This window comes from Oncorhynchus gorbuscha, linkage group LG13, assembly GCF_021184085.1.
Source record: "Oncorhynchus gorbuscha isolate QuinsamMale2020 ecotype Even-year linkage group LG13, OgorEven_v1.0, whole genome shotgun sequence".
In the NCBI taxonomy this organism is placed as follows: Eukaryota; Metazoa; Chordata; class Actinopteri; order Salmoniformes; family Salmonidae; genus Oncorhynchus; species Oncorhynchus gorbuscha.
In genome coordinates this window covers 39,710,755-39,854,933 of record NC_060185.1, presented here as the reverse complement: position 1 = coordinate 39,854,933, position 144,179 = coordinate 39,710,755, and the positions used below count along the sequence as shown (strand labels likewise).

The following is a 144,179-nucleotide window of genomic DNA, read 5'->3' as shown; positions in this document are numbered from 1 at the left end:
ACTGATTTGTCATGGGTCCCCATATCCTCAAACGGTTCTACAGCTGCACCACTGGTTGCATCATCGCCTGGTATGGCAACTGCTTGGCATCTGACCGTAAGGTGCTACAGAGGGTAGTGCGTACGGCCTAGTTCATGACTTGGGCCAAGCTTCCTGTCATCCAGGACCAATATACTAGGCGGTGTCAGAGGAAGGCCCAAAAAATGGTCAAATACTCTAGTCACCCAAGTCATAGACACTTCTCTCTGCTAACGCATGACAAGCGACACCGGAGGACCAAGATTAGGTCCAAAAGGCTCCCTCTGGGATAGGCGGGACGGTAGCGTCCCGCTTGCCCAATAGCCAGGGAAAATGCAGAGTGGCACATTCAAATAACATACTGTAAAAATCAAACTTTCATTAAATCACACATATAAGATACCAAATTAAAGCTACACTCGTTGTGAATCCAGCCAACCTGTCAGATTTCAAAAAAGGCTTTTCGGCGAAAGCATAAGATTCTATTATCTGATGAAAGCACAACAGTAAACAAAGAGAGAGTAGCATATTTCAACCCTGCAGGCGCGACACAAATCGCAGAAATAAATTCTAAATCATGCCTTACCTTTGACGAGCTTCTTTTCTCCAATATGTCCCATAAACATCACAAATGGTCCTTTTGTTCGATTCATTCCGTCAATATATATCCAAAATGTCAATTTATTTGGCACGTTTGATCCAGAAAAACACACCTTCCAACTTGTGCAACGTCACTACATAATATCTCAAAAGTTACCTGTAAACTTTGCCAAAACATTTCAAACTACTTCTGTAATACAACTTTAGGTATTTTAAAACGTTAATAATCGATCAAATTGAAGATGGGATAATCTGTGTTCAATACAAAAAGAAATCAAACTGATGCTACTTTTCGAGTCATGCGCCTCTCTCAAAAAGTCCACTTCAAGTGACACTCATTCAAGATGGCTGTACGTCTTCATGGCCGTACGTCTTCATTACACAAAGGAATAACCTCAATCAATTTCTAAAGACTGGTGACATCCAGTGGAAGCAGTAGGAACTGTAAACAAGTCCCTTAGAAATCTGGTTTCCCAATGAAACTCACTGAATAGACAGTGACCTAAAAATTAAAAATTCTGAATGGTTTGTCCTCGGGGTTTTGCCTGCTACATAAGTTCTGTTATACTCACAGACATGATTCAAACAGTTTTAGAAACTTCAGGGTGTTTCCTATCCAGATCTACTAATAATATCCACATCTTATATTCTGGGGATGAGTAGTAGGAAGTCGGATTTGGGCACCTTATTTATCCAAAAGTGAAAATGCTGCCCCCTATCCCGAAGAAGTTGTTTAACAGCTTCCACCCCCAAGACATAAGACTTCTGAACAATTAATCAAATGGCCACTCGGACTATTTACATTTATATCCCCCCTTTATTTAACCACTTGATTTGTTATCTATGCATAGTCACTTTACCCCTACCTACATGTACAAATGACCTTGACTAACCTGTATCCGTGCACATTGACTCAGTACTTTGTGTTGCAATGTGCTTCTGTAAACATGGTTCTGGTTTTGATGTTGGGCTTGGATGAATTCAGGACTTCAAACCTAGAGACTAAAGCCTTGTAGCGTTATAGAACCATAGCGGGACAATAGAGACTAACACAACTCTTGTCTTGGTTAATCAGTGAGGTTGTGTATTCCCTAGCCGTCCTTTAACAAACTGCTTTAAACTAAAGCCTTTTTTCTCTTTCCTCCTCTCAGCCTCAGTGGGGTTTTTAGCGCTCAGTGTTGACTGAACACCAAAGGTATGCTGAGGCTTGCAATTGGGATCAATCTCACACAATCTCTCATTGTCTGTTCTGTTTAAGAATTTGCCTCAAGCTATGATTTATTTTACCTTCCTTTAGCCTCCCACTTCGGCAGTAGAAGTAGTGTCTCAGTGTTACCATAGGGAGATTTGTTGGAAGAGGGTCTCTTCGACATGGAATCCCTGGTCGCTTTAATAATGGAACACTAATCACTATAATCATGTTTACATATTGCTTTACTCATTTCACATGTATATACTGTATTCTATTCTACTGTATTTTAGTTAATCCCACTCCGACATCGCTCATCCTAATATTTATATATTTCTTAATTCCATTATTTTAGATTGGTGTGTATTGTTGTGAATTATTAGATATTGCTGCACTGTTATAGCTACGAACACAACCATTTCGCTACACCCACAATAACATTTGCTAAATATGTGCATGTGACCAATATATTATATTACCCCAAAACTGACAATGTGCTTGGTATTGTAATTGGGTAACACTTCAGTACTGTAACAGTTTTGAATTAACATGTTTTGAGATAGTTGCCTGGCTACCCAGACTCCTTTCTCTCGCAAAACGCTATGTGTATCTCCTCTGCAATGAATTGCGAACACATTCAGCGATGTCTGATAGGTAAAGAAAACTATGGATTGGGCCAGAGCCAAAACACACGTGGGTAAAGTGGCAGTTTGAAAATTCATCATTGGCTTTGATGCTCTGATTGGTTAGACTATCCAATCGCTGATGACTTTGTTTTGTACAACGCCCCTCGTGGCCCTCGTCACCACAAACAACTTCAATGATGGCAGTCGCAAACTAAAGTACGTAGAGAGCAACAGAGCAGTGGAAGAATTTAGTGTGAGTCGTCAGGCTAGTTACATAGTACTGTACTTTAGTTGAGGACAGTCCCCATTTGTATATTGACAGTCCCTATTCCATTGATATACAGTATTTAATAACAAAAACCACTCAACTTAATTACTATGTCATTATATTGCAATTGCCAAAGTACATAAATGTACTATCATGTATAATATAATGTTTACCAGTTGATTAGAGTAGGTCAATTTGTTATATTCCATTTTTACTGAGAAAAAAAAATAACCTACTGTACTTTACAATAATTCTACTCACAAATGAGGAGCTGAACTATCAGAGTCGTAACATAGTTGCCACAACAGGGCTCACATTTCACAGGTTAGTTGTGTTGTGCTTTAGTGCACCTCTGGCACATAAGGGGCAGGTGTTAGCAATAACACCTGATCGCTTAGCTCTCCCCTGCTGTTTATAAACTGAACTGGTTATGCCAGGCATTAGTGCCTACCCAATTATAAATCTATGTTTGGGTTTAAGGCTTGTAATGGGTACCAGGTGGGGTCACGCATGCATGGTTGGATAATGTCCAGACACAAAGGCCACATTCTCGTCTGCACAAGTTCGAGGAAGTCATACTCACATGAAACGTGAATTGTGGAAGATTTCCAAGACATTGACCTGAGAAGCGATATAAAAAATAAAATCAAACTTTATTTGCCACATGCGCCGAATAGTGTAGACTTTACCGTGAAATGCTTACTTACAAGCCCTTAACCAATAGTGTAGACTTTACCGTGAAATGCTTACTTACAAGCCCTTAACCAACAGTGTAGACTTTACCGTGAAATGCTGACTTACAAGCCCTTAACCAACAGTGTAGACTTTACCGTGAAATGCTGACTTACGAGCCCTTAACCAACAGTGTAGACTTTACCGTGAAATGCTGACTTACAAGCCCTTAAGCATCAGTGTAGACTTTACCGTGAAATGCTGACTTACAAGCCCTTAACCAACAGTGTAGACTTTACCGTGAAATGCTGACTTACAAGCCCTTAACCAACAGTGTAGACTTTACCGTGAAATGCTGACTTACAAGCCCTTAACCAACAGTGTAGACTTTACCGTGAAATGCTGACTTACAAGCCCTTAACCAACAGTGTAGACTTTACCGTGAAATGCTGACTTACAAGCCCTTAACCAACAGTGTAGACTTTACTGTGAAATGCTTACTTACAAGCCCTTAACCAACAGTGTAGACTTTACCGTGAAATGCTGACTTACAAGCCCTTAACCAACAGTGTAGACTTTACCGTGAAATGCTGACTTACAAGCCCTTAACCAACAGTGTAGACTTTACCGTGAAATGCTGACTTACAAGCCCTTAACCAACAGTGTAGACTTTACCGTGAAATGCTGACTTACAAGCCCTTAACCAACAGTGTAGACTTTACCGTGAAATACTGACTTACAAGCCCTTAACCAACAGTGTAGAATTTATCGTGAAATGCTGACTTACAAGCCCTTAACCAACAGTGTAGACTTTACTGTGAAATGCTTACTTACAAGCCCTTAACCAACAGTGTAGACTTTACCATGAAATGCTGACTTACAAGCCCTTAACCAACAGTGTAGACTTTACCGTGAAATGCTTACTTACAAGCCCTTAACCAACAGTGCAGTTTGAGAAGAGTTAAGAAAATATTTACCAAATAATCTACAGTAAAAAAAAAAAAAAGTAACACAATAACATAACAGCAACGAGGCTATATACTGGGGGTACCAGTACAGAGTCAGTGTGTGGGGGTAAAGGTTAGAGGTTATTTGTACATGTAGGTATGGTTGAAGTGACTAAACGGTGAACTAACATAATTTAACACAGGAAATATATTTCTATACTGTATTTCTTATTCCATCTGATGAAGTGACTGACACTCCTTTGCTCTTGGGCAGAACCTTGTTGGAACCTTATGGTATGCAACATAAGACCACACAGGCATACTGGTGTGATGTCATTGGTGTCTAGCTTATTTGGAGCACATGGGCGGGAAAAATAGTGCTCCTACAGTCTAATAACTATTAATATTTTTGACCCCTAGAAGTTTACATGCAAAATGTATAAAATACTGCATGTGACAATATTACAGTGTATTCGTAATGACTTGATCATTAAAGTCTTTATTGTCAAGGCTACTCCCACTCCTCCCCTCCGGTGTTCGAAGTCGCTGGTTTACTTACCACCAGTCCTGGGAATCATCATTACGCACACTTGGCTTTCATCATTACGTACACCTGTGCGTCATCATCAAGCACACCTGTTCTCCATTACCTCACTCATTACCTCCCCTTTATCTGGCACTCCTTTAGGTTCCTTCCCTAGGCAGTATTGTTTCTATTTGTTCATGTCTAGACGCTACGCCGACATTGTATCATTCCATGTTTGTTGTTATATTAAACTTACCACCTGCTTCTCGACTACCAGCGTATGTTACAGAATACTGTCTCACCAAATGGAAGAAGCTGGAAATCAGGACATCTCCCAGACAGTTGACAAACGGGGATACCTACTTCGTAAACACCACGACCAGCTGGCTCAAGTGGGGACGGCCATGGAAGAGGTTCTTCGCATTGTTCAACGTCTCCAACATGCCTTCCACTAGCGGAGGAGACCCTTCCACCAGTCGACTGAGCGAGCCAGCTCATCATTCAGCAGTCTGCCCAGGTCAGAGTTGCAAAGAAAAAGCCATGCCTCAGACTGGCCAATAAAAATAAAAGATTAAGATGGACAAAAGAACAGACACTGGACAGAGGAACTCTGCCTAGAAGGCCAGCATCCCGGAGGTGACGTTGAGACTAGTGTTTTGAGGGTACCATTTAATGAAGCTGCCAGTTGAGGACTTGTGAGGTGTCTGTTTCTCAAACTAGACACTAATGTACTTTTCATCTTGCTCAGTTGTGCACCGGGGCCTCCCACTCCTCTTTCTATTCTGGTTAGAGCCAGTTTGCGCTATTCTATGAAGGGAGTAGTACACAGCATTGTACGAGATCTTCAGTTCCTTGGCAATTTCTCACATGGATAGCCTTCATTTGTCAGAACAAGAATAGACTGAGTTTCAGAAGAAAGTAATTTGTTTCTGGCCATTTTGAGCCTGTAATCGGACCCACAAATGCTGATGCTTCAGATAATCAACTAGTCTAAAGAAGGCCAGTTTTATTGCTTCTTTAATTAGCACAACAGTTTTCAGCTGTGCTAACATAATTGAAAAATGGTTTTCTAATGATCAATTATCCTTTTAAAATGATAAACTTGGATTAGCTAACATAATGTGCCGTTTCAACACAGGAGTGATGGTTGCTGATAATGGGCCTCTGTACGCCTATGTAGATATTCCATAGAAAATCTGCAGTTTCCAGCTACAAAAGTCATTACTTCGCCACCATGGCCTATTTATTGCCTTACCTCCCTTATCCTACCTCATTTGCACACACTGTATATAGACTTTTTCTACTGTATTATTGACTGTATGTTTGTTTATTCCATGTGTAACTCTGTTGTCACGAGTCCGACCGAGGGTGGCTTCCCTTCCCGGTCGGGTGGCGCTCGGCGGTCGTAGTCACCGGCCTATTAGCTGCCACTGAGTGTCTTTCCTCCCCCTTCTTGTATGTTTATTGGTAGCACCTGTTTGTGATGATTAGTTGAGCTTCTTTAGACAGCCGGCCCGCCTGTTTGTTGTGCGGGATTAATTATTGTAACCTTCGGCTCTGTAGTAGAGGAACGTGTTTGTTCCTGGTCGTGCATTTTACATTCCCCGTGTTTGGGGCCGTTATTATTGTAAGCACCCTGTGGTGCGTTGGTGCAATTAAAGAGCACAGCATTGCACTCTCTGTCTCCTGCGTTTGACTCCACACCCACGACACCCAGAGCATTACAGTTGTTGTATGTGTCGAACTGCTTTGCTTTATCTTGGCCAGGTTGCAGTTGTAAATGAGAACTTGTTCCCAGCTAGTCTACCTGGTTAAATAAAAATGTACACCAATAACAATGTCTACACTGTATTTATGATCAATTTGATGTTATTTTAATGGACAAATGTGCTTTTCTTTAAAAAAAAGGACATTTCTAAGTGACCCCAAACCTTTGAATGGTAGTGTATATTTCTGTCCTAAAATGTTTGTTTTTACGGGGCACATGCCCCCAGCCCCTCTCCCCCTTCCCCGTCAGTTTCAATGGGCATGACGCCTCTGCTAATGAGGAGCTGCTACAGCTCATTTCCTTGTTGTGTAATCACATTCAAACTGATTCATGGTTTTTTAACCTCCTTCCATGACTTGTCATGAGTGGTGTTATGCCCCCCACTTACACTGCATTCTGAAAATATTCAGATTGTTACATTACAGCCTTATTTTAAAATTGATTACATTGTTTCCCCCCCTCAGTCTACACACAATACCCCATAATGACAAAGCAAAAACAGGATTTTAGAAATTGCAGCAAAATGATAAAAAGTAAAAACCTGAAATATCACATTTACATAAGATCCCGTTACTCTGTACTTTGTTGAAGCACCTTTGGTTGCAATTACAGTCTTGGGTATGACACTACAAGCTTGGCATACCTGTATTTGGGGTGTTTCTCCCATTTAATCTTTATAGATCCCCTCAAGCTCTGACAGGTTGGATGGGGAGCGTCGCTGCGCAGATATTTTCAGTTCTCTCCAGAGATGTTCGATTGGGTTCAAGTCCGGGAGTTGGCTGGGCCACTCAAGGACATTGAGCCTGTTCAGAAGCCACTCCTGCGTTGTCTTTGCTATCTCCACAGCATCATGCTGCCACAACCACGCTTCATCGTAGGGATGGTGCCAGGTTTCCTCCAGAAGTGACGTTTGGCATTCATGATCTTATAGTCTTTACGTGCCTTTTGGAAAAAGTAAAGGTTTCTGAATGCACTGTAAATATAAAATATCTGACATTGTATTCCCAGTTCCACTTTGTTGTGCTTTTAAATGGTTGAAAGTGCAGTGATAATACATTTAGGATACATTTTACATTTACATTTAAGTCATTTAGCAGACAACTAAACCCCAAAACTTTTTTTCCACCATTGGAATCTGGTTGTGCTTTTAGATGGTTGAAAGCATAGTGATCACACTTCTGGAATTCAACAAACATCTGGCTGGCTTTTTGGGGGGGTGAATAAAGGTTGAGTCTCAACCAAGTATTACCCAGATTTCCATGTTGAAATGACGTGGTCTGCCCAGTGGGTGATTGAGAGTTGCAATTGTTACTTGCAGGTATGTTAACACACACCCTTGTGATTTTCACAGCACATGATCTTGAGTGCCCATTGTAATGACAGCTCTTGACTGTTATTATAGAGAACTTAAGTGGTGCTTGCAGGCATGTAAAAAGCTTGTTGGATAACACAAGCACACGTCTGTCAAACTCCTGCATAAACAGCACTTTGTTGGTCAAGATTTGTTTGATTGAACATGTTGACTAAAAGACATTGTGATTGTAGGGATCTTTGTATGCGGTAGCCTATGATGAGGCACAATGATGGGTTAGATGCTTAGTAGAATACAGAATGACACCATAATAGATTCCCAGAACTGTATTTTCTAATGCCACATCTACATTCCTACTGAAACAGTGTATTCAGGGTGTGTCCAGAGAGTTTTTCACATTTTGAGTGAAGCACAAATGCCGGTGAGCAGTCCTGGGTTCAAATACTATTTGTAATAGTTGAGTTTGCAGTGCAATACAACCCCAAAAAATGGTTGTATTTGAAAGATTTGAAATAGTCTTTGAACCCGGGTCTGCTGGGGTTCACAGCATTGTCTCAGGTTGGACCAGATCTGAAGTATGTAGGTAATCCATCAAGATCTGTCCGGACATGGCTGCATTTTCACGACTAACGTGTTGTGCATGTGGAATCTCAGGATGATGAATGAAGCCCACTGGAAACAGTGAGACAGCAGGAGACTCTACTCCTCTCACGCCCTCTCTCCCCCTAATCTCTACTTCTCACAGGATTGTAGTAACTCCCCTCTCTCGTCTGGTTTTTGTCTTGTATCTGTGCAGGTTATTGTAAACATTTGCTCAAGAGAATCTTTTGAGAAACTCTTGTGCTTTTGACGTATTGATTTTCTTGTTTTTAGCATCGATGTATATATTTACAAACGTCAAGCAAATAGGCCTATAGAATATATCAGTTTGCTCATACCAAGATATGACTACCCTACAGTAGTACTAGGAATGTCTCCGCAAACAACTAGGTAACTCCTCATGTCCCATATAAACAGAGCAGAGGTTGGACATGCTTACAGAACCAAAGGGCTGAAACACTAAGCATTTGCAACTGTAATGATGATGTTAACGGCACCACTGGGACTCCCTTTCAGGTCATGAGTCATTTGCCCTGTCACTCCTGGATTAGGCAGCCTGAGAAATGCCTCCCCTATGGGTCTAATGGAACTATATACCCATTTTGACCAATTAATCTAATGCATTGTTGGACAGAGACTGCCAATGAGGGCAGATTGATAAATTATTACTAGTGGGTTGATGGAGGGGGCCCCAAGTTCTTTAACTCAAATTGAATTGCCTGGCTCGACATCACATATTTGGAAAATTTGAGCTATTGTTAGGGATGTAAAAGTGAATAGTATGAATTATGTTTCGTAATGTGTTTTTGTGGTCTTATTGGCTTGCTAGTATCTGGCATGGTCTTTCTGTTATTTTGCTCTTATAGTATTGACAGTTGTATATGATAGAGGATTGCTATCTTACTTGAGAGCCTATGTTTTTCTCCTGTGGGCCGATGGAGAGAAGGAAGTTAGGGTTTCACGGTCTAGAGAGAACAAGCTTGTCCAAACTGTGAAGCAGCTGAGGGAATAGGGAGTAACCAGAGCCCTTTGCACTTCCGCTGTAGCGTCCATCACACCCACAGCTCAGGAGACACGGCTTGGAAGCCAACCATCCCCTGCCACTCTTAGCTCTGTCTGTGCAGCAGCTCTCAAACTGTGGAGTAAAGACCCCACTGAGGCAACCAGAGAGAATGCGCACACACACACACACACACACACATATCAAATTGTATTTGTAACATGCGCCGAATACAACTGATGTAGACTTTACCGTGAAATGCTTGCTCACGAGCCCTTCCCAACGATTCAGAGTTAAACATTTATAATATTAAAATAAAATAGAAACACAAGGTGTAAAATAAAATACCCAGAGTGTACCAGTACCAGATCCAGGGGCTCAACTTTGGTTTTAGATGTGGCGGGGACATAACTTGGTGGCTGGTATGAGGGTCCTCCCAGTTTTGGGGGGCCTCTAATGCTAATTTCCTGTATTACTACACAATCTAATATGACCCATGGCCCTTCTAGCCGTCTCTATTTAGAGCAACATAAAGTAAGCAAAAATGCCCACAGTCAAGCTAGGTAAGAGATCATTATTAAATATGTTTAAGTGATTGAGAACACTGAACGAGATCAATGATAATTCAATAATGAACATTGTTTTGCACCTTTAACCAATAGCCTAACAAACGAACAACTCTTACAAATAAAGTAAAGACTAAACTTTTGTCTTTAATTAATAATTAAAGACAATCCAATTTCAACCAGACCGCCCAGCAAGCCCTAGCTGCCTACACGCCCAACCCCACCAGTCTAGTCAATAACTCAACTCCCTCCCCAACACAACTTACTTCCAATCTTTCTTTTTATGTCTCAAGGAAAGGTTTGGAAAACATTTATTTTTTATTTTTTAAACACACATAACCCTACACATTAACACACAGAAACAGTACACCCTCCATATAATTAATATCATCGGCCTAATAGTACTGTTGAGCTCTTGTTACTTGCACACAATATAGCTAGGTCACCCCGTCCGGTCCACGGCCCTGCAGAGCCCCAACCCAACACACCCCACTCAGCTTTAGGATCTTAGTGAAACATTCATTCATGGTTTCAGGTGTGTTAGGCCACGGACAGAGTGTCATCCAACAGTATGGCAGACCCCCAGGGTCAGGACTGAGCAGCCCAGCAGCTAGGGATTGCCTAAAAAGGTATGTCCCCTGACATGGTTATGTTTTCAATACAGACTCATTTTGTTGTACTGTATTCCATATATTCCATATAAGCCATCCAGACCTTGTGAAAGTTGCACAGTATACCTTAATCTTGTAAAACATCTAATCTAGTGATACAGTGTACATAACTTGACATTTCTTCCATCCATTTTGGGAGTATATGTCACGACTTCCCCCAAAGTGGGCTCCTCTCCTTGTTCGGCGGGGTTCAGCGGTCGACGTCACCGGCTTTCTAGCCATCGCCGCTCCATTTTTCATGTATCCATTTGTCTTGTCTTGTTTCCATACACACCTGGTTTGCATTTCCCCAATCAATCGACTTGTATTTAACACTCTGTTTCCCATCATGTTTTGTGTGTAATTATTTTCATGTTGTGGTTGTTAAGCGCTTTACTTTATTGTTCCGTTTTTTTTTGAGCACGTTTGTTTTTGTTGTGCTCCCGGTTTGGAACTATAATAAAGTGCGCTTTATTTAATCATACTCTCTGTAACGGGGTTCTTCCGTCGAAGGAGAGGCGGACCAAAATGCAGCGCGGTAGTTGTCCATGGTTTTTTAATTAGAAAAACTGAACATGAACACACAACTACAAAACAATAAATGTGAAAACCTGAAACCAGTCCCGTGTGGTACAAACACTGACACAGGAGACAATCACCCACAAAACCCAACACCAAACAGGCTACCTAAATATGGTTCCCAATCAGAGACAATGACTAACACCTGCCTCTGATTGAGAACCATATCAGGCCAAACACAGAAACGGACAAACTAGACACACAACATAGAATGCCCACTCAGATCACACCCTGACCAAACAAAACATAGAAACATACAAAGCAAACTATGGTCAGGGTGTGACACTCTCCTCTCCTGCACCTGACTTCGCCTTTATACACAGCCTGACAGTATAAACAACTTTCCAATTATTGCCAATGCATTTCTTACCCGTTAGGTTCGTTTTTTCTGATAACAGTCTCCAGTCCACATTTCCAAGCAAACAAAAACAGGGAGAAGGGAGAATCTGTAGAATTCAGCCAGCCTTCACAAGACCATAACATATGCAAATATGTCCCCTTTTGTGTTTAACACCTCCAGCAGAATAATTACATTTATGTGTGCATGATTCCATTTCACTGGTATGTAGTGAATCTGTCATGCAGGTGAAAGAGGACCCAAAAGCGACTTGGCGAAAACAGAGTCTTTAATCCAGTAAAGTAAATACAATCAAAAAACACAACTTTCACTCGAAATGACGAGGACAAACTGGAGACTCGATCTTGAACAGCAGGTGAACAGCAGGTTGCCTCGGGAAGGCACTTGAACCAAACAGACTCAGACACCTGCTCACCACGCAGCATCTGAGGAAAACACGACACGACAGGGCGATACACAAACACAGCACGGTGAATTCTAGACAAGGAACCGACAGGGCAGAAACGAATAACAAGGAGAGAAATAGGGACTCTAATCAGGGAAAAGGATCGGGAACAGGTGTGGGAAGACTAAATGATGATTAGGGGAATAGGAACAGCTGGGAGCAGGAACGGAACGATAGAGAGAAGAGAGAGCGAGAGAGTGAGAGAGGGAGGGGGAGAGAGAGGGATAGAAAGAGGGAAAGAACCTAATAAGACCAGCAGAGGGAAACGAATAGAATGGGAAGCACAGGGACAAGACATGATAATAAATGACAAAACATGACAGTACCCCCACTCACCGAGCGCCTCCTGGCGCACTCGAGGAGGAATCCTGGCGGCAACGGAGGAAATCATCAATGAGTGAACGGTCCAGCACGTCCCGAGACGGAACCCAACTCCTCTCCTCAGGACCGTAACCCTCCCAATCCACTAAGTATTGGTGACCCCGTCCCCGAGAACGCATGTCCATGATCTTATGTACCTTGTAAATAGGTGCGCTCTCGACAAGGACGGGAGGGGGAGGGAAGACGAACGGGGGTGCGAAGAAAGGGCTTGACACAGGAGACATGGAAGACAGGATGGACGCGACGAAGATGTCGCGGAAGAAGCAGTCGCACAGCGACAGGATTGACGACCTGGGAGACACGGAACGGACCAATGAACCGCGGAGTCAACTTACGAGAAGCTGTCGTAAGAGGAAGGTTGCGAGTGGAAAGCCACACTCTCTGGCCGCAACAATACCTTGGACTCTTAATCCTGCGTTTATTGGCGGCTCTCACAGTCTGTGCCCTGTAACGGCAAAGTGCAGACCTCACCCTCCTCCAGGTGCGCTCACAACGTTGGACAAACGCTTGAGCGGAGGGAACGCTGGACTCGGCAAGCTGGGATGAGAACAGAGGAGGCTGGTAACCCAGACTACTCTGAAACGGAGATAACCCGGTAGCAGACGAAGGAAGCGAATTGTGAGCGTATTCTGCCCAGGGGAGCTGTTCTGCCCAAGACGCAGGGTTTCTGAAAGAAAGGCTGCGTAGTATGCGACCAATCGTCTGATTGGCCCTCTCTGCTTGACCGTTAGACTGGGGATGAAACCCGGAAGAGAGACTGACGGACGCACCAATCAAACGACAGAACTCCCTCCAAAACTGTGACGTGAATTGCGGGCCTCTGTCTGAAACGGCGTCTAACGGGAGGCCATGAATTCTGAACACATTCTCGATAATGATTTGTGCCGTCTCCTTAGCGGAAGGAAGTTTAGCGAGGGGAATGAAATGTGCCGCCTTAGAGAACCTATCGACAACCGTAAGAATCACAGTCTTCCCCGCAGACAAAGGCAGACCGGTAATGAAGTCTAGGGCGATGTGAGACCATGGTCGAGAAGGAATGGGGAGCGGTCTGAGACGACCGGCAGGAGGAGAGTTACCCGACTTAGTCTGCGCGCAGTCCGAACAAGCAGCCACGAAACGGCGCGTGTCACGCTCCTGAGTCGGCCACCAAAAGCGCTGGCGAATAGACGCAAGAGTGCCTCGAACACCGGGATGACCAGCTAACTTGGCAGAGTGAGCCCACTGAAGAACAGCCAGACGAGTGGAAACAGGAACGAAAAGGAGGTTACTAGGACAAGCGCGCGGCGACGCAGTGTGCGTGAGTGCTTGCTTAACCTGTCTTTCAATTCCCCAGACTGTTAACCCGACAACACGCCCATAAGGAAGAATCCCCTCGGGATCAGTAGAAGCCACAGAAGAACTAAACAGACGGGATAAGGCATCAGGCTTGGTGTTCTTGCTACCCGGACGGTAAGAAATCACAAACTCGAAACGAGCGAAAAACAACGCCCAACGAGCTTGACGGGCATTAAGTCGTTTGGCAGAACGGATGTACTCAAGGTTCTTATGGTCTGTCCAAACGACAAAAGGAACGGTCGCCCCTCCAACCACTGTCGCCATTCGCCTAGGGCTAAGCGGATGGCGAGCAGTTCACGGTTACCCACATCATAGTTGCGCTCAGATGGCGACAGGCGATGAGAAAAATAAGCGCAAGGATGAACCTTATCGTCAGACTGGAAGCGCTGGGATAGAATGGCTCCCACGCCTACCTCTGAAGCGTCAACCTCGACAATGAATTGTCTAGTGACGTCAGGAGTAACGAGGATAGGAGCGGACGTAAAACGTTCTTTTAGAAGATCAAAAGCTCCCTGGGCGGAACCGGACCACTTAAAACACGTCTTGACAGAAGTAAGAGCTGTGAGAGGGGCAGCAACTTGACCGAAATTACGAATGAAACGCCGATAGAAATTAGCAAAACCTAAAAAGCGCTGCAACTCGACACGTGACCTTGGAACGGGCCAATCACTGACAGCTTGGACCTTAGCGGAATCCATCTGAATGCCTTCAGCGGAAATAACGGAACCGAGAAAAGTAACGGAGGAGACATGAAAAGAGCACTTCTCAGCCTTTACGTAGAGACAATTCTCTAAAAGGCGCTGTAGAACACGTCGAACGTGCTGAACATGAATCTCGAGTGACGGTGAAAAAATCAGGATATCGTCAAGATAGACAAAAACAAAGATGTTCAGCATGTCTCTCAGAACATCATTAACTAATGCCTGAAAAACAGCTGGCGCATTGGCGAGACCAAACGGCAGAACCCGGTACTCAAAATGCCCTAACGGAGTGTTAAACGCCGTTTTCCACTCGTCCCCCTCTCTGATGCGCACGAGATGGTAAGCGTTACGAAGGTCCAACTTAGTAAAGCACCTGGCTCCCTGCAGAATCTCGAAGGCTGATGACATAAGGGGAAGCGGATAACGATTCTTAACCGTTATGTCATTCAGCCCTCGATAATCCACGCAGGGGCGCAGAGTACCGTCCTTCTTCTTAACAAAAAGAACCCCGCCCCGGCCGGAGAGGAAGAAGGCACTATGGTACCGGCGTCAAGAGACACAGATAAATAATCCTTGAGAGCCTTACGTTCGGGAGCCGACAGAGAGTATAGTCTACCCCGAGGAGGAGTGGTCCCCGGAAGGAGATCAATACTACAATCATACGACCGGTGAGGAGGAAGGGAGTTGGCTCGGGACCGACTGAAGACCGTGCGCAGATCATGATATTCCTCCGGCACTCCTGTCAAATCGCCAGGTTCCTCCTGAGAAGTGGGGACAGAAGAAATGGGAGGGATGGCAGACATTAAGCACTTCACATGACAAGATACGTTCCAGGATAGGATAGAATTACAAGACCAATTAATAGAAGGATTATGACATACTAGCCAGGGATGACCCAAAACAACAGGTGTGAAAGGTGAACGAAAAATCAAAAAAGAAATAGTCTCACTGTGGTTACCAGATACTGTGAGAGTTAAAGGTAGTGTCTCAAATCTGATACTTGGAAGATGACTACCATCTAAGGCAAACATGGGCGTAGGCTTGTCTAACTGTCTGAAAGGAATGTTATGTTTCCGAACCCATGCTTCGTCCATGAAACAACCCTCAGCCCCAGAGTCAATCAAGGCACTGCATGTAGCACCCGAACCGGTCCAGCGTAGATGGACCGACATAGTAGTACAAGATCTAGATGAAGAGACCTGAGTAGTAGCGCTCACCAGTAGCCCTCCGCTTACTGATGGGCTCTGGCCTCTTACTGGACATGAATTAACAAAATGTCCATCAAATCCGCAATAGAGGCACAGGCGGTTGGTGATCCTCCGTTCCCTCTCCTTAGTCGAGATGCGAATCCCTCCCAGCTGCATGGGCTCAGTCTCAGAGCCAGAGGAGGGAGATGGTTGCGATGCGGAGCAGGGAAACACTGTTGATGCGAGCTCTCTTCCACGAGCCCGGTGACGAAGATCTACCCGTCGTTCTATGCGGATGGCGAGAGCAATCAAAGAGTCCACATCTGAAGGAACCTCCCGGGAGAGAATCTCATCCTTAACCACTGCGTGGAGTCCCTCCAGAAAACGAGCGAGCAGCGCCGGCTCGTTCCACTCACTAGAGGCAGCAAGAGTGCGAAACTCAATAGAATAATCCGTTATGGACCGTTCACCTTGGCATAGGGAAGCCAGGGCCCTAGAAGCCTCCCTACCAAAAACTGAACGGTCAAAAACCCGAATCATCTCCTCTTTAAAGTTCTGGTACTTGTTAGAGCAATCAGCCCTTGCCTCCCAGATAGCTGTGCCCCATTCTCGAGCCCGGCCAGTAAGGAGTGAAAAGACGTAAGCAACCCGAGCTCTCTCTCTAGAGTATGTGTTGGGTTGGAGAGAGAACACAATCTCACACTGCGTGAGAAAGGTAGGCACTCAGTGGGCTGCCCGGAGTAGCAAGGTGGGTTATTAACCCTAGGTTCTGGAGGCTCGGCAGGCCAGGAAGTAACAGGTGGCACGAGACGAAGACTCTGGAACTGTCCAGAGAGGTCGGAAACCTGAGCGGCCAGGTTCTCCACGGCATGGCGAGCAGCAGACAATTCCTGCTCGTGTCTGCCGAGCATGGCTCCTTGGATCTCGACGGCAGTGTAACGAGCGTCTGAAGTCGCTGGGTCCATTCCTTGGTCGGTTCCTTCTGTCATGCAGGTGAAAGAGGACCCAAAAGCGACTTGGCGAAAACAGAGTCTTTAATCCAGTAAAGTAAATACAATCAAAAAACACAACTTTCACTCGAAATGACGAGGACAAACTGGAGACTCGATCTTGAACAGCAGGTGAACAGCAGGTTGCCTCGGGAAGGCACTTGAACCAAACAGACTCAGACACCTGCTCACCACGCAGCATCTGAGGAAAACACGACACGACAGGGCGATACACAAACACAGCACGGTGAATTCTAGACAAGGAACCGACAGGGCAGAAACGAATAACAAGGAGAGAAATAGGGACTCTAATCAGGGAAAAGGATCGGGAACAGGTGTGGGAAGACTAAATGATGATTAGGGGAATAGGAACAGCTGGGAGCAGGAACGGAACGATAGAGAGAAGAGAGAAGAGAGAGCGAGAGAGTGAGAGAGGGAGGGGGAGAGAGAGGGATAGAAAGAGGGAAAGAACCTAATAAGACCAGCAGAGGGAAACGAATAGAATGGGAAGCACAGGGACAAGACATGATAATAAATGACAAAACATGACAGAATCATGCACACATAAATGTATGGATGATCTTAAACTTCAGTAATTTATGTTTGAGATGATATGAACATGACGGGATATTCAAACATCTGTACCATTCATCATCAATAGCTTCTCATAGGTCTTCCTCACATTTTGTTTTACATGTGTGTCATTGGGAAAAGCCTCTATCAACCCTTGATACAGTTTGGAAATCAACGTTAGAGGTTTGTCAGACTGCCTTGAAATAGTTTAAATCTTTGAGGCTTCTTGCTTGTCCAGTGTTTGCTGCACGAGAAAATAAAGTGTTGTATCTGTAAAAATTCACCTCAGCTCTGTCACAGACTGGTCTTCCCTGGCTGCCTGACCTCAGCTCTGTCACAGACTGGTCTTCCTTGGCTGCCTGACCTCAGCTCTGTCACAGACTGGTCTTCCATGGCTGCCTGACCTCAGCTCTGTCACAGACTGGTCTTCCATGGCTGCCTGACCTCAGCTCTGTCACAGACTGGTCTTCCATGGCTGCCTGACCTCAGCTCTGTCACAGACTGGTCTTCCATGGCTGCCTGACCTCAGCTCTGTCACAGACTGGTCTTCCTTGGCTGCCTGACCTCAGCTCTGTCACAGACTGGTCTTCCCTGGCTGCCTGACCTCAGCACTCTCACAGACTGGTCTTCCTTAGCTGCCTGACCCTGATGAGACCCATGTCACCATCTGATCCTGCTCAGATGACGCATGACAAAGATTTACATTGTACATGTATACATTATATTATCCATGAATGATTCAACAATTGATATGGCCATTATTCCCAGATCCCAGACTGTATTCTACCCATCAACTCAAGATGGAATTTTGCATCCATTCACTGATTGTTATAATATACTGCAAATTTCAACTGAGCTCTGTAGATTGGTCTTTACTGGCTGTCTGACCCTGCTGTCACCATCAGATCCTGATAAAACATGATGGGCATAGTGTTGTGTACTGACGGTGCACCATGACAGTGAAGCCTGTAGAGCTGTTTATACCGTGTCTGAGTGAAAAGTAGGGAATTAGCTAGGGAAACCCGACAGATCAATAACGTTACATTGCTGCACTGACTAATAAAAACTCACATTGTTGTAACAATGTGCGCTGAGAATCGGGAAGCAAGTTCAGGGAGTGAGTGTTTAGATGAATAAACACACCATAATAAAAAAAGAAACACGAACAACAGCCATGAAACTGAAAAATAAACAATTACACCTTCGGAAGGAACTAAAGGAAGTGACATATATAGGGAAGGTAATCGGGGAAGTGATGGCGTCCAGGTGAGTCTGAGGACGCACAGGTGTGCGTAACAATGGTGACAGGTGTGCGCCATAATGAGCAGCCTGGTGACCTAGAGGCCAGAGAGGGTGCACACGTGACAATTGTGCTGATAAAATGTCAGAATATCAATCTTCAGATGTTCGTGAACTAGCTAGCTAGCGTTAGCAAACATTTGTCTAGCTCTGCTAGCTAATGATACAATGATACATCATCATATTGACTTCTGTTGAAACAGGACAAAACGAAGGCTACAAAACATTTCCATACACACAACAGCTGTTAGATACTGCTACCTGACAGATAGCTAGAGCTGAAGTGGCTGTGGTAGCTACTTGTTAGCTAACTAGCTGCTAGTAGGTAATTCACTTCAGTCGAGAGGGGATGAAACATTAGCTAACGCAACATGTCAATTACACTACTAGCTCAGCAATGGGAGTAAATATTTGTTTTTCTATCAAACAGCAGTTACCTTGCCAGCTAGATCAGTCAGCTAAAGAGTAGCCGATTTTCACTCTGCTTACTTTTACAACTCAGGGAATAAGTGTAACACAGACAGCAGCTGCCTCTGTTCATCTGTCCCGTGCTGGTACTATATGCCAGCCTTTCAGAAGCTTTGCCTTCACACAGTCTGTCTGCACGCTCTGTGATGTCTGTGCTGTCCTAAATCCAGCCAGCTGAAACCGGAAAGCAGCCTACCCAACCACTCTGAGGTGTCTGCATGGTCCTAAAGCACCCCCGAGCTGTGTTTTGTATCACAGTGCAATGATAAAACTAGGGGGGACAAAATTTAATTTCTGAATGTGTGTGTGTGTGGAGGGGGAAGGGGGGCATTGAAAGTTGCACCCCTGACCAGATCAATGTGCAGAGGTATGAGGTCTTTGTGGGTAGACGAGTACATGGAGGCAGGGTAAAAGTGATTAGGCATCAGGATAGATAATCAGTGCTTGACTTGGGATAAAATAAGTGCATTTGTCCAAGATGGTCCATTAGATTTTGTTCAAAGAAATTCACAAATTACATTATGCTTTAGAGACCTCTGATTGTTCACTGTTGAGGGTTCATACACATTTTTGATGACTTCTCGTTGGCTTTTAACATTTTCATGACTTTTATCAGCGGATATTCCCAAACTGTACCCCAGGGGTACGCCAATGAAAAATGTGATTCAAAAATTGAATATATATATTTTTCTCATTTTTAAAAATAAATATTTAAAACATCTTCACATTTTCAAACAGTACATATTTTCCAACGGGGCTTTACGTTTGGGTGTTTTTTTCTCTCGCCTGAGTAGCCTCGTTTCACTGTCAAAAATACAATTAAACCTTCTAGTGTTCGGAGAAATAACAACACAATGCCAAATACAGGTAGCCTTGTCAAATAATTAACATCCAATCACATTAACCGTTACTCTAGCGGGAAACCTTCACTCTTACGCAGACATTTAGAAAATAAACATGACAATTTGAAAAATAAGCCACAGGATTTTTTTTTGCGAGAATAAAGACGACTTTTGAGTAGTAAGACATTGTTACGGTTTTCTTCCGTCGAAGTAGAGGAGGACCAAAATGCAGCGTGGTAATTTTGATACATGTTTAATAAACTCACAAACACCCTATCTTGTGCAAACAAACACAGAGACAGGAACAATCACCCACAAAACACTCAAATAATATGGCTGCCTAAATATGGTTCCCAATCAGAGACAACGATAAACACCTGCCTCTGATTGAGAACCACTTCAGGCAACCATAGACTTTTCTAGATAACCCCACTATACCACAATCCCAATACCTACAAAAAATCCAAGACAAAGCACACCACATAATTAACCCATGTCACACCCTGGCCTGACCAAAATAATAAAGAAAACACAAAATACTAAGACCAGGGCGTGACAGACATGTATAAAAGCAACAGATACCATTAATAAGAAGGGGCTAGAAGCGTCTTATATGATAAGCTACGGATATACCTGGGACAATGCTGGGGGAAAAGGACAAAAACAACTATACAGACAATGTCTTCATCAAACAACACTGTTTCACGACACATCCGTGACATGGCAGGAGATGTTTTGAAACAATTAGTGCTTTGCATACAAGCCAGTGAATTCTATGTGTTACAGCTGGATGAGTCAACAGACGTGGCGGGCCTGGCACAGCTCCTGGTAAATGTCTGTTACGTTTATGGGGGGTCAATAAAGGAAGACATCCTCTTCTGCAAACCACTAGAAACCAGGACAACATGAGAATATATTTTTAAAGTACCAGACAGCTTTGTGACATCAAATGGACTTTGGTGGTCAAGATGTGTTGGCATCTGTACTTATGGCGCAAAAGCCATGACAAGGAGACATAGTGGAGTGGTAACGAGTGTGCAAGCAGTAGCTCCCGGCGCCACTTGGGTACACGGCAGCATCCACCGAGAGTTTCTTGCTGCCAAGGGAATGGTCCTGTTGAGCAGCTGATGTTTAGGCTACAAGGTGGTTTGACCAGGGCTTGAACAAAAGCCTGCACACCCAAAAGCTGTCCTGGAGCATGGTTGCTACCCTTGATATAAAATATTTCAACATTACTACCAAGTATTTTTGTCTTTATAAAATGATTCCCTCATTCAATGAATCAGGGATCAAATGGACAAGGTAAGCTTCTTCAAAGCATAGTATCTAACTAGGCATGATTATATATAAGGCTCAAATATTCATGTTTCAGGGGAGCTCTGCCTGATATAGAGGTCCTGGATGGCAGGGAGCTCGGCCCCAGTGATGTACTGGGCTGTCCGCACCACCCTCTGTACGCGTTGTGGTCAAGGGCGGTGCTTTTGCCATACCAAGCGGTGATGCAACCAGTCAAGATGCTCTCGATGGTGCAGCTGTAGAACCTTTTGAGGATCCGAGGGCCCATGCCAGATCTTTTCAGCCTCCTGAGGGGGAAGAGGCACTGTCTTGCCCTCTTCATGACTGTGTTGGTGTGTCTGGACCATGTTAAGTCCTTAGTGATGTGGACACCAAGGAACTTAAAGCTCTCAAGCTGCCTCACAACAGCTCCGTTGATGTGGATTGTGGAGTGCTCTCCTATAGCCCACGATGAGCTCCTTGGTCTTACTGACGTTGAGGGAGAGGTTGTTGTCCTGGCACCACTCTGCTAAGTCTCTGAGGTGGTATGTGAATGGAGAGGGTTTAGGTGTTTTGGGATGATGTGTGTTGACCAGCCTTTTAAAGCATTTCATAATTGCAGATGTGAGAGTTACAGGGCGGTAGACATTTTGGCAGGTTACCTTGGAGCGCATGGGAACCGGGACACACACACAATCACGCTAAACCTAAGATTTCCTTTTATTGGATTGCCTCCAATAAAGCTGTTGGCTGTTTGTAGAGATGTCTTTGGCTTGCTTTATCTGGTTCGATGAGTTTTAATATAAACTGAGACATTGTGACTCATGTCAGCCCAGGGGTAGCCCATATGTAATAAGCTATCCTCTTACACTATATTACTGTATGCTTTGGCAAGCTCATGTTTGCATCAAACCTTTCAACATATTGTTCAACTCAACTGTGGACGGATGTTCAACTTGTCTGCCTCATTTATTATTATCTGATTATTTGACTTAGCATGACTTCATTCTTATCAGGCAGATTCCAAGTGAGAATGGGTTGGCTTTCTCCTCTGTTCACCTCATCCTGAACACTCAATATCTATTGTCATTGGTCCACCCCTCTGTTTGACAAAACCCATTCTACACCCTTACAGCTACACTATACATTGGACGTTTGGCGCAGCCTGATGTTGGCAATGGCAGTACAAAACATCTCCGCTAACTGTCCTAGACACAACATCTCTTCCCATCTCCATAAGGAGAGAGTTTTCATGTCTGAGCCTCTCTCTGGTCTAACTGCAGTCTCCTAGTTGACCCTGAGTGCTAGGGGAAGGCCTGAGCCTCTCCCTGGTCTAACTGCAGTCCCCTGGCTAGCCCTGAGTGCTAGGGGAAGGCCTGAGCATCTCTCTGGTCTAACTGCAGTCCCCTGGCTAGCCCTGAGTGCTAGGGGAAGGCCTGAGCATCTCTCTGGTCTAACTGCATTCCCCTGGCTAGCCCTGAGTGCTAGGGGAAGGCCTGAGCATCTCTCTGGTCTAACTGCAGTCCCCTGGCTGGCCCTGAGTGCTAGGGAAAGGCCTGAGCATCTCTCTGGTCTAACTGCAGTCCCCTGGCAGGCCCTGAGTGCTAGGGGAAGGCCTGAGCCTCTCCCTGGACTAACTGCAGTCCCCTGACTGGCCCTGAGTGCTAGGAGAAGGCCTGAGCCTCTCCCTGGTCTAACTGCAGTCCCCTGGCAGGCCCTGAGTGCTAGGGGAAGGCCTGAGCCTCTCCCTGGACTAACTGCAGTCCCCTGACTGGCCCTGAGTGCTAGGAGAAGGCCTGAGCCTCTCCCAGGTCTAACTGCAGTCCCCTGGCTGGCCTTGAGTGCCAGGTGGAAGGTCTGACCTGTGTTCACACGCAGCAGAACTCTGTGGTTTGTGGCGCTCCTCACTGATGAGGACTGACAGCCTGTCTCTCTAGCTGCTTTAATCTGCTGACATCCAGGAAGCATCTGGCCTTGTTGAAGCAATACAAGGTGAAGGACTTAAGGCAGAGCTTGGGGCCTGTTGCTTTTGCATTGACTGGTAACTGGATTAGGATATTTGGATTGTTTCCAGTTTCCAACTCAATAGATAACACCATGTAGTTTGGTATCATAATGATCTATATCATCATTCCAGATGATCTATATTTGTTTACCTTGTCTTTACAGATAAATACATTAAGAACAGACTCGTATTTGCATGATGAGGATGAGACTGAAAATGAGGATTATTATTATGGCGATGATGTGTTATCCTCTAGGTTTGTGTTTTTTTAATTGTAGAATTCTACCCTCCCCCCAAGAAGTGATGATGGTGATGATGAAGTCGACTGCAGCATGTGCCTATAAAGAAGAATGGATAAGGCGAGCCACACGTATCCTTGTCAGACTAACCCCTGCTGTCATGCATGGTTTTCAGATATGTTCTGTACAGTGTAGTGTGGAAACTCTGTAGGCCTACCATAGCATGTTATGCACTACAAATGTGTTTGCATTCACATTGTAGTATTCCCCAAATAATATGATATGTCAGAGGTTAACAGTTTGCTGCAGTTCTTGTTTTTGTAAAGCTAGTTGACTAGTGGGGCCTCAAGGTCAGGTCTATGAAATCACTGTGTGGTCAAATTACATGGGGTGGCAGGTAGCCTAGTGGTTAAGAACATTGGGCCAGTGACCGAAAGGTTGCTGGATTGACTCCCCAAGTTGACAGGGTATAAATCTGTCGTTCTGCCCCTGATCAAGGCAGTTAAACCACTGTTCCCTGGCAGGCTGTCATTGTAAATGAGGATTTGTTCTTAACTGACTTGCCTAGTTAAATAAAAATACATACATATGAGCAAACATAATCAATTTAATGGCATGTTTTTTACATCGTTTATTCATTTCACTTTTTCCCAATGTGAAGAACAAAGTGTATTATTTGTTTTTTTCCTATTCATTATTTATCCTTATTAACTCTACTAGGTGAGTGATTTAATTGGAAGCGATTCTCTGGATGATATTCGTCTATCATCATCATCATGGAATAATGGTCCCTGACAGCTGAAAATGTAATGTGTTTGGAACGAGGTGTTGGTTTCCGGGAGTCCCTTTCCACCGTCCACATGAGAGACTGTCAAATTCTTGCAGGCAGTGAAAATAATGGAAGATGGGAATCCATCATGTTAGCATTTAGAAGTCTTGAGCAGAATCAAGACAACCTGACTCTGGACGGTATTGCTGACAACACACTAAAGCAACTGAATCCTGAGTAGCTCAACTTATGTCCTCCCTGTGTACATCCTCGTAGTGACAGTGAAAAGGAACCGACTGCCAGATCTGAGTACAAACAGTATTTCAAATCATAGAGGTATGTTTGCCGTGCTTGACTGAGCTTGTCTGGCGCAATGGAACCAATGGAATAGTCCCAAAAGTGCAGACCCCACCCCCATCTGCACCCCAGGCAGCCTCAAGCCAAATACTATCTTGTATGAAGTGGTTTGCCTCTGATTAAAATACAATGGATTAAAGTGACAGTGATATATTACAGAATCCATTTGGAGTGATGAGGGAATGGGTAATCCGAACCACCGCCATGACACCACATACACATCTAATTCAAACTGTCTGCCTCCATGTTTATGTAGCGTTTAAACCTCTCTGCTGTTTTAGTACCTCAGGGATTGAATAAGCTAGAATTACCATCCTCACCAGGCCCACTGTGGTCCAGCCTGCCACATAAACATTTGTAGAGCATATTGACAACCATGTCAGCCGCAGCATTATGTTAGCACCAGGAAGCAAGAGAATAACTCCTTTAAGACATGCAAAGGAAGCTTGAGCTCATTTACTATTGACCGACTGATGAGAGGTTCCCTACACCTGAGAAGGGACCGTATATCTTCTGGAGAGGAACTTGGCACCGCTTGTGGTATTTTGTATTAAGTACCTGTTGAAAGACAGGGATATACTGCACACAACTCACTCCCAGATATGTAGCCACGGGCCATAGTTTTAGCTTATCTATCACTTGCTGTCTCTACCTTCTAATAAAACAGGTGACAACAAACCTTCATTTCACATTATTTGTAGAAAACACTAAATGAAAAATGGCCATTCTGTTTAAACCTACAGGCTTGAGGGGAATAAGGATATGCTCAGACGTAACACACCCATTGCTGTTTTGGGTCTTTGATCAGCAATTTGTAGCAAAGTGTGTAGGAGAGACCAGATGTTCTCTCTCTATCTGGTTATACTGTCCAGAGAGAGAGAACATGCAACTAATCTAAATCTGCAGGTTACCAAGAGTTAAGAACCCTCAAACAAAGGAAAGGCTATATGAAAGGAACTCCTTTGATTGTTTCCATTGAACCAGGTATTTCAGAAGGCTTTTACATGTTTGATGCATATACATAATCATCCCCTAAGCATCTATGACTTGGGAAATAATATATCCCAATAGTCATCATTTTGTTATGATCTTTCTTTGGAGCTGTTCTTTTCGAACCCTCAGTAAATCAAAGAATAGCACAGTGTGTGGCACGTGGATACTTTAAAGACTGGCAATGATGGATGGGGTGTTTTGGCTGTATTCGAAGTCCGCTGGTGAATTGCATCATCGTTCTCTCATCATGTGAAATCCAATACCTTGTCAAACATAAGATCAGGTCGCCAGTATGACTGTATAGTGTTTCATATATTTTGAACTCAAAGTATTTTATCCAATGTCGTCACTTTGAAAACAAACATGTGAATAGCATGAGAACACCCATTACAAAACTGTTTTACTGCCCCTTGGGAAAATGGTTGACCACATATTTTCTCCACTTAAAACCACAATGTTGACATATTTAAGAGGACATTCACAGCGTAGTGCAGTACTATTATATGCATAGTGCATGACCATGCCCTTATACCGTAAAAAAAAAAAGATTCAGTGATGTAAAAATCACTCTTATTCGTTTACACAGAAATAAGAAGTGATACTTAGTTTTTGCATACAGTGATCAAATGCAGCATTAGAATTTCACCATTATACCACAGAACTCGGTTTCAAATAGTATATTCCTTCAGATACTTTGAGTGTTTGACTGAGCCTACCTGGAGCACCAATCAAGTACAACCAAAGTATATGAAATATTTAAAATACTATTTGGACCCAGGTCTGCAGAACACCACATGTGTTCAGTGTGATTCAGTGGACAGAGAGACAGAGAGAACAGGGTGAACCAGTGGGCAGAGACAGTTCACTGCACACCCCTCAGCCTACTTCATTAAGCCCCCACAGGCCCATACATTGTTGAAATCACTCCGAGAGTGAAAACAGCATCGAAGATCTCATTACTTTCATCCTAGCAAATTGCTTCTATTCTGCCTGGCTGACTGTCTGTAAAACTATCCTCCCCCAAACAGAGATTCCCTCTGAGTGGCCCAGTGAATGCGGAGGAGGGGAGAGAAACCACTCTACTGTAAACTCGTTAAGCAAACACAGCAAATTAAGATTAAACCCATACTGTCTACCTCTGCTATGATTCACCGATAATAACCGAGCACATCAACAGGCCTTTATAGGGCTGAAATATCTCTGTCTCTCTCTCTCTTTCCCTCCCCCTCTCTCTCGCTCTGTACGTTTTACAAAGCCATCAACCAGAGTCAGTTTGAGATACCTTGTGTGTACTCATTATTGAAAATAGGATGTATGTTTGTTAGTGTGTGTGTCTGTTTTTAGTGTGTTAGTGTGTGTGTCTGTTTTTAGTGTGTTAGTGTGTGTGTCTGTTTTTAGTGTGTTAGTGCGTGTGTCTGTTTTTAGTGTGTTAGTGTGTGTGTCTGTTTTTAGTGTGTTAGTGTGTGTGTCTGTTTTTATTGTGTTAGTGTGTGTCTGTTTTTAGTGTGTTAGTGTGTGTGTCTGTTTTTAGTGTGTTAGTGTGCGTGTCTGTTTTTAGTGTGTTAGTGTGTGTGTCTGTTTTCAGTGTGTTTGTGTGTGTGTCTGTTTTTTTTAAAACGAGGACATGCTTACAGCGAAGCATCACAGAGGGCAGTTGAAAAAAATCAAAGTCCTTTGGCATGGCTGGTAGATTCCTGCCATTCATTGGTTCCATCCCCTTAAGATAACAAAAGGCGGTCTTTGTTATGTGAAGGCAAGCAACCGTTGAAATTGGGCAAAGTTTTGCAGGCAAGTGAAACTCTCATTGTTCACGCCTTCAGCATGGCCACATCAAATAGTAAAAAAGTACTCACATGATTGTAGTTATCCTCAACTTTTGTAGCCAAAGGCAAAGCCAATGGACACACTCTCTGTAGCAACTCCTATAACTTCCAGTTCATTTTATCAGAATACACTCATCTATATCAAGACCATCCTCAAAATTACCTGCATCCTAAATGTCACCCTATTCCATACGTAGTGCACTACTTTTTTTAAAATGCGATAGGGCTCTGGTCAAAAGCAGTGCACTTTACTGTGTAGGGAACAGGGTGCCATTCGGAATTCAACCAACGTCTTTCTAGGGTCCATGTGCAACTAATGTTTCTTTCAGAGCTAAATGAAAGGCATAGGAAGTGTCAGAGACATGTGACATGACTACTGACAAGTCAACTTATTATACGTTACTGGTGTGTCTTCTTTACATGTCATCATCTCTGAACTAAGGAGTGGAAAGGTCCATAGCAGTGATGACCAGTTCAAACTTGTATAAGAATACAGTAAAGTCTGTTGAGTGAAAAGTCTTCCTGTTTGTATAGGCCTTTGCATGCTCAGTGATGTAATTGTGCACATAGGCTGCCTGATCCCTCTTTATAAAACCGTAATGTTCCATCTGGTTTAAATCATATCAGTTGCAACAGTTTTGGCATAACAATTTTTTTCTTCTGCTTCGCTTCTTTGATGTTGTGGATTTGAATGGATACTGTAGATACATGTCATGGGAATCATCAGCAAGTACACCTTTTACTGACAGATTGGTTGGAACAATAAAGGGGTGATATTGCACAACATAACCACAGACCTTGGCACTCCCAGGGGGAAAGATCAATGTCTTGTTTCTTCTTCTTCTTCGTTCAAATTGGTTTGGAGGCGGACAGTGGAAACTGGGGAAATAAGCTACTTTCACACACAATGGCTCTCTTACAATTGTTCTTGACCAATCAGAAATGATCCATGTTCTTTATTGTTACCCGTTTGGAAAGAATGCCTACCAAAAAAGAGATATTCATCATGTCACTTATAGGCCATGTGAGTGATCTCTGTGTCATGTTGAAACCCTTTCCAAAGCAACATCTGGTCCTTGGTAGGTATTCAGCCCTTATGCAATCTCAGACATGTCTTTTCCAACAGCATGTACAGTATTTTGTCAAGTTATCGTTACTCATTGTGTATTTATTCCACCTGATTTATTTTATTTTATTTTCTCTCTGCATTGTTGGGGAGGGCCTGTAAATAAGCATGTTGCTGTTAGTCTACACCTGTTGTCTACCAAGCATGTGACGAATAACATTTGATTTGATTTGATTTACTCCTCAATTACTATTGGTTTAGACTTCTAAGGTATCATACACATTCTGGTAGACTTTGTGAAAGTAACCGTCACCTTTCAACCAACCTGAAAAGGAGAATAAGAGCTCCTTCAGATAGATAGTCACCAGGCAAAAATACAGTAAACCAATGTTTCAACTCAATTAAATATCAAACAAATATGGACATTGGTTTTTCGTTTTTATGTTACCTCAGGGTATAGTCCGATTATTCAGATGAGAAGGTCGCCATGGAGATGTGAGCGAGCCAGTGACCTCACCACTTGTAGCCCACTGCTTTTCATTACGCCCTGGTGTTGCTTTGCCTTCTAGAGTTCCCACCACTGCAGTTAGCCCTGCCCTTATTTTGATGTGCACCATACGTTTTCACCATAGCAACCTAAATCTACTTTAACCCTGGAAAATCCCTATTTATGTCCTCATTAAAAAAAATTATCCAGAGAAATAATGTGAGACTGTTCTTTCTCCCTAATGCTGAGCTGTAGGTCTTCTCTGTGGTGTTGAAACTACTCCAGGGGAACTTACAGAGGCAAAGGAGTATTGTAATTGTGAATGTACGTGTCTACGTAAATAGTGGAGTTGAACAGGTGTTTTTTAGAGTGGGGAGTGAATGTGTGTGTGGAGGGGGTGAGTGTGAAAGAGCTAGACTGGTTCCTCATTCCTGCGATTCAAAAAACAACAAACTGGCTGCCCCACCACTTGTTTTGGTAAACAGCTGATGAATGGCTATACAGTATATCATTCATTTAAAAGTCCAAACATGTATGTGGCAAGTGAACAATGCTGTTTTAAGCAGAAAAGTTGTGGAATTTATTAGAGACACAGTACATTTTCAGAATAACAGCCAACCTCTTAACTTTGAAGAGGTCTTTTGGATGTATGCCCACTGATGCTGGCTCAACGTACAATGCAGAAATGTTCAGCTCAGTTCAACTCAGGACAGGCTTTCGGTTCCGTGACGTATTTAGCCAGAGACAATGTTGAATGATGGCTGTCATTTTGACTGTAGTGCCGTAATTACGAGAGCAAAGCTGCTATAGCTTTGCTGCACAATTTATATATTTTTTGGGAAAGTCCCAAGATTTCTGGGGACCTAATTTAGCCCAGCTGGGTGTTGTTTACGGGCCCTGTCAGGACATTTGATGAACACAGCAATATGCCTGCCAGTTGTATTTCCGCTCCTGTCATGAGCTTTTCAAATCAAATGTCAGGCTTTGGTTTGCATGGGTACATTATTACAGTAGCATTAAGTACAAGCACAATAAAGGAGAAGTTACCTTTATTTGTACCAAACATCTATTTTGATGTAAGTGGCATGGTTATAGCAGTGTCCAGACACTTTTTTTTTCAATCTCACTTGTTTTTGAGAAACCCCACCAATTATATACTTCCTCACGCTCATTCATCAGTTCTAGTTCTAGTTATAGTTATTGTTTTGAGTTACTATTAATATTTGAGATAAAACGTGAACAAAGGCTGCAAAAACACCCAAATAGATCCTTTTTGGAAATGAGAATTCTCTGAGTATAGCGACGCAGGTCTTTAGATGTTGTACACATAGAATTGTGTCATTCCGACCTTTCCATTTTGTGTGACTCTAGCGATAGTCTCTATGCAGCTCAAGATACTTTTCCGTGTGCGCATGAGCGGGCTACATGGAGAAGCAGCGCAGCAGGGGAAAACGCTTGAATCACACAAAATGGAATATAACGTTGTGGTAATTGTTTGGAATTACACAATGTCATTGTTTCTCATGGTACACCATCAATTAGCTAATGAACTTGAAAACAAGATCACTGCAGGGGTAAGGCAGCACAAATAAACTGCTGAGAGACGGCTCAAGTACGCACACTCAGTTCTGCATACTCAAGTGTGTCATCCAAAGAGTTATTGACTCTCTGAATGTTTTAACCACACAGTCTTTGATTCATACAAAGCGGTCCTCCATTTTGACTCCACGTTGACCCAAGTCAAGATGTGGAGCTGATGACACAGGCGCCAGTGAGATGAGCTGCAGTTGTTTATGTTTCTTTTCAACTCAGCACATTCTGTATCTCTTCCAGGGGCTTATGGTATTAAAGTAAACAAATAAATAAATCACTGAACACATTGACCTCACCACCACCGACTCTGGCAACTATTGATCGCCACATAATCTCCAGAAATGGGATCTTCGCACCACAAGTGATCCCATTTTAGATGCGTGGAGCATAGCACACTTGGCTTATCTGCATGTCAGTGAAGATGTAAACACGTGTTCTCTCTCTCTCTTTCTCTCTCTGTCTCACTCTTTCACTGTCTCTCTCTCTCTTTCTCTCTCTGTCTCACTCTTTCACTGTCTCTCTCTCTCTCTCTCTCTTTTTTCCAATGGAGTCCATGGAGTATTTTCTCATGACTGTGGCCTGTGGTCCATCCCAACCTCCATTTGTCACGAGTAACAACTTGTCTGGAGCCCCTGACAAACGGGGGCCGACAGTACAGAAAACATCTCACACCGTTAAGGGGTAATCCTTCCTTTATGTGTTTCTTTTAGCCTGGGATTTCTACCATTTCTACCACTGTGTTTTAGCTTATTGCCTTCGCTAGTCTCCTTACCCAAACAGAATGAATCCGTTTGAATCCCACGTGCCCGTGATCTAGGCATGGCGTCCATACAAAGGAGCACCAACAGAAGCTGCATGTGTACACAGAATGCACACAGTCATTCTTCACACAGATGCCATTTCTAAGACCTCTGGGGCTGTTTTTCATGCTCTGCTTTCGAACGACACAGTGGTCGTTGGAATTCCATTGGTTTTCGGTGGACTGCCGGGTTTCCTTGAAGGTTTAGGTCGGAGGCTATACTTGACTTGTGAGGCCTAGTGCAAGGACAAATTTAGAAAATGGGGTAACACATTACATTAAAGTTGCCCCTATTACTATGCAACTACACATTCATAACTGTAGTAGCAACAGAGTAGTTAAATAGGTATTACCATGTAATTACGTGGTAATAAGGTTGTAGCGCTCTCAGTTCATGTGAATCTTTGTCAAATCCATTAAAGAAAAGTCAAACTGAAAAATGTTCTCCTGTCTCCTTGTTTTTCCTGGTTAGCCTGTTGTCTGCAAATGTTGTTACATTGGAACTGCAAAGTAATAAAAATGGCACTTCACTTTACAGTAAGTTGCTTGCTCCTGGGAAAGTACATTATGAATCCATGTATATCACTTGTAACATTGTAATTACAGAGCTGATTGTTCAAGATTGTTAAATTGTGAGTAAAATGTAACTAAAAGGGTTATACCATTGCTCTCCTGTCTCCTAATTCACCCTGGTTAGCCTATTGTCTGCAATGGTTGTTACAAAGTGATTATAAGGGTTATACCATTGCTCTCCTGTCTCCTAATTCACCCTGGTTAGCCTATTGTCTGCAATGGTTGTTACAAAGTGATTATAAGGGTTATACCATTGCTCTCCTGTCTCCTAATTCACCCTGGTTAGCCTATTGTCTGCAATGGTTGTTACAAAGTGATTATAAGGGTTATACCATTGCTCTCCTGTCTCCTAATTCACCCTGGTTAGCCTATTGTCTGCAATGGTTGTTACAAAGTGATTATAAGGGTTATACCATTGCTCTCCTGTCTCCTAATTCATCTTGGTTAGCCTATTGTCTGCAATGGTTGTTACAAAGTGATTATAAGGGTTATACCATTGCTCTCCTGTCTCCTAATTCACCCTGGTTAGCCTATTGTCTGCAATGGTTGTTACAAAGTGATTATAAGGGTTATACCATTGCTCTCCTGTCTCCTAATTCATCTTGGTTAGCCTATTGTCTGCAATGGTTGTTACAAAGTGATTATAAGGGTTATACCATTGCTCTCCTGTCTCCTAATTCACCCTGGTTAACCTATTGTCTGCAATGGTTGTTACAAAGTGATTATAAGGGTTATACCATTGCTCTCCTGTCTCCTAATTCACCCTGGTTAACCTATTGTCTGCAATGGTTGTTACAAAGTGATTATAAGGGTTATACCATTGCTCTCCTGTCTCCTAATTCACCCTGGTTAGCCTATTGTCTGCAATGGTTGTTACAAAGTGATTATAAGGGTTATACCATTGCTCTCCTGTCTCCTAATTCACCCTGGTTAGCCTATTGTCTGCAATGGTTGTTACAAAGTGATTATAAGGGTTATAACATTGCTCTCCTGTCTCCTAATTCACCCTGGTTAGCCTATGAGACAGTGTCCATGTTCTAAAATTCTGCTGTAGAATGCCCTGCTTGTATCTGTAATTGCCTCGCCATTACCTTGTAAATAATGACTGTGTTGTGAGTTTATGTTCCTATAATAATGAAAAAAAATTAGCTAAAGTGAAGATGTTGTCAGCTATATGATACGGTCATTATTTGAACTGGCTAGCCAGCTAACTTAACATTAGCTAGCTAGCTAGCTAGATAACAAGAATGTTCCCCCTTCTGATGACCAGGTGGCGAATCGCATCTCTGCATGTCTGGCAGACATATCAGTGTGGATGACGGATCACCACCTCAAGCTGAACCTCGGCAAGACGGAGCTGCTCTTCCTCCCGGGGAAGGACTGCCCGTTCCATGATCTCGCCATCACGGTTGACAACTCCATTGTGTCCTCCTCCCAGAGCGCCAAGAACCTTGGCGTGATCCTGGACAACACCCTGTCGTTCTCAACTAACATCAAGGCGGTGGCCCGTTCCTGTAGGTTCATGCTCTACAACATCCGCAGAGTACGACCCTGCCTCACACAGGAAGCGGCGCAGGTCCTAATCCAGGCACTTGTCATCTCCCGTCTGGATTACTGCAACTCGCTGTTGGCTGGGCTCCCTGCCTGTGCCATTAAACCCCTTCAACTCATCCAGAACGCCGCAGCCCGTCTGGTGTTCAACCTTCCCAAGTTCTCTCACGTCACCCCGCTCCTCCGTTCTCTCCACTGGCTTCCAGTTGAAGCTCGCATCCGCTACAAGACCATGGTGCTTGCCTACGGAGCTGTGAGGGGAACGGCACCTCAGTACCTCCAGGCTCTGATCAGGCCCTACACCCAAACAAGGGCACTGCGTTCATCCACCTCTGGCCTGCTCGCCTCCCTACCACTGAGGAAGTACAGCTCCCGCTCAGCCCAGTCAAAACTGTTCGCTGCCCTGGCCCCCCAATGGTGGAACAAACTCCCTCACGACGCCAGGACAGCGGAGTCAATCACCACCTTCCGGAGACACCTGAAACCCCACCTCTTTAAGGAATACCTAGGATAGGTTAAGTAATCCCTCTCACCCCACCCCCCCTAAGTTTTAGATGCACTATTGTTAAGTGACTGTCCCACTGGATGTCATAAGGTGAATGCACCAATTTGTAAGTCGCTCTGGATAAGAGCGTCTGCTAAATGACTTAAATGTAAATGTAAATGTTTAGAAAGTTGCTTTTAGTTGCCTGGTTTGCTAGATTTGACATACACTAAATTCATTTTTAAACGGGTGGGCTTGTTGGTGTTAAAATACACTAGTTATGCTATTTTGGACCACCAGGCTGCTGATGTCATGCAGCCTGTAGTTTTTGTGTTTATACTTTTTCATAACGACAATGACAAGTTTGATGTCGGACGACAATAGAATGTTCATGATGTCACTGCAACAACTGTCGATAGACGTAGTATAAACCAGCCTTTAGTCTTGAAACATTTAGTTGTTTAGTACATAGCCTCAAATGTGAATCCTTAAAGAGATGGGTGGGGCTAAGGCTTATGAGGGTGTGAACAATGCTGAATGGGTGAAAACAAAGAAGAGCTCTCCAGTAGATTTATCAGAACATTCAAGGGTATTTTTCTCAAAAGTGAGGTTACAAGTTGATCAACTTTCAAAGCAAAACCACTTTCCCATTGTTCATCAACTGTAGTGTATGATATTCCATTTTCTAGCTCTGAGTCTTTACTTTTATCCAATGTAAAAAAAACACTACACCTATGAGCTGAAATGACCTCTCTTGAAACTAAAATACATTCTTAGATTTGTTAATCTGTCTGTTGTGCATGGCCTTCTAAATGCATTTAATTCTGCAACGCTGGTCATATTGATTTCCAAAGGTTATCTAAGTGGCTCAGCCATTGTAAAGGCCAACTTAATAGGGCTCAATGGTTCCAAAGGACTGGAAAATATTAACCCTTTAGGAGATTGTTTGCCCCATCAGAAGAGAGTGAAAGGGCACACAGCCATCCACGTAGAGAAAAGGGGGAAATGAGTGGGGGAAGTCTTTTCTGCTACTTGTTGTGTCCGTGTGTCATCCGTTGCACCGTTATGTCAAGGGCATAATGGGACTTCCAGACAGAAATGATCCTCACACATTATGCGCTAGTACTGGGGCTCCTTTCAGCTGAACTCAAAAGACAGATTTGTGTGAACTGAATGAAATAATAAATAAAAAAACTAAACTGGTGGCATGTTTAGATAAGTCTTTCCTTTTTCTCAATCTGTGCAACAAGCACCAACAACATCCCAATACATCAAACTTACTTCAACAGGTTTCTGTGGAGGACGGAAAAGGTCATTTCTTTGAGCGCCACTTGTCTTGTTTTGAGTTACTATTAATATTTGAAAGCAAAGAAACAGTTTACGCATAGCTCGGTGACTGTGGCCTGCTACCCACCATGTCATTCTGGGTAGGGGAGATTTTATTAGTTCAACTTTTATTGAAATGGAAACAATTAGTCGACCACCGTGGCTAAACCTTGACATTTAAACACACATGAGGGAGGAAAATGGACAGGAGCCAGGAGAGATCTGAGACCAGTATATTTTGTATGTGGCGTGATATAAAGTGTGTATATTTTTCTTACAGGCTCATTTTCCTCTATAGAACCTGCTTAAGTATTCCACAAATTCCTACTTTGATAAGGTCATAAAAGATCACAGAGCTGGCCAGTTTGGGTGATGGAAACGAGAGGGCAATACTTCATAGGAATTACCCTCTTACCAAATGAGATGGAAATACATGCAAACTATACCATATTTGGTGTCTTTTTCACATGTACGGGCGAGAAGACCTTTTGTAATTCTACAACCAGCCTTTCTATCCGTTTTTCAGTAACAAACTGTGATGTGGTAGTCATAATTAAACAAATAGTTTAGTGATTTTCCATATTCAAATATGGATTGCTGTCACTCCTTGTCAATAGACTGCATTCAATGTAAAGAAACAAATATCTAAATATGCAAAATTGCTTACCTATGACTTTAATAGTAAGGTAGAGTAAGTATAACATCATTTAAAAAAAGAAATGTAATAACATTTGAACGTCGGAGAAGCAGGTGCGGTGCACTGAAGAAGCGCTCCAAGCCTGTTTGTCAGACTCTTTGTTTCTCCCCAGCCATCAACATACCATCAATGCCCTGTCCACTCAAGCTACACTGCCTTTCCATCCCACGGCCTCAGCTCCCTTTCCATCATCTGGAACCAACTACTAGAGACTTTTCAATCTCCATCTCCACCCAAAACGTTTTGTTTTTGCATAATACCTGCCTTTTATTTTGTGATATCCCTGTCACGTTTTTAAAAGATATGTATGTGTATGTGTTTTGTAAAATGGCAAATAAAGTCTATTTAAAAAAAGTGACATAATCAAGTGAAGCCGTGGATAGGGTTTCTGTATTGTCAAGGCTAGGGGGAGTTGTAAGTGTTGATGTGTTAGCCAAGACCAGAACTATCCATTGTATAATGACAACCAAATGCATATGATAACATGTCATTGTGAAAGTTACTAGGTCAGTGTTTTGGGGTAAGGAGAGTGGTCAGGACCCGTCGTCGGAAGTGCTCTCAAAATACCCAATGAATGTGGGAGACTGCCTAGCTCTCCCCAACAATAGACGTGGATTACCCGGCATGATGTAGTGGGTCTGTGACTGTTGTTCCAGGGAAGCCAGAACACTTGAATCAGCAAATTCCAGTGACTGAATGAGGTGGATGTGTTGGAGATAGGCTCTGGTGATGTGCCTCTTTGGCTGCATCATCACTTGGGGATCTAGACTGAAAAGCAAACAGTTTGCGCCTCATCATGTTTATCTTTGGCATTCTAAACAGTTTAGTTAAATTTTATGTATTTAGATACGTGTTTCCTTAGTGGCGCAGTGGTGTAAGGCACTGCAATGCAGTGCTAGCTGTGGCACTAGAGATTCTGGGTTCGAGTTCAGGCTCTGTAGCAGTTGGCCGCGACTGGGAGACCCATGGGGCGGTGCACAATTGGCTCAGTGTCGTTTGGGTTAGGGGAGGGTTTGGCCGGAAGGGCTGTCCTTGTCCCATCGTGCACTAGCGACTCCAGTGGTGGGCTGGGTGCAGTGCATGCTGACACGGTCACCAGGTGCAAGGTGTTTCCTCCAACACATTGGTGCGACTGTCTTCCGGGTTAAGTGGGCATTGTGTCAAGAAGCAGTGCGGCTTGGTTGGGTTGTGTTTTGGAGGGCGCACGACTCTTGACAGTCGCCTCTCCTGAGTCTGTACGGGAGTTGCAGCAAAGAGACAAGACTGTAACTACCAATTGGATACCACAAAATTGGGGGAAAGAAACATAATGAATAATAAATAATAGAAAACAAAAAAATATTTGTTTTTCCTTGTCCACAGACTGCTTTCAAGGTAGGGAAACATATCTAAATCTGTAATATTACTGAACTATCACTTACAGATTGTGGTCTTATGAGTATGAGTTACAGAGCCTAGCCAACGACTTCCACACATCTGTCAACTTTTTGGCAAATCTAAGATAGGTTGCAGGCCTACATACAGTAGCTAGCCAGCAAACACACAACATTGTTTCAATGCTGATTCAAGGGCCTCAACATTCCATTACTACTTTATAACGACCAAATTGGACAACTTTTGAGTTGGTCATTGGTTGCTACTGCTCCCTACTGTATGGGGGAATCATCTGACTACTTGCCTCCCCATCACTGACATTAAACACATGTGACCAAAACACAAAGAACACAATATTCACGTGTTATTTATTTGTGCGCAGATGAATGTATACATGGTATACAAATGCAGCTGATGAAAGAACAAGTATTTTGCTGTACATGATGCAAAAGAAAATGAAATAGCTACAATTCCAAAGAATACAGGAACCATCTAAAAGATGGAGACAAGACTGAACCAAGACTGTCAAAATAGACAACAGAATTGTATCATGGGAGTGGATTCTCTCTTCTAGGTAGGTGCCCTTATTTACAGTGGGTCTGAATGGAATGTAGAGCAAAACAAAATGCCTTTTGTCACTTTCCTATGCATTGCAATAAAACAATTATTATTACATATTAATGTCAATAACACAGGCTTTATTAGAAAAGTCAGTAGAGAGGACAAAGTATCATAAATTGCATCACTAATGATGTGACATGGTCTTGTAAAGTTCCTATTATAATTTACCAGCATTATACTGAAATAGCTGAACTGAACACACTGTAACTAATAGTATTTAATGGAAACTCAAATACTCAAATGACCATGCAAAAGGGGAAAAGGAAGAATAGTAGTATCCACTCCACTGCTGGAGGTAAGGAAGCAATGCTATGTCAAGTTCATGTAGTGAATCTGAGATTTGTCTCTTGCAGTACTAAGGGTTTCCTCTAATTCAGTATCCTCATCTCTCTTTGGCAAAAACATGAATCAAATCTGAGCTTTGGGAAATTTGCACTGTTCAAGACACAACGTTAAGAGGAAAATGATGCATTGCACAATACAAGTACATTGTTTTTTTTAAATGAATCATTAGTTATACAGTACATACAGTACCTTTGATGTTTATATATAAGCTTTGTTTCTCTCAAAATATTTAATTGTTTGGTCAAATTAAAGCTTTATTGTATCACTGAATTGATTAAAATCGATTCCTAATTGGTTTGTTAATTGCCTATTGCTGGTAATCTTTTCAAGTGTATAGGATATTTCATTAACAAGTTTTCATTATCATCACATTAGAAATATTACTTACTGTTTAATCATGAAAACTGATAAAGTTATATTGTAGGGTTTTTAACAAGACTTTTTCAAATTGTTTTAGATCAGAGTAGTAATTTTTGACAATGTTTTAAATGTATTTTTATATCGAACTTATGTCAATGTACCTAATACATTAACAATTAACAATACTAATAGTACAATTCCATTGTAAATACAAAAATATAATTTGAAACTAGTGCATGGACGAAACAGGTCTTATATTTTGCAGACACAGTACTGCACTTCACATTTCATTAAGATTATTTCTGAAAAAATGGGGATGGTGAACTTCAGATGTAGGTAAATCAAGATAACAAACATCCTTCTCCAATGATAATCCAGTGACTGATTTGAAGTTGATTGAGTCTCTTGTGTCATATACAGTAAATAGTCTATAGACCCATATAGACTGTACCTAGACCAGCACTGTGTGTGTGTGTGCATGTGTGTTTTACTCTTTGTCTCACTAGAGGTAGACTGGCTGTGGCTATGTCAAAAATCGTTGTTGCATACTCCCAACTAAAATAATACTATGTACTAACCGTACTGCATACTATTTAGAACATACTGTTTAGTAAAAATGTATGCAGTAATGAACAAATATCAACATACTAGGCTCATCCATACCGAGAGGGTGTCATCTAATGCATAGCTGGGTTGTCCCCTGCCTTTCGTTTATTTTGGTACAGCAGTTCCCCTTTTCTGATTATCAGCTGTTGTCAAACTCACATGGATCTAATAAACACGAGAATCTTCTTCAATAGTGTGCAGCGAATTCATATTATATCAAAAGCCGAAAGAAGTATGGGATCCTGGCATTAAAAACACTCAATATTTGAAATTTCACATACAATAAAACGTTATATTTTTGCATACGCAAAGACCCTACTACTTAGGACACAAGTACGAGTAGTTGGACACAGCCAGTAACTCCAATTCAACTGAAATGGTCCCACAGTTTGTACCTCTACCACTTTCTTTCCCTTAGCTGTTTAAAATACCCTTTTGTCATCACAGTCCTCCACAACAATGCCATGCACTATGGGAGTCCGTCAGAACCTTATAGGACAGCGAATGGGTTTTCTTTTCAAGAGCATCACTGGAACAACACAAAGAGTCAGCAGACATAGAACTTCTCTAACACGGCTGCACTGTGCAGAAATCTAGTTCCTGTGGCTTCTTCATACCAGCACAGTGCTCTCTGGGTAGGTGCAAGCCAGTCTGAGTAGAGCAACGCAGCAGCCGCCGTTTGAAGCCCCTCCCGCATGTCTTGGAGCACGACGACCACTGGCCTATGTCCCACAGGGGACAGGGGTCCCCACATACCTTGGTGGCAGCCGGCCTCTGTAAGCTGTCACAGTCCGTGGCTGTTTTGCCCTCTGGGTCCATACACTGAACCCGTCTACTCTGGAGCCCATTCCCACAGGTCACGGTGCACTCTTCCCATGCCCCCGTCGACCACATGTTCGGGGGAATGGACTTGTGCGACGGCCCCTTCAGCTCCACCTTGTTGCTGTCCATCAGGACGCTGTTCTGCGAGTGGCTCCTCCCCACTTTCTTCAAGATCTTCTCCTCCTTGTGTTGCTCCCGAGCCAGGTAGAAGGAGTATCGGACCCGGGGCGGGGTCATCTTCCCCACCGAGAGGACCTCCACGGTCAGGGCTTCCTGGAGAGGCCTGGTGGCCTGGAGGATCTCCACAGCACTAGTGGTGCCGCTGTAGCGCAGCAGGCTGCCCTTCACAATGATGTCCCGCTCCACCGCTGACACCACGTAGTTCCCATTCAGAAGGTATTTGCCGTGTCGGTTCTTCACTGCTAGGTAGTTGTCGTCGTTAACCAGGGCCCTGTAGCCACGCTGTCGGATGTCGATGTTGGACGCTCCCACAGGCAACATCACCACAAAGTTGTAGCCATGCCTGAAAAAATTATGGTGACATAAAGTATGGTGACATAATGTCTGGTGACACAAATTATGATGACAAAAGTATGATGACAAAAGTATGCTGACATAAAGTATGCTGACATAAGGTATGCTACAAAAGTATGATGACAAAAGTATGATGACAAAGTATGGTGACATAAAGTATGATGACATAAAGTATGATGACATAAAGTATGGTGACAAAGTATGGTGACAAAGTATGGTGACAAAGTATGGTGACATAAAGTATGATGACAAAAGTATGATGACATAAAGTATGGTGACAAAGTATGATGACAAAAGTATGGTGACAAAGTATGGTGACAAAGTATGGTGACAAAGTATGGTGGCATAAAGTATGGTGGCATAAAGTATGCTGGCATAAAGTATGGTGACATAAAGTATGATGACAAAGTATGATGACAAAGAATGGTGACAAAGTATGGTGGAATAAAGTATGATGACATAAAGTATGATGACAAAGAATGGTGACAAAGTATGGTGGAATAAAGTATGGTGGCATAAAGTATGATGACATAAAGTAGAAGATTATTGTATACATTGACAACAGCATACTGTGTGCTGGTCACTTACATGGGTTTGGTGAATAATCCAGACACTTTCTTGCATCTTTGGTTGTCCCCTCCACACACACCACACTTGTCATACTTCTTATTGGAGCTGAGCTTGCCGTCACAGCCCGCCTTGATACATTTCCCTTGGACACACACTGCAGAGGTGTCAGGAGAACAGGGTGTTCCATCAACAACCTGTAGGTGTGAGTAGATTGAGAAATATATTAGTGAGGGTGAGAGGAAGCGGGCTGTGTGTGTGTGTGTGTGTGTGTGTGTGCTTGCGTGCGAGTGTGAGGTTGTGCGTGTGTGAGGGTGTGATGTGTGAGGTGGTGCGTGTGTGTGTGTGCGTGTGTGAGGGTGTGATGTGTGAGGGTGTGCGTGCGTGCGTGTGTGAGGGTGTGATGAGTGAGGTTGTGCGTGTGTGTGTGAGGAAGTGATGTGTGAGTGTGTGCGTGCGTGTGTGAGGTTGTGATGTGTGAGGGTGTGCGTGCGTGTGTGAGGGTGTGATGTGTGAGGGTGTGCGTGCGTGTGTGATGTGTGAGGGTGTGTGTGCGTACGTGTGTGAGGGTGTGATGTGTGAGGGTGTGCGTGCAGGGCTTGACATGAACTTGTCCTTCGGAAAATATTTTTTACTTGTCCGAAAGCTCATGTCAAAAAATGGTCTGTAACACAATGCTCCAAAAAGGTAACTGGAAATAGTGTTGTATGGTGCATGGAACCATTTTACAAAATAAAATGTAGCATTATCATTATTATGCCTATTAGCACAGAGAAAATCAGACAAAAATGTACGCTAACCTCTGCCTACTGGCTTCTTTGCAGATTCAAGACTGTCTCAAAATACGACATTGCCCCTTTAAAGGCCCAATGCAGCCCTTTTATAGCAATATCAAATCATTTCTGCGTAACAATTAAGGACCTTACTGTAACTTTACAAAAGTCTCTTTTTAGGAATTTGCTAGGACTGTTTGGGAGCGGTCTGCGTCGTAATGGGGAAACTGAATACCAGCTGTAATTGGCAGGGAGGTTTGGAACTCTCTTTGTTATTGGTCTATTAACCAATTTATTGCATGGTGATGTCACCATGGAAAGCCGAAACTCCCGCCAATGCAAACCTGCTGATTAGATTGTATTTTCAACCAGCAACTATCAGGAAATAACACTGAGCAATTATTTTCACACTTTTACAGTGTTTTATCAGCTGATATAAAACAATGTAAAAAAATAATGTTGACTGCACTGGGCCTTTAAGTCTCTTCTCAAGGACATTAGGGTTACAATTACAACAAACTACTTTTCATGTCTTTATAAAATAATTTTCTAATTCAAAGGATCAGGTGGCAAATTGCTAAAGTAGGCTACTTCAAAACAGGGTAACTAACTAAGACATGTTTACATTCAGGATATCTATTGACAGCATGGGAGATTGTCAATTCTAAGAATATATTTTAAAGCCAATGTGGAATAGAGGGGAATCCCAGCTTTCCAACAGTGTCAGATTTCTCTTTTCAGCTCCCAATACTCAGCACTGGAGAGACAGTTTTACAACCGGAGTACGTAGCATTGGTTTATTAAGGCACCCATTCATCAACTGTCGGCCATTTGCAGTGTGCCAGTAGAAGGTTTTAAGGGACATCGGACTTGCCAATGACATTAACACATACTAATAGCTAAATAGTTAACTATTGATATAACTAGCCAGGCTACACGATATGTGTTGAATTAGCTATCTAATTAGCCTATAGTCTATCATTTTTTTATAGGGTAGGGCCTCTCACTGGCACACATGCACAAGCATACACCATAACTTTTCCAGGACTTCCATGACGGTACAAACTCTGTTGCTGACCAGAAATGTGTCATAACTGTGCAAATAACTCACTAATTAGTAAGGAATATCAATATGTGCAAACGCAGCTACACTCGGCTCTGCGACTTGATCTCAAAAGCTTGCAACCGGGAATGTTTGAAAGACCGCTCCTGTCAATGCAATAGAGAACAGCAATATTTCGCATCCAGAGGACAATGAACCAATTCTTATCCAATTCTGATTGGAGTAATTGTTAGATGTTGTGATTTTTGAACGGACTCAAATCTATATTATTATTGCCCAACTTTTGGGCAATAGAAAAGCGTTAATGTTGGTGTGTGTGTGTGCATGTGTATATGCGTGCGCACGTGTGAGAGAGATAGAGTAGAGAGAGAGAGAGGAAACAGAGAGAGATTCCATTCTAAAAGACCACAAATGGATCCACACTTTCTATCCAGCAACTATCTGGACCATCTAAGGACAGAACAGCAAACAAGCAATACAAATATCAGAGTGCTCAAAGAGAAAGGGAGGTCTGGTATGTATTGATATAAAAGATTGTTTGATATAAAAGCTTGTTTCACCGGTTGGCTGTGTAAATACTTGCCGACATACAACAGCTGTAAACCAGCTGTAAACCAGCTCTCTCTCTCTCTCTCTCTCTCTCTCTCTCTCTCTCTCTCTCTCTCTCTCTCTCTCTCTCTCTCTCTCTCTCTCTCTCTCTCTCTCTCTCTCTCTCTCTCTCTCTCTCTCTCTCTCTCTCTCTCTCTCAATCAAGCTTCTGACTGGCATTCTTCTTCACACTCTTCAGAGAAAACATGACTTATGCCTTAGTTTGGTTACGATGGTTGTAGCCTACAAGTGTCATAACCAGCCATGAAATAACTAAATATATGTCACAATAGGTGTAAATATATCTGTCATGACAGTGTTATGACCATATTATGACAGGTTAATGACAAGCTATGTCAGCTGTTATGACATAGTATGACATGGTTATGACCGCGTCATAACGTATTATGACACTGGGTGTCAAGTAAAGTGTTATCGTTTTGTTGTTTGTTGTTTGTTGTTGCAATCTGTTACCGCAGGCCAGGAGAAGTTCATTTCTCAGCAGCCTTTCTCAGCATTCTTCAGCAGGTTGCTACTGCAGTCTGCGGGTACTCACCTTTGGAGCAAGGACATAGAAGTAGCCTGTTCCATTGGCCCTGCAGATGAGCTTGCACTTGTCCTTGGGTGACACTCCAGAATATTTGGGGACCCACACCACAGACGCAGACAGCCTGTTGGTGTTGAGGCTGAATCCGTTGAACGCCTCACACTGCTCCTCGCGGAAGCTTTTGCCTATGGATTGTATGCTTATTAGTAACGGGGATCCATACGAGTACACATCTCTAAAAAAAATGTGGGTCATCCTTTAATGAAGCAACGTATAAAGACATTAAAGGAAATGAATAAAGTCTTCATGAGCATTACATACACGCTTGACATGAAAAGTAAAAGAATAAGATGTTTTATTGTCGGACAGGTGCACTGAAACATGTTGATTACATCTGGTACTTTGCCAAATGTGACATTACCTTTTGTGACTGTTCATATAACATAACATTTGCTTATGAATGATGTCTGAAGCTTTTCTATAAGCTTTATCAAGGACTTGTGTCTTTCTTTAACATGTCAAATTGTAATTTTAAAGTGGGACATTCAGGTTTCACACTCAGGTTTAATTTAGCATATTTTTTACAAATTAGCATGTCAGCAAATCTTATTTATTGTGGTAAAGAAGCTAAACGTTTCCGGTTTTCAAAATCATGTAATTAAGGATTATTTAACACTTCACAATGAGTTCTACCTGATTCTGGGCAGACGTCCAAATTGCAGGAGCGATACTTCACACGGAGTCCTTTGCAGTATTTCCCCCCATATTCTGGAACAGGGTTGTTACAGTCTCTTTTGGCAAGCTGAACTCCTCCTCCACAGGTTCTGGAACATGACCCATACACACCCCACGTCCCCCATCCACCGTCCACCTGTAGGAGAACCACACACATTTAGAACCTGCAGTCTAAATTACATGTACAGCCTATAGTTACATTATAATATACATTTAGAAATAGAGGTTACAGTACATATTATTATTAAGATATAGATGTTTCATTGTTGTTAGATTGTGAAATCATTGTATTCATTGTGAGATCAGTCTCTACCAACATCTACATCAATAGCAGTAACTAAGCAGATCAGAACACAGACAGTGAGTGTGCTCACCTTGGTCTTAGTGGTGTTGTTCTTGTCGGTGCACACCCCTCGGAAACAGAGCTTACTGTTGCCACAGCTGGTGCCATCGGCCCAGGGGAAATGACGTGTCTGGCAGACCAGTTGGCCTCTGGCCTTGCCCGTGCACCACAGCTTGGAGCAGTGCTGCATGTAGGGACAGGGCTTGGAGCCCGTACCGAAGGCCAGCTCACATTGGCGGTGGAGGCTGTAGTTGGTGCCTGGGAGGCTCTCGGGCAGAGCCAGCAGCTTTTGGGGCTGATCCAGAAGACAGTCCCCTTTTTAAGAAAAACAACCACAGTGTCAAGATATCAGCCGTGCAAAGCCAGCCAGGTTGAAGACAATTGTTATGGTTTATATCTGAGAGTGACAGGTGTTGTCGTAGGAAGCAATATCTCTGCACTGTTATTCAAAATTCCCTTGCAGTTGAACAAAGCAGTCTTCACTCCTCTTAATCAGAGTTTTTCAAGATTTGTAAACCATTACATAATCATATTTTCCAGCCCAAATAAGTACAAATACCTGTGCAAAAAAACCTGTGCAACATTAAACAAGCATTGGAACTCTTTATACGTCAGTCAGCTAATGCAGACGTTGAACAGGGACAGTATTGGGAATGAGCGGCCCATGAACTCCAGTGCTATTACTGCTAATTGCATGACCTCGTTTAAGAACTCCAATAGTTCAAACTGTTTAGATTTGTTGCAAGGGTGAGAACAAAGTCTAATCCTTTTCAAAGTGTGGGGGGAGGGGGGGGGGCATAGAGTTTATACATTCGTATGACAGCTACAATTTACACAGGCAGAACTCACACACACACGCACATGCACAACAGCTGCAATTGACAGAGACCGAGCTGAGTGGCTGACTGACCATGGCCTCTGTCCAGGAAGTCTGTAATGATGGCTGCGCTGCACACAGACCAGGGGTTGGCACGGTCGATCTGGATCAGCGTGGGGGACATCATGTGGTTGTCCTTGAGCTTCCCAAACACCTCCTTGCAGGCATTCACATTGTCATGGGGCATGTTGAAAACATGGCCTGGAGGACAGAAAAAAATAGCACAAGGAGGAAATATGACCAGGACGACTATAAAATCTTTAAAAAAAATTGAATCTTGGTTATTGGGGTACTAGGTTCATTTCATCATCATAATTTGAATCAGTGTCAATCATCATCAACAAAATCCAATAATGTTCTAATTCACGTGTCAATTGCTCCTCCATTGTACTTGATCAATTAAATATGGACACTAATTAGAAAGGAACTCCCCTCACCTGGTTGTTTATGTCTTCATTGAAAGGAAAAACCAAAAACCCGCAGACACTAGGCCCTCCATGGAATGACATGACACCCATGTATTAATAATTAGAGGATGATTTAAATAAGAGGAAAAATTACATCTCTGCTCAACAAGCCATTGAGACCTTGCTACTGTTGAGCAGTGGTTTGTTTGCAGATATTTCCCCCTTTTATTAAGTTTGCAATGTCCATTTGTTTTGCTCAGCCTGCTGTAGCTCATGGTGCTAGCCTGGCTTAGTACCATTTGCTTATGTTTGTAATGAAGACCGCTGACAGTGGAACATAATCACAGATTCATTGGGACGAGAACAAGGACACTCAAGGAGGTTCACTAGTCTTCTAGTGTTATCATTGAGGCGGTGTGCCCTAGTAGGAGGTCCACTGTGTGCAGCTCACCCTGCACTAACATAAATAACATGACAATATCTACTTCTGCTAAGCTTCCCAGGAAAGCAATGAAAACAAGCAAGCATCCCTACAAAAGTGCTCAAAATAGCCCACGTTAACATTTGTAGCTTAAGAAACAACGTTCATGAAATGAATAACTTGCTAGAAACAGATTACATTCATATTCTGACTATCTCTGAAACTCACTTAGATGATACATTCGATGATACAGTGGAAGCAATACAAGGTTATAACATTTAAGAAAAGACAGAAATGCCAATGGTGGGAGTGTTGCTGTTTATATTCAGAACCACATTCCGGTAAAGCTTAGAGAGGACCTCATGTTAAATACTTATGAAGTAATATGGCTACAGGTTCATCTGCCTCATCTAAAGTCCATTCTTGTGGGAAGTTGCTATAGACCACCAAGTGCTAACAGTCAGTATAGTGTTAACATGTGTGAAATTATTGATAATGTATGTGATATCAACAGAGAGGTATATTTTCTGTGTGATTTAAATATTTACTTGCTTTCATCAAGCTGCCCACTCAAGAAAAAGCTTCAAACTGTAAGGTTGACTGATAAACTGAACCAGGTTGCAGGCACTGGTTACAGTTTGAAGCTTTTTCTTGAGTGGGCAGCTTGATGAAAGCCAGTCAACATTTAAACCAACATGTATTGATCACATCATTACTAATGCTGGAGAAATGTGCTTGAAAGCAGCATCCAGATCCATCGGATGTAGTGATCACAATATAGTAGCCATATCTAGGAAAACCAAAGTTCCAAAGGCTGGGACTAATATAGAGTGTATAAGAGGTCATAAAATGAGTTTTGTAGCGATTAATAAAATGACTGTAAAAAGTAAAAACTGTTCAATCCATGTAGATTGATGAGGAATTGAACAATTGTATGGTTGAGAGGGATGAGGAAACATGAATGACAAATAGGTCTGGCTGCACAACCGATTGGCAAATGTACTGCACATTGAGCAATCACGGGACTAAATTGAATAAAAAGAAGATCAAACTACACTATGAAACAAAGATACATGACGTAAAGAATGTCACTAAAGAACTTGAGCACATTCAATGACATTTAAAAAGAAAAGTCAACTAGGCTCCATCATTCATCGAATCAGATGGCTCATTCATATCCCAAAACCAATTGATATTGCCTACTACTTTAATGAATTTTTCATTGGCAAGTTTAGCAAATTTATGCATGACAAGCCAGCAACAAACGCTGACACTACACATCCAAGTTATTTTGACCAAATAATGAAAGACACGCATTGTCATTTTTTATTCTGTAAAGTGAATGTGGAAGAAGTAAAAAAACATTGTTGTGTATCAACAATGACAAGCAACAAGCAAGGGTCTGACAACGTGGATGGAAATTTACTTAGGAGAACAGCGGACGACATTGCCACTCCTTTTTGCCATATTTTAAATGTTAGCCTACTAGAAAGTGTGTTCCCTCAGACCTGGAGGGAAGCAAAAGTCATTCCGCTACCTAAGAATAGTAAAGCCCCCTTTACTGGCTCAAATAGCCAACCAATCAGCCAGTTAACAGTCCTTAGAAATGTTTTGGGTAAAGCCAGTGTGTCTATGTATGCGGATGACTCAACACTATACACGTCAGCTACTACAGCAATTGAAAGTACTGCAACACTTAACAAACAGCTGCAGTCAGCTTCAGAATGGGTGGAACGGAACAAATTATTCCTAAATATTTCAAAAACTAAAAACATTGTATTTGGGACAAATCATTCACTAAACACTAAACCTCGACTACATCTTGTAATAAATCATGTGAAAATTGAGCAAGTTGAAGTGACTAAACTGCTTGGAGTAACTGTAATGGTCAAAATATATTGATACAACAGAAGTCTGGGGAGAAGTCTGTCCATACTAAAGTGCTGCTCTACCTTCTTAACAGCACTATCAACAAGGCAGGTCCTACAGGTTCTAGTTTTGTCGCACCTGGACTGCTGTTCAGTTGTGTGGTCAGGTGCCACAAAGAGGAACTTAGGAAAATTGCAATTGGCTCAGAACAGGGCAGCACGGATGGCTAATATTGCCTGCTAACCTGGATTTCTTTAAGCTAAATATGCAGGTTTTAAAATATATACTTCTGTGTATTGATTTTAAGAAAGGCATTGATGTTTATGGTTAGGTACACATTGGAGCAAGGACAGTCCTTTTTCGCAAATACGCATCGCATCGATTATATGCAACGCAGGACAAGCTAGATAAACTAGTAATATCATCAACCATGTGTAGTTAACTAGTGATTATGATTGATTGATTGTTTTTATAAGATAAGTTTAATGCTAGCTAGCAACTTACCTTGGCTTACTGCATTCACGTAACAGGCAGTCTCTTCGTGGAGTGCAATGAGAGGCAGGTCGTTAGAGCGTTGGACTAGTGAACTGTAAGGTTGCAAGATTGAATCCCAGAGCTGACAAGGTAAAAATCTGTCGTAATGCCCCCGAAGAAGGCAGTTAATACATTGAAAATAAGAATCTGTTCTTAACTGACTTGCCTAGTTAAATAAAGATGAAATAAAGGTGTCAAAAAATTAATAATAATAATAATAATAATAATAATTCGGCCAAATCGGTGTCCATTGTTACGAAAACTTGAAATCGGCCCTAATTAAATTGGCCATTCCGATTAATCGATCGACCTCTAATGCATACCCCATAAGAAATGCCACCAGAGGTCTCTTCATGGTCCCTAAGGTCCATAGCACTCTGGGAGGCGCATGGGAGTACTACATAGAGCCATGACTACATGGAACTCTAGTCCACACCAGGAAATAGATGTAAGCAGTAGAATCAAATTTAAAAAACAGATAGAAACACACCTTATGGAACAGTGGGGACTGGGAAGCAACACAAACATAGGCACAGACACATGTACACACACACACATGATAACATACACACTATATATACACTTACACCTGGATTTTGGGTTGTAGATATGTGGTAGTGGAGGCCTGAGGGGCACACACTTAGTGTGTTGTGAAATCTGTTCAGAATGTTTTTGAAATTGTATAACTGCCTTCATTTTGCCAGACCCCAGGAAGAGCAGCTGCTGCCTTCAGCAGATAACAGGGATCCATAATAAATACGAATTCTTCACTGCAACTGTTCATGGCAGGACACTTGTGACTAATGTTTGATCCCCATACTTTTCTATTCAAACTCATATAGCCTACATGTTGTAGGGCTAGTATGTATATTATACACTACGTTGTGAAATGTCATGTGTTCACTTGAACTCCATCCAATCCACTCCAAATATCAAACCAACCACTTTTCCCAATGCTGTCATAGATTATGAAGTATAATTACTCACAGGCAGTAGAAGTAAAATAACAATTTTCTTTGATGGGGAATAAAAAAGTAAACAGTTCGATGTTATTGGAAACAAAGTCCTCGGTACCAAGTCATCACATTCCACACGGAAATGACGACTTCACAAATGGATGTAAAATATGACAGGGTCCGTTTTGAAAGGAAATTGTATAATTAGTTAATATACGTGTGCACCTTAAACCAGTGCCTCTCAATGGGGCCTCACATCTGCTAGTACTTCCCCATCTGTTTTCAGGCTTTACTTCCTTCACAGCCCCACATGGATGACTGAAAACACTTGATCTCAACTATCACTTGTCTCATTAATAATACCAGCCTTGACAAAAATGGCTTCAGTGGTAACGAGACCGTTGGACAGAATGACACCCATTTCATTGGATCAAAGGAAGAAGGCGGGAAAAGTTCAAGAGTGTTCAATGGGCCTTAGTCCTTTTTCCCCCATTCCCATGTCTGACAAATTAGAAATGGTAATCAAATGATGCATGTGGGGAGTCAAGGACGCCCAGGGCAGTTCACACATGGAGAGATTGTGTGCTCTTTGGTCCGACTTACAACATCTAATTTGTACGGATGAACTGTACAGTACATCCACAGCATACTAGAACTGAATTAGTTAACACCAAATGACATCATCAACACCCATCATCTTTTGTTCAAGACATGCATAATGCCTACAAGTTCACTCTGGCATTAACAATATTCAACATACAAGTCTATTTGGGCATTGCCATGTTATTTATTAGCTGTGAACATCGAAGACGATGAGGTGCCTGATGAAGAGCTCCTTGGCCTGTTTGTCAGATGTCTCTACCTCCCTGCCTGGCTGTTCCATCTATGCTCCCTCCTCTCAAGCTACTACATTATTAACCTCCTATCATCTAAAGCTGTGGAAGACCAACACCCAAGAATGGCCAGATCCCTACATTTGTTTTGTAAATGTTTTTGTTTGTTTTGTTTTTTTAAGCAACTTTGATTCTACTTGTATTGAAAAGCGCTATATAAAATAAATATTTTATTATTATTATTATTTGTATTATTTAGTCTTCACACGCTATCTAGAAGCAATAAAGTTTCTTTGGCTGTCCCCAAAGATCAAATCACCATGATGTGTAAGAGGTGCGTAACTGGCTGCAGTGAAGTCAGGCGCAGGAGAGCAGGACTGGGTCATAACCGGAGCAGTATTGTATAATGTAATTGACAGTATGGTAGGGGGCCAGTAAAATTGTCGCTATTTTCACAAATGGAACATGTTCAAATGATCAGATCTTAATACTCTTTGGTATTAAATTGCCTGGACCAAAATATAAAAAGAGGGGCAGGTAGCCTAGCGCTTAGTGTTGGGTCAATAACCAAAAAGTTACTAGTTCGAATCCCCAAGCCAACAAGGTGAAAGATCTGTCGATCTGCCCTTCAGCAAGGCAATGAAACGTGGTCAAAAATGGCTGATCCCTGGCCGTGACCTCACTCTCCGAAGGTGTCTCAGGGGGAGTTGGAATGTACAAAAAACACATGCGTACAAGCTACCCTCTTGTACATGCAGTAAAACAGGACAAATGTAAGCACCCATATTTGAGTATATGCAGTATTATAAGCAGAGCCACTGTAGAGTGAGTCATTTTACAGTGTTTTTTCATTCTCAGATTTTAAACATGTTCTAATCTTAATAATTTTTGGTATATAGATGGTCTGGACCTTTTATAAAACAATATAAAATAAATCCAAACACTGTCTCTCACACACACTCCTAGTGTATAGTATACAGTATAAGCATTTCCATTGTAAGTCAATAGAGAATGAGGCCTACCTCTTTCTCTCCCTCTTTCAAAAGCACACGTGTACACACATACCACAGACCTACACACACACACGGGTATGCATGGAGGTCTCATGGGAGGGTGGGGTATGCCAAATGGATCATCTTTGTGCACGTTCTGACCACTTATGCAATGCGCAGACATATATGGAAGGTGTCATTCAAATAAAAAAGGGTGCAGTCAAAAAGTGATTACATTTATAACATGAACGACCCACACTTATTCGACAGCAAAAGGGTAAGAATATCAATTCTACAGTTTCCACAAATGAATGAAACCAGTTAGGACATCAGACTAAATAAGATTAGCTTCAAAGAGCTGTATTTGTACATACATTCAGAATGGTTTGGCTTTCCCACCCAGTGTTGTTTGTTGGTGTGTGTGTGTGTCTTTGTGCACACATGGGTGTACAAGCGTGTTTGTATGTCACGTGTGTTTGTGAGAGAGGGAGAGAAAGAGGGAGAATAATGTATCAGGTCTCACTCTCCATTGACTTACATTGGATTTGCTTATACTGTATAATGTACTCTAGAAGTGTGTGTGAGTGTGTGAGGATTGCTTTAGATATTGTTTATACAGTAGATACAGTGCCTTCGGAAAGTATTCAGACCCCTTGACCTTTTCCACATTGAGCTCAGGTGCATCCTGTTTCCATTGATCATCCGTGAGAAGTTTCTACAACTTGATTGGAGTCCACCTGTGGTAAATTCCATTAATTGGACATGATTTGGAAAGGCACACACCTGTCTATATAAGGTCCCACAGTTGACTGTGCATGTCAGAGAAATAGCCATGAGGCGGAAGGAATTGTCTTGAGGCACAGATCTGAGTAGGGGCACCAAAAATGTCTGCAGCATTGAAGTCCCCAAGATCACAGTGGCCTCCATCAATCTAAAATGGAAGAAGTTTGGAACCATCAAGACTCTTCCTAAAGCTGGTCGCCCGACCAAACTGAGCAATCGGGGAAGAAGTGCCTTGGTCAGGGAGGTGACCAAGAACCCAAATGGTCACTCTGAGAGAGCTCCAGATTTCCTCTGTGGAGATGGGAGAACCTTCCAGAAGGACAACCATCTCTGCAGCTCTCCACCAATCAGGCTTTTATGGTAGACTGGTCAGACGGAAGCCATTCCTCAGTAAAAGGCACATGACAGCCCTCTTGAAGTTTGCCAAAAGGCACCTAAAGACTCTCAGACCATGAGAAACATGGTCTGATGAAACCAAGATTGAACTTTATGGCCTGAATGCCAGGTGTCACGTCTGGAGAAACTGTGCAAAATCCCTACGCATGGCGGTGGTAGCATCTTGCTGTGGGGATGTTTTCAGCAGCAGGGACTGGGAGTCTAGTCAGGATTCGGCGAAAGATGAACAGAGCAAAGTACATAGAGATCCTTGATGAAAACCTGCTCCACAGCACTCAGGACCTCAGACTGGTGCGAAGGTTCACCTTCCAACAGAACAACAACCATAAGCACACAGCCAAGACAATGCAGGAGTGGCTTCGGGACAAGTTTCGAAATGTGCTTGAGTGGCCCAGCCAGAGCCCAGACTTGAACTCGATCGAACATCTCTGGAGAGACCTGAAAATAGCTGTGCAGCAACACTCCCCATCCAACCTGACAGAGCTTGAGAGGATCTGCAGAGAAAAATGGGAGAATGTCCCCAAATACAGGTGGGCCAAGCTTGAACCGTCATACCCAAGAAGACTCGAGGCTGTAATTGTGCTTCAACGAAGTAGGGTTTGAATACTTTTGTAAATGTGATATTTCCATTTTGACATATTTATACATTTGCAAACATTTCCAAAAACCTGTTTTTATTTGGTCATTATGGGGTATTGTGTTTAGATTGATGAGGAAAAACATTAATTTAATACATTTTAGAAAAAGGCTGTAACGTAACAAATTGTGTAAAAAGTCAAGGTGTCTGAATACTTTCTGAATGCACTGTATATATACACAACTTCCTAATATTAAGTTGCACCCCCTTTTGCCCTCAGAACATCCTCATTTCGTCGAGGCATGGACTTTACAAGGTGTCAAAAACGTTCAAGGCTGCCCATAGTTGTGTCAAGTTGGCTGGATGTCCTTTGGGTGGTGGACCATTCTTAATACACACGGTAAACTGTTGAGCATGTGAAACACAGCAGCGTTGCAGTTCTTAACTCAAACCAGTGTGCCTTGCACCTACTACCATACTCCGTTCAATGGTACTTCAATATTTTGTCTTCCCCATTCACCCTCTGAATGGCACACATACACAATCCATATCTAAATTGTCTCAAGGCTTTAAAATGATTCTTTAACTGATTTCCTCCCCTTCATCTACACTGATTGAAGTGGATTCAACAAGTGACATCAATAAGGGATCTTAGCTTTCACCTGAATTCACCTGGTCAGTCTATGTCATAGTACAATAAAACCTGACATTGTAGACAAAAGCTTTGGCGGAAATTAGATTTTGTTGATCAGTAAGCTCAGATAGCAAGTGTACCAAATTAAATGTTACATTTCTGGTATTTCTGTTATGGACATGAATGGGTTAATAACAAGAGAGTAGTGTTGATGATTTTAGAAACATTTTAGAAAATTGAGTATTTCCATTATTCATTAGATAATCTAGCTAGTCTCCAATGGTCTGCATATTGTTTCCTATGCGTTATTCAGTCTAGCTTTACGACGCGCACAACCTGTAACTAACAGAAAAGCTTTGTTTATACACATTCTGATTTGGTCTATAGGAGAACCCTTTAAAGAACCACTTGGTTCTTGGTAAAAAAAAACTTTTTGTGCCAGGTAGATCACTTTTGGGATCCATGTAGAACCCTTTCCACAGAGGGTTCTACCTGGAACCCAAAATGGCTCTCCTATGGGGATAGCCGAAGAACCCTTTTGGAACCCTGGTAGATACCGATAATACACAAGGTAGAGTGATCTTCACTCACCCAATTCATGAGCAGTGGTGAAGGCCGAGGGGAGACCATCATCCTCGATGACAGAGCAGCTTCTCTTGGGATCACACATAGTGCCCACGTCTGCCATGCCTAAGGTGTCACAGGTAGTGGCTCCACACAAGTCCTGTTGCAGGAAACAAATGACATGTGATCATCTGGACAATGTGTGTAGGTGTGTAATGTCATTTGTCTTGCATGTATGTGTTGTTATTTCATTGCATATCCACCATCTTTTGGTAGATATTTAAACAGAAAACACTAACAATCCGGTCCATGGTTCTGGTTAGACCCATTTTTTTTTAAATATATCTCTCCCTCTCTCAATCTGGCCCAGTGAACTAACCCTTTAATCCACAAGATGCTTATGGAATGTTACAGCTGTCAGAGAAGAACAATTACACTGCCACTTGCCAAGAGGTCTGTCTGACAATGGAACTGTTAAAAATGTATTGTACTTCACCATTGTACAATGCTTTTAAACACAAGCTTATTTGATTTGAGTCTGCGAATTATTATCTGATATAACTGCATTGTTCATACAAGCACATTAACACCATACCTCTAGCCTACAATATTAAAGTCAATAACCCCCTCTCCCAATAAAGTAAATAAACACACTTTAAGGTAATTGTATAGGTCAAGGCATCTTCACCATATAAGTGGGATCATTTTACACCACTTTGATCATAGTTGGACAGATTCAGCCTCAGAATGAAGTGTTATGCACTCAAAGAGAACCAATGCATTAGATTGGTCCCAGCCAAGCTAGGCTTAATGGAAAACAGACAGACTGGCTGAATCCAGGCTGAGAGGCAGGACTAAAGGCTCACAGCTGGAAGTGAGTGGATCATCACAGAGAAATGGATACTTCCCATTCCACCATCGGAGTGTGTCAAATCCTAGCTCTGGTCCAGGCGTTAGTGCTAATGCTGAGCCTGCCATTAGCAAGCTGTGCTGAATTCCTGGACCAGAGCTAGTGAAACCCCTGCCTGGCCTGTTCTACCTGTGCCATTTCAAAACTCAGTGGCATGGTGATAACATGGGTTGGGATCATCGTTGAGTGATAATGCCCGAGAATCCGATGTTTGGAGAATATATTGTGTTGTTAGGCCGAGTCGAAAGTCGAACGCCGGGAAACCATGCCAATATATCCTCCAAACACTGGCTTTGAGGGCACTATCACTTTTATACGTATTACCAACATATTAAAATCATTTACATAATTTGATTAAAAACGTTGTTTGGATTCATTTATTCATACCATTTCATCCTTCCACAAGATATAGTCCCGACACAAATTTTCGCCTGACATAGAAAATGTGCTCTCTCATCAGGACACTGTTGTTCAGAGGAGCTAGCCAACAACACTGCTACAGTAACACAATCACTTCAAACTGAAGCTGGAAAGACTGCAAATTAGCTGCATTTCGTTTGCCTTTTTTTCTATAGATTTTTTGTTTGTATATATCCATAAAAATGATCCCAGTTGATTCATGATTTCGACTAGCTAAGAAACACTGCATGCCTGTCTGTGCCATCCCGACACTTTCATTACTATGGGACAGCAGGAGATCAAACTTTAATATTGAAACAATGTTGCAAATGTTGGAGACAAACAGCAAGGTTTATACAAATCTCTGCTGTTGAAAACGAAACGTTAGTCGAAAATAAATGTGAGATAATGTCTATATGCTTTTATACACAGCTGAATGCTGTTTTAACCAATCAGCATTCCGGATTAGACCCACCCGTTGTATAACGTATGATAGAGGCCTCTAGTGGCCAAAAGGCAGTTTTAGCATGAGCAGCGCAATTGAGGGCTTCCAACGTGCTTCTGCCCAGTGGCGACCGTAATTTGTTTCGAGCCCCACCTGTTTTGCATGTTATTTTGGCATTAGTACCTGTCACATATCAGTTTGACATCAAATAATGTTTTATCTACAGTAGCTTTGATTGGACTGATCATGTCAACATCATACTTTCAAAATCCTAGCTAGCAGTCATCATCATGAATCAAGTCGACAATCTACAGCCAAATCCTTTTCAATCCTTGTCATATGTAGAGAAATAATGAAGAGAAATTATAGATAAAATGTATAGGTGCTCATCGGCCATTAGACATAAACATTACACAACAGGTTGGGAAATAGCAAATTCAACAATGAGTGGTTTGGAAGGAATCAGTGGATAACTGCAAGCATTGCAAAGCAATCACTAGCCTGCTATTCAGTGAAATGGGTGTGTGGTCTCAAGTCTGGGTTTAAGAGTCTCTTTTCCAAGTTTAAAAGGATAAACATTCAACATTGGCCATGCTGTTAATCCAGCATGACTTCTGCCGCGCTCAAAACAACAGGAAACTCAGAACTGGTAAATCTTACTTTAGTGCGTTGGAGACAACTAGGAACTTGAAATAAAACAAGCTCCAACTGGGAAAATACGTTTTGAACGGTCATCCAACTCGGAATTGCAAGTCGGGAACTCTGGCCTCATTTTAGAGCTCCGACCTGAAGATCACCGACGTCATCAAGATTCAATCTTGTTTTTTCACGACTTCTCATTGTCTTGAAAGCACCATCAATCCAGAGAATGCCAGACTTTTATGACAAAGTTTGATGACAAAATTTGCCCAAATACAACTGCTGCGCCACCTTCCTGTTCAAGTGAGCACAGCACAACAAGGTTTGTCCGAAAATGTATTGTATGCTGCTGAATAAAATACATAATATACCAGAGAGATATGTCTACTGTAGCTACGAAAGTAATACTAAATGTATGTTGTGTAGTAAGCTGTTAGCTGTTGGTGGTGCACATCTAGCCTATAGCCTGTTTCAGAGAAATTTCATCATTGAATATTGTAAAAGCTTTCATTGTCTGCTTATATGCCCCCTTTATTTATCATATGGTTCTGACTTGGTGTACAGGGAGAATAATGTAAGAATGGCCCATGTTCTGAATTAACAGGGGTACCTTGTTAAAAGTCCATTTGTGGAATTTCTTTCCTTTTTAATGCGTTTGAGCCAATCAGTTGTGTTGTGACAAGGTAGGGGTGGCATACAGAAGATAGCCTATTTGGTAAAAGACCAAGTCCATATTATGGCAAGAACAGCTCAAATAAGCAAAGAGAAATGACAATCGATCATTACTTTAAGACATGAAGGTCAGTCAATCTGGAAAATGTCAAGAACTTTTAAAGTTTCTTCAAAAGCAGTCGCAAAAACCATCAAGCGCTATGATGAAACTGGCTCACATCTCAACATCAGCTGTTCAGAGGAGACTACGTGAATCAGGCCTTCATTGTTGAATTGCTGCAAAGAAACCACTACTAAAGGACATCATTAATAAGAAGACACTTGCTTGGGCCAAGAAACATGAGCATCGGACATTAGACCGGTGGAAATCTGTCCTTTGGTTTGATAATTCCAAATTTGAGACTTTTGGTTCCAACTGCTGTGTCTTTGTGAGATGCAGAGTAGGTGAACGGATGATCTCTGCATCTGTGGTTCTCACCGTGAAGCATGAAGGAGGAGTTATGATGGTGTGGAGCTGCTTTGCTGGTGACACTGTCTTGAGAGAATGCCAAGAGTGTGCAAAGTTGTCATCAAGGCAAAGCGTGGCTACTTACTACATGATTCCATATGTGTTATTTCATAGTTGTGATGGCTTCACTATTGTTCTACAATGTAGAAAATAGTTAAAATAAAGAAAAACTTTTTTTTCCAAACTTTTGACTGGTACTGTATATATTTTTAAAGGCATTAAATGAGGCTGAATAAACTGTTTCGCTGCCAGAAAAGGCTCCACTGATAGCCAGGTGTAGCAGTGGTAAGGTGTTGGGACTCTGCTGTTGAGACAGCTTTATGTAGGCCCTAACAGTTTGTGGACACCGTTTGTCACTGTTATAGTGCAATTAATGTATGTTTACTGTTCTACCTGACATGATGGCTCCTTGCTGTCCCCAGTCCACCTGACTGTGCTGCTGCTCCAGTTTCAACTGTTCTGCCTTATTATTATTTGACCATGCTGGTCATTTATGAACATTTGAACATCTTGGTCATGTTCTGTTATAATCTCTACCCGGCACAGCCAGAAGAGGACTGGCCACCCCACATAGCCCGGTTCCTCTCTAGGTTTCTTCCTAGGTTTTGGCCTTTCTAGGGAGTTTTTCCTAGCCACCGTGCTTTTACACCTGCATTGTTTGCTGTTTGGGGTTTTAGGCTGGGTTTCTGTACAGCACTTTGAGATATCAGCTGATGTACGAAGGGCTATATAAATAAATTTGATTTGATTTGATTTGATTTTGTGTAGTGGCTTTGCTGGCATGCATACATTTTTTTCACTTTGCCCCACCAAAATGTACGTGCTAAAATCGCCACTGCTTCCACCAATTTAAAGTAGTCAAAGTAGTCAAATGGGTGGGGATTCCTATGGGTTATAGCCTCAATGTCGCTGCCCATGCTGTCACAGACGCTATAATGGCACAGATATAAAGCTGAGTCCGCTGTCTATCTCTATGGTTGGGATGGAAAAATAGGTGAATGGCTCGACACATTCTGAAAGATGTACAACAGTCGTTGTTCACATGGTTCATCTTGTTGCATGGGCATGTTTTTGGCTCAGTGATCACGATTGTGGGGGCCTTTATTCTAAATGTTTTGCAATGTGATTCATGATAGGAAAAAGGAGGTGCACTTTTAAGATGTGCAGACAGGTGAGTTGCTTTTCGGCTGTGCAGTTAGTTGTCAGCAATGTTTTCCTTTTTTTCCTCGTAGAGATGCATAGAGTAAAAATTGGAATTGGAAGTGTCATTTTAATTTACTTCCTTAATTAACTGAAAAGGAATTGACACCCAAACCCACCTTGTCTCAGCATTATCAGGCTGCATGTAACACACAGGGATGTGTCTATAAAAGAGCACTTAGTATTGTATTTGGAGATAATGTATTGGGTGACAATGAGATAATAATTCAAAATGTAAATAATTGATGATTGCATGGAAGCTAATCTGCAAGTAAACATTGACACCTGGCTGCAACTCACCACTCCTTACCTGTTTGGTGAATAGGACTGCAGTGTCCCAGTATTCAGGGTGCTTGTCATCGTATTTGTTTAAATGTTTCTGCCAAGAACAGAAACTGCGCAGAGTGAGGGCAGCATTGGTGGAAACCTTGGGTCCTTTCTCTGTTTCGTTGATCACCATGAAGCCCACTACCACTATGTTTATGGAATTCATGATGCTGGGGTGCTTGTAAAGCCTTGAAGCAACAGACATCAGGGTCAACAGGTAATGTTTCAAGTCGTCCCCGTGGAATTTGGCCATAGACTCATCAGCCACGACAAGAACCTCCACAAACCTAGGGATGGAGGCAAACCTTTTGGATCTACCCAGGCTCTTCAATACAGTTTCAGTCAGGCTGTCCATCTCCAGTCCTTTCATGTGTTTATATTTATCAAAAGACCTTGGAAGGTTTTGGGTCAAACCAGGTTCTACTCCACACCTGTTCGTGGTGGTATTGCCGCTGGAGTCCCTGTCGCGTCCCCGGCGACGTATGACATGGGTTCTTCTCTCAGTATTCATTGTATATCCTCCTCCGGTCCTTTCGTTCCCAAGTGGATTGATGAAATATTCCATGCCCTGGTATGAAAAGGCGCCTTGTAAGCCTTTGCACAGGCTCAGCGCAGCATACGATTCCTGGTCTGCATTGACATCACCGGAGTAGAAGCAGTGGTTCAGGTCTGTGGTTGCAGAGGAGTTTGATGCTAAGGAGCCGCTGTGAGGAGTGATGTTGGGCGCAATAAATGTAGAATCCGGTGAAAGGTTTAGATAACATTCTTGCCTGAAAGCAGTAATTTTAAAAACAACTAGCTGGTCATTCATTCTCCCCTCCGTCTGTCGAATAGTATGTCTTTCTAAATGTTGATGATCTAATCGAACAGGTACGCAAAAATCTATTTCCATGCAATAATTAAATTTAGCATATAATAGGACATCCATAAAAATAAACAGAAAGCCAATAAACATAGACATCTTTGTAATACAAAAACTATTATTTATCGATAAATCCGCCACTGTCCTTGGTGGTACCACGTCTGCATGTGAGGTTGACAATCCAGTGCGCTGTGTCACAGAGCCGCAGTTGGGCGTCCTCAAAGGATGAAAGACCAAAAGATGTGATCGATTCCCATCTTGAACCAGACTATTGAGCCCAGACTGCTCTTTGGACTTTGTGAGTTTGACTCTCTGGAGTCATGTTCATAAACATTGAGAACTGTCAACGGAAATTCGGGGAGGTGCTGAGAAAAGCTAGTTGGACATAGTCTACCCCCTTGGTTTATGATTTAAACCGCAGCCACTTGTAGCGCTCTAAATATTATTATCACATGTGGCAAGAACTGAACTGTCTCGTCCCTCTATCGGAACCAAAAGTGCGTCTCTGACGCGATAGGTTGAACACTCATCACCTACCACAAAAGTACAGTTTTGGTACAAAAAACATTGTTCAGACCAATTGTACAGTGTGAGTTATAGATTCAGGTGAAACTAATATGACATAATCTGGCATAACTAATCGATTAATTAAACTATAATATTTTACAATCTAATTATCGTACAGGGTAACTAGGCTTAATGACCTAACAGTTCAAACTCCATGCGTAATGCAAGTACACCCACGATTGATTGAGAAATAGTCTAATAATATTTCCAACAAAAATCACTTATGTTTCTCTAACTTGTTCCAATGTGCAGTACATAGGCTATAGCTTAAAAAAGAGCGACACCTGTTGCGCCTGCAGTAGAGTGCGCATCTCTGGTCATTCCCTCGCGTAAAAGGCATGTCATTATTTAGTAATCAAATACTACCACCTTGTGGTTGAAATGCTTCCTCATAACCTTACCTAAAATAACATACTTTTTATGTAGCGCTAACGTCTCTTTGCCAATGCCACCTCGAAGCTTATGAGCCCAACGTAATATCAGCGTTAATTTGTTACGTTATATTACAGTTTTGACTATCTCTTAAAGATAATTCTCTAATGTATTCCATGATATCCCTTTATCACTGGTTTATTCGACTGATGAGGACCATGGTCGTGATGGATATGCTATGGCCTACATATGGGAGTCACTTGGGGGTCACTGCACTGGCAGTCACTCAAAGTTCAGAAATAACTGACCGAGCCCTTAAATTATAGTATGGGTGTCCAGGTTGAAGCGTCATGTGCTGCAGGCCTATGCCGAGTTAATATTAGTTGCAGGGTTGTCGAACTGCAGCTATTTCAGACGGGGGGGTTGGTCTATTCTCATTGGATCCGTTGATTCCAAGAGTTTCTCATGAGGTACGAGTGGGAGGAGAATTTGAGGCAACGAGTGATATAAAAAACAATCCTCTTCTGTCCAGGGAAGACAAGAAAGTATAAATACCGCTGCTACTCCTAGTATTCAGTGGTGCTGCCGAGTGGTAGAACAGTATTTTAGCTCCGCTATAATAGCAATGAAGATCACACAATTAAACTAAAAATAACAGACATTCTCGACACAGACTGACTATACAACATTGGATTTTTGTTACATTATATTGATGAAAAAATATTTTAGTTAAGAGGTCGCCAAGACTAAAAATAGCAGTGACTAAAGATTTTCTACCGACTACAGACACTATCAATTGACGAGTCCAGCTGCGTATGGGGTTGGTCCGGAATTTCGGTTGAACGCTTGTCTTTGTTTTAATAGCTTTTTGAGTGCAATTTACGTTGCAGAAGATGTGTTCAAAACGGTGTTTCGTTTTACTAGTTTTGTGCGTAATAGACAAATCACTTTCGAAATTGTTTGAATCCGAGGAAATTGTACCTGTCCGGATAAATGGAAGAAGCAGCGGTCGTTTTTGGAAACGAAGTGAAGAACAGCCGAGGTTTAGACTCAGTGCCTTTGGCCGCGATTTCACTTTGAATTTAAGCCCGGATAACAGTTTCTTATCTCCTACACTGACAATTCAACGCATCAAAGCTAAAGATATCCACGCTTTACGCAGCGCCTCAGGTGCCCAGGGGAGACACTCTGAAACTGAAACTGACTTTCACAACTTGATAAACAAGACTGAGCAGATAGAAAGAGATTTGAGAAGCTGTTTTTACTCGGGGACTGTGGACTCCAACCAAGATTCTGTTGTTGCGGTCAGTATCTGTTATGGCATCCTTGGATCGTTTGTTACAGACGGGGATGAGTATTTAATTGAGCCCAAAGTGCTCGGCTCAGGGAAAAGGGAGAGGTCCACTGAACAGTTACATTTTATCAAAAGAAGGACGCCCACAGAAGCACCAAATCACACTAAAACTGTCTTTGATCAACTGAGGGAGGAGAGTAATGTGAAAGCAGACAACGAACGTTTTCTGCATGAGAAAAAAGATCCTGAGAGACAATTACGAGGGAAACGCTTTGTATCAGCACCACGATTTATTGAGACGCTGGTGGTTGCAGACACGTCGATGACACATTTCTATGGAGATGAGATAAAGGTAGGATATATTCGAGTAATATAGCCCATGCTGATTCACTCATTTGATTGCATTTAACAAAAATGAAAGTGCCATACTGTCACAATTCTATATTGATAATTTACTACATTATAATTGCAATGACACTTTCTTGCACACACAAACTGGTTGAATCAAAGTTGTATCCACATAATTTAACCCCCCCCCCCAAAAAAAAAAATCAATGTGATGACTGAATTAACGTGGAAAACTGAGTGAATTAACACAAAGTCAATGCAAGGGCATTTCCTATTTTTTCCATCCAACTTTTAACCTAAATCCAATGACATGGTGACATTTGCTGTTGATTTCACGTTTAATTCACTTGTCAGTTGGCAACTCAACCAAATGTAAATCAAAACTAGACGTTGAAACGACATCTGTACCCAGTGGGAAGTTTTCTTAACAGGCTAGTTGAAGGTTTAAAATCATCCCAACTCCCAATGCGGAAACACCCACAATCAAATGCTTTAAAAAAGAAAAACTCATTTCTGTTTCAATTGAAATAATGCTAGGCTATATTTTGGATCCAGAAACAATGTTTCTGCTCTGTTATGCAAGACTAGGCTCTCCACACTTGCTATTTATCTGATATGCATGGTATAAACTAAGTTGGAGTAATGAGATCATTAAAAAATATGAGTTCATATAGATTAATGATGGGATTGGGAAACATCTGATTAAGTCAGGCAGGAGAATTATGCTTTGGCAGTCATTTCGTTCCGCATTCTTTATGACTTAGCTGTGAGCATCATCATTTAAACAATGTTGGGGTCACGTAAATGATAAAGAGCATTTGACATTTTTAAGGATACTTCCTTTTTTTGTATACAGTACCAATCAAAAGTTTGGACACCTACTCATTCAAGGGTTTTTCTTAATTTTTTACTATTTTCTACATTGTAAAATAATAGTAAAAATAAAGAACCTGGAATGAGTAGGTGTCCAAACTTTTGACTGGTACTGTATGTGTTTAATTCCAGTCTCGCTGTTATGTCACTCACTTATTTTTAGGATTTTTAGCTTAAATCATCACCAACAGTGTTGCCTTGTAATCCTCTCTAATATCTAACTGCCTGTTGTCCTCCCTTGATCCAGCACTATATCCTGACCTTGGTCTCTGTGGCAGCCCAGCTTTACAAACATCCCAGTATCAAGAACCCTGTCCACATGGTGGTGGTGAAAATGGTGGTGGTGGAAGACGAGGAGGTTGGACCGTCACTCTCCAAAAACGGGGGAGTCGCTCTGCGTAATTTCTGTGCCTGGCAACAACAGTTCAACCCAGCCAGCCAGAGGCATCCCGAGCACTACGACACTGCTCTGCTTTTTACCCGAGAGGTGAGCACTGCCTGCACTGCCTGCATCAATGTCACAGGTTATCCCCAACCACTTATTCCATAACCATCTTACCATATGGTTTGGAGAGTTAATGAAATAATGTCATACTTTATTATGTGATCTCTAATGAAACACAATTGCCTGTGTCAATGAATCAGATCGGATGAGCTTTGAAACAAATGGGGCTGAAGGCTCTCCTATGAGCTATTTTTAGAATGGTTACAAATCAGCCTTGAGTGACGATGATATCCTTATGGGTGTGATGTTGCTGCCCTGAATTTGACCTGCCAAAGAATGTGTGCCACATGTCTTGTCATAAGATAAACCAAAAACTCTAGACCTAAATTGGAAGTAGTTTGTACATGCGGTCTCCAGTGAGTGATGCTTCTGCAAAGCAAGGTGTACACATGCTGAGTTGAATTCAGCATGTCATTCTGAGTCCAGATGTCCTTTGAATCATGTATGGTTGTGTCTTGTGGTTTGGGTCATATTCCCCAGGAAACATGTATCTCAGTTACAGAGAGCCATCCTGACATGTGAAGGGAAAGGCATGTTGTTGAAATACACTGCTCAAAAAAATAAAGGGAACACTTAAACAACGCAATGTAACTCCAAGTCAATCACACTTCTGTGAAATCAAACTGTCCACTTAGGAAGCAACACTGATTGACAATAAATGTCACAAGCTGTTGTGCAAATGGAATAGACAACAGGTTTCTGACCGTTTGAGCAGACTCCATGAGGGTGGTATGAGGGCCCGACGTGCACAGGTGTGGTTGTGCTTACAGCCCAACACCGTGCAGGACGTTTGGCATTTGCCAGAGAACATGAAGATTGGCTAATTCGCCACTGGCGCCCTGTGCTCTTCACAGATGAAAGCAGGTTCATACTGAGCACGTGACAGACGTGACAGAGTCTGGAGATGCCGTGGAGAACGTTCTGCTGCCTGCAACATCCTCCAGCATGACCGGTTTGGCGGGTCAGTCATGGTGTGGGGTGGCATTTCTTTGGGGGGCCGCACAGCCCTCCATGTGCTCACCAGAGGTAGCGTGACTGCCATTAGGTACCGAGATGAGATCCTCAGACCCCTTGTGAGACCATATGCTGGTGCGGTTGGCCCTGGGTCCCCCCTAATGCAAGACGATGCTAGACCTCATGTGGCTGGAGTGTGTCAGCAGTTCCTGCAAGAGGAAGGCATTGATGCTATGGACTGGCCCGCCCGTTCCCCAGACCTGAATCCAATTGAGCACATCTGGGACATCATGTCTTGCTCCATCCACCAACGCCACGTTGCACCACAGACTGTCCAGGAGTTGGCGGATGCTTTAGACCAGGTCTGGGAGGAGATCCCTCAGGAGACCATCCGCCACCTCATCAGGAGCATGCCCAGGCGTTGTAGGAAGGTCATACAGGCACGTGGAGGCCACACACACTTCTGAGCCTCATTTTTGACTTGTTTTAAGGACATTACATCAAAGTTGGATCAGCCTGTAGTGTGGTTTTCCACTTTAAGTTTGAGTGTGACTCCAAATCCAGACCTCCATGGGTTGATAAATTTGATTTCCATTGCTCATTTTTGTGTGGTTTTGTTGTCAGCACATTCAACTATGTAAAGAAAAATATTTAATATTTAATTCATTCAGATCTAGGATGTGTTATTTTAGTGTTCCCTTTATTTTTTTGAGCAGTGTATATCTCTGATACCACACCTTTACTTTCCCCACATCATAGATCTGCTTCTGTCTGCCAGGAATATTTGCTTCATTTTATAATGGAAAGGGGGAGAGAAAAAAACAACCAGTGACAAATACAAATGCTGTCTAAAGATTCACTGTTTGAAACTGCTGCTGTCTGTCTTCCAGGATATTTGTGGACATCAGAGTTGTGACACCCTAGGAGTTGCTGATGTGGGAACCATGTGCGATCCAAAAAGGAGTTGCTCTGTCATTGAGGACAATGGACTTCAAGCAGCCTTCACTGCTGCCCATGAACTTGGTATGACTTGGGCATTAAAAAATGAGACTTTCTCAAACTTCAATAGCGACCATATATAAAGATACTATAGGTCTACATACATTTTGCCTCTTGTCAAAAATGTTCCTCTATATGCACAGACATATTCTCTACAAATAACTTAATTTGGACAGAAAGGGGCACACCCATGAGCTGAAAGATTATGCAAAGGTTTGTTAGCCTACAACTAATAATTGTGTGGTTTAAGGAGATAAGATCTTGATAAGATAGTCAACCCCCAAGCCTAATGTAGATGTAAACTATTAGTAACTTTACTTCCATAGCAAACCTTAAATAGTTCACATTTAATTTGAATGGGTTTTCAGGGTGCCTCTTTCGTCCCATGATCGGTACTGAATACTGATACAGTATTGTTCTCCTTTAGGCCATGTGCTGAGTATGCCTCACGACGACTCCAAGAATTGCGAGAGGATGTTTGGGAATCTAGGCGGCCATCACATGATGGCCCCTCTGTTCGTTCACCTCAACAAGACTTTCCCCTGGTCCCCTTGCAGCGCTCTCTACGTCACGGAGTTCTTTGACAACGGACACGGTATGTCATGCTGACAAACAACACTGACAACTCTGATGTAGGCAAATAAAACTTATATTCCTAGGAGGAAGTGACGTCAGAAGGCTGGACGTGAATGAAATCCGATATACATTTTAAAGACCGATTAAAAAAAATATATATATATATTTTTAAGTATATATTTTTTAAATATTTTTTTTATACTAGAGCCTTCTGTTTTTACTAGAGCCGTCTAGGTTAAACCACTCGTATGAGGGCCCAGTTTTCACTTCTCTATTTTCTTTTACAATATCTACCCAATTAAACTAAATATGGCCACTGAAAATACTTCCAGTAGGCTTATAACAAGTTTAAAAGCATTATACCTGCGGGCTTCACAAGTGTTCACAATGTTACCTAATTTCTCACCTAAGGTTTGCTTATATGCAAAAGACTCTCTGCAGTTGCAAAAAAATCTCAATATGGAGATACGGTGCATTCGGAAAGTATTCAGACCCCTTGATTTTTCCACATTTTGTTACGTTACAGCCTTATTCAAAAACATCCTCATAAATCTACACATAATACCCCATAATAACAAAACGAAAACAGGTATTTAGAAATGTTTGCAAAGTTATGAAATATACAATTTACATAAAATACAACATTTACATAAGTATTCAGACCCTTTGCTTTGAGACGCGAAATTGAGCTCAGGTGCATCCTGTTTCCATTGATCATCCTTGATGTTTCTACATCTGGATTGGAGTCCACCTGTGGTAAATTCAATTGATTAGACATGATTTGGAAAGGCACACCTGTCTATATAAGGTCCCACAGTTGACAGTGCAAGTCCTAGCAAAAACCAAACCATGAGGTTGAAGGAATTGCCCATAGATCTCCGAGACATGATTTTGTCGAGGCACAGATCTGGGGAAGGGTACCAAAACAATTCTTCAGAATTGAAGTTCCCCAAGAACACAGTGGCCTCCATCATTCTTAAATGGAAGAAGTTTGGAACCACCAAGACTCTTCCTAGAGCTGGCCGCCTGGCCAAACTGAGCAATCGCAGGAGAAGGGCCTTGGTCAGGGAGGTGACACTCTGACAGAGCTATAGAGTTCCTCTGTGGATATGGGAGAACCTTCCAGAAGGGCAACCATCTCTGCAGCACTCCACTAATCAGTTCTTTATGGTATGGCCTTTTTAGAAATGTCTTGCTTTGTCATTATGGGGTACTGTGCATAGATTTGAGAAGAAAAAACAACCATTTTAATCCATTTTAGAATAAGGCAGTAATGTAACAAAATGTGAAAAGTCAAGGGGTCTGAATACCGACTGCACTGTACATTGGAGACGTCATCAGGAAATTAGAGATTGGCTGCCAGGTTGTTTGTGGTTACTACTTGAAATTGGGAATGAATGGCAATGTGTTTATTTGAGAAAAAAAATACTTGTAACATTTAATCAAGCCCTTCCTTTCCTCTGAGTCATACATACAGAGAAGGTTTTGTTTCTCACTAGCCAAAAGTAACAGCTGTTACAAGCAAATGTTCTTTATCAGTTAGTCAGTGATTCCAAAGAGAGCGTATGTGGCTAAGAATGTGGTCTGATCACTGGGTCAAGAACACCATCACACTAAAGCTCATTGAACATTTCTACAAATAAACTCAGCAAAAAAATAAATGTCCCTTTTTCAAGACCCTCTCTTTCAAAGATAATTTGTAAAAATCCAAATAACTTCACAGATCTTCATTGTAAAGGGTTTAAACACCGTTTCCCATGCTTCAATGAACCATAAACAATTAATGAACATGCACCTGTGGAACGGTCATTAAGACACTAACAGCTTACAGACGGTAGGCAATTAAGGTCACAGTTATGAACACTTAGGACACTAAAGAGGCCTATCTACTGACTCTGAAAAACACCAAAAGAAAAATGCCCAGGGTCCCTGCTCATCTATGTGAATGTGCTTTAGGCATGCTGCAGGAGACATGAGGACTGCAGATGTGGCCAGGGCAATAAATTGAAATGTCCGTACTGTGAGATGCCTAAGACAGCACTACACAGAGCCAGGACAGACAGCTGATCGTCCTCTCAGTGACAGACCACGTGTAACAACACCTGCACAGGATTGGTAGATCCTAACATCACACCTATGGGACAGGTACAGGATGGCAACAACTGCCGCAACAACTGCCTGAGTAACATCAATAATGCACAATCCCTCCATCAGTGCTGAGACCGTCCGCAATAGGCTGAGAGAGGCTGAACTTAGGGCTTGTAGGCCTGTTGTAGTAAAGCAGGTCCTCACCAGACCTCACTGGCAACAATGTCTCCTATGGGCACAAACCCATCGTCGCTGGACCAGACAGGACTGGCAAAAAGTGCTCTTCACTGACGAGTCGCGGTTTTGTCTCACCAGGGGTGATGGTCGGATTCACATTTATTGTCGAATGATTGAGCGTTACACTGAGGCCTGTACTCTGGAGTGAGATCGATTTGGAGGTGGAGGGTCCATCATGGTCTTGGGCGGTGTGTCACAGCATCATCGGACTGAGCTTATTGTCATTGCAGGGAATCTCACTGTGCGTTACAGGGAAGACATCCTCTTCCCTCATGTGGTACCCTTCCTGCAGGCTCATCCTGACCCGACTCTCCAGCATGACAATGCCACCAGCCATACTGATCGTGCTGTGCGTGATTTCCTGCAAGACTGGAATGTCAGTGTTCTGCCATGGCCAGAGAAGAGCCTGGATCTCAATCCCATGAGCACATCTGGGACCTGTTGGATTGGAGGGTGAGGGCTAGGGCCATTCCCCCCCCAGAAATGTCTGGGAACTTGCAGGTGCCTATGTGGAAGAGAGGGGTAACATCTCACAGCAAATCTGGTGCAATCCATGAGGTGGAGATGCACTGCAGTACATAATGCAGCTGGTGGCCACACCAGATACAGACTGTTACTTTTGATTTTGACCCTCCCTTTGTTCAGGGACACATTAATCCATTTCTGTTGGTCACATGTCTTTGGTACTTGTTCGGTTTGTCTCAGTTGTTGAATCTTGTTCTGTTCATAAATATATTTACACATGTTAAAGTTTGCTGAAAATAAACACTGTTGACAGTGAGAGGATGTTATGGGTTTGAGAAGTTTCAACTGTTCAGAATGTGTCTGTGAGAAGACTCCAACAAAGTCAGCTTCTGTCACTGTCAAATCTCCACATTATACAACCTTCAGATTTTTAAAAACAGAACTCTTGTGTGTTGAATCACAGGCGACTGCCTCTTGGATCCACCGGAGAGCATCTTACCGTTACCCAGTGTACTTCCAGGCACCACATACGGCCTCGACCGCCAGTGCCAGCAGATGTTTGGGGAGGAGTTTGTGCACTGCCCCAACACCTCTGACAGTGACGTCTGCAGCCAGCTGTGGTGCCGGGAGGAGGGCAAGCCCCACTGCACCACCAGAAACGGCAGCCTCCACTGGGCGGATGGCACCACGTGCGCCACCAACAAGAGCTGTCTGCACGGTGCATGCATGGCAGCCCACGAGGTCACACAGCCAAAGGTAAGCCCTAGTTTTTCTCAGAAAAGGGGGGAGAAAAATAATCCCCCATATTTGGTCTTGTAGTATTGCATTTTGATACCAACTCTGGCTCAGAATGCCTTGTTAGTTACTGTATGTCTATTAATTGATCTGTGATAGAGTATTTCCTTCCTGCATTGTAAGGAAGACCGTACTTTTGAGAGTACAAGCTCTTTAGCATGTCAATACATTTGATTTATAAACTGACATGCTGGCAGTAAATATACTTTTTTCTCACCCACTAATAAAAGCTTGTGAAAACACACACATGAACACACACAGTTTAGTATTGCCAAGGGCGCAACGGGTTCTGCAAGTGGTGACACACAGGGCAGGAATGTGGTAGACAGCAGAAGCGTGCCACACTGATGGACAGATTTACCCAAGTCATGGCATGCCAAGAGACGCTGATGTCTCAGCCTAGAGTGTGGTTGAGTTGGATGGCTCATGTTATCATGGCACTCAGTACTCAATCTGTTACGTTTTGGCTTTACCACAGGTGGCTGTGGATGGTGGCTGGGGTGCTTGGGGGCCATGGCAACAGTGCTCCAGGACATGTGGGGGGGGTGTGGAGTTCTCCTACAGGGAGTGCACAGATCCCGTGCCCCAGAACGGCGGAAAATACTGCGAGGGCCAGAGAGTTCAGTACCAGTCTTGCAACACTCAGGCGTGTGAGGATAATGATGGTAAGCCATACTTGCACTATAGCATTTCACTTTTTTTTATATAGTGGTGAGCTATAGTAACGTTTGTAACCTGGGTTTTTCAATAAATGTCTCTGCTTTGACATTAGTTCGATGGATTATAATTTTTTTTGCTTTGTCATTTTCTCCAACATTAGCGAAGAGTTTTAGAGAGGAGCAGTGTGAGAAGTACAACACCTTCAACTATCTGGACATTCTGGGGAACATGAAGCAATGGATTCCAAAGTACGCTGGTGTGTCGCCCCGGGACAGATGTAAACTCTTCTGCCGGGCCAAAGGCAGCAGTGAATTCAAAGTCTTTGAAGCCAAGGTATGTTGACTAAAAGTCATCTGTAGAAAGTTGGCCACTGTAAATAAATAATTTTACAGCTCACCTTCACTGTTTGGTGAATCACAGTGTTAAGTCAATTGAGACGTCAACCACAGTGTTAAGTCAATTGAGACGTCAACTTTGCATTTCTGGTCCATAGGTTGTCGACGGCACCACATGTGGTCCCGACACTACGTCTGTCTGTGTACAAGGCCAATGTGTCAAGGCGGGCTGTGACAAAGAGATTGGCTCCAACAAGAGGCTTGACAAGTGTGGCTTGTGTGGTGGGGATGGCCTCAGTTGCAGGAAGATCACTGGTTCATACAACAAAGCCACGTGAGTACACCTAAATATTCCAATTACATTTCTGGTAACAAGCATGCATGACCCTAATAGCTATTATGATCCAGACTAAATAATAGTCATATTTAGAAAGTATTATTGGTTGATAGTCTTCTGTGCTGCTGATGTGATTACAGCTGTAATGAGACATGTAGCTTCTTTCTTCCAGTTACGGATACAGCGACATTGTGACCATTCCTGTCGGGGCTACCAATATTGACATCAAACAGCGTAGCCATAGAAACATCAAACACGATGGAAACTACCTGGCGGTCAAGCGAGAGAGCGGTGGCTACATACTGAATGGTAACTTCTCTGTGTCCACGGTGGAGCAGGATATCCCTGTTCTCGGGGCTGTGCTGAAGTACAGTGGCTCGTCCACCACCTTAGAGAGAATCCAGAGCTTCAGACAACTGAGGGAGGCCATCACCATCCAGTTGCTGGCCACTGCTGGGGAGGCATCTCCACCCAAGGTCAAATACACATTCTTTATCCCCAAAGATGTGTCTTTCACTAAATCCAAAGAGAGAAAGGCTTCGCTGCATATGATCCAGGCTTTCGGTGTGCCCCAGTGGCGTTTGGGCGAATGGTCAGAGTGCTCCAAGAGTTGCGGCTCTGGGTGGTCCCGAAGGAACGTTGAATGCAGAGACAACGCTGGTTTCCATTCCAATACCTGCGATAAGGACCTGAAACCCACAGATATCAGACCCTGTGCTGATTTGCCGTGCCCCATCTGGCAAATGGGGCCTTGGTCGTCCTGTTCACAAACTTGTGGCCAGGGGGAACGCCGACGCAGTGTTGTCTGTATAGACTACACCGGCAAGACTGTCGAGTCGGAGAAGTGCGACACCAATAAGCAACCCGCGCCAGTGTCGGGAGAGTGTGTTTACCAAATGTGCTAGCGAGGAGCCATGGAGATAGAGAACTTTGGTAGGGGTAGTGTAGTGGACCCTTAACCACTCCGACCCGACCGTGCTTTAGAGAAAAGCAGGGAAACCCTAGTTAGGAAATTAAGAGTGCACTAACTAACCCGGACAGGTTCAGGGCACTGGCCTGTGACTTTGTTTTACAACCACTAGAGATGTTTCAACCAATAGAGATCTACCTCAGGATGTACATGTTTTGATAAAATAGACAAAGGTACTGTGTGCAACTTATTATTCTCTCCGAAAAGCTATTACTTTGCAGAAAACCTACTGACAAACACCATTGCGGTTAAATATACCTCAATTTTCCAGCATATAACCCAGAACTATACAGTCAGAGACTCCGAGCCAATAAATGACCTGGGCAAATAAAGTTAATCGAAATGCATACTATTTGTACCATAACATGTGACATTATCATTGCAAGACAACTACTCAGTGCTTATTATTTAGAGTAAAAGGGGTTTGTGTACGCATTTGTTTAGGTACACAATATGGAAAACTTTGTAAAATACCTACTTTATTTGTGGTTTGCTCTTTTGTTTCATTTCCTTTGAAAAAAATATTTTCTAAATGTGAGATTGTGTTAGTGCCTGTAAAAAAGAAAAAAGAAAAGCTCAAATCTGCTATCTTATTGATTAATGATATGTGGTACTGATATGCTTACAGATAAATGATAATTCTCCCATTATCATTCAAATCATACAGGTGATTAGGTCTTCTATTAACTAATCTCTCATGGACAGACTACGTAACATAATCTGACGCAATTACGATTTTAGTTCTGGGCTTCCGAGATTAGACGTTGACAGACACTAAATAGAAGAATGTACTTTGTAACAAAAAAGCAACCAGCATAGTTAGTAGTAAGAATGAACCAGACATTTTAGTGTTCATTAAAAAAATACTTTAGTTTGAGTTTACACTTTTTGTGTAAAATGTTGTTTAGCATAGACAATGGTCAGGAATCTGATCTGAGGCAAAAGTGTAACAGGGGACTTTTCCTCTGTTCTGCACCTTTTTTTATGTAGTGTTTTAAAGAAATTCTATGGCTACAGAGAATTGGAGGTACACCCAAATTCATTATAAACAGGTGTAAAATATGATCTATTTGCATAAAGAACAACTCCTTTTGTAATAATTTCATAGTTGTGTTTTAAAATGTTATTATTCATAATGCGAAGAATGCTCTATTGTTTGTCAGATGTCTATGAATATGTTTGATTTCTCATTCCAGTTTTGTATGTCATAAAACAAAAAAGGCAATATGATATACCTTCAGTGAAGGACCATACTATATTATTATTATTTTAGCTATCTTTTTTAAAGCTATTTATTTTTGTAAAGTTTTTACCTTGGACATGAAATTATAACATTTTCAGATGCTGCTGTCTTTGAGATTTATGTCTACAATAAAATGGTAAAATCCATCACATTTTACTATATGCTGTAAGCATTGAGTGTCTTGTTTTTACCTGTTTGGAAAGTTAATGACCGACTTTAGCTATGTTTGGCCTACATCAGGCCCGCTTCTCCTTCCACTGTAGTCTGCTGGTTAAACACACAGAATAAAAACATGTGCAAACTACACACATTGTTCAATCTTCTCATTAGATGGGCATTGTCACGGATTTCCCCGGTACTGCTGCTCTTTCTGTGCACCTGTTCCGGAGATCTACGCCACCGACCTCTAGGCGTCACTGAACTGTCTCATTACGCACACCTGATTCCATTTTCCCTGATTAGTAATTGTATATATGTGCCCTCTTTACCGTTGTCTTGTCAGTTATTGTTCCCATGTCCGTTGGTCTGTGAGTACCTGTGCTTTATTTCAGCTTTCGTGCTGCGTGTATTGAGTACTTGTTATTACGGGTCTTGTCCTGTGTAGTGTATTGCGGGTCTCGTCCCGTGTATTTATTAGAGGTTTTACCTTGCTCTTGTTTGGGTTATACATCCCTGTGTTTTTGTATACATGTTTGTTTTGGGCTTCGTCCCTGTGCCTTTCATGGCATGTTGTATTTTTGGGTGGAGTATTAAAACCCCCTATTACGTATTTCTGCGCCTGTCTCCAATCCTTTATACAATATGACAGACATACACATCAGACAATGAAAGTATGTTTTAAATTGTCCTCTGTCCATAATTTCTGTTCATCTGGCTAGCATTTATGGGTTTATTGTATTACATTAAAACATCTTGATCAGTTAGCTTTGAGGTACCGTAGTCAATATGAAAGGAGCTATTTGACAGCATGATCCTCATCCAAACAGAAGAATTCGGAGGCTAATGGACTATCTCTAGTATCATCCACTAGAATGGTCCAGAATTGTCTGCAGACTCTTGACCAAAGTATAACAATAATATATTCAGAGATTAACCTGCAGCTGTGCCTGCAGAAATTATAGCTAATTCCTTTGGATACATGACAAATCAAATGCAAAATCAATTCCATTGTCATTTCCACACAACGTTTTTTGGGCACAGCTGATGGATTCTGCTCATGTATTCTTAGGGTAATTTAATGGGATGCTAATAGGCTTCCCACTGGGCACAATCAACGCTGTTTCCATGTAATTTCAATAAAATTACGTTGAACCAACATGAAATAGAGGTTGAATTGATGCTTGTGCCCAGTGGGTTGACTACATAATACAATGGGGTAAGAAAAGTGTTTCTAGTGGCCTAGTAGGCTACAAAGCAACCTCTTCAACGGGTTTGGACCTCTTGGTGTTAAGGTGTTGGACTGACGGAGACCCGTGTTCAAGTCCCAGTTGGGCTACTGGTTAAGGGCCTTACATGCAGGGAGCTGCAAACCCTGTCAAAGCCACCTACAGTTTATGAAAAATCTTAAACTGTAACAGGACAATGTGGAGAGGGAGGGAGAGTGAGCTGTAACGGGCTTGATCCATGGATCCTGCGACGCAAAGGTGCCAACACTACTCCCTGCGCCACAAAAGCCTGGGCCTCCCCTTATGAAAAAGTACTACTGAATTACTACAACCTATTTGTGCAGTAGTGTCTATGTAACAACTTGGAGGAATTGTGTAGTAAATGTGTAATTTATGCACTACTCAAGATACAAAAGTAGTGTTCAGTAGGAAAACAGTAGTGTTTCCAGTAGTAATCAGGTAAAGATTTTTACTACTTGATGTTGGTAGTAAATAAGTAGCCAAAACACTACAGCTTCACCACACAGGCTTTTAAATAGTGATCAGTAGAGCTCGTGGATTCCTGTGCACATGACCACAGAAGACAAAACCAGAAGTAGTTGGCTGTTCAAATCAAATTGTATTGTCACATACATGTTTAGCAGATGTTATTGTGGGTATAGCGAAATGCTTGTGTTTCTAGCTCTAACAGTGCAGTAATATCAAATAAGTCATATCTAACAATTTCACAACACTACACATCTACATGTAAAATAATGGAATTAAGAATGTATAAATATATGAAGCAATGTCAGAGCGGCATAGACTAAGACATAGTAGAATATAATACAGTATATACATGAGATCATTAATGCAAAATATGTAAATGTTATTAAAGTGACTAGTTTTCCCATTTATTAAAGTGGCCAGTGACTCCATGTCTATGTATATAGGGCCTCAGCCTGTAAGGTGCAGGGTTGAGTAACCGGGTGGTAGCTGGCTAGTGATGGCTTCCAAACAGTCTTGAAGGCCTTGAGATAGAAGTTGTTTTTCAGGTTTCTCGCTCGGTGTTTCCTACTTTCACAACCTGGGGGCGGCCCGTCGGTAAGTCCAGGACCCCGTTGCACAGGGCGGGGTTCAAATCCAGGGCCCCAAGTTTATTGATGAGCTTGGAGGGTACTATGGTGTTGAAGGCTGAGCTATAGTCAAAGAACAGCATTCTGATGTAGGTATTCCTCTTGTCCAGATGGGATAAGACAGAGTGCAGTGTGGTGGCGATTGCATCGTCTGTGGATCTATTGTGGCGGTAAGAAAATTGAAGTGGGTCTAGAGTGTCAGGTAAGGCAGAGGTGATATGATCCTTAACTAGCCTCTCAATGCACTTCATGATCACAGAAGTGAGTGCTATGGGGCGATAGTCATTAGTTCAGTTAGCTTTGTTCCTGTACACAAGAAAGCAATGGTTGACATCTTGAAGCAAGTGGGGACAGCAGACTAGGATAAGGAGAGATTGAATATGTCTGTAAACACTCCAGCCAGCTGGTCTGCGCATGCTCTGAGGCCGTCTGGACCGGCAGCCTTGCGATGGTTAACTTGCTTAAATGTCTTACCCACGTCGGCCACGGAGAACGAAAGCCAGGGCAATTGAACTTATCCCAGAGGCTGCTCCATGTCACCGGTGGCGGAGAACAGGTAACCGGAGTGGACTTCTAGTCCGACTCAGGAGGTGGGCACACCAGCTACCACTTCAGAGTATATTACTTGCTAATGTTCAGTCTCTGGACAATAAAGCAGACACGCTCAGGGTGAGGATCTCCTTCCAGGGAGACATCAGGGACTGTAACATACTCTGTTTCATGGAATCTTGACTCTCTCTGGATATACTGTCCCCGTCCATACAGCATTGCGCAGACAGAAATAAAGAACTCTCTGGGAATAAGAAAGGCAGGGGTATATGTTTCATGATTAACTACTCATGGTGTGATTGTGATAACATACAGAAACTCAAGTCCTTTTGTTCACCTGAATACTGCGACTATAACCAAAGAGAATTCTCTAGAGAGGTAATACGGTTGGCATTTGATTGTGAGGTATTCTAAGTCAGGTGAACAAAAGGACTTGAGTTTCTTTATGTTATCACGATCCAAGTTTTACTACATCAAATAGATTGCTAGCCAAAACTATCTTATCCGTTAGCCATTGTCATAGAGGTGTATTGTGTTTAGTCTAGCAGTTTGCTAGCCCCATTGAAATTTAGCTATATAGCCTGTTTTCGTTACACTAGCTAATAAGTATGAGTGTTTGTAAGCAAATGTACAGTATATTCATAGTAGTATACTTACCTTTTCTACTTATTTTGACCTCTTGCCAAGGAGGCCCTCGCCAATGTTGGTAAGATTAACATTGTTTATCATACTTTTTTGTGTTTTGTCGTATGTGACCCATTAGCAGATGATTACTAATGGCTTAGAATTGGCTGTCTCTTGTGCTTGTCTTTATTTTCTAAAAGGTTATGTGGTGGAGAAACAAAAAAAAGAGTATCTGAAGATACAGTGCATTCGGAAAATATTCAGACCCTTTGACTTTTTCCACATTTTGTTACTTTACAGCTTTATTCTAAAATGAATTCAATTGTTTGTTTTCCTTCATCAATCTACACACAATACCCCATAGTAACAAAGCAAAAACAGGTTTATAGAACTTTTTACAAATGTATTAAAAATTAAAAACTGATCACGTTTACATAAGCATTCAGACCCTTTACTCAGTACTTTGTTGAAGCACTTTTGCCAGCGATTACAGCCTCAAGGCTTCTTGGGTATGACACTACAAGCTTGGCACACTGGTATTTGGGGAGTTTCTCCCATTCTTCTCTGCAGATCCTATCAAGCTCTGGCAGGTTGGATGGGGAGCATCGCTGCACAGCTATTTTTAGGTCTCTCCAGAGATGTTTGATCAGGTTCAAGTCTGGGCCACTCAAGGACATTCAGAGACTTGTCCTGAAACCACTCCTGCATTGTCTTGGCTGTTTGCTTAGGGTCGTTCTCCTGCTGAAAGGTGAACCTTCGCCCCAGTTTGAGGTCCTGAGCACTCTGGAGCAGGTTTTCATCAAGGATCTCTCTGTTAATTTTTCCCTTAATCCTGACTAGTCTCCCAGTCCCTGCCACTGAAAACCATCCCAACAGCATGATTCTGCCACCACCATGCTTCACCGTAGGGAGGGTTCCAGGTTTCCTCCAGACGTAATGCTTGGCATTCAGGCCAAATAGTTAAATATTGGTTTCGTCAGACCAGAGAATCTTGTTTCTTATGGTTAGAGTCCTTTAGGTGCCTTTGGCAAACTCCAAGCGAGCTGTCATGTGCCTTCCGTCTGGCCACTCTACCATAAAGACCTGATTGGTTGAGTGCTGCAGAGATGGTTGTCCTTCTGGAAGGTCTCCTGTCTCTACAGAGGAACTCTGGAGCTCTGTCAGAGTGATCAATGGGTTCTTGGTCACCTCCCTGACCAAGGCCCTTCTCCCCCGATTGCTCAGTTTGGCTGGGCGGCCAGCTCTAGGAAGAGTCTTGGTGGTTCCAAACTTCTTCCATTTAAAAATGACGGAGGCCACTGTATTCTTGGGGAACTTCAATGCTGCAGAAATGTTTTGGTACCCTTCCCCAGATCTGTGCTTTGACACAATCCTGTCTCAAAGCTCTACGGACAATTCCTTCGACCTCATGGCTTGGTTTTTGCTCTGACATGCACTGTCAACTGTGGGACCTTATAGACAGGTGTGCCTTTCCAAATAATTTCCAATCAATTGAATTGACCACAGGTGGACTCCAATAAAGTTGTAGGATAATAAATGGAAACAGGATGCACCTGAGCTCAATTTAGAGTCTCATAGCAGTGTCTGAATACTTATGTAAATCAGGTATTTGTTTATTTTTTTTAAATCTAAAAAGTTGTTTTCACTTTGTCATTATGGGGTACAGTGTGTAGATTGATGAGGAAAAAAACAATTTAAGGATGCAACATAACAATGTGGAAAAAGTCAAGGGGTCTGAATACTTTACTAATGCACTGTAGTTAAGTCAAACCTGAATGAAGACAAGGAGTCAAAGGGATTAATATAAAAGTATAAATTGTCACGCCCTGATCTTCCCCATTATCTTGTGTACTTATACCTGTGTTTTGTTTGTCTTTTGCCACGTCGTCTTGTTGTCAAGCTTACCAGCGTTCGTCCTGTCAGCTCCTGTCTTTTTCCCTGCCTCTCTTTTCTCTTCCTCCTGGTTTTTGACCCTTGCCTGTCCTGCACTTGTACCCGCCCACCTGACCACTCTGCCCGTCCCAGACCCTGCCTGCTGTCCTGTACCTTTGCTCCCCCTCTGGATTAGTGAACTCTGCCTGACCCCTAGCCTGCCTACCTTGACCTGTCATTTGCCTGACCCCGGTGTTACAATAAACATTGTTACTTGGGTCTGCACTTGGGTCTCACCTTGATTCCTGATCAAAAATGCCTAATTTTATATGTAATTAATTTGATAAAAAAACAAAGAAAATGCAATTAAGTTTATAAAAGCGTATTATTATTTGTTTGATTATATAACTACAGTTAGAAACTTGAGGAAATAACACGTGCACTAGTCTTGTAGTGAAATAAGATGTGAATTTTGAATAGGAAAACAGTAAATGTGTCAGTTTTCAATGGCAGTTTTCAAACGGGTTAATGTAGAAAATTTAAAAAGGAGCAGAAGCAACTCAGTAGTGATCAGCAGTTACATGTCACTACACACATTGATAACAGTAGTAATTCAATCAGGATTGAGTAGGCATTCAGCAGTCATCTGAAAGCATTGTGTAGTGATTCAATAGAACATGTATAGGAATGTGTGGGTTTTAAGTAGTAGATCCCCCTCAGTGGTTCCACAGTAGTAATAATTATTTTGTGATGAGTACGAAATGAACGTCCCAATTTATCACTCATTACTACACAAATCACTACTGGTTTACTACACATCTCAATAGCAAGTAGTAAAACCATTAGGTTTTGTGTAGAAATTGTGTAGTAATGATGAAAATTAATTAAGTAGTACTTACACCATTGCCCTCACTCTGAGTATTCTCGCATTCACACCAAACTCCAAATGCTAATAGCCAAGCTCCAACATGACCATCCCACCGCAGCCCAGCAACGTAACTCGTCAGATAGAGAGGTGTAGGCCTAATATGGGAACGATCAATGTGGTGCACAAGTGAGAGCACTAATCCTGAGCCAGCGGCACAAAAGCACAGGCATTGGGTGAACGTGGTTAAAACAAACCAACAAGAGCTCCCATAGGATAGTTAACTAATCATGTGATCTAAATTGTGTATTTAAACCCCTTTTATTTTTGGGCTTCTAGGAGGCAGCATACAGGAAGGGATGCAGTCCGGAGACTGAGGCATGGCTACTGAGGCATGGCTACTGAGGCATGGCTACTGAGGCATGGCTACTGAGGCATGGCTACTGAGGCATGGCTACTGAGGCATGGCTACTGAGGCATGGCTACTGAGGCATGGCTACTGAGGCATGGCTACTGAGGCATGGCTACTGAGGCTTGTGAAATGAATTTATTATTATTATTATTATTTATTTATTTTTTAAATTGTTTTACAGAAAATGTACACCTGCCTTCCAAGCTGCATCACCTCCTGAGTCCCCTTTTTGGTTCTCGTTTAAATGTTTTACTTGTGTTGGTTTCAAACGTGCTCCTAAGCCATAGAAAGACTACTGTAACTGAAATGAGAACTAAAATTGAACCTTGCCTTATGTTGTAAAATTGCGGGTTTGTCCGTACTGTCTACTCAAACCTGCTCGAAAAGAACCTGACTCTATTCTACCCCGTGATTACAGCAAGCACATTTAGCTGCATTAATTGCTTTAGAGGTGCGGCAGGTAGCCTAGTGGTTAGAGCGTTGGGCCAGTAACCTGAGGAATCCCTGAGCTGACAAGGTAAAAATCTGTCGTTCTGCCCCTGATCAAGGCAGGTAACCCTCATAGGCTGCCATTGTAAATAACAATTAGTTCTTAACTGACTTGACTAGTAAAATAAAAAAAATTGAGATCCGTCAGACATGATCTTTACCAAATCAGACATGTGCCTACTGCGCGTTGCATTATGGGACACAAAGTGCAAAAAGGATTAGCACAGGGAGGCTAGCTAAAGAACCTCAACAAAACGGTACAAAAATTTACGTTTTGTAAACCTTTTAACAACAATTTGAGCTATCGACCGCTCCAAGTATTAATGAAAATCTCAAATTTATCTGTGTTTGGCCAACGAATGTTTCCCAAACACAAGGAATTCCAAAGAACGGGCTAAATCGACACCGATAACAGACTGCTTGCAAGCTAGGCTGCTTTGTGCTGTTGCACGCACAGCTGTGGTGTGTTTACATCGGCCTCATTTGACTCCACAACCCGAGGCCGATCAAGTCGAACAACAGACCGAATCGTTCTATCTACTGAAGGTATATTTCGTTGCATGGTCAGTAACTCGATCTCTGAAATCTGGTAGTGTTGAAGATTGGTGTATGTGTAGTTTGCTAGCCGGTCAAGTGAAACGTTTTCATTAACGTTACATTATCTAGCAAGCTAGTTCACTTAACTACCTGGTTGCCTGTCGAAGTCTTTGTTAATGTTTATAGACAGCTAACTATAGTTGCTCTTTGTTTTGACTTAACATAGCTTTCTTTGTTAGCTAACTAGCTTGTTCGCTAGCCAACTAGCTAGCTCGCAACGTGTTGTTACTTGCAGCATGTTAATGTTTACAAGCGAAAATACTGGGTTCAGTTTAGTCCCCGCCCACTTTGCCTGTAAACATAATGCCTGTCCCAATTTTGGACGACCTCTGTTAGCTAGCTATTTGATGTTGCACCTGATTTACACCTGATTTGATTTGTAAGAACTAAGAAATTAATTGCAGCAGCTAACAACGTAGTTAGCTACTTTCATCGGTATGATGATGAAATCTCAAAGTTAGTGGAGACTGTTCAAGTAGGAATAACGTTCTAAAAATGTATTTCTTCATGCAGGCTACTAGGCCTAGCTATTGTGTTTGTTTCGCTTGAGACTTCGATTTTGTTCTGTTTCAACAGTGCATTATGTTGGGCTATTTATGGACCCTTCACCTGGAAAAACGTTAGGCTAGTTGTTGAAAGTTCAAACCTGTCAATGTTCAAGTCGGGTTTTGAATTAGGTTAGCCCAAACTTAGAATCAAGATAATATGATTTTGAAAGGTAGACAACAACCCCCACTCCTCTCCTCCACTGCAGCTAAAATCAGTGGTTCAAGCCTAATTTGCGTTGCCTTTATTGGGCCAACAGCTGGGGAGTATTTCCTCTTTTTTTCTTAGTGAGGGCAGCAAGCTCTCCCAAAGAGAGCCCCTTCAGGAGAGAGTTTTGTTTGATGGAAAATCTCATGCCTCAGAGCAGCCACATGTCTGAGAAAGGGAGACGGGCAGCTGCACTGCATCCTGTAGTGCAGTGGTTCCCAAACGTGTTATAGTCTCATACCCCTTCAAACATTCAACCTCCAGCTGCATACCCCCTCTAGCACCAGGGTCAGCGCATTCTCAAATGTTGTTTTTTGGCATCATTGTAAGTCTGCCACACACACTGTACAATACATTTATTAAACATAAGAATGAGTGAGTTTTTGTCATAACCTGGCTCCTGGGAAGTGACAAAGAGCTCTTATAGGACCAGGGCACAAATAATAATCAATACTTTTGCTCTTTATTTAGGCATTTTACATATGAAACCTTATTTCTTAATAAAAAAAATTGTGAATAACTCACCACAGGTTAATGAGAAGGGTGTGCTTGAAAGGATGCACATAACGCTGCAATGTTGGGTTGTATTGGAGCGTCTTAAATAATTTTCCACACACCGTCTGTGCTTCTATTTAGTTTTCATGCTAGTGAGGACCGAGCATCCACTCTCACATATGTTGTGTCTTTGGCTATGCTGGATTAAGTGATATGACATGCTGTTCTATAAAATAATTCATCTGTAATTAATATTACCTGATTAAGCTAATCAGGTTAATGTAATTAACTATGTCGCGGCACCACAAAATAATGTTTATAGAGCTGTTATCTTCCGAATAAAATCTGAAAGACCTGGTAAACTTTTACCTCAATAGGAGTCAATATCTAATCGTCACTTTATTTAGACTCATCTGAAAGTTGGAAATTCTTGGTTATCCTCACGAACCGTGGCTAACAAGTTGAATCAGTAATACAAAATGTGGTTTAATTATTTATTTACTAAATACCTAACTAATCACACAGAATTACATATACACAGAATTAATCCTACATTGATGGGACCTGGTGAACGGAGCTGATATAGTGGCTGGTTACACAAAGAAAGGGGGGGTTTGAGGGAAAGAGCGGGAAGACTGAGGAACAAAGGGAGAAGCTATGCTATCGTAAATACAGTATCTTATGTTATCGTAAATACAGTATCTTATGCATTCTAAATTACCGCCCATTTGGAAATGGAAAATGCAATAAATATTTACTCTGAGCTGCGCTTCGATCGGTTGGTCGTAGATGGGAGGCCGGGTTGTCCAGCATGGATCTCTGGTCCCCTGAAGACTGTCTAGTGGTGAACTGGAGCATGGGAGAATGGATACATCGTCCGTCCTTTCCTAGCCCACGTTTACAGCGACTGCTGCTAACTCAACGGCTAGGAGGTATCACTTCTGGAGTGAATAAGAGTTAAAAGTTCATACCAAGTTGCCATACTTTTAAGCTCATGCTATATTCTGGCTAGTATTGTCGAAATTCATCCTTTTGGCGTGTTGACCGTCATCTTCACGTTAAAATTTGATGCTGATTTTGTTAGTTTATCTGAGCCCTTTTAACGTAGGACTGTCGCCCTAACGTCCTCGGAACAGAAAGTTACATTTTTTGTCAAGGGGCTTATATAGGATTGGGAGAGAGGGCTGTGTTTCATAGTTTTACAACCCATGTCTGTTCAGTTGGGCGGGGCCTCTGAGTGTTGTTCTTCTGACAAACCGTTTTCTCATTAAGAAGCTAAAAATGACATTTAATCTTTTCACAAATAGATTCAAATTGAAACATTTAAATTGCACAACAATTCCATGTGAATCTGATGTGTAGATTTTCCAAGATACAGTTCATGTCGTCCTATCATCAGTAATCATGTCTCAGACGCCAACTGAACTGACATCATATTCATTAAGTCCCAACGCATATTTTCAACTGGTTGGATTACCGAAATATGGTTCCGTTTCCCATCTTTTGATGTCACTCTATGTTAACAAAGGCATTTTCAATAGTCACTTTGTAGAGAGAGAGGAAAAAGGGGAAAGGTATTTATGGGGGTCATAAACCTCCCCACCTCAGGCCAATGTGATGACACATAGGGACGTGGTAGCAAAAGGTATCAGTGTCTTAACAGCGCGATTTGCCAAGGCAAGAAACTCTGAGCGCCTCCCTATCCAGAAATCTGGCAGTGGCTTCTGATTAAATTACATTTTCACAGAACCACTTGTTGCAATTTCGATGAGGCTCTCTTGTTCAAATATCGGTAAGTGAACTGGAGGCAGGGCATGAAAAGGAAAATGAATCCAGTTGTCTAGTTGTCTGTGTCAAGAAGGTACATGTATAATTGCGCACCCAGCTCATTCAGGTGCTTCGTTATATCACATTTGACATTGTCCGTAAACTTGAGTTAATTTGCACACAAACAAATCATACAATGATGGAAATACCTGTGTGTTGTCCTTGTTAATGCAGACAGAAAAGAGCTCCCACTTCTTAATCATAGCCTCAATTATGTCCCACACATTGAATATAGTTGCGGAGAGTCCCTGTAATCCTAGATTCAGATCATTCAGGCAAAAAAAAACATCAACCATATAGGCCAGTTGTGTTAGAAACTTGTCACCATGCAAGCGGTCAGACGTGGAGATTATGGTCAGTCAGGAAAACTTTAAGCTCAACTCTCAATTTGAAAAAAGTGTCAATACTTTGCCCCTTGATAACCAGCACACTTCTTTATGTTGTAAAAGCGTTACACGGTCGCTGCCCATATCATTGCATAATGCAGAAAATACACAAGAGTTCAGGGGCCTTGCTTTAATAAAGTTAACCATTTTTACTGTAGTGTCCAAAACGTCTTTCAAACTGTCAGGCATTCCCTTGGCAGCAAGAGCCTCTTGGTGGATGCTGCAGTTTGCCCAAGTGATGTCGGGAGCAACTGCATGCAAGCCTGTTGCCACTCCACTATGTCTCCCTGTCATAGCTTTTGCGCCATCAGTACAGATACCAACACATCTTGACCACCAAAGTCCATTTGATGTCACAAAGCTGTCCATTACTTTAAAAATGTCCTCTCAGGTTGTCCTGGTTTCCAGTTGTTTGCAGAAGAGGATGTTTTCCTTAATTGACCCCCCATAAACGTAACAGACATATACCAGAAGCTGTGCCAGGCCCGCCACGTCTGTTGACTCATCCAGCTGTAACCCATAGAATTCACTGGCTTGTATGCGAAGCAGTAATTGTTTCAAAACATCTCCTGCCATGTCACCGATGTGTCGTGAAACAGTGTTGTTTGATAAAGACATTGTCTGTATAGGTTTTTTGGCCTTTTCCCCCAGCATTGTCCCAGGTATATCCGCAGCAGCAGGAAGAATTAAGTCCTCCACAATAGTATGGGGCTTGCCAGTCCTATCCACTCAGTAGCTTATTATATAAGACTCTTCTAGCCCCTTCTTATTAATGGTATCTGTTGCTTTTATACATGTCTTACTACTCAAATGTCATCTTAATTCTCGCTCAAAAAACTCCCGTGGCTTATTTTTCAAATTGTCATGTTTAGTTTCTAAATGTCTGCGCAAGAGTGAAGGTTTCCCGCTAGAGTAACGGTTAATGTGATTGGATGTTAATTATTTGACAAGGCTACCTGTATTTGACATTGTGTTGTTATTTCGCTGAACACTACATGGTTGAATTTGATTTTTGGCAGTGAAACGAGGCTAAACGGGCGAGAAAAAGACTTTACCCAAATGTATAGCTGGGTTGGAAAATATAAATGTACGGTTTGAAAATGTGATTTATTTCCCCCCATTTTTCTTTTAAAAAATGAATAAAATGTGAATCACATTTTTCTTTGGCGTACCGCCGACGACATTGCCCAGGTTGGGAATACCTGCTGTAGTGGACTCCACACGAACTTGTCTTTCATCATGATGCATTTGCTTTTGTTATTGTTACATAACGTGCCATTTTATCCTTCACGCTGTCTACTTCCCTCACCCTCTCACCACCTCCCTCGCCACCTGCTCTCTTTCCTAGTCATTTTATCCTTCACGCTGTCTACTTCCCTCACCCTCTCACCACCTCCCTCGCCGCCTGCTCTCTTTCCTAGTCATTTTATCCTTCACGCTGTCTACTTCCCTCACCCTCTCACCACCTCCCTCGCCGCCTGCTCTCTTTCCTAGTCATTTTATCCTTCACGCTGTCTACTTCCCTCACCCTCTCACCACCTCCCTCGCCGCCTGCTCTCTTTCCTAGTCATTTTATCCTTCGCTGTCTACTTCCCTCACCCTCTCACCACCTCCCTCGCCACATGCTCTCTTTCCTAGTCATTTTTTGGATGAAACCAAACTGGACCTTTTAGGTTAAAATGATATGCTTTTACACAATGACATTATTTGTTTGAACAATTTTGGCTTTAGGTTTTCGTTAGAGTGTAGAATAATGTAAGCAGCACTTCAGTTGTCCTCAACCATCAACAATGGAAAATGCAGATTGTTTGGTGTTAGGTTAATTTTTATTTCGAGATTTGTTAGGTTAAGTTTGTTTAGAGATCTTCTCTCTAAAACATTGCAACAGCTGTAAATACATGGTCTCTGGCTTTGAATAGCCACATTAGTTTATGCTAGTAGCACATTTGTGTATTCCATTTTTTTGGATGCATCTTGAGGTTGACAGACCTGAAATCAATCTGAGGTTCAGTGGCTTTCCAAATGTCAAGAGGGATGTTTCTCTTGGCTCTGCACTCCTTCATCGCTGTTTTTGTTTGTGCATTTCTTTTGCCACTCTGTTAAGTCCATGTGAGGCCAAATGAAAGTCCCCCCAGACAATACTGACTGTTGTCTGTTAACACTTTGTTTGTTAAGTTGTCTGTCTGTGTGGTTACTTAGGCTAAACTGAACTCCTCTAATCCTATCATCTGACAGTGTAGGTTTACTACACGGTGGCAGTTCTTTTCAATACCATCACTGGATTTATATTCAGGTTTTTATTTTTTATTTTAGTATAGCCGCTGTTTAACATCCATAAGGATAATGAATTACAAACATTACATTGTCTTTATAGCAAAGGCCCAATGTAGGCCAACATTTGTAGACTAATTTTCCATTCTTCCTGTAGGTGAACGCCCTCCAGAGCAAGTACGCTAAGACAAAGATGGGGGTCAAAACCTTTACCCACAGTTCCCCCACGCACAGTCAAGAGATGCTGGAAAAGCTAAATGCCCTGCGCAACGAGGGCCACCTCTGCGATGTCACTATCCGGGTGCAGGACAAGTTGTTTCTGGCGCACAAGGTGGTGCTGGCCTGCTGCAGCGAGTTCTTCCGCTCCAAACTAGTGGGCAGGCCTGAGGAGGAGGACAAGTTTGTGTTGGACTTGCACCACGTCACGGTGAGCGGCTTCACCCCTCTGCTGGAGTTCGCCTACACCTCCACCCTCTCCATCAGCACGGAGAACATCATCGACGTTTTAGCCGCCGCCAGTTACATGCAGATGTTTGCCGTGGCGAGCACATGCTCAGAATTCATGAAGTCCAGCATCCTCTGGAGCGCCGGGAATATGGGGCAGGAGAAACCGCTGGAGTCGGCTCTTGGCGAGAGCGCATCCTCCCACTGCGCTTTGACGCCGTTGGACAGCAGCCTGTCGCCTGTATCCTCTGACTGCAGCGTGATGGAGAGGAACATCCCTGTGTGTCGCGAGTCGCGCCGCAAACGTAAGAGCTTTATCATGATGTCCCCAGAGAGCCCACTCAAATGCACCTTGCAGATCACCTCGCCGCAGATGCCCAACCCATCGCCCTCTTCCTTCTCGGAGACCACCACCCAGCCAGTGGACTCTTCCCTGGCCTTCCCGTGGACCTTCCCCTTCGGTATCGACCGGAGGTTCCACCCGGATAAGCAGCCCAAGCTTCCCGAGAGCCCACGTCGTCTGGACCAGGCAGGGCCCTCGGAGGTGAGCCGCCGGCTGAGTGACTTCCTGGCCTGTGAAAGCTCCATTAAGGCGCCACTGTCGCTGGCGGGCCCCGAGGAGGACATACACGTGAAGGTGGAGAGGCTGAGTGACGAGGAGGTCCAGGAGACGTTGTCGCAGCCCGTCAGCGCTTCCCAGAGTTCTTTGAGTGACCAGCAGACAGTGCCCTGCAGTGAACAGGTCCAGGAGGACCTCCTCATCAGCCCACAGTCCTCCTCCATAGGTATGGGTGTCACGTGAGTGGACAAAACACTCCAAAGTCAGTCTGCCAGATGTTTTCAGACCTCAACAGTAGTCTTGTGTCAAGCTGAGTCTGCTACACATGCCAACGGTTCTGTAGATATAGCTATATACCTGACCCCAAAATAATGGAAGAGCCAGGCCTAAGCACAGACTTGGGTGTGCATATCTTTTCCGTTAGTTTTGGATTGTGCCATGTAGCTGGGTCTACAATACAGATGACCTAGGATGTGGACTTATCTCAATACAAGACCACCAACTTTTTTTCTCTTTACACTTTTTGGGAGTGTAATTTCCCTCTAGATTTAAAGGGCTAATCTGCAGTTGCTACATTCTTTTTTTGCTTATAAATTAATTATATTTAGGCCTACCCATTGATTCTTGAAAAATAAAACTTAATATTGCCTTATGAACTTTGTTCAACTGTCGTACCCCATCAGAACCTGAAATATAATGTTGTTTTACTCAAAGTAACAAAGTAGGCCTAAATATAAACAAACATGTTTAAAACTATCATTTTGATATCATGGATGGTCAGTCCTTGCATCGATAGTTCTGTCTATGAATTTGAGTGGCTATGTTTCTCCGGCCCCATTCCTCAGCTGTTTTCCCAAACAGTGGCGGGGAGGACGCTTTATTGTTTCAACTGCGGATTGCCACTTTAAAGCTATTCAGTCTTTGCATTGGATCTGTGTATGGGTTCTATCCCGAACCATGTCTTATGGAAATCAGACTGAGAAAGAACTAGTAACTGGTGGAAATTATATTTGTTTTTTGTTTTGGCATAGGTTCGATAGATGAGGGAGTCACAGAAGGGTTGCCCTCAATGCAAAGTACATCCAATGCTGGAGGTCATGCTGAGGATGATGAAAGGTAACAATATGATTGGAAAATACTTATATTCTTTAAATGTAAGTGGAAATATCATGATCACCTTCCCTGGTTTTCAACTCCATTCATTTGGAAGGTTTGATAACCTTGATTTTCTTTTGTTCAAGCTAATCTTGCATTTATGTAAGATGTTCCATTTTGCCTTCCAACTGGTATGGAACCCTTGAGGTCTTGGTTATTATGATGAAGCTAAAGGAAGGTTTTCATCTGACACCCCAAGGTCTACCACATTTGTGTCTACCCTCACTGGAGCACCACATCCTCTTTCTTGTTTCAGATTAGAAAGCCTCCAGTACCCTTACCACTTATACATAAGCCCTTCAACCCGCCCTGGCACTAACGGGCCTGACAGACCTTTCCAGTGCCCCACGTGTGGCGTCCGATTCACCCGCATACAGAACTTGAAGCAACATATGCTCATCCACTCTGGTAGGTAATTTCCACACATCCACTATGCAGTTGAACAGGGCTGTGTAGACTAACTACTGCTCTGCGACCTCTAGCAGCTATCTGTTATGTCGTATCTGTTTATGTCATAGGTACCCATCTGGAAAGTAGCTCATGTGATTTGTACTGTATTTACGTTGCCCTCTACAGTAGTTCCATGCGTCCTCTATTCACCCGATGATAGGAGCCGGAGATTAATGGTATGAATGGCTCGTTAATGGTTTGACTCATGGCACACTGTGGAGAAGAATGAAGGGCATTCCAGGGAACATTGATTTTGGAAACACTTGGGGCTTAGTGTCTCCCGCCTCGGCTGACATCGGAAAAACACACTCATCAAGTGCACACAAACCCAAACGTGTGCACACATAGCCAAACTCCAATGACAGTGGAACATTATAATAGGAAATGATGTCAGCCAAATATCGACACAAATCTCAACTTGAGTCTTAACCATCACAAACAAGCAGTGCTAAGTTCAAGGAGATCGTGTGGTGCTGTTTCACCTTTTCCAGCCCTTGATACAACAAGTTTTATTTTGGAGTGTAATGTCCCATTAATATCTGCTATAAGCTTGAAGCATGATGTTCTCAGTGATAGAGAATGCCTACTTTTAAGTTGTCTATAAAGCCAGTTAGTAGTTGTCCAAAAGTAATCAGGCTTGCATGTGGACAGTCCCATTTGTGTAGCCATGTACGGTTACAGCATGTGGAAGGTAACTAACTATAGGCTACAGGCAATGACTCCACATTGTGTCCCAACATATAATGGGATAATGGTCTTTGCTACTCCAAACTTCAGACACACTGCTCACATTCATCAAGAAAACCACCATTGTATTCATTGGGGTTCTATCCCCCTGCCAATGCACACATCCACAAGACCCAATTAAGAAATTGGTATAATGGAGTAATCCATCAAAGCAAGAGGGGGGGGGCTCCTGTGTGGCATTATTATTATTCTGAACTGGCCAGTTAAGTATACCACAGAGTAGGGCTGACTCTGGTTGAAAAGACTTCATGGGGCTCAAGTCTTTTTCTTCAGGGTCATTTAAGCTCGACCCATAGTGTTGTATTGTATGCAGTTAAAAGTAATGCAGTTCACATCTGCTTAAATATACTTACTCTGGCTCTGCGAAAGGAGCTTCATTGGAAGTTCACGTCAACGTATGCCTCAGAGCTGTCAATGTATTTTTATATTTCTCATTGAAAAAAGTCAGTCTTAATCTTAAAGTCGGGGCATGTTTATGAGGGCCATAAATAACTGAATCAACAGAAGCCCCTTTTGCCCTTTGTATTGTTCCCCTGGTCCGATCGGCTCAGAAATGCTTGTTGCAACTAGTAATGCACCTATATGACATTTTTTGCCAATACCGATATTTTCCTTACCAAAAAACCCGATACCGATATAAAAACCTTTTAAGCATTCTAGTACAGTTAAATACACACATGGACGCAGCGGTCTAAGGCACTGCATCTCAGCGCAAGAGGCGTCACTACAGTCCCTGGCTCGAATCCTAGCTGTATCGCATCTGTTGGCCCAGCGTCGTCCGGGTTTGGCCGGGGTAGGCCGTCATTGTAAATAAGTATTTGTTCTTAACTGACTTGCCTAGGTAAATAAAGGTTACACACACACACACAAACACACCACACTGACCAAAAAGTTATTTTGTTTGGCATTTACGTATGTCCCCATTACCAGTTAAACATAATCAAAACCTATTTCTTTCACTTACTTGCTGTGCTGTTTCGTTGTTCATTTGTTCAGTCGTTTCATTCTCAACCAGGATTTCTATGGAACGCCGTTTGGTTCTTTGTGTGTCAAAAAAAATACAAGTAACCCTATTTGTAAGCTTGTTGACCAATCAGGACCTGAATATGACTGCACGTCACATAATAATTTAAAGTGCTCATACATATTTTACGTAGTTATAACTCATTGATTACACTATCACTCGTATTTCATATGTCACAACGATTCATCGATACATATGCTATGATGTTGGTAAAGTTGTCTTGCGTACCTACAGTGCTGGTCATAAAAAAGTTTGCATCCATGAGCTAGCTAGCTATGTTCTTCCCCAAAAACATAGCAAAACGACAATCTGTTTCAGTAGCTATAGTTAGCTAGGTAACTATATAGCTAGGTGTAATCTAAAAATAACCCTAATTTATTAGACTGTTCTTATTTGATTAGTGGTGGTCAGACCCATCTATGTGAAGCTAGCCACAATAAGGATTAGCCACAATAGTGGACTTTGCGGTTAGCCTTCAAAATAAAAGTACGTCATTGACAGTGATGCAAATTAATATAAATAGTAGAATTATGCCATGATTGAATAGATCATGCTAAACGAGGTTGGAATGTTGTTATATAAAATCAGCAAAATATTTGATTTAACCAAAATATTTGATTTTATTTAACCAGGTAGGCAAGTTGAGAACAAGTTCTCATTTACAATTGCGACCTAGCCAAGATAAAGCAGTTCAACACATACAACAACACAGAGTTACACAATGGAGTAAAACAAACATACAGTCAATAATACTGTAGAAAAATAAGTCTACATACAATGTGAGCAAATGGGGTGAGATAAGGGAGGTAAGGGCAAAAAAAAGCCATGGTGGTGAAGTAAATACAATATAGCAAGTAAAACACTGAAATGGTAGATTTGCAGTGTAAGAATGTGCAAAGTAGAAATAGAAATAATGGGGTGCAAAGGAAAAAAATGTAATAAATACCGTAGAGGAAGAGGTAGTTGTTTGGGCTAAATTATAGATGGGCTATGTACAGGTGCAGTAATCTGTGAGCTGCTCTGACAGCTGGTGCTTAAAGCTAGTGAGGGAGATGTGTTTCCAGTTCCAGAGATTTTTGTAGTCCGTTCCAGTCATTGGCAGCAAAGAACTGGAAGGAGAGGCGGCCAAACGAGGAATTGGCTTTGGGGGTGACCAGAGAGATATACCTGCCGGAGTGCGTGCTACAGGTGGGTGCTGCTATGGTGACCAGCGAGCTGAGGTAAGGGGGGACTTTACCTAGCAGGGTCTTGGAGATGACCTGGAGCCAGTGGGTTTGGCGACGAGTATGAAGCGAGGGCCAGCCAACGAGATCGTACAGGTCACAGTGGTGGATAGTATATGGGACTTTGGTGACAAAACGGATGGCACTGTGATAGACTGCATGCAATTTATTGAGTAGGGTATTGGAGGCTATTTTGTAAATGACATCGCCGAAGTCGAGGATCGGTAGGATGGTCAATTTTACGAGGTTATGTTTGGCAGCATGAGTGAAGGATGCTTTGTTGCGAAATAGGAAGCCAATTCTAGATTTAACTTTGGATGGGAGATGTTTGATGTGAGTCTGGAAGGAGAGTTTACGGTCTAACCAGACACCTAGGTATTTGTAGTTGTCCACATATTCTAAGTCAGAACCGTCCAGAGTAGTGATGTTGGATGGGCGGGCAGGTGCAGGCAGCGATCGGTTGAAGGGCATGCATTTAGTTTTACTTGTATTTAAGAGCAGTTGGAGGCCACGGAAGGAGTGTTGTATGGCATTGAAGCTCGTCTGGAGGGTTGTTAACAGTGTCCAAAGAAGGGCCAGAAGTATACAAAATGGTGTCGTCTGCGTAGAGGTGGATCAGAGAATCACCAGTAGCAAGAGCGACATCATTGATGTATACAGAGAAGAGAGTCGGCCCAAGAATTGAACCCTGTGGCACCCCCATAGAGACTGCCAGAGGCCTGGACAACAGGCCCTCCGATTTGACACACTGAACTCTATCAGAGAAGTAGTTGGTGAACCATGCGAGGCAATCATTTGAGATACCAAGGCTATTGAGTCTGCCGATGAGGATGTGGTGATTGACAGAGTCGAAAGCCTTGGCCAGGTCAATGAATACGTCTGCACAGTATTGTTTCTTATCAATGGCGGTTAAGATATCGTTTAGGACCTTGAGCGTGGCTGAGGTGTACCCATGACCAGCTCTGAAACCAGATTGCATAGCGGAGAAGGTGTGTTGGGATTCTAAATGGTCGGTAATCTGTTTGTTGACTTGGCTTTCGAAGACCTTAGAAAGGCAGGGTAGGATAGATATACAGTGGGGCAAAAAAGTTTTTAGTCAGCCACCAATTGTGCAAGTTCTCCCACTTAAAAAGATGAGAGAGGCCTGTAATTTTCATCATAGGTACACTTCAACTATGACAGACAAAATGGGGAAAAAAATCCAGAAAATCACATTGTAGGATTTTTTAATGAATTTATTTGCAAATTATGGTGGAAAATAAGTATTTGGTCAATAACAAAAGTTTATCTCAATACTTTGTTATATACCCTTTGTTGGCAATGACCGAGGTGAAACGTTTTCTGTAAGTCTTCACAAGGTTTTCACACACTGTTGCTGGTATTTTGGCCTATTCATCCATGCAGATCTCCATGAAAGAGAGGTTGAACAGGCTAGTGATAGGGGTTGCAACAGTTTCGGCAGATAATTTTAGAAAGGGTCCAGATTGTCTAGCCAGATTGTCTGATTTGTAGGGGTCCAGATTTTTGCAGCTCTTTCAGAACATCAGCTGACTGGATTTGGGAGAAGGAGAAATGGGAAGGCTTGGGCGAGTTGCTGTGGGGGGTGCAGTGCTGTTGACCGGGGTAGGGGTATCCAGGTGTAAAGCATGGCCAGCTGTAGAAAAATGCTCATTGAAATTCTCAATTATAGTGTATTTATCGGTGGTGACAGAGTTTCCTATCCTCAGTCCAGTGGTTAGCTGGGAGGAGGTGCTCTCATTCTCCATGGACTGTACACTGTCTCAGAACTTTTTTTGAGTTTGTGTTGCAATAATTAGTTAATTTGACAAAAATCTGTTGAAATCACACTGGATGTATTATACTTTAGAATTGCATTGGCGGCATACTTATTTCACTGTAGAACCTGACCTGTTGATTGTGGATCAATGACATGGGGTATCAGTCTACTCAGTGACACCCAGAGAACATTAGCATCTTAGCTCTTATTGCGGGACTCTGAAACAACTGTGAATTGAGACACATTTATTGCCAATCTATGTGTATCTGACATGCCCCCTGAGCACACTCAGACACTCTTGACCCCTATTCCAAATGGGAACTTCAAATGTGTCTCATGCGCACAGTGCAATAGCACTATAAAAACATCCTTCTTCAGACACCCACATACAGGTCGAAAAATATTTAATATGCCATAAACTATAGTTTTTTTTAACAGTTTCATTAATTCATTCTAATTAACTGAATCATTACGACACACCCCTCACTATTGTCATCTGTTACACTAATTGCACTGTTTGTCTACATAACCTGGTTCAAGCATTCATGACATTACCCTGAAGAAGGCACAGTGATGCCGAAACGTTGGTAAATACCCATTAAATTACTGGGAGTTTATATATGGAGTTTTCGATTCTCTTTATTTTGATAGTTTATAGTTTATTTTCCGTTAGTTAGCACCGCCACACAAACACATTTTTATGGGTTTGCTCCAGCTCATGTTTTTGAACATGATTCCCGAGGAAAAACAATACTGCGTAGATGTTTTGGAGTCCAATAACTCTGAGGAGGACGTCGGGGAAAAAATATCTTTGGTATTGAGTAGACTGATACCCCATTTCCTTGATCCCCAATCCTTAGGTAAAGCTGTACAGTGCAATATGAATGTCAATACACACAATAGACAGACTGGTGAGGTGATTTCATACAGTCACAGTCCCACGATAAGAGCTACAATGCTAATAATATTTAGTAAACACTTCACAGTTGTGTTCTGTGGGTGTCACCGAGTAGACTGATACCCCATTTCATTGCTTCACATTCCAACCTTGTTTAACATTATCTAGTCTAAATATGGCATGATTCCACCAATTGTAACCTTCTGCATCACTTTCAAAGAGGTACTTTTATTTTGAAGGCAAACTGCTAATTCCACTATTGTGCCTAATCCTTATTGTGGCTAACTTCACAACACATAAACCAGGCCGGGCGACCCTCACTAGCCAGATGAAGCTAGCTGGCTGCTTATAACGTTAGCTTTGGGCAACAGGGTTAAGTAACTGGCTAGCTATTTAATTTCATGAACTGAAGTTCAATTTCAATAGGCGAACAACAAGTGGCAACCTAGCTAATACTTACTCACATGGATTCCTAAATCATTGCTAAGAATAATGAAAATGACTGCAGTTTCTACTGGTCATTGTTTTCAGGCTGGTTGTATTGGTGCAAGCTAGGTACCAAGCTAAAGCTAGCTAGCTACCACAGAAGTTGCGGTCAAACAAATAATGCTTTATTACCAACAAGGCATTGTAAACACATCGTTCGTGGCCGGTGTTTGCTTGTTTGCTGACTTTTTTGTACAGCTTTTGGACGTTGCTACTGATAGTAGTGGTGGCACTTGGCTTGCACGTGCAAATTCATCACGCACACCATTCTATAATGGAGCTGTGTTATTTGATGTGTCAAATAGTGTTCTTGTCAAACAGTGTTATTTGATGTGTATCTTTTTTGACAAGCAAAGACCCAAACGGCGTTCCATAGTATGTCATGAAGATAATAGCCGTGACGCTATTACTGTGATACTCCGATAGCACACTTGGTAGTGGGTACCGGTGCTCGACCAGTCGCGATAGCCAACATCACCCACGACATAGAACCTTTGAGTTCTCTCGCTGAAATGTTCTTACTCTTTCAAACAAGTGCTCAACTTGTTGACTGCTCGATCCACACAGCATACATTGTGGGCTAGGTTAGGAATGCTGTGTTGCGCAGAATTTTACGTGGCGTCATTACGTCATGTACCTACGTTATATAGGTATACACATCAGCTTTGACATCGGTTTTGCACATCGGCGTTTAAACTAGACAGGCCAATACCGATGTTGGCATTTTTAACTAATATCGGCCGATATGTTCACCGATATATCATGCATCCCTAGTTGCGACCCATGTGTGTCAATGAACCATGCGGGATATTGGAGACTGGATGCCTCTGTCACAGTTTCTTTGGTGGGCATGCATACTATACTGTAGGTCATACAATGATGATTATCACCTGTTTCTGACACATTTTACACATCTATTTTTAACACTCACACTTAATGTTTTTGATACATTTTTAACACTGGCATCTTTTTTTTGTTTTGTGATAGTTTTAACATTGACAATTCTAAAAATCAACGTCTTATTGCAGAATTCATAGTTAATCTATTGTAGTGATTCTAATGTGCGACACAAGTCCTCTTTCTTTTCATCCCTTTTTCAACAGGCATTAAGCCTTTCCAGTGTGATCGCTGTGGGAAAAAGTTCACACGGGCCTACTCCCTAAAGATGCACCGGCTGAAGCACGAAGGTAAACGCTGTTTCCGGTGCCAGATTTGTAGTGCCACATTCACGTCCTTCGGCGAATATAAGCACCACATGAGGGTGTCCCGCCACATAATCCGCAAGCCCCGGATTTACGAGTGCAAAACGTGCGGCGCCATGTTTACCAACTCTGGCAATTTAATTGTACACCTGCGGAGTCTGAACCATGAGGCATCTGAACTAGCAAACTACTTCCAGAGCAGGTGAGGAGTCCCGGGGTGTCGTCCCTTCATTTAATCAGCTTAATATAACACAGGAAATAAGGAAAAAATACAATTAAATCTCCCATAGTGGCCATGTTCAGGGAGATATGCTATTTCAAGCTTTTCAGAATTGGTTCATTAAACAGGTCCAACTAACTGAGCATACCGTGAAACTTACAGTACAACACATATCAGTCATGCTGAATATGTGGTTCAAAGCAGTCTTTGGCCACTTTCCTCAAAATCCCTATATATGTCTTAGCTCAAGGGTAATGTAGCATAGACTATTACATGAGTTACTAATGTGTATTTTGTTGTCCATTTTCTTAATTGAACCATTCCATGCTATTATCTTAGTTACTTGCCTTTGGGAAACATACAGTATGAAATTATACGTGCTACGGGCTTTTAATCCTTGCGTCTCGCAACAATTTGAATAAATTACATAACCTATTTCTGTCAGAATAAATTTTGCTTTTCCATATAGGAATTTCACTCAGTTTAAAGGCTTTTATTAAAATGTATAGCTCATAGTACTTCACGTACTTCTACATAAAGCAGACATGTGCTCATATATTCTAGACTTTTCCACTTCTTAATCAAACTCAAGCCCTCACAGGTTGGTAGGGCTCAAATGGGCCATTTACTTTTTAAAATGTTATAATATAATGTCTATGCCTGAGATCATAACAGTGTATGGAAAATTCTTTGGCGATCCAGTTTGATTCTCAAAAAACAGATCGCAGGCCTCACACAGCCCTCACATAATGATCTGTCACCGTATTATTTTCAAGAAAATGTACCGATTTCCATACGTTTTTCATTTTGCCTTTAACTTCAACCATATTTACTGTGTAGTCCACTTCATATAGGAGGTTTAGAGACACTTTCATCAACAGCTTTCTATCGTCTGTTATGTCTCCACATGGTCCCAGTGATTTCCTCATGCCCGACTACCTGAGCCAAGTGCAGGAGGAGGAGACTCTGGGGCAGTACGAGCTGGTGGAGCATGGCTTTGAAGGCAACAACTCGTCTGTCCAGATGCCGGTCATCTCCCAGGTCTCCTCCACCCAGAATTGCGAGAGCAGCACCTTCCCCCTGGACCCTTTATCCTTGAAGGACGAAAACGTGTCAGAGGAGCCAAAGACAAACGGCAGTAACAGCTCCCCGGGCGGCTCAGAGGAGGAGAACGCCCACATCAAAGAGCTGGCTTCCATTACGATTGAGTGACTGTCACTTCCTAATTGTCCCACTCGTTCCCCCTTCCAATCCAAAGCCCTGACTTTGGAAAGTGCCTGAGATTGCCCTTCTTTAGCGAGCACCACTAGAATTAGATGTCTTAACTTTGCTAACAAGTAGTTTCTTTCCTTCCTTATTGGATTGTTGTTTTTTGCATAATGATCGTTCATACGGTAGATGCTGTGTTACTTCTTGAGTGCCGTCGCTTCGGGCAAACTATTAGTGTTACTAAATATGATTTGATAATAGAATGCTACGTTGGATTTTGTCGTGATTTATGTGACAGGTGTGTATGTATTCCTTCGTGAATAGGGACACAGTACATTTAAACCTTTAAAATATATATATATATATTATTTGAAAAACTTGAAATTGCATTATAGAGCTCTCATTGTCTCTTTCTTTACGCGCAATATGAATGAACTGTAGCTACTACACTTGACTTGTGTTGGGTGTTGTTCATAATTTAGGTATCTACTGTGGCTTTGACTCAAAGGTCGGGTCACAAAGGCATGGAAGCATTTCATATGTGAAGTCAATCGTTAATTCATCAAGAGAGACGCACTGCAACGGCTGCGCTTTCCGATATCTAGAAGAGCTAGGCTAAGTTCAAATGGGAAGTTAAAGTGTAGTTAATTTGTCCGACCTATTTCATTAGAAATACTTGTCTCTAGCAGTTCTTGTGTGATGGAAATCTCTCTCTCTCTAGCTGTGTGACAAAAAAGCGAGTCTCACTATAATTAGTGATTAAATAAAATAAAACATTTCAGTGAGGTAGAAGTAATATGTAGGTGACTTATAACTAATATGTCAACTTTGGTGACATATAACTACTATGCTTCAATGTCACTATTTTGACATACAATGAGACCATGTTGCATTTGGTGGAGCATGTGTTGGTAGGAATATTTCTACCTAACTTTACACAGACGGTTTACTTTGGACATGAATGTGAGTGACATTCTTCGGACTAACGTTGTACTAATCAAGTGGTCAGCACATTAGAATTTAGAGCTGGGTGCCTTGCTTTTACTTTGAGTTTAGTTTTGTAATTCCGTGTATATGGAGCCAGGAGAGGTCTTCAATAACATGGCCAACATGACATTGCTTTGTATCATTTAAGTGTGATCGATAGATATTTTCATCTTCATAGTGTTTTCGGTTCACCTTGAGATTTCCAGCTAAATTTTCTGTCACTGCTTTTCACCAGAAATCTTGCCCTAGCTTGGACACCTGTTATATTGAGCCATCACTAGTCAGTTGCACATCACCATGCCTTTATAATAAGGTGGTGATACTCCATTGATTAAATGCTACTGATATTTATTTGTTCATTAAGTGTAGTCCTTATCAATTCATTCATCTTGGTAGTCCTACAAAAAAGGACTTCCAATGAAATGCAAAATAGATTACAAACTCTGATGGTAACATTAAAAATATTACTAGGAAAAGAAGAATTTGGTGATATTTAACATGATGAATCTGTTATTATTTTTGTTTTGTCATTTTAGCAGATGCAACTTACAGTAGTGAGTGCATATCTTGGGCTCAGAGAAGTAACGTGTGTTTTATAATCAGATGATGGGTGCTCAGAGATTTGACATGTGATTGTCTCGTGCCATCCAATCAACCTTTCCTAAAAGATGTGGCATTTAGCCTAACCACCCTATGTCTGGGTAACAATCAAGCTCTCCTATTGGACCAAATGTTCCCAGTCCCTTTGGGGGTTGGTGTATCTACCATTTTAATCTATCGTTGCTGTTGACATTATAAAGTAATGAGGCAATCATGCTTGGTTTCCCCATGCTATTGAAATATTGTTCACAGGAAATGTAATTTTCTCTCCGATAGACACTGTATCATGTGCGTTGGAGAAACTATAGCCTTTATATAGGACCTTGCATAGCTTCAAGCTGCACAATTTAAAATCTAGTCATTTTATTTTTTCACGCGTTTGAGCATTTTAGCGCTTAAGTGAGCTTGTGTTTTGCGTGTGTTTGTATTCACATACCTTTTTCATAAAGAAATGCTGCTGTTTGTTGAAACTTAAAGTGCCCAAATATTTTTGGTGAACCTATTGTGTGCAATAAATGGACAAGCTGTTGGGTTCTATGTTTATATTTTGTGTCTGAATAATGAAAGAAAAGAATGTACTGTTTTTCGTATTGTTGTGTACTTACAATGTGATAAATTAACTGAAAAAAAACAAGTGAGAATCCACTCAATCTGTGAAATCACCAACGAAGTGTACATCTTGATTTTTTATTTGATTCTTTTCAAATTACTCCTAGGATTGTGAAATGCACGTTCATTTGAAAGTCCTGTGAATCTGAGAGCATGCGTTTTTCTTTCTTCTGTTTGCTGTTCAATAAGGCCGTGTTGAGGTGAGATGTGTTGAAACCTCAGCAGGTATTAGCGTTTTGTTCTCCAACTAAAGTTTTTACAGATATTAGCATGTCTTTCCTTTGTTCCCCAGATGTAGCTTCTCTTATGTGCAATGTTTAAAAAATGTATTGACATATATGCCTTTTCAATGTGTACATGATATATACATTTCCTGGTTCATATAGTTTGTTGAAAATATGACAAAACGGTAGCTCTTAGTTATACATTATATATTTTTGTGACTTTTGTATTACAATTGCTGTTTTATGAGTATGCCATCTTTTGGATATTCTTGTTAAATGTGAATACATTAAATACATGTTTAATACATGTTTAAGGAGTGTGGGCCTTTTAATGTTCACTTTGTTGACTGTCTGCAGACACACAAACATACATATATATATATATATATTGTATATTCTTTATACTGTAGATTAATTTCCAACTTAGTTTGGATGATTGAAAAATATGTTGTATTTTGTGACTTTGATATTTAATCTGTAGTTTCATTTAACAGTTTTAAACATCCCCGTAATGCAATTTGTATATGGTGCAAGAGCAGAAATGTTTGTGGTTTCATAAGCAAGTGTTGAATGTTCAACTTTCCAGATCATTTCCAAGATTAACTGTTCTAAACTGATGAAACCACTTTCTACTGCTATACAGTTAATGGATGTTCCCAATTCTGATCTGTGTTTTTTCCTAGTTTGCAATTATATTGTGAAGAGGGGTGTTTTGTACAGTACAAAAAAAACGACTAAAATGTAAATAAAAACTTGCAATCGACTCCCACCCCCTTGGCCAAGTTATTTATTTTTGAGGACATGAAAGGACAACGTATCTGGTATGCATCACTTACGCAAACATCTGACTGGAGCACATGTCTATAAATATATATTTTTGTGGCTATATGCCAAAACAATAAAACCCACCAATCTTTAGCGCTTGCCTAATGAAGGTGTTTGTGGTTCCTACTCATAATCATGTTTCCCACTGTTTATTGCTAAGAAAAGCACTATGGGCTACAGATTAAGTTAATCAAATATACTTGTTATTGATTATTCTGATTCATTATACATTGGCATGTAAATATTTTAATTTTCATGGCATTCAATTCTAAGATGCATTATGTGGTTGGTAAATTAAAGTAAAAAAACAAACATGCATTATTTTAATAAATAGGGTCTTGCATGTGTTGTAAAATAACTACATGCCCCTCAGATCCAGACTTCTCACTACAGTTCAGTCCAAATCTCTGTAATTGCTTACTGGTGCATGTCCCAGATTACAGACCGTTTTGATTCAAATGTGGAAAACAAAGATTCAAAAGATAACCTTATGTCGAAAGTGTGTTTACTTTAAGTTGTGAAAGCCCATAGAGTGAGGTCTGGACTATTAAAGGTGATTTATGATATATTTGAGATGATCCCAACCACCTGCGTATAATTCAGTGTCCCTCCGAATTGGTCTTATTTTATAGAGGAATTAGGCTAGTATCAGTGAAGCTTATGTTATCAAAGTCATTACCGTGAATGGATTACCCTATAAACTAGCTATAGTGTTAGACATTTTAAAAATACAACTTTTTAAAGGATAGGAAAACTCTGGATCGGAGACCCAATATAACATTTATCACAAATAATGTCCTTAATAGAAACATATTTCTCCTGTTTAAAAAAAGAAGGAAAATAATAAGGGTTTCGTGAACTAACACTCGCACTTGACCCCCCCCCCCCTCCTTTCTAGCTCTGGCTTTGTTGATAGCTACTTTATTGAAGAAAAATGTACTTACAATGACTGTGAAATGTGGTTCTCCCCCTAGCTATCTTAAGATGAATGCACTCACTGTAAGTCGCTCTGGATATGATGTAAACGTAATGAACTCAGATTATAAACAACAGATCATTTTGATCTGGATTCAAATGTTCTGGAGAAACTAGCCTATGGGTTTATCCACATACCCTGTTGTGAAACAAATCCCACAGAAGTGTGGGAATATATAGGTGAATTACTTAGTGAAACCCATAGTATTATCCCCTACTGTGGGCCTCATTAAAATGTTACGTAAGACTGGGCTGTCACTTCGTTACTTGTAAAGTTTTACTGGAGAGCCAAGAATGTGTTTGTAGATGCATTTATGACTTGTTTACATTCTTGACTTATCTGTGGACATGCAATCCCAGAGGGGCTTCGATGGGATAGAGACAAACCTGCGTTGCCAGGAAAACAACATACAATGTTGAACACAGCTGTCATGCATCTCCAATCAATTCCCCAATGTCTAATCCATTAATTTGACTATAACTTTAATAATTGTATCAGATGCAAACATAAAGAGCCTTTAAAATCTCTACAGTGATTTCAATGCTGCATATTAGGATGTTTAGATATTGTTAACACTTTACAACTGTCATGAATAAACATTTATAAACATGTATAATGGCTTATTTATGAAAGTTGTCATTTGAAATACAAAAGAGACATTTAAATGTTGCATTGATCCCCCTCTTTCAATGATTTGGTGACCACAATGCCAACTTTATCAAATGGGTTTGGATAGTAGAAAGGGGAGCCAAGGCGTGATGCCTGATGTGGTCTGCCCTAGTCACCCACCCTGTTGGTGGCATGTGGCTGCTAATCATCTCTGTAAGCTTCCCTCAACAATACTTTCCCTCTGTCCTTTTGATAATCCTGCTGACGTCTATGTGGGTGACCCCAGAATGATGTGTTGTGAGACAATGATTTAACTCGACTTCAACCTTCTCTCTATTTAAATGTCTAAATCAACCCTTGTCTCATTGGGGTGTTCTTACAATAAAATACAACTATTTTGTGGGCCTTTCTTGTTTAATGAAACAAATTGTTAATACCATTTAAGAATCACAAGCTACTCAGCAATACAACTCTCTCTGGTTCTGTCTCAACTCTAACCTCATATATAGTTGAAGTCGGAAGTTTACATACATACACCTTAGCCAAATACATTTAAACTCAGTTTTTCACAATTCCTGACATTTAATCCTAGTTAAAATTCCTTCTTAGGTCAGTTAGGATCACCACTTTATTTTAAGAATGTGAAATGTCAGAATAATAGTAGAGAGAATGATTTATTTAAACTTTTTATTTCTTCCATCACATTCCCAGTGGGTCAGAAGTTTACATACACTCAAATAGTATTTGGTAGTATTGCCTTTAAATTGTTTAACTTGGGTCAAACGTTTTGGGTAGCCTTCCACAAGTATCCCACAGTAAGTTGGGTAAATTTTGTCCCATTCATCCTGACAGCGCTGTAACTGAGTCAGGTTTGTAGGCCTCCTTGCTCGCACATGCTTTTTCAGTTCTGCCCACAAATTTTCTATAGGATTGAGGTCAGGGCTTTGTGATGGCCACCTTTACTTTGTTGTCCTTAAGCTATTTTGCTACAACTTTGGAAGTATGCTTGGGGTCATTGTCCATTTGGAAGACCCATTTGCTACCAAGCTTTAACTTCCTGACTGATATATCCACGTAATTATCCATCCTCATTAAGCTATCTTTTTTGTTAAGTGCACCAGTCCCTCCTGCACCAAAGCACCCCCACAACATGATGCTGCCACCCCCGTGCTTCACGGTTGGGATGGTATTCTTCGGCTTGCAAGCATCTATCACGCCCTGGCCATAGAGAGGCTTTTATTCTCTATTTTGATTAGGGCAGGGTGTGACTAGGGTGGGCATTCTATGTTCATTTTCTATGTTTTGTATTTCTTTGTTGTTTGGCCGGTGTGGTTCTCAATCAGAGGCAGCTGTCTATCGTTGTCTCTGATTGAGAAGCATGCTTAGGTAGCTTTTTCCCACATGGGTTTTGTGAGTAGTTGTTTTCTGTATTGTGTCTTTCTGCACCAGACAGAACTGTTTTGGTTTTTGTTCATTCTCTTTGTTATTTTGGTTAATCAGTGTTCGGTTCCAATAATAAAGATGAACACGTACCACGCTGCACTTTGGTCCTCCACTCCTTCCAACAGCCGTTACAGCATCCCCCCTTTTCCTCCAAACAATGTTCATTATGGCTAAACAGTTCTATTTTTGTTTCATCAGACCAGAGGACATTTCTCCAAAAATTACGATCTTTGTCCCATGTGCAGTTGCAAACCGTAGTCTGGCGGTTTTGTAGCAGTGGCTTCTTCCTTGCTGAGCGGCCTTTCAGGTTATGTCGATATAGGACTCGTTTTACTGTGGATATACTTTTGTACCTGTTTCCTCCAGCATCTTCACAAGGTCGTTCTGGGATTGATTTGCACTTTTCGCACCAAAGTACGTTCATCTCTAGGAGACAGAGTGCGTCTCCTTCCTGAGCGGTATGATGGCTGCGTGGTCCCATGGTGTTTACACTTACATACTATTGTTTGTACAGATGAACGTGTGACACGTTCGTTGTACGGAGGAGACCAAGGCGCAGCGTGATGTAAATACATGATACTTTAATGAAGACGAAGAACACTTAACAAACTATACAAAACAACAAACCGAACATGAAGTTATATAAAACTAGTGCAGACACAGGCAACTAGACATAGACAATAACACACGAACCACAATACAAAACAGGCTACCGAAATATGGTTCCCAATCAGAGACAACGACAAACACCCGCCACTGATTGACAACCATATCAGGCCAAAACACATAGAAACAGACTAACTAGACATGCAACATAGAATGCCCACTCATATCACACCCTGACCAAACAAAACATAGAAACAAACAATGCATATAATGGTCAGAGTGTGACAGTACCCCCCCCCCCCCCCCCCCTAAGGTGCAGACTCCGGCCGCAAAAGTCCATGAGTCCTGTGTTCTTTGCCACTGCTGCTGCTGGCCGTTACCACGCTGCTTGGTCCATTGATGGTGGGTTATTCTGACTATGTTATGTTGCATGTTAGCACAGTGTTTCATTAGCAGTCACGTACGTCTTATTATTTTGTATAGTCAATCATTAAATCACGCATTCACACCACGCTGCGCTTTGGTCTCCCCTTTACGACGATCGTGACAACGTGGTACCTTCAGGCGTTTGGAAATTGCTCCCAAGGATGAACCAGACATGTGGAGGTCTACAATTTTTCTTTGAGGACTTGGCTGATTTCTTTTGATTTTCCCATGATGTCAAGCAAAGAGGCACTGAGTTTGAAGGTATGCCTTGAAATACATCCACAGGTACAGCTCCAATTGACACCAATTATGTAAATTTAGCCTATCAGAAGCTTCTAAAGCCATGACATAATTTTCTGGAATTTTCCAAGCTGTTTAAAGGCACAGTCAACTTAGTGTATGTAAACTTTTGACCCACGGGAATTGTGATACAGTGAATTATAAGTGAAATAATCTGTCTGTAAACAATTGTTGGAAGAATTACTTGTGTCATGCACAGAGTAGATGTCCTAACCGACTTGCCAAAACTATAGTTTGTTTACAAGAAATTTGTTGAGTGGTTGAAAAACGATTTTTAATGACTCCAATGTAAGTGTATGTAAACTTCCGACTTCAACTGTATCATTGTTAATATGCCTATAAGCTTATTTTCTAGTCTATCTAGTCTAGTAGTTTGTCCAACCAAAAATGTAAATACTTTAGTAATACCTGAACGTTAGACTGCAAATGGAATAACAAACAATAGATCATTTCAAAATAATGTGTTTCATCTGAAAACCATGGCCCGAGTCATTTAATCTGACAGTACTAAACATTGGGTATTAAGTGGATACACGCACTTAAGCCTCTTTCCAGCAATTTTTGGACGCCCTCATAATTGTATTTGCTGTTTAATTCTTTCCACTATGGTTCCGAATTTAATCTTCTCCCCTTTTGGAAAACATTCCCTTCAGCCAGACTTGGAAAAATGAGCCTTCATTCCAGTTGGAATTCCATTGGATACACATGTGACCCCCGGAGATAGGAGGAAGCAGGGGTAAACATGTGAGTGGAATGCCTATTAGTTGCATAATAATTAAAAAGTGACTACATCTGACAGCTTGGTACATCTTTTCCAGAGACAGATTCAAAATGAGATATTCCCTCTGTAAACTCAGGTTCAGCCTGTTTTAAATATTACTGATAAATCGACTTATTGTGCAAAACCAAATAATGTCATCAATGCCTGCCGTGACCTTTCCAATCAGGGCAATAGGCCTAGGAAGCTATACTTTTCATCAAGCCATAACTTGGCTCCAGGGGTTACATGTGTATTCAATGAGAAGAGCTATGAGTTCTTTCACAGTGGCTCAGCCCTGGACCTTCAAAGTAGTCAACACCGTGGTGGAACTGAAGCGTTTGTCTGAACTCACCATCACTCCTGGTGTGTAAGTAATTGGCCTCCTGCCAAGCATGCCAGACGTTTCTTTATTTCAAGTTGTGACACAGATGTATTGTCTTTGAACAATCAATTGTAAACTGTTATGCTTTGTTGTAAATGGGCCAACGTCGCTCATGCCGAAGTTGATGTATCTCAGTGCCCATTATTTTCAGGTGGGGTAGTATTCGTCAGAGGATGTCCCTACTCATATTTTATGATAAACCTGCGTTTAGAAAATGTCATCTTTGTATTTGTATTTATTAGGGATCCCCCTTAGGGGGCCCTGGGGCCCAAACACATTAAGGCACTTGCATCACACATTTAAAAAAAGATACAATAGTACATCATATATAACATTATCACACCACTACATATCTACAATAAACAATGTATAATACCACCATACAACAATATTACAATGTACATATGTGTAGTGTGTGTGCTAGCGTGTGTCTATTCCTGTGTGTGTGTATCTCTTCACAGTCTCCACTGGTCCCATAAGGTGTATTTTCTCTGTTTTTAAAGCTGATTCTACTTCTTGCATCAGTTACCTGATGTGGAATAGAGTTCCATGTAGTCATGGATCTATATAGTACTGTGTGCCTCTCATAGTCTGTTCTTGACTTGGGGATTGTGAAGAAACCTCTGGTGGCATGCCTTGTGGGGTATGAATGGATTTCCGAGCTGTGTGCTAGTAGTTTAAACAGACAGCTCAGTACATTCAGCATGTCAACATTTCTTACAAAAACAAGTAGTGATGAAGTCAATCTCTCCTCCACTTTGAGTCATGAGAGATTGACATGCATATTATTAATGTTAGCTCTCCGTGTACATTTAGGGGCCAGCCATGCTGACCTGTTCTGAGCCAGTTGTAATTTTCCAAGGTCCCTCTTTGTGACACCTGACCACACGACTGAACAGTAGTCCGGGTGTGACGAAACTAGGGCCTGTAGGATCTGCCTTGTTGATAGTGTTGTTAATAAGACAGGGCAGCACTTTATTAAGGACAGACTTCTCCCCATCTTAGCTACCGTTGTATCAACATGTTTTGACCATGACAGTTTACAATACTGGGTTACTCCAAGCAGTTTAGTCATCTCAAATTTCCACATTTTTCATTACATGATTTAATTGAGGTTTAGGGTTTAGTGAATGATTTGTCCCAAATACAATGCTTTTAGTTTTTGAAATATTTAGGACAAATTTATTCCATGCCACCCATTTTGAAACTAACTGCAGCTCTTTGTTAAGTGTTGCAGTCATTTCACCCGCTGTTGTAGCTGACGTGTATACTGTTGAGTCATCCGCATACAAAAACCCACTGGCTTTGAGCACACTGCCTTTACTCAAAGCCAGTGACAAGATAGAAAAAACTATGGGGCCTAGACAGCTGCCCTGGGGAATTCCTGATTCTACTTGGAATATGTTGTGAGGGGCTTCCATTAAAGAACACCCTCTGTGTTCTATTAGACAGGAAACTATTTATCCACAATATAGCAGGGGGTGTAAAGCCATAACACATACAGTATGTTATTCCAGCAGCAGACTATGATTGATAATGTCAAAAGCCGCACTGAAGTCTAACAAAACAGCTCCCAAAATATTTGTGTCATCAATTACTCTCAGACAATTATCAGTCATTTGTCTATGTGCTGTGCTTGTTGAATGTCCTTCCATATAATCATGCTGAAAGTCTGTCAATTTGTTTACAGTGAAATAGCAGCTGGTCTAGTAGCTGGTCAAGCACAATTTTTCACAAAAGTTTACTAAGGGTTGGTAACAGGCTCATTGGTCGGCTATTTGAGCCAGTAAAGGGGGCTCTAATATTCTTGGGCTGCGGAATGACTTTTGCTTCCCTACAGGCCTGAGTGGACACACTTTCTAGTAGGCTTGGATTTAAGTTATGGTCAATAGGAGTGACAATATCATCCACTATGTTCCATCCATATTGTCAGACCCAGGTGGCTTGTCATTGTTGATAGACAACAATACTTTTTTCACTTCTTCCACACTGACTTTACGGAACACAACATTACAATGCTTTTCTTTCATAATTTGATAATTTATACTTGGATGTGTAGTGTCAGTGTTTGTTGCTAGCATGTCATGCCTAAGTGTGCTAATCTTGCCAATGAAAACATGATTTATGTAATTGGCAATATCAGTGGCTTTTGTGACGAATGAGCCATCTGATTCAATGAATGATGGGGCCGAGTTTGCCTTTTTGCACAAAATGTAATTTAAGGTACTCCAAAGCTTTCACCTATCATTCTTTATATCATTTATCTCTGTTTCATAGTATAGTTTCTAATTATTTTAATTGAGTTTAGTCATATTTCTCAATTTGTAGTACATTTGCCAATTGGTTGTTCTACCAGACTTATTTGCCATTCCTTTTGCCTCATCCCTCTCAACCATGGTAGCCTAGTGGTTAGCGCGTTGGGCCAGTAACCGAAAAGTTGCTGGATCGAATCCCTGAGCTGACAAGTTATAAATGTGTCATTCTGCCCCTGAGCAAGGCAGTTAACCCACTTTCCCCTGGTGCTGAAGACGTGGATGTTGATTATGTCAGCCCCCCGCACCTCTCTGATTCAGAGGGGTTGGGTTAAATGCAGAAGACACATTTCAGTTGAATGCATTGTTGTACAACTGTCTAGGTATCCCCCTTTCCATATAATTTTTTAATTCCTCATCAATCCCCATGGATTTTATTGTTTTTACAGTCATTTTCTTAATGGGTAAATGCTTATTAGTAACTGGAATAAGCTATCTGCATCTGGTTGCTCCTCATTACACACCACAGACCAGCAAATATTATTTACATCATCAACATAGGAATCACTACTAAACTTATTGTATGACCTCTTATACACTATATTAGGCCAAGCCTTTTGAACTTTGGCTTTCCTACTATATGGTGATCGCTACATCTGAGGGATTTGGATAATGCTTTAAAGCAAATTTCTGCAGCATGAGTAAAGATGTAATCAATAGATGTTGATGATTTAATTCCTGTGCTGTTTGTAACTGCCCTGGTAGGTTTACTGATAACCTGAACTAGGTTACAGGCACTGGTTACAGTTAAGATTTTTCTTGAGTGCACAGCTTGATGAAAGACAGTCAATATTTAAATCACTCAGAAAATATACCTCTGAGTGATATCACACCCATTATCAAGCATTTCACACATATTATCCACATACTGACTGTTAGCACTTGGTTTATAGCAGCTTTCCACAATAATGGGCTTCAGGTTAGGCAGATTAACCTATAGCCATATTACTTCAACATGAGATCCTCTCTAAGCTTTACAGGAATGTGGTTCTGAATATGAAACAGAAATACCTCCACCATTGGCATTTCTGTCTTTTCTGTTGATGATAACCATGTATTGCTACCACTGTATCATTAAAGGTATTATCTAAGTGAGTTTCAGAGATTACCAGCAAGTTATTGATTTTATGAACCTTGCGTTTTAGGCTACATATGTTAATTTATATTTGAGCACTTTTGTGGGATGCTTGATTGTTTTCATTGCTTTTTGGGGAAGATTAGCAGAAGTAGACATGCTCATGTTATTTATGTTTGAGGCAATAGTGCAGGGTGAGCTGCACACAGTGGACTTCCTACTAGGGCACACCACCTCAGTGCTAACAGTATAACTCTGCTTCATGATTACTGCATACAATAGATGTAGGATCAACAGAGGCATTCAGGGCAGTTAGAAGGACTTAAATTGTTACTTACATTGTGTCTGCCAACGCCCCTAGGATAATGTACTTTTGTTGAAGCATGTACATTATCCCAGGGGCGTTGGGAGGGATTATTAGAGCTGGGCTTGTGTCATTGATAAGTCATTGTCTCAATGCAGCCTTATAATGCTGTGAAAGGATCCAGGAATCCAAATTATTCAGCTGGATCCCATCCTCATTATATAACATGATTTATTTAAAGCCTTTAATGCCACAATTCAGAGAGGGCACCGGGCCAGATATGATGGGTCTTTTATTAGTGACTAGCAGAGAATCAATCAACTCTTTAAAATCCAGTTTCAACTGTTCAGAGCTGCCCTTCATAATGTCATTAAAACCCACATGGACTACGATAGAATCAATGTCCATGTCCTGGCGTAGTACATTCTGGTGCAGCTTAGTAATGTCATTTATTCAAGCTCCAGGATAGCACAGTGTTTTTGCACTTCTTACCATGGAGCTGCCCAAAATCACAACTGGTGAGAAGTAGGAGGAAATCCTCCACTTCCACAGGATTCTTTATATTCATTGTGCAATGAATACACAACTAAACTTACATACAGTAGCATACCTTTAGGTTGGGAAGGAATTCACTACTCGTGTGTGGCACCTACCCGGGACATCTGGGTAATGCATGGTAGGCATTGGCAGCCATTTGATAGTTTTGGACTTCCATACTCATTTTGTAAACCTGGGTGCAGACCCTTTTTTTGTTCTCCAGCTGCTAAGCCATATGTTTGGGTTGATATGCACCCATATTCCACCTTTCAGACATATTGGGAATAGGGTGATGTTCAGTCATATGACATGATTCATGAGGCTGGCCAATACAATTCTTAAACACACCTTTATAACCCTGAAAATGTACGTTTCTGAGGGGGTATGGATTGTTCTGTTTTTCAAGGGGTTTGGAGACTAATATTGACACTACAAATCAATTCATTATTGTCGGCTTTAGCTAGGTGGGCTAGCACAGTCTGGAGATGCACCGACTTCAACACAGGGTCAGATACATACATTTCAATGGAAATAACTTTGAATGAGAATAAAAGGTTTACAACTGTATTACTACACTCTTAGAAAAAAGGGTTCCAAAAGGTTTATTCAACTGTCCCCGTAGGAGAACCCTTTTTTGTTCCAGGCAGAATTTTTTTGGGGTTTCAGGTAGAACCCTTTTGGGTTCTACATGATTTGGTTTTAGGTAGAACCTGTTTGGTTTCAGCTAGAAACCTTTTGGGTTCCAGGTAGAACCCTCTGTGGAAAGGGTTCTACATGGAACCCAAAAAGGTTTTACCTCGAACCAATGATGGTTCTCCTATTGGGACAGCCAAATGACCCTTTTGTTCTTGATAGCACCTTTTTTCTAAGAGTGTATTATCTATTGCTACTTTCTAGGTATATGTCAGCAGAACATACAGTTCCGCCAAAACTTTATATGAGTGTGACTGTAAAAGAGCTTTGCTCTCTCCAAGTAGCCTCTTCTCTCTCCCCAGCTGGCAGGAGTCTCCATATGGATTCTTCTAAATCACTGCCTAATATGGTTTCCTATCACTGCACTCCAGGGTTTTTATAGTCACATTGTCTGATGAACCACTTGTTCATTTAAGGCTGGGATTATACGAGTACACAAAGTCCAAAAGTGCTTTGCAATTGAGCGCTGTAACGCACATTAGTTATGGGACTATATATTGTTATTGTGACTATAGGGAGAGTGTTTCTGTCTGGGCAAAATGTTAGACTTCCTTGTTATATAACTGGACCTAGGTCAAGTGGCCATGTCTGGCTTGTGTTTGTTGGCTTTAATTAGCCAGACAATGTTTTACTTCGACAGACTGTGTTCTGCTGGAGAATCACAGAAACAGGTCCAGTGCTTATGACTGAACTGGGAGTGATATGCAAAACGAGTCAAATAAGATCCATTCACTAAGGCTATTGTATGGTTAGGGTTTTGCTGACCGTGGTAAAATAATTATGTTTCAGACATGCTGTTTGGGGAAGGAAAACAGTCTCATAGGTTAACAACAGAAGGCAAAGCTTGCACATCAAACATATGTTGGATATCACACAGGCTCAGATTGCATTGCACAAATAAAAATGAACTAGGACGGGTAGACTGCCACACTGGAGGTGGTGGAAATGAGCACTTATAGGAAAAACATATATATTCTATGCTATTTACAGTTAACAAAACGTGTTTCAGAAAGGCAAAAGTATTTGAGATACAGTATGTATCAAAATGTTGCTGTCCATCAAATCAAATGTATTTATATAGCCCTTCTTACATCAGCTGATATCTCAAAGTGCTGTACAGAAACCCAACCTAAAACAATGCAGGTGTAGAAGCACGGTGGCTAAGAAAAACTCCATAGAAAGGCCAAAACCTAGGAAGAAACTTAGAGAGGAACCAGGCTATGAGGGGTGGCCAGTCCTCTTCTGGCTGTGCCGGGTGGAGATTATAACAGAACATGGCTAAGATGTTCAAATGTTCATAAATGACCAACATGGTCAAATAATAATAATCACAGTAGTTGTCAAGGGTGCAGCAAGTCAGTACCTCAGGAGTAAATGTCAGTTGGCTTTTCATAGCAATCAATATGAGTACCTCTATCGCTCCTGCTGTCTCTAGAGAGTTGAAAACAGCAGGTCTGGGACAGGTAGCACGTCCGGTGAACAGGTCAGGGTTCCATAGCCGCAGGCAGAACAGTTGAAACTGGAGCAGCAGCACGGCCAGGTGGACTGGGGACAGCAAGGAGTCAGGTCCTCCGAGAGAGAGAAAGAGAGAATTTGAGAGAGCATACTTAAATTCACACAGTACACCGGATAAGACAGGAGAAGTACTCCAGATATAACAAACTGACCCTGGCCCCCCGACACAAACTACTGCAGCATAAATACTGGAGGCTGAGACACTGTGGCCCCATCTGATGATACCCCCGGACAGGGCCAAATAGGAAGGATATAACTCCACCCACTTTGCCAAAGCACAGCCACCACACCACTAGAGGGATATCTTCAACCACCAACTTACCATCCTGAGACAAGGCCAAGTATTGCCCACAAAGATCTCCGCCACGGCACAACCCAAGGGGGGGGGGCGCCAACCCAGACAGGAAGATCACGTCAGTGACTCAACCCACTCAAGTGACGCACCCCTCCTAGGAATGGCATGAAAGAGCACCAGTAATCCAGTGACTCAGCCCCTGTAATAGAGAATCCCAGTGGAGAGAGGGGAACTGGCCAGGCAGAGACAGCAAGGGTGGATCGTTGCTCCAGAACCTTTCCGTTCACCTTCACACTCCTGGGCCAGACTACACTCAATCATATGACCCACTGAAGAGATGAGTCTTCAGTGAAGACTTAAAGGTTGAGACTGAGTCTCTCACATGGGTAGGCAGACCATTCCTTAAAAATGGAGCTTTATGGTAGAAAGCCTACCTCCAGCTGTTTGCTTAGAAATTCTTGGGACAATTAGGAGGCCTGCGTCTTGTGACCGTAGTGTACGAGTAGGTATGTACGGCAGGACTAAATCGGAAAGATAGGTAGGAGCAAGCCCATGCACTGCTTTGTAGGTTAGCAGTAAATCCTTGAAATCAGCCCTTACCTTAACAGGAAGCCAGTGTAGGGAGGCTAGCACTGGAGTAATATGATCACATTTTTGGGTTCTAGTCAGGATTCTAGCAGCCGTATTTAGCTCTAACTGAAGTTTATTTAGTGCTTTTTCCGGGTAGCCGGAAAGTAGAGCATTGCAGTAGTCTAACCTAGAAGTAACAAAAGCATGAATTCATTTTTCTGCATCATTTTTGGACAGAATGTTTGATTTTTGCTATGTTAAATAGATGGAAAAAAGCTGTCCTTGAAACGGTCTTGATATGTTCGTCAAAAGAGAGATCAGGGTCCAGAGTATCGCCAAGGTCCTTCACAGTTTTATTTGAGACGACTGTACAACCATCAGGATTAATTGTCAGATTCAAAAGAAGATCTCTTTGTTTCTTGGGACCTAGAACAAGCATCTCTGTTTTGTCCGAGTTTAAAAGTGGAAAGTTTGCAGCCTTTCACTTCCTTATGTCTGAAACACAGGCTTCTAGCGAGGGCAATTTTGGGGCTTCACCATGTTTCGTTGAAATGTACAGCTGTGTGTCATCCGCATAGCAGTGAAAGTGAACATGTTTTCGAATGATATCCCCAAGAGGTAAAATATATAGTGAAAACAAAAGTGGTCCTAAAACGGAACCTTGAGGAACACCAAATTTACAGTTGATTTGTCAGAGGACAAACCATTCACAGAGACAAACTGATATCTTTCCGACAGATAAGATCTAAACCAGGCCAGAACTTGTCCGTGTAGACCAATCTGGGTTTCCAAGCACTCCAAAAGAATGTGGTGATCGATGGTATCAAAACAGCACTAAGGTCTAGGAGCACGAGGACAGATGCAGAGCCTCGGTCTGACGCCATCAAAAGGTAATTTACCACCTTCACAAGTGCAGTCTCAGTGCTTTGATGGGGTCTAAAACCAGACAGAAGCATTTCGTATACATTGTTTGTCTTCAGGAAGGCAGTGAGTTGCTGCGCAACAGCTTTTTCTAAAATTTGAGAGAGGAATTGAAGATATATTTTCTGGGTCAAGGTTTGGCTTTTTCAAGAGAGGCTTTATTACTGCCACTTTTACTGAGTTTGGTACACATCCGGTGGATAGAGAGCTGTTTATTATGTTCAACATAGGAGGGCCAAGCACAGGCAGCAGCTCTTTCAGTAGTTTAGTTGGAATAGGGTCCAGTATGCAGCTTGAAGGTTTAGAGGCCATGATTATTTTCATCATTGTGTCAAGAGATATAGTACTAAAACATGTGAGTGTCTCTCTGGATCCTAGGTCCTGGCAGAGTTGTGCAGACTCAGGACAACTGAGCTTTGGAGGAATATGCAGAATTAAAGAGGAGTCCGTAATTTGCTTTCTAATGATCATGATCTTTTCCTCAAAGAAGTTCATGAATTTTTTACTGCTGAAGTGAAAGCCATCCTCACTTAGGGAATGCTGCTTTTTAGTTAGCTTTGCGACAGTATCAAAAATAAATGTAGGATTGTTCTTATTTTCCTCAATTAAGTTGGAAAAATAGGATGATCGAGCAGCAGTGAGGGCTCTTCCATACTGCACGGTACTGTCATTCCAAGCCAGTCGGAAGACCTCCAGTTTGGTGTGACGCCATTTCTGTTCCAATTTTCTGGAAGCTTGCTTCAGAGCTCGGGTATTTTCTGTATACCAGGGAGCTAGTTTCTTATGACAAATGTTTTTATGGGTATAACTGCATCTAGGGTATTGCACAAGGTTAAATTGAGTTCCTCAGTTAGGTGGTTAACTGATTTTTGTCCTCTGACGTCCTTGGGTAGGCAGAGGGAGTTTGGAAGGGTATCACGGAATCTTTGTGTTGTCTGAGAATTTATAGCACAACTTTTGTTGCTCCTTGGTTGGAGTCTGAGCAGATTATTTGTTGCGATTGCAAACGTAATAAAATGGTGGTCCGATAGTCCAGGATTATGAAGAAAAACATTTAGATCCACAACATTTATTCCATGGGACAAAACTAGGTCCAGAGTATGACTGTGACAGTGAGTAGGTCCAGAGACATGTTGGACAAAACCCACTGAGTCGATGATGGCTCCGAAAGTCTTTTGGAATGGGTCTGTGGACTTTTCCATGTGAATATTAAAATCACCAAAAATTTGAATATTGTCTGCTATGACTACAAGGTCCGATAGGAATTCAGGGAACTCAGTGAGGAACGCTGTATATGGCCCAGGAGGCCTGTAAACAGTAGCTATAAAAAGTGATTGAGTAGGCTGCATAGATTTCATGACTAGAAGCTCAATAGACAAAACTGCATTTTTCTTTTGTAAATTGAAATTTGCTATCGTAAATGTTAGCAACACCTCCGCCTTTGCGGGATGCATGGGATATGGTCACTAGTGTAACCAGGAGGCGAGGCCTCATTTAACACAGTAAATTCATCAGGTTTAAGCCATGTTTCAGTCAGGCCAATCACATCAAGATTATGATCAGTAATTAGTTAATTGACTATAACTGCCTTTGAAGTGAGGGATCTAACATTAATTAGCCCTATTTTAAGATGTGAGGTATCAAGATCTCTTTCAATAATGTCAGGAATGGAGGAGGTCTTTATCCTAGTGAGATTGCTAAGGCGAACACCGCCATGTTTAGTTTTGCCCAACCTAGGTTGAGGCACAGACACGGTCTCCATGGGGATAGCTGAGCTGACTACACTGACTGTGCTAGTGGCAGACTCCACTAAGCTGGCAGGCTGACTAACAGCCTGCTGCCTGGCCTGCACCCTATTTCATTGTGGAGCTAGAGGAGTTAGAGCCCTGTCTGTTGGTAGATACTGTAAGATGAGACCACCCCTCCAGCTAGGATGGAGTCCTTCACTCAGCAGGCCAGGCTTGGTCCTGTTTGTGGGTGAGACTCAGAAAGAGGGCCAATTATCTACAAATTCTATCTTTTGGGAGGGGCAGAAAACAGTTTTCAACCAGCGATTGAGTTGTGAGACTGCTGTACAGCTCATCACTCCCCCTAACTGGGAGGGGGCCAGAGACAATTACTTGATGCCGACACATCTTTCTAGCTGATTTACACGCTGAAGCTATGTTGCACTTGGTGACCTCTGACTGTTTCTTCCTAACATCATGGGGCCGACGTGGATAACAATATCTCTACTCTCTACACGCACCATCTTCAGATTAGCCTTAATGTCGGTTGCCCTGCCCCCTGGTAAACAGTGAATGATCGCTGGATGATTCGTTTTAAGTCTAATACTGTGGGTAATGGAGTCACCAATGACTAGGGTTTTCAATTTGTCAGAGCAAATGGTGGGAAGCTTCGGCGTCTCAGACCCCGTAACGGGAGGAGTAGAGACAAGAGAAGGTTCGGCCTCAGACTCCGACTCGCTAATGGGAAAAACCGGTTGAACGTTTCAATTGATCTAATACATTTTCCACTTATTTTGATTTTATTTAATCTAATGGGACCAAGAAATATTAACTAAAAACAAACCAAATGATTTGTTCCCAGGCCTGTACTCCTGAAGATGACCATTCATTATCTGCTTTTACTACAGGGAATGGAAAGGGTAAACTGCATTACCTTGTACTCTGAGAGCAACATTTGTTTTTTGCCTTAACAAATGAACTATAAATAAGTCGGTGGTTAACGTTTACAGACCTAAGGAGGTTAAGGGAATGTTACATACATATCCCATTATAAGCCACATTGATTCTTATGTCAGTAGGTTTCAATGACCATCCTCATGTCAGTAGGTTTCAATGACCATCCTCATGTCAGTAGGTTTCAATGACCATCCTCATGTCAGTAGGTTTCAATGACCATCCTCGTGTCAGTAGGTTTCAATGACCATCCTCTTGTCAGTAGGTTTCAATGACCATCCTCATGTCAGTAGGTTTTAATGACCATCCTCATGTCAGTAGGTTTCAATTACCATCCTCATATCAGTAGGTTTTAATGACCATCCTCATGTCAGTAGGTTTTAATGACCATCCTCATGTCAGTAGGTTTCAATTACCATCCTCATATCAGTAGGTTTTAATGACCATCCTCAGGTCAGTAGGTTTCAATTACCATCCTCATGTCAGTAGGTTTCAATTACCATCCTCATGTCAGTAGGTTTCAATTACCATCCTCATATCAGTAGGTTTCAATGACCATGATCATGTCAGTAGGTTTCAATTACCATCCTCATATCAGTAGGTTTCAATGACCATGATCATGTCAGTAGGTTTCAATGACCATCCTATTGTTAGTATGTTTCAATGACCATAATGTTAAATAAGTTAACAATGATCAAATACAGTTTGTGTGTTTCACTGAGGTGCCTTGCACTTTCTCAACAATGTTTAGAGATGTCTTGATGTCCATAAATACATATTACTATAAAGAAGTAAAAAAACAAGGCAGTCAACTAAGACCAAGTGGCTGGCCTGCCTACTTCTCCCCAAGTGTTAGCCCAGCAGGCCATCTGATGAAATAAAAAGAGGATACCAAACTTCATATTGAGGCCTATAAACTTGTTCCTGATTTTGAAACTCATAAAATGTCATTTATGAGCAAAGCTTTCAATGTGGAAACATCATCAACTCTGAGATAGAAGCTGTCTAGGATGGTCTGGTTGAGAAGTTCACTCAGTGCATATCAAATCATATTTTTAGTGGACACACGTGTTTAGTATATGTTATTGTGGGTGTTGCGAAATACTTGTAAAATAATATAAATGATGCAGATTGAAAGCATGAAAAAAGTGGCAGTAGCCTGGATGGGTAAGTTTTTAATGTGGACCAGCTAGATATGCCCATCTTGAAATGTCATTGATATGGAAGATGGCTCATAAAAATATACAGTGGACTGGTTTACCAGACAAAAAGTGGAAAGAACTCAAATAAAAAAACTGAAACGCGAAAGGGAGGTAAACCTTTTATCAGTGCAATATACCCACATTAGCATTCAAAATGCGTTTAAAATTAATAGAATACTCTGACGCAATTGTAAAAGTGTGAATATAATATTGCTATTATGAATAAAAAAACACAATAGTAAGACTTGATGACAATGTCATCTTAGCCTCTAGATAATACATTGAAATTAAAATATCAACCCCAACTCCGTAGTATTTTCTACCAGGGGTCTTGTACAGTACATCTGAGAGAAGGGTAAAGATTGATAATAATGAGTTTACCAAGACTACCACTGAGCCCTGCTTGCCACTTATGAGTCTGAATATAGCTCCTCTGAATATCCCGTGTGTAAAAACAACAAAACCACTTCAGTTCTCTGATTGGTTGTAAACATGGACTCATTATGGATTATTTACCAACAACACTCGTCTTAAAAGTGGTTAACAAAGTTGCAGTTCCTTTCTGTTGACGCCATCAAATAGATGCATGTTTGCTTGGATTCCATGTGAACAGTATCTTGAATGCTACACTAATGAAAGGCTAGCCCCATTAACCCAGCAGGAGTCATGTTATTCAGTAGCAGTAATGGGAGCCACCCCTGAATGATACTTCACATTAAATAACAGAGCTGACATTTATAAAGAGCTGTTTTAAAGCCACACTCCCTAGCCCAGCTATCCCATTAGAGCTAATACATTGTATCAGACTAATGTGAAATCCCCCTTGGCTTCTGTTGGGAGTCAGGGTATATAAGGCTGCAGGAGACACATCAGGATGTTGTGTGTCATGTGTTTCTGCGTCATAGTGATCAAACAGATGCTTCTCATCCAAACCAGACAGTCTGCAATCAAGGAGGTTTGTTCAAACAAATATGAATATTGTGGCTTATTAAAGCTGTGATTTGTAAATAAAATTTTAAAACTATAAACCGCTCCAGATAGGAGCGTCTGCCAAATTTAATGTAAATTCAATAAAATGCTGTAGAACATTAGAGCTTTTTTAGACTTCAGTTGAGTCAGTGTCTCACAGGTTCCTGAACAGTGTTTCCTGGATATTTATATGGACATCATGTTAATGATTGAGTATAAATTGTAGTGCATGTGGCTTTATGGGAAATTAATGGGTTTATCCGGCACATGCAGGACTCGCGTAAATAGGAGCAGTGTCTGAGAAATAAGCTTAGCTCACTCAATCATGGCACTGTGAGCCTCAATACAGCCAATTGTCTGCGTTGTGTCCAGTGAAACCCTTTCTGAGAAGCAGGTCCTGGTTTCTAAGAGCTCCCACTTAACAACCCGTCAGAGACCGACCGAGAAACCTACACAGAAAATACCAAGGGCCCTATTCAATCTAAACCTCTAATAAGATTTGACGATGTAAAAACAACTATTGTAACTCCCTTTGGGCTCTTGAATGCCAATTGATTCAAAAAATAAACTTATCTGTATATAAAACGCTAACTTATACTGAAAGAAATACAGAGAATTCTGTATAATATCACAGAAAATGTTTGAAGCATTTTGATAGAATCAGCACTGACACAAAAATAGGGTCTGACCATATTTAACCACCTGTCATCTTATTGAGCTATCCTGTCAGGGGGGACTGATGATCATCCTAGAAAACCTATCTGAATATGATACCTGTGACAGAAGTTGAGACCAGTTTACAATATGATCAAATGAAACAAGTCACGCTCCCTTCCAGTGGGTGTTGTCATTATCTTTGTTAACAGCATCTAGTTTATAAGGAAGATTATAAAAGGCAGGGATCTTACCGGAGCTGTTATGAATCTGTTATGAATCCTACTTAGTCTCTGCCATCACAGTGTCATGGTAACTTTAAAACCAATGATCACTGTCAATGTTACGTACACGGGTGTCACTCGCGCATTCTACCTGACCAAACTGATTAACCCCCGGGGGGATACAGAAAAGCTAATTCCATCGAATAATTATGTATAGTTTAAATGTAAAGTCCTGTTATTTTTTGTGTTAAATTAAACACTGATCATACATGGTCAATTAAATAATGTGATAGCACTTAGGCCACTTCCAGTTAGCCAGTTTCCATGCTATAATGAATCCTCACATTGATCAAGATGTGGGAGTAATAGAGGAGGGAGTTAGCAGTTGTTTGCCAGACCAGAGGACATTTCCAGTGAAACGTGTAATGCGATAAAAGCATGACTCACCTATCAACTATTCCCAAGTGTTTCCAAGAATGTGTTATTTTTGTAACACTATTGGGATCAAGTTCTTGGCTCCATCTTTGACTGTACTAGCTTTACTCCTATTGTGATTCTGTTGTTGATCACCGTTGCTAGGGACACGATCCACACAATTGGACTGTAGTTTGATTCTGACGTCAGCCAACGGGATCATGTCCTATTAGAACCTAATCCTCGAAGGTGAAGAGGAATCCATTTTCATTATGGGTCACCGAGAGGTCTTTGCTATTAATCCGCATGTTAATAACATTGTCCTCAAATGATTTGACGTAGAATCTGTAAATGGAGACTTTCTGGAGTGTGTCTTCTGTGGTTATGGTGTTTAAATGGATATCGTGGATATGCATCTTCTGGGTTAAATGTTGTTAAGTTAACACAGACATGAAGCAGCCAGACATTGTCAAGGGGAATAGATATGAGGTAAGAATATTGAAGGTGGTCTCTCATTCTCAATCCCATTTTGTGCTCTCTGGTATAAGCGGTCGGACATTCCTTTCAATTGCTTTTTTAAAGAGGCATTCTGCAACTTTCAAACTGTTTTAGCCATTCCTGTGTTTTTACACATTACAGGAGCAGCTAGTACTTCTGATCGGAAAACAACAGTGATGGTTTATGACCTGCTTAGGTCAATTCAGGAAATCAAGAAGTCAAAATGGCGTAGTGAGATTCACTAAAATGCAACTGTAAATGGCCATGTCAGGATTGGACATTGGTGGACAAAAAGTTGCCAATTGCCATACTTGAGTAAAAGTAAAGATCCCTTCATAGAAAATGACTCCAGTAAAAATGAAAGTCACCCAGTAAAACACTTGAGTAAGTAAAAGTATTTGGATTCAGACATACTTAACCCTTGTGTAGTCTTAACAGTGTGTACTCCCCTTGTCCTAAGGGTAAAAGAAAATGACCCGCCTTCACTAAACCCCTAAATAATGCAGCGTCATTGAATGTTAAACCCCAAATCTATTTTGCGTGAAGAAACAACCTGTCATTCATCACAAACTTTGTGAATATCTGGGTTTTCCCTGTTCACAATGCAGAAAGACTGCATTTTAATCAGTGGACACCACTTGTTTTTATTACAACACACCCGTCAGTTTTATTTACTAAAGTAGAGGTTTATTATTATTATTGCTAAAAGGTACTGCATAGGTTTAAAACTTTTTTTTAGCAAGATATAGCACTTGTAAAGAAAGTAGCAGAAATGTGCAGAAAGTAGTTTTGAATGCATTTTACTGAAGGGAAACAAAAGTCTCTTTTTGGCAACATAGTGATATATTCTTATATAATGTACAATTAGGAATTCAACTACAAAATACTAGTTCTCCCATTTTGTTTTTAACCATTGCCCCACCCACAAGGTGTATAAATAACAATAAGAATAAAATAAGATAGATAAAAATGTGAAGAACAAAACAATCAACTCTAATTAGCACACGTAGGACAGTATACAAGTGGGTGTGGATGGACTTTGCAGATGTATCTCTCACATGTGCAGCACATAGTATTTGTTTTACAGTCCTTCTTTTGGAGGCAGATTTGGCATCTCCTCCTCTTGCCTGCCCCAGCTGCAGGTCTTGACTCAGTTATCAAATAGTAGCATTCTTCAGAAAGTGTGGCATCGTGGCACAGAAAATCGCCCTTCCACTCTCTGCATCCCAGAGACTACATGTAGCCTCACCTCGGGACCTATATACACCCGCTAAGATTAGCAGCCCGATGTAGGCACGCAGGTCAATCTCATCAATCCTTTTTCAGTTGTCTCCATATTTACGGAAACCCTCCAAATTTGTCATCTCCAGGATGATTTCTCAATGGCTGGTGTGATGAACAAGTAGAATGTTGAGGCGATGTCCTGGGAATGGGCAACTGCATGTCTCGTGGGCCCTGGGGTCATTCTTATGACATGTTGTGCTGCCATCCTGCCCTGGCTGTCATATGGTGACAATGACCATGTTATTTTGCTGTTCTTTGCCAACAATGTATTTCAGCTTGGGGGATTTCTTCTTCATCTGAAGATGATGCATCGTGCTCTGGGTTGTATTATTCCCAATCTTCTTCAGATACCTCCTCTAAATCATTGTTTTCTTATTGCTCCTGGGCATCTGAGAAAATCTTATATACGAGCTGTTGGGCACTTTATAGCACTTTATAGCACTTTATAGCCTCTGACTGCATTTTCCATTATTAAACAATGCTTTCAAGGAATGTTTATTATCAAAGCAAGAACTGTCAAATCTGGTGCACTCAATGAGATGCTGCATTAAGTACTGCAGTGCTGGTGGCCACACCAGCTACAGACGGTTAGCTTTGATTTTGACCCTCCCCTTCGTTCAGGGACACGTTATACTTCTGTTAGTCACATGTCTGTGGAACTTGTTCAGTTTAGGTCTCAGTTGTTGAATCTTATGTTCATACAAATATTTACACATGTTAAGTTTGCTGAAAATAAACGCAGTCGACAGGGAGAGGACGGTTGTTTTTTTGCTGAGTTTATATGATAAAGTAAAGCTGACATAAGAAAGTATTGGAAGTTCTATATGCATTTTCCATTATTTCACGGCGCTCTTTCCATAGCATTTTTGGGGAGCGATGGAAAAACTAAACCTGACACCAGTAATCAGTAAAAAAAAAATAGGACACCTGTGACAGTTTCCAGTAGTCTTCATGTCAGCAAGCATATACTGTATGGTCAACAGTACACCCTCAGCTGCATATCATTTACAGGAATCATGAGGTGCTCTTTTCATCTTGGCAGACGATTGAAATGTACAGTACCTCTGCCAAGTATGTGCACAGTGCAGATACAATACCAGAACGGATGGTGGAAGCAACCCTCTACTGTTTCCTGCCATAGCTACAGTATCCATTAGGCCTATACAATTCCTGATCAGCTGTCAAATGTTAGTTGTGCAGAGGTGAGAACGGAGTCAGGCGCAGGACAGTGAACTGAGTAAAAACAACAAACTTTACTCGGGGAAAATACATCCACAAAACAGAATGGGAACCAGAGGGTTAAATAGGGAAATAATAATAACTTAATGGGAACTAGGAGTGTACACTCAAGACATAAAATGGAAAACAGAAACATGGATCGGTGGAAGCTAGAAAGCCGGTGACGAGTGCCGAACGCCGCCCGAACAAGGAGGCACCAAATTCGGCGGATGTCGTGACATCAGCAAAATATTGTGTTGCATTATGAATTGTGTTACAAGATGCTACTAAATTAAATGTGGTGAAACATACTATTTGAATTATATATATCTTTTTTATTGAGTTAAAGGGATAATCCACTACCAATTTCCTGAAAGCCTGTTTTATCAGTGGGTAAAATACACATTTTCCCCATGATTTAACTTAAGTGGTCAATCTGTGAAATTAGGAAATCATGTAGGACTGCGTCATAGCTACATGGTTTTCGTCATTGGAAATGGGGCATATCACTCATTTCTTAATGCTTTTTAAACTACCTGCACTCCAGATCGCCACAAATCGGCCAAAGGATGGTATTGGCACACTTGTCTAGCCAACAGCCATCTGTTTATATCTTCATGACAAAATATGTTTTGCTTAGATGTGCTCAATCTAAACAGTGTACCAAATGATTCAACTTAATTTCTCCCTCAAGTACCATCTCGCAATGCACCCTGTCTCTTTGGGAAACATGGGAAAAGGCTGTTCTTGCTATAGCAACATATTCTGCACTCTGACCAGAGAAACTGCATGTTGAACTCTGAGAGACTCCTACAGTCATAGTGCAGTTTGTTTAGGCGATTTTACAGCTAGCTACATTTACATTTAAGTCATTTAGCAGACGCTCTTGCTGATATGGACTTTGATAGTGTAGCTGGTGGAGACCAGTCATTAAACCACACCTTCTGCTTAGTGATATATTGGAGATGTATTCAAGAGGTTTAAGAAAGTATGTACAAGTAGATTTACTGTTCTTGTAATGAATACAATTAAAAGGTTGTTCCCTAAATCCAATGTGGAACAGCACTTTTATTTTCCTAAGTAGCGACCGCAATTTCCAACACCTTACAGTGATTTAGATGGAAAAAGATGTCTGCGATATTAGCAATAAACAAACGTCAAATTGTATCCTCAATTTTAGTAACACATACAAATACCATATTCATGTTGCATCAGAATTACATTTACATCTTATGAGCCATGCGTAACAAGTACTTCAATATGAATAGGTTAATCATAGAAAGGATTCAACCTAAGAAAGTGTTCGATGAACACATTGCCCTTTCCAGACTAAGGCCTGGTGTTTGTATTCATCAAACCGCTATATAGAATTAAAACAGGTGGGTCTAATCCTGAATGGTTAAAACCACATTCCAGCCGGTGTCTAGTCCACAAGTCACCACCGGCTAAATCTTTGACTTAAAATGCCTATTTACTCGGTTTCATCTGACTGCGCAATCCACGGTCATCAACCCAGCGAGGCACTTTAGAACCTTGATTTCAACAATAAAAAGGATCTGGACATTTCTTTTAGACTAACATGTAGTTTTCAACAGCGGCGATTTGCATTAACCTTGCCGTCTGTCTCTCCGACATTTGCAACATTTTTTCAATATTCTAATTTGATCTCCAGCTGTAATGAACGTGTCAGGAGTTGGGACTGGACACTGCATTTCTCAGCCAGTTTAAATAATGAGTCAGCTGGCATCATTTTAATGGATATATACAAAGGAATGTCAATTGAGAAAAGGTAGAACGAAACAAAGCACAAGTAGTTTGCAGTCTAACCAGCTTCGGTTTAAAGTGATTGTGTTAGCTGTGTTGCTGGCTAACTGCTCTGAACAGTGTCCTGACAAGCACATTTTCTATGCCAGGCAAAAATCACTCAAATCTAATGCTTACTTACAAGCCCTTAACCAACAATGTAGTTAAATAGTGTTAAAAAATGCAAATAGCCCAAGTGGCACTTTGATTAATTGTTCAGCAATCTTATGGCTTGGGTGTAGAATCTATTAAGGAGCTTTTGGACCTAAATTTGACACTCCTGTACTGCTTGCCATGCGGTAGCAGAGAGAACAGTATATGACTTGGGTGACTGGAGTGACATTTGAGCCTCTGATACCGCCTAGTATATACACAGTGGCAAGAAAAAATATGTGAACCATTTGGAATTAAGTGGATTTCTGCATAAATTGGTCATAAAATTGCATCTTCATCTCAGTCACAATAGACAAACAGTCTGCTTAAAACTTTAGGGCTGCAATCCCGTAAACGGGATCGATATGACAACAGCCAGTGAAAGTGCATAGGGCCAAATTCAAAACAGAAATCCCAATTAAAATTCCTCAAACATACATGTAGTGGGGCAAAAAAGTATATAGTTAGCCACCAATTGTGCAAGTTCTCCAACTTAAAAAGATGAGGCCTGTAATTTATCATAGGTACACTTCAACCATGACAGACAAAATGAGAAAAAAAAAATCCAGAAAATCACATTGTAGGATTTTTTATGAATTTATTTGCAAATTATGGTGGTAAATAAGTATTTTGTAACCTACAAACAAGCAAGATTTCTGGCTCTCACAGACCTGTAACTTCTTACATTTTACATTTTACATTTAAGTCATTTAGCAGACGCTCTTATCCAGAGCGACTTACAAATTGGTGCATTCACCTGATGACATCCAGTGGAACAACCACTTTACAATAGTGCATCTAAATATTTTAAGGGGGGGGGTGAGAAGGATTACTTTATCCTATCCTAGGTATTCCTTAAAGAGGTGGGGTTTCAGGTGTCTCCGGAAGGTGGTGATTGACTCCGCTGTCCTGGCGTCGTGAGGGAGTTTGTTCCACCATTGGGGAGCCAGAGCAGCGAACAGTTTTGACTGAGCTGAGCGGGAACTGTACTTCCTCAGTGGTAGGGAGGCGAGCAGGCCGGAGGTGGATGAACGCAGTGCCCTTATTTGGGTGTAGGGCCTGATCAGAGCCTGGAGGTACTGAGGTGCCGTTCCCCTCACAGCTCCGTAGGCAAGCACCATGGTCTTGTAGCGGATGCGAGCTTCAACTGGAAGCCAGTGGAGAGAGCGGAGGAGCGGGGTGACGTGAGAGAACTTGGGAAGGTTGAACACTAGACGGGCTGCGGCGTTCTGGATGAGTTGTAGGGGTTTAATGGCACAGGCAGGGAGCCCAGCCAACAGCGAGTTGCAGTAATCCAGACGGGAGATGACAAGTGCCTGGATTAGGACCTGCGCCGCTTCCTGTGTGAGGCAGGGTCGTACTCTGCGGATGTTGTAGAGCATGAACCTACAGGAACGGGCCACCGCCTTGATATTAGTTGAGAACGACAGTTTGTTGTCCAGGATCACGCCAAGGTTCTTAGCGCTCTGGGAGGAGGACACAATGGAGTTGTCAACCGTGATGGCGAGATCATGGAACGGGCAGTCCTTCCCCGGGAGGAAGAGCAGCTCCGTCTTGCCGAAGTTCAGCTTGAGGTGGTGATCCGTCATCCACACTGATATGTCTGCCAGACATGCAGAGATGCGATTCGCCACCTGGTCATCAGAAGGGGGAAAGGAGAAGATTAATTGTGTGTCGTCTGCATAGCAATGATAGGAGAGACCATGTGAGGTTATGACAGAGCCAAGTGACTTGGTGTATAGCGAGAATAGGAGAGGGCCTAGAACAGAGCCCTGGGGGACACCAGTGGTGAGAGCGCGTGGTGAGGAGACAGATTCTCGCCACGCCACCTGGTAGGAGCGACCTGTCAGGTAGGACGCAATCCAAGCGTGGGCCGCGCCGGAGATGCCCAACTCGGAGAGGGTGGAGAGGAGGATCTGATGGTTCACAGTATCGAAGGCAGCCGATAGGTCTAGAAGGATGAGAGCAGAGGAGAGAGAGTTAGCTTTAGCGGTGCGGAGCGCCTCCGTGATACAGAGAAGAGCAGTCTCAGTTGAATGACTAGTCTTGAAACCTGACTGATTTGGATCAAGAAGGTCATTCTGAGAGAGATAGCGGGAGAGCTGACCAAGGACGGCACGTTCAAGAGTTTTGGAGAGAAAAGAAAGAAGGGATACTGGTCTGTAGTTGTTGACATCGGAGGGATCGAGTGTAGGTTTTTTCAGAAGGGGTGCAACTCTCGCTCTCTTGAAGACGGAAGGGACGTAGCCAGCGGTCAGGGATAAGTTGATGAGCGAGGTGAGGTAAGGGAGAAGGTCTCCGGAAATGGTCTGGAGAAGAGAGGAGGGGATAGGGTCGAGCGGGCAGGTTGTTGGGCGGCCGGCCGTCACAAGACGCGAGATTTCATCTGGAGAGAGAGGGGAGAAAGAGGTCAGAGCACAGGGTAGGGCAGTGTGAGCAGAACCAGCGGTGTTGTTTGACTTAGCAAACGAGGATCGGATGTCGTCGATCTTCTTTTCAAAATGGTTGACGAAGTCATCTGCAGAGAGGGAGGAGGGGGGGGGAGGGGGAGGAGGATTCAGGAGGGAGGAGAATGTGGCAAAGAGCTTCCTCTTCTTTAAGAGGCTCCTCTGTCCTCCACTCGTTACCTGTATTAATGGAACCTGTTTGAACTAGTTATCAGCATAAAAGACACCTGTCTACAACCTCAAACAGTCACACCAAACTCCACTATGGCCAAGACCAAAGAGCTGTCAAAGGACACCAGAAACAAAATTGTAGATGTGCACCAGGCTGGGAAGACTGAATATGCAATAGATAAGCAGCTTGGTTTAAATAAAGCAACTGTGGGAGCAATTATTAGGAAATGGAAGACATACAAGACCACTGATAATCTCCCTCGATATGGGGCTCCACGCAAGATCTCACCCAGTGGGGTCAAAATGATCACAAGAACGGTGAGCAAAAATCCCAGAAATCGCAGAACCACACGGGGGGGGGGGGGATCTAGTGAATGACCTGCAGAGATCTGGGACCAAAGTAACAAAGCCTACCATCAGTAACACACTACGCCGCCAGGGACTCAAATCCTGCAGTGCCAGACGTGTCCCCCTGATTAAGCCAGTACATATCCAGGCCCGTCTGAAGTTTGTTAGAGAGCATTTGGATGATCCAGAAGATTGGGAGAATGTCATATGGTCAGATGAAACCAAAATATAACTTTTTGGTAAAAACTCAACTCGTCGTGTTTGGAGGACAAAGAATGTTGAGTTGCATCCAAAGAACACCATACCTACTGTGAAGCATGGGGGTGGAAACATCATGCTTTGGGGCTGTTTTCTGCAAAGGGACCAGGGCGACTGATCCGTGTAAAGGAAAGAATGAATGGGGCCATGTATCATGAGATTTTGAGTGAAAACCTCCTTCCATCAGCAAGGGCATTGAATATGACCATGGCTGGGTCTTTCAGCATGACAATGATCCCAAACACACCGTCCGGGCAACGAAGGAGTGGCTTCGTAAGAAGCATTTCAAGGTCCTGGAGTGGCCTAGCCAGTCTCCAGATCTCAACCCCATAGAAAATCTCTGGAGGGAGTTGAAAGTCTGTGTTGCCCAGCAACAGCACCAAAACATCACTGCTCTAGAGGAGATCTGCATGGAGGAATGGGCCAAAATACCATCAACAGTGTGTGAAAACCTTGTGAAGACTTACAGAAAACGTTTGACCTCTGTCATTACCAACAAAGGGTATATGAAAGTATTGAGATAAACTTTTGTTATTGACCAAATACTTATTTTCCACCATAATTTGCAAATAAATTCATTAAAAAATCCTACGTGATTTTCTGGATTTTTTTCTCTCATTTTGTCTGACATAGTTTAAGTACCTCTCATCTTTTTAAGTGGGAGAACTTGCACAATTGGTGGCTGACTAAATACTTTTTTCCCCCACTGTATACCTCAAAAAACTGTAAGGCTAGAAATAAAGCCAGTGTCTCTTGTTCAATGGTGGAGTACCTTGACTGACACAAGTTGAACTTAAGGGAGAAGAAACTGACAGGCCGATCCACTCCCTCAGCTTCCTGCAAGAGAATCGCACCCACCCCCATTATATTAGCATCTACCCCCAACTTAAAAGGGTTTGCCAAAGTTGGGGGTGGCAAGCACTGGAGCACTACAAAGTAGCGCTTTGGCAGACTCAAAAGCATAGTTACATTCCTGGGACCACTTAAATGGTACCTTGGGACTAAACAGAGAGGTAAGGGGAGCTACTACCTTCGAAAAATTCTTACAGAACGTACGATAGTACACTACCATCCCTAGGAATCTGTGCAACTGGCGGTGAGCTGTGGGAGCAGGAAAAGCAACAATTGCTTCCCTTTGCCAGTTATTGGGTGCATTTGACCTTGGCCCACCTGCTTCCCAAGTCAGTCACAGTAGCCTTCCCAAACTCACACTTGGCCAAATTGAGGGTTAAAGAAGCATCCTCCAACCGCTGAAACACCCTTCAAGGTGGCGATATGATCAGACCAAGTAAATGAATGAATCACCACATCAAGATAAGCAGTACAATTTGGCACATCCGTGAACACAATGTTAACTACACGCTGAAAAGTAGCAGGTGCATTACATGCCAAAGGGTATCACAGTATATTGTACGACGTTATCAGGTGTAATGAAAGCCGAGATGTCAGAAGCACGAGAGGTCTGAGGCACCTGGCAAAAACTTTTGAGCGAATCTAACTTACTCAACAGCAGAGTCAAGTCTCAATGCAGTCACTTAAGCAAGGTCGAGGAAAATAATCTGATTTTGTAATGGAGTTTAGGCGACGATAGTCCATAGATAAGCGGGACATACCGTCAGGTTTAGGAATGAGAATACACAAGGAACTCCAGGAGCTGTTACTGGGGTTTGCCATGTCATTCTGTAATAAATGAGCTACCTCCCTTTTCTTAGCGTTAACCCGGTACGGATGCTGACATATAGGAGCAGCGTTCCCAAAACCCACTGCATGTACCAAGATAAACGGGCGACTTGGAACATCCTGAAACATATTGAGAGCTATTTATCATAGATAACGATCAAACAAATGATCTTATCCTAACTGTTCCATTTGAGAGGGTAACTTTTTCAGCATATCCGAATTACACAAGCGGTCACACTGCAAGGAGTTGCAAGGAGCTGCCAAACCAAGTGGCCAATGCAGCACAGTGGTTACACTCAAAGCAGAGAAATAGGAATCAACTTCCGAAATGGAGGGACTAAGGCATTACTTTTACTCACTTCGAAGTGGGCTTGATGGGAAGATTGTGGAGTCACACTGGAGCCTCACATTGTCGGCTTCTATTTCCATCTTCCTAATTTCTGAAGCAAACTCCAGCTGTCTAACGCGTTCTTTATCTTTTTGCTCCATTTCCAAACGGGCCAGCCTCACCTTGAGCCTAGCGGTCCAGTCTGAACAACCTGAAGCAGAAGATAAAGGGTTGAGTCCGGGCAATTTAAAGGGGTACGAGCAACCCCTTCCTCCGCACCGTCCTCCGACTTGGCATCGGAAGGTCTCTTGAAGCCTCCCTCATCTTTCAACAAGAAAGTTTTGTTTACTCACCAAATCCTCCCTGACTAGCCCTAAAGGCTGAGCTTTCGGTGCTTTCTCAGGGACGAAGAGTCCGTAATCCAAACTCACAACCTTAACACACCTCAGTCACCGAGAGCAGCAGGGTCCTGTGGATTTAATAATCCCAGATGAGACCCCCATCATGTTACATACACCTATTCTTAACACGGTAATGTGGGGAAGAGGTGCTGGACAGAACCAAAGCAAAGAAAGTTAAAGTCCCCTCTCCTACCTCATCTAATCTTTTAGCACCTCCTGGCACGCTAACCAAAAATTCAGGGGTGGTCTGCCCAGGTCTTACCTAGTGTGCATAGACAGTAAATACTACAGGTTGTATGCCCACAGGCCTCTTGCCTAAACACTCCCACAGTGCATTCCCTTAAACTTAAAGTGAACAATTTCAATAATCAAAACCACTAAGTCCTATTGGCATACACATACCTCAGAATTAGCAGCTACAAAATACTTTCAACAAAACTGTCACTGGGCAACAACCAACACAGGACATCAAAGAAGCTCTCTCCTCCTTACAAAGGAACACTGGCTTTTATCCAGCTGGAGAAGGAGTTGGTAATTGAAGACAGCTGTTTCCCCTGACGAGAGGGAGAGTTCAGAGCTCCAATCGTAGTCGATGGGGCCGACCAATCAGCTGCTTAGAATCCAGGATTCCATTTCCTGAAATACACACACTTACACTTAAACCCACAACAACACAGAAATTGAGGAATGTAACATCTCCACACATAGTGTTGTGTGTTCCTTCCAAACAACTCAACTCTAGTACAATCTCTCCACAGAATATTTTGCCAGAGGTGTTGTGGAACATCCAACTGCTATTTTGTGAACTTCAGACGTGCAGCAATGTTTCTTTTGGACAGCAGTGGCTTCGTCTGAGGTGTCCTCCCATGAACACTTGTTTAGTGTTTTATGTATGGTAGACTCGCCAACAGAGATGCTAGCATCTTCCAGAGATTTCTGTAAGTCTTTAGCTGACACTCTAGGATTCTTCTTAACCTCATTGAGCATTCTGCACTGTGCTCTTGCAGTCATCTTTGCAGGACGGCCACTCCTAGGGAGAGTAGCAACAGTGCTGAACTTTCTCCATTTATAGACAGTGTGTCTTACCGTGGACTGATGAACATCAAAGCTTTAAGAGATACCTTTGCAACCCTTTCCTTCTTTATGCAAGTCAATTAAAAAAAAATATATATATAGACAAGAAAAATACAATCATTTGTGTGTTATTAGTTTAAGCACGCTGTGTTTGTCTATTGTCGTGACTCAGATGAAGATCAGATAACATTTTATGACACATTTATGCAGAAATCCAGGTGATTCTAAAGGGTTCACTTTATCTTACCGCTGTAGGTTCTGGATGGCAGGAAGCTTGGCCCCAGTGATGTACTGTAGGGCCTTATGGTCGGTTGCCGAGCAGTTGCCAGGCGGTGTTGTAGCCAGTCAGGATGCTCTCGATGCTGCAGCTGTATACCATTTTGAGGATCTGGGACCCATGCCAAGTCTTTTCAGTCTCCTGAGGGGGAAAAGGCGTTGTCATGCCCTCTTCACAACATTCTTGGTGTGTTTGTACCATGATAGTTTGTTGGTGATGTGGACACCAAGGAACTTGAAACTCTCGATCCGCTCCACTACAGTACCGTCGATGTGAATGGGGGCGTGCTTGGCCCCCCATTTTCCTTTAGTCCACGATCATCTCTTTTGTCTTGCTGACGTTGAGGGAGAGGTTGTTGTCCTGGCACCACACTGCCAGGTCTCTGACCTCCTCCCCATAGGCTGACTCATCGTTGTCGGTGATCAGGCCTACCACCAATGTGACGTCAGCAAACTTAATGATTGTGTTGGAGTTGTGTTTGGTCACGCAATCGTGGGTGAACAGGGAGTACATGAGGAGAGTAAGCACGTACCCCTGAGGGGCCCCCGTGTTGAGGATCGCCGTGGCAGATGTGTTCTTGCCTACACTTAACACCTGGAGGCGGCTCGTCAGGAAGTCCAGGATCCAGTTGCAGAGAGAGGGGTTTAGTCCCAGGGTCCTTAGCTTGGTGATGAGTTTTGTGGGCACTATGGTGTTGAATGCTGAGCTGTAGTCAATGAACAGCATTCTCACATAGGTGTTCCTTTTGTCCAGGTTGGAAAGGGCAGTGTGGAGTACTATTGATATTGCGTCATCTGTGGATCTGTTGCGGTGGTATGGGAATTGTGTGGGTCTGTGGTTTCAGGGATGATGGTGTTGATGTGAGCCATGACCAGCCTTTCAAAGCATTTCATGGCTACCGACGTAAGTGCTACGGGGCGGTAATCATTTAGGCAGGTTACCTTCGCTTTCTTGGGCACAGGGACTATGGTGGTTTGCTTGAAACATGTAGGTATTACAGACTTGGTCAGGGAGAGGTTGAAAATGTCAGTGAAGACACTTACCAGTTGGCCCCGCGACCTGGTGAATGTTGACCTGTTCATCGGCTACGGAGAGTGTGATCACAGTCGTCCGGATCAGTTGGGCTCTCATTAGCTCTTGGTACCGGAGTGCCAAGTCTAGGACAAATAGGCTTCTCAACAGTCTTTACCCCCAAGCCATAAGAGTCCTGAACAGGTAACCAAATGGTTACCCGGACTATTTGCATTGTGTGCCCCCCCAACCCTTCTTTTACGCTGCTGCTACTCTCTGTTTATCATATATGCATAGTCACTTTAACTATACATTCATGTACATACTACCTCAATTGGCCCGACCAACCAGTGCTCACCGCACATTGGCCAACCGGGCTATCTGCATTGTGTGCCACCACCCGCCAACCCCTCTTTTTACGCTACTGCTACTCTTTGTTCATCATACATGCATAGTCACTTTAACCATACCTGCATGTACATACTACCTCAATGAGCCTGACTAACAGGTGTCTGTATATAGCCTTGCTACTCTTATTTTCAAATGCCTTTTTACTGTTGTTTTATTTTTTTACTTACCTACACACACACACACACACACACACACACACACACACACTTTTTTTTCCTCCGCACTATTGGTTAGAGCCTGTAAGTAAGCATTTCACCTGTTGTATTCGGCGCAAATGACAAATAAACCTTGATTTGATTATGGATTTATCCAAATAAATGTCACTAGAAAACAGCTTAAACAAATGCAAATACTTTGCTGTTATTCTGGCTACACCTTTTGACGTGACCGTAAGTTAGCCGTAGTTTGCTAGCTAGCAAGAAAGGGATAAGAACGTTGCCAGACAGTATTGCAAAGGACATTTAACAAACTACTGGGTCACGTCCATAGATACAGAGCAAAAAGACTAAACGGCAGGGTCGTGTCTCTAGCAACCGATCCGATAGAACAAACGACCAGCCGGCTTGAGTAGCAACCCTAGGTTTGTGTTGGGACTATATCTTGTGGAAGGATGAAATAGTATGAAAAATGTAATAGAAAATACATATTTTTAATATGTAAATTACTTTTTGAATATGTTGGTAACCCATTGTATACAAGTGATAATACCCTCGAAGCCGGTGTTTGGAGCATATGTTGGCCAATATATCCTCCAAACACCGGCTTCGAGGGCATTATCACTTGAATAGTTAAAGAGCGATGCATCGCTATGGATATTCCATGATCCAGTAATAATATTTCACCACTAAGTAGCAGACTGACAGTAGGGTCTACTAATCATGGATTTTTGTCTTAACCTAATAAATTTGATGAAACCTGATAATCCTTATCTTGCAAGATGGGGTCAATCTCCACTTGGCAGAAAATCACCAACATAGTTGTATTGTGCATAACTCAAAACAAGATGAATTATGGAGAGGATGGCAATTGTGCAAGTGTCCCCCCTTTTTGTGAATGATAGTTGAATACAAGTCAAGATGACGTGCAAATGGCCTTTGGTATTTCCTGAATTACATCGTAACTTAGACTTCAGATATTGCCTTCACTGGAATTAAAAAACCCTGAAAATGACCTAAGTATTCAGCACACTTCCACTTCTACCCAAAGAGACATAACACAACCAGTAACACATTATAAAGGGTAATAAATGCTTATGACCAGTAATAAAGCAATATACCAATAAAGTGTTACCCAAAAGCATATGTTATACCTCAAAAATCTGCCAAAACACACATTCCACCCAGTTGTGTGTTGAGACAGAGTAACATGTTACAGCACTACTGTATCGGTTTTTGTTTACCCAACATCTGCTTTATTTAATCACAGACTGTTGTGTTTCTCCAAAAGTACTCCATTTATTTTCTATTTAACTAGGCAAGTCAGTTAAGAACAAATTCTTATTTTACAATGACGGCCTCCCCCGGCCAACCCTAACCCGTGCGATGCTGGGGAAATTGTTCGCCGCCCTATGGGACTCCCAATCATGCACGGTTTTGATTCAGCCTGGAATCGAACTTGGGTCTGTAGTGCCTTAGACTGCTGCACCACCCGGGAGCCCAAAATAACTAAATAGCAATGAAGTTAGTTATGAAACAGAGATTTACAACTATTTGCAAGGAAGTGTTCATGATATACACTACTGGTCAGAAGTTTTAGAACACTTAGTCATTCAAGGTTATTTTTAAAATAAATTTTTTACTATTTTCTACATCAAATCAAATTTTATTTGTCACATACACATGGTTAGCAGATGTTAATGCGAGTGTAGCGAAATGCTTGTGCTTCTAGTTCCGAGTAATAGCCAATGAGTAATCTAACCTAACAATTCCAAAACTACTACCTGATACACACACAAGTGTAAAGGGATAAAGAATATGTACATATATATGAATGAGTGATGGTACAAAACGGCATATGCAAGATACAGTAGATGGTATTGAGTACAGTATATACATATGAGATGAGTAATGTGGGGTATGTAAACAAAGTGGCATAGTTTAAAGTGGCTAGTGATACATGTATTACATAAAGATGCAGTAGATGATATAGAGTACAGTATATACATATACATATGAGATGAGTAATATAGGGTAATTAAACATTATATTAGGTAGCATTGTTTAAAGTGGCTAGTGATATATTTTTACATCAATTTCCATCAATTCACATTATTAAAGTGGCTGGAGTTGAGTCAGTGTGTTGGGAGCAGCCACTCAATGTTAGTGGTGGCCGTTTAACAGTCTGATGGCCTTGAGATAGAAGCTGTTTTTCAGTCTCTCAGTCCCTGCTTTGATGCACCTGTACTGACCTCGCCTTCTGGATGATAGCGGGGTGAACAGGCAGTGGCTTGGGTGGTTGTTGTCCTTGATGATATTTATGGCCTTCCTGTGACATCGGGAGGTGTAGGTGTCCTGGAGGGCAGGTAGTTTGCCCCCGGTGATGTGTTGTGCAGACCTCACTACCCTCTGGAGAACCTTACGGTTGTGGGCGGAGCAGTTGCCGTACCAGGCGGTGATACAGACCGACAGGATGTTCTTGATTGTGCATCTGTAAAAATTTGTGAGTGCTTTTGGTGACAAGCAACATTTCTTCAGCCTCCTGATGTTGAAGAGGCGCTGCTGTGCCTTCTTCACCACGCTGTCTGTGTGGGTGGACCATTTCAGTTTGTCCGTGATGTGTACGCCGAGGAACTTAAAACTTACTACGCTCTCTACTACTGTCCCGTCGATGTGGATAGGGGGGTGCTCCCTCTGCTGTTACGCACGCCTCTATGAAGAGGGAACGCAACACCCTGCTATAACTCAACTCTCCGTGAAGTGAAAGAGGTATGGACTGTAGGCATGAGTAAGGATGACAACAGGCAGAATGTGGTACCGTTTACAAGGACTTTATTCCTTTACACGGTAATATGGGGAAAAGGGGCTGGACGGAACCAAAGCAAAGAAAGAAAATCTCAAAGCCCCCTCTCCTATCTTACCTGCCTAACCAATACTTACCTAATTTAGCACCACCTGGTGCCCTAACCAAAATACAGGGGGTGGTCCGCCCAGGTCTTACCTAGTGTGCCTAGACAGTGAATATGCTACGGGTATATGTATGCCCGCGGGCCTCTTGCCTGAGCACTCCCTAGGTGCCTTCCCCTTCCCCCCTGGGAACAAATGAAACAGGAGAACAAATAATTTCTCAAACAAACTAAGGACATCAAATAAGCTTTATCTGAGCAAACTCACAGAACATACCAACTGCTACAAACAACTAACATAGTAAATTATCCACAGCCATCAGCCTCCTCTCTCAGCAATGATTCTCTATCACATTCAATCTCTCTGCAATGACCTCCCAGCAATGAACCTCCTGAACAGAACACTGGCTTTTATATAGCTTCAGAATGAATGTGTAACTGGAGACAGCTGCGTCTTGACGAGGGGGCGGGGTCAGCTCTCCAATTAGCCATGGAGTCGACCAATCAGCTGCTTGAGGGATTTCAGGAAGCCATTTCCTGAAATAAACACATGCAAATACACAAACTACAACATAAACTGGGGAACGTAACACTGAAGTCCACAATCATCTCCTTTGTTTTGTTGACGTTGAGTGTGAGGTTATTTTCCTGACATCACACTCCGAGGGCCCTCACCTCCTCCGTGCAGGCCGTCTCATCGTTGTTGGTACTCAAGCCTACCACTGTAGTGTCGTCCGCAAACTTGATGATTGAGTTGGAGGCGTGCATGGCCATGCAGTCTTATTCTACATTGTAGAATAATAGTGAAGACATTAAAACTATGAAATAGCACAGATAGAATCATGTAGTAACCAAAAAGTGTTAAACAAATCAAAATATATTAGTCACCCTTTGCTTTGATGACAACTTTGCACACTCTTGGCATTCTCTCAACTTGCTTCACCTGGAATACTTTTCTAACAGCCTTGAAGGAGTTCCCACATATGCTAAGCACTTGTTGGCTGCTTTTCCTTCACTCTGCGGTCTGACTCATCCTAAGCCATCTCAATTTGGTTTAGGTCAGGGGATTGTGAAGGCCAGGTCATCTGATGCAGCACTCCATCTCTCTCCTTCTTGGTCAAATAGCCCTTACACATTCTGGAGGAGCTGGGTCATTGTCCTGTTGTCCATAATGTCCATTGCTTTTGTTTCTTGGCCCAAGCAAGTCTCTTCTTTTTATTGGCTAAAGGTAGTAGTGGCTTCTTTGCAGCATTTTGACCATGAAGGCCTGATTCACACAGTCTCCCCTGAACAGTTGATGTTGAGATGGGTCTGTTACTTGAACTCTGTGAAGCATTTATTTGGGCTGCAATTTTTGAGGCTGGTAACTCTAATGAGCTTATCCTCTGCAGCAGAGGTAACTTTGGATCTTCCATTCCTGTGGCGGTCCTCATGAGAGCCAGTTTCATCATAGCACTTGATGGTTTTTGCGGCTGCACTTGAAGAAACTTTCAAAGTTCCTGAAATGTTCCTTATTGACTGATCTTCATGTCTTAAAGTAATGATGGAATGTTGTTTCTTTTTGCTTATTTGAGCTGTCTTTACCATAATATGGACTTAGTCTTTTACCAAATAGGGCTATCTTCTGTATACCCCCCTACCTTGTCACAACACAACTGTTTGACTCAAATGCATTAAGAAGGAAAGAAATTCCACAAATTAACTTTTAAGAAGGCACACCTGATAAATTAAATGCATTCCAGGTGACTACCTCATGAAGCTGGTTGAGAGAATGCCAAGAGTGTGCAAAGCTGTCATTAAGGCAAATGGGGGCTACTTTGAAGAATCTAAAATCTAAAATATATTTTGATTTATTTGACACTTTTTTGGTTACTACATAGTTTTGATGTCACTACTATTCTACAATTTAGAAAATAGTGAAAATAAAGAAAAACCCTTGAATGAGTACGTGTTCTAAAACTTGGGTCCGGTAGTGTTTCGAAAGATTTGTGGTGTTTATAAAGATTTAAAATGACAGGATATTTAGAATGTGTATGTTGTTGCTGTTCTCCCTGCAGTTAAACAACCAGAGTTCCTCTCTATAACAGACGTCAGTGAAAGACCTCTTGCTTGACTAAACCGGGCCACCAATGGTTATTGAAATGTGAGCTGGTAACATACCTGGGTTCAAAAATTATTTGAAACCCTTTCAATAATTTGAATGTTGGCTTGAGCCTGCCTGGGTTGCCGGATGGACAGGGTTTTCACTTTTGGTATTAATCTATTGGTTACACTGCACCAGACAAGCTCATTATAGTACAGCTAAAGGAAAGGAAACAAATCCTATTTGAACCCAGGTTTGTCTGGTAATAGAGTGCAGAGAGGGCCAGGGGTGACAGTGGAGAGCTCTGCTAGTTGTTAGGGTGATGTCTGCTCTGCTGTGGTCGGAAGTGGCTTGAATCCTCCTAGCAAGAATGTGGGCCCCTCTCCCAAGAGACTGATGTCAGACGTGGCCTTGCACAAATAAAGAAGCCAGGATGATCTGACATGTTGTTTTGTATCATTTGATCATTTGTAAGATTGTAAAACCAATTTTGTTGATGCTTTGGGCCTTTTAAAAATACTACAATGTATACTAGACACATACAAGAATGTGGTAACGCTGAAAATGACGAGAAAAAAAATGTATGTTTACATGCAATTACTTGAAAATATTGTACTGGACTGCTCACTGGTAACCTTTCAGTCTAAATTACTTTAATTTTGGTCTATGCATAGTTATACAATGTCCATTGCCCTCTAGTGGGCTATATACCATTATTACATGGCATAACAATCAAACATGAACCATCCATACCTGGGTGGTGTTTCTATAACAGAGTTGATTCATCCCATTAATACCATACCGTTGTTAATTTATTTAAATTAGAACATTTCTTTTCATCAATGAAGCCAATTCACTCATAACCCTGAATAAGTATTTTAGTTCTATATTGCAAAAGCTGTTCCATGGCAGCTCTGTTCTAAGGTCTGTAGTGAAGGAAAGTAGTGAATAAGTGTGAAGAGACATATAGCCAGTGATGTCATCCAAGGCTGGGCTCCTCCCAGGCTGGTGTTGTTAGAGTAAACAGCTGTGGCCATTTAGCCAAGTCCAGCAACAACACCTGTTCAGGGCGGTTACAAGTCTAGTCTTGGTCTAGACAGGTGTGTCAACCAAACCTACACAGCTGTGTCTTAGCAGACAAGGTACAAGTGATTTCGGCAAGCGTTGTTATTTTTCTTTCAGTCTTGTCAAAATGTGTCAAGAAAACATAGATTGACTGGCCCACCTGAAAGAACATACTCACACATGATTTTGAGTTGGTATTGGTGAGTGTCTTTACGGGGCAAAAGGCATGACATTGTACAGTATGTCGACTTATTTTGAGGTTATGAGGTCAGTGTTGAAAAGTGTAAACATACAGCGAGTGGTGGGTAGATAGACACCATACTTGAGAAAGTGCAGTGCTGGTGGGAGGGCAATGAGTTGATCCACAATAGGCTGTATGTACTATAAGGAGAACTTTGCAAATGGTGCACTGAGACTGGATCAACCTTCGAAAAGGCTTTCTCCCACTGTGAAGTGTTCTTTACTTACATAAGTCAGAGCGCCAAGAAACATCTGGAAATCAACTACTTCAAGATTGGGACGGTGCCAGTAGTTTGAGATGCAGCTGCTTCTCTGTGAACAGGCAGGCCCCACAAATAGCCCCAAACACATTGTTCTGTGCAATTCCCAACCCTTCAAAATCCAACCAAATCCAATCAAATAAATATACAACAGAGATGACAGAACGAAGAATGTATCGATTTGTTATGTGGGACATGCCCACCATGCTGGAAATGTCATGTGCAAGAGATTTGTCTTTGTTTCTGGATGTCCTGATTTCAACTCAGGTTGGGGATTCTAAGGAATTTATTTTGAAGCCTGGCAGAGCAGAATAAAACTGTTTTACCATTGCAAAAACAAGCTCATGCGTGTGGCCATTCCAGTAATCAATCATTTGAGGGAAGAATACCAGAGCCTTTGTTGTGACAGATCACACATGGTCATTACTGTACTGTATTAAAACATATTCATGATTAAGTTAAGATTTATATACCCTGTTTAGGGAATATCTACTTAATCAGTTTAATGGAAATTCTGACAGTAGTAAAGCTACAAATGCTATGCTTAATACAATCAGAGGAACAGGGGAGTGAAACAACGGTTTTAATGTTATTTTCAATGGCATCACACTGCCTATGTTATTGGCTAATTAATAAAGTTGGAGACATACAAAAAGCTACCATTTACTGTGCATTTGGAAAGTATTCAGACCTCCACATGTTGTTACTGTCACACTCTGGCCATAGAGAGGGTTTTATTCTCTATTTTGGTTAGGCCAGGGTGTGACTAGGGTGGGCATTCTAGTTTCTTTACTTCTATGTTTTCTATTTCTTTGTGTTTGGCCGGGTATGGTTCTCAATCAGAGGCAGCTGTCTATCGTTGTCTCTGATTGAGAATCATACATAAGGCAGCTTTCTCCCACCTGTGTTTTGTGGGTTGTTGTTTTCTGTTTTGTGTCTGCACCAGACAGAACTGGTTCGTTCTGTTCCATTTTGTTATTTTCTCTCAGTGTTCAGTTTAATTAAATAATCATGAACACGTACCACGCTACGCTTTGGTCCACTCCTTCTTCATGCAACGACGAGCGTTACAGTTACATTATAGCTTTATTCTAAAATGAATTAAATAGTTTTTCCCTCTCATCAATCTATACCAAATACCCCATAATGTCAAAGCAAAAATAGGTTTTTATAAAAAAAAAAAAAAAAAAAAAAAAAAAAATATATATATATATATATATATATATATATATATATATATATTACATTTACGTAAGTATTCAGACCATTTTCACAGTACTTTGTTGAAGCACCTTTGGTATGACGCTACAAGGTTGGCACACCG

General features: G+C 42.0%; 3 protein-coding genes across 6 annotated transcripts; 2 read left to right on the top strand and 1 right to left on the bottom strand.

Moving 5' to 3' along the window:
* Positions 1 to 37,682: 37,682 nt before the first annotated feature.
* On the bottom strand, positions 37,683 to 61,472 carry LOC123992860 (A disintegrin and metalloproteinase with thrombospondin motifs 15-like). Its single transcript, XM_046294431.1, has 8 exons — positions 60,141 to 61,472; positions 55,085 to 55,217; positions 46,125 to 46,292; positions 45,246 to 45,529; positions 44,830 to 45,007; positions 44,146 to 44,321; positions 41,187 to 41,362; positions 37,683 to 40,587 (listed from the first exon to the last, which is right to left on the bottom strand). The coding sequence occupies exons 1-8, from the start codon at positions 61,116 to 61,118 to the stop codon at positions 39,810 to 39,812; spliced, it is 2,871 nt and encodes a 956-aa protein (XP_046150387.1). The 5' UTR covers positions 61,119 to 61,472; the 3' UTR covers positions 37,683 to 39,809.
* A 1,037-nt stretch (positions 61,473 to 62,509) lies between these two features.
* LOC123992859 (A disintegrin and metalloproteinase with thrombospondin motifs 8-like) lies at positions 62,510 to 75,373 on the top strand. Its single transcript, XM_046294430.1, has 9 exons — positions 62,510 to 63,604; positions 64,721 to 64,960; positions 66,823 to 66,955; positions 67,359 to 67,526; positions 70,761 to 71,053; positions 71,571 to 71,757; positions 71,913 to 72,085; positions 72,246 to 72,421; positions 72,597 to 75,373. Exons 1-9 carry the CDS (start codon positions 62,852 to 62,854, stop codon positions 73,327 to 73,329), a joined length of 2,856 nt encoding a protein of 951 aa, XP_046150386.1. The 5' UTR covers positions 62,510 to 62,851; the 3' UTR covers positions 73,330 to 75,373.
* A 6,498-nt stretch (positions 75,374 to 81,871) lies between these two features.
* Positions 81,872 to 102,860, top strand: LOC123992858 (zinc finger and BTB domain-containing protein 44-like). 4 transcript variants are annotated; one of them, XM_046294427.1, is made up of 6 exons: positions 81,872 to 81,976; positions 88,435 to 89,506; positions 90,312 to 90,396; positions 90,692 to 90,843; positions 98,144 to 98,444; positions 99,380 to 102,860. In XM_046294427.1, exons 2-6 carry the CDS (start codon positions 88,471 to 88,473, stop codon positions 99,672 to 99,674), a joined length of 1,869 nt encoding a protein of 622 aa, XP_046150383.1. In that variant the 5' UTR covers positions 81,872 to 81,976; positions 88,435 to 88,470; the 3' UTR covers positions 99,675 to 102,860. The 4 variants fall into 4 exon arrangements, with proteins under 4 accessions (XP_046150383.1, XP_046150382.1, XP_046150381.1 ...); XM_046294426.1 differs by lacking the exon at positions 81,872 to 81,976 and adding an exon at positions 82,150 to 82,494; XM_046294425.1 differs by lacking the exon at positions 81,872 to 81,976 and adding an exon at positions 82,150 to 82,511.
* The last annotated feature ends 41,319 nt before the right edge of the window (positions 102,861 to 144,179 follow it).

What these genes read in the sequence shown, in the direction of transcription:
- LOC123992860 (XM_046294431.1), bottom strand. Translation starts at nt 61,118, where the DNA reads ATGTCTATGTTTATTGGCTTTCTGTTTATTTTTATGGATGTCCTATTA. An exon ending in CTTCCTGGACAGAGGCCATG is followed by an intron (nt 45,530 to 46,124) that starts GTCAGTCAGCCA and finishes TTTCTTAAAAAG; the next exon opens with GGGACTGTCTTCTGGATCAG. An exon ending in TCTATGTCCTTGCTCCAAAG is followed by an intron (nt 41,363 to 44,145) that starts GTGAGTACCCGC and finishes TCACACCTACAG; the next exon opens with GTTGTTGATGGAACACCCTG.
- LOC123992859 (XM_046294430.1), top strand. Translation starts at nt 62,852, where the DNA reads ATGTGTTCAAAACGGTGTTTCGTTTTACTAGTTTTGTGCGTAATAGAC. An exon ending in CTCTGCTTTTTACCCGAGAG is followed by an intron (nt 64,961 to 66,822) that starts GTGAGCACTGCC and finishes TCTGTCTTCCAG; the next exon opens with GATATTTGTGGACATCAGAG. An exon ending in GTTCTTTGACAACGGACACG is followed by an intron (nt 67,527 to 70,760) that starts GTATGTCATGCT and finishes GTTGAATCACAG; the next exon opens with GCGACTGCCTCTTGGATCCA.
- LOC123992858 (XM_046294425.1), top strand. An exon ending in CCCACAGTCCTCCTCCATAG is followed by an intron (nt 89,507 to 90,311) that starts GTATGGGTGTCA and finishes GTTTTGGCATAG; the next exon opens with GTTCGATAGATGAGGGAGTC. An exon ending in ACATATGCTCATCCACTCTG is followed by an intron (nt 90,844 to 98,143) that starts GTAGGTAATTTC and finishes CTTTTTCAACAG; the next exon opens with GCATTAAGCCTTTCCAGTGT.